Source organism: Macaca fascicularis, chromosome 16 (assembly GCF_037993035.2).
Source record: "Macaca fascicularis isolate 582-1 chromosome 16, T2T-MFA8v1.1".
In the NCBI taxonomy this organism is placed as follows: domain Eukaryota; kingdom Metazoa; phylum Chordata; class Mammalia; order Primates; family Cercopithecidae; genus Macaca; species Macaca fascicularis.
In genome coordinates, this window is record NC_088390.1 from 20,540,400 (window position 1) to 20,682,497 (window position 142,098).

A 142,098-nucleotide genomic window follows, 5' to 3' on the forward strand; every position below is an offset into this window, starting at 1 on the left:
CAATCCAGATGTGGGGGTGCCACATCTGGGTGAACAAAAATTCAACCTGCCGCAGCCCTATTCACTTCTTACCCCACAGTGTAGATGTGGGGCCCACACCCATACCCTAGGGAAATCTCATGTACCCCTGTGGTCTCTGCTCCATCTTCAGGCCTGACAAACTCAAGAGCCAAGCTTGCTGGGCTGCCCTGTTAAGCTCTCTTGCCAGAATGTCAAACCCAACATATCCAAAAAGGAGTTCATCCCATTTCCCCCTAAACCTGCTGCTTCTGTGAGACCTTCATTACCCTGCATCCTCCCCAAGTCCTTGCTCCTCTTCCCCCTTCCCTTAGCTTCCAGTCCATTGCCAAGTCATGTTGATCCTATGCCTACCGTGTGTCTCGATTTCAGCCTCTCTCCTCTCCGTTTGCGCACTCAGGACCTTAATTTTGGAATTCATTTCCTTTATTCATCCCAAACTACCCAGCACACAGCAGGTATGCAAGAAATACAAATATTTAAAAATCTGTGGGGCCGGGCGTGGTGGCTCATGCCTGTAATCCCAGCACCTTGGGAGGCCGAGGCGGGAGGATCACAAAGTCAGGAGATCGAGACCATCCTGGCTAACACGGTGAAACCGTATCTCTATTAAAAATACAAAAATTTAGCCAGGCGTAGTGGTGGGCAACTGTAGTCCCTGCTACTCAGGAGGTTGAGGCAGGAGAATGGCGTGAATCTGGGAGGCGGAGCTTGCAGTAGGCCGAGATTGCACCACTGCACTCCAGCTTGGGCAACAGAGCGAGAGAGCGAGACTCCGTCTCAAAAAGTAAACAAACAAAACAAAACAAAACAAACCCTGTAATCTCCAACAAGTATTTTGGGAGAACTTGCAACAAGCAAGGTGCTAGGGATACATCTGCAAACCCAAGCTTCTGCCAACAGTATTACCGCAGCCTCCTACCTGGACTGTCTGCCTTGACCCTCTCCCTTCTTCCGTCCACCTTTCAGAGGAGCAGCTGAGGGAGTTTTTCTCATGCAACAGGATGATCTGGTGGATTTCCTGCTACAAAGCCCATCATGGCTCTCCTCTGCTGCCTGAATAGAGTCCAACCCCTCCCCAATCTGACCCTATCTTCTTTCCCAATTCTCGTCTTCATCCTACCTGCACAGCAGCCAAATAGAAGGACTAACCATTCTCTGAGTGTTCCTTTACATCCTTGCTAATGTCACAAAGGGTGAATTGGACACGTCCAAATTCTCCCCTCCTTCAAGATCCCACAGAAATATCTACTCTTTGATGAAACCTTCCTGGATGCTCACCTTACTCCATCCCCGCTTAAATTTCCACAGCTGTGTATTTGAAACTCCACATGCCACGTTTTCCTGTGACAGCTAAGTGTGTACATATGTTCTCTTCCCCCAGCTCATGAGCTTCTTGTGAGCTGGAGCTGTGCCTGCTTAATCCTTGTCTTCCCATAGCACCCTGAATGGTGTAAATGCTCTAGAAGCATTTGTTGAATGAACGAATTTGTTACAGTCAAGGAGAAGTAAGAAAACGAAGTGCATTGGGCCAGGCGCAGTGGCTGATGCCTGTAATCCCAGCACTTTGGGAGGCCGAGGCGGGCGGATCACCTGAGGTCAGGAGTTCAAGACCAGCCTGATCAACATGGAGAAACCCCCATCTCTACTAAAAATACAAAAAAATTAGCCAGGCATAGCAGCGCATGCCTGTAATTCCAGCTACACGGGAGGCTGAGGTGAGGCAGGAGAATCGCTTGAACCCAGGAGGTGGAGTTTGCAGTGAGCTGAGAACATGTCATTGCATTGCACTCTAGTCTGGGCAACAAGAGCAAAACTCCATCTTAAAGGAAGGGGAGGGGAGGGGAGGGGAGGGGAGGGGAGGGTGTGTTTCCCCATAAGACACCTGAACCACAGATCTAAAAGAATGCCTTGCCAGTACTCTTCTGAGCACTTGGAGTATACTAAGCCCAGGCCTGAAGTCCTTGACTGCAAATAGCTGAACCCTGAGACTCCCTGGATCTCATTTTATGACTCTCCACTCACTCTGCAGTCACTAAGGGTGGGAGCCTTTGCTTCCCATTTTCGTCTTACAGATCAGACAGTTTATTATTTTTTTGAGACAGAGTCTCACTCTGTCGCCCAGGCCAGAGTGCAGTGGTGCCATCTCAGCTCACTGCAACCTCTGCCTCCCGGGTTCAAGCAATTCTCCTGCCTTGGCCTCCCAAGTAGCTGGAATTACAGGTGTATGTCACCACGCCCAGCTAATTTTTGTATTTTTAATAGACACAGGGTTTTGCCATGTTGGCCAGGCTGGTCTCGAACTCCTGGCCTCAAGTGATTCACCTGCCTTGGCCTCACAAAGTTCTGAGATTACAGGCATCTCAGAGCCACTGTGCCTGGCCCAGGTCAGACAGTTTAAATTAACACAGAAATGCCAAGGGAGAAATGCCAACACAGAATGCAGATGCTGTTCAGCATCTTTTTAGCACCTTTTGAGCCTGGACAATTTAATTATTTGCTGCAAGAAATCTTAAATTGGCCGGGCGCGGTGGCTCAAGCCTGTAATCCCAGCACTTTGGGAGGCCGAGGCGGGCGGATCACAAGGTCAGGAGATCGAGACCACAGTGAAACCCCGTCTCTACTAAAAATACAAAAAATTAGCCGGGCGCGGTGGCGGGCGCCTGTAGTCCCAGCTACTCAGGAGGCTGAGGCAGGAGAATGGCGGGAACCCGGGAGGCGGAGCTTGCAGTGAGCCGAGATCGCGCCACTGCACTCCAGCCTGGGCAACAGCGTGAGACTCCGTCTCAAAAAAAAAAAAAAAAAAAAAAAAAGAAATCTTAAATTTGGAGGCTGGGTGCAGTAGCTTACACCTGTAATCCCAGCAGTTTGGGAAGCCGAAGTGGATGGACTGCTTGAGCCCAAGAGTTCAAGACCAGCCTGGGCCACATGGTGAGACCCCGTCTCTACAAAAAAAAAAAAAAGTACAAAAATTAACCAGGTGTCGTGGTGTGCTCTGTAGTCCCAGCAACTCAGAAGTCGGAGGAAGGAGAATTGCTTGGGTCCAGAAGGTGAAGGCTGCAGTGAGCCTGTGACTGGGCCACTGTACTCCAGCATGGGTGACAGAGAGAGACCCTGGCCCCAAAAAACAAAAACAACAACACACACACACACAACCTTATTTGGCTCAGAGGCAGATTTTCCTGGCCTCGAGGAGGGCTGCGGTCACCTCTGGCATACAAAGATGCTTAGAAACCCATAACCTCCTGTGTGGGTAAATCTATGCTAAAGGAATAAACACTGAACTGAACAACTCCTGAAATGTCCTGTGTTAACATCACTGTGTTAACGGTGAGGGGTTAAGGAGCTGCTTCCCTAAGGGACTGGAAAAGATGGAAGAAACCCACCTCATGGCCAGTAGGCCGTGCACTATTCTAGAAGGAGGAACTTAAACGGTAGGGTACATGGTAGCTTATGCATCCCAGTATTCTTCCTGGCAGGAAGGCTGGAAAGGGACAGTGAAGGTCGATCACTTGCCTCGGGAACATCAATACAGACGCCTGCTGGGAAATGGAGAGAATGGGGCTGGAAGGGCCAGGACAAGATGACTCGTGGGAGAGGCGCCGAGGCCCCATTGCCTGCTGGAGGAGGGAGGTTGGTAGGAGTGGGCCAGGCAGTGGTTCCGGCTTTGTATTGGAAAAGGCCCTAGAGTTTAGGCTTTGGACCTTACTGCTGTATGAGGCTGCAGCGTCACAGAGAAGACAGTGATGAGCAAAATGTCATTTGCACTCTCTCCAGCATCACTGCACAGCTTCTGAGGCACTACCAATGAGTAGATTTTCCCATGAATTCTGAAACTGTCTTATAAAAATCACAAATGCATTACACTGTATATTTGGATGTTAAAATCGTTTTTATTAAATTGAATACTTTAAAAATATTTCATCGGCCGGGCGCGGTGGCTCAAGCCTGTAATCCCAGCACTTTGGGAGGCCGAGACGGGCGGATCACGAGGTCAGGAGATCGAGACCATCCTGGGTAACACAGTGAAACCCCGTCTCTACTAAAAATACAAAAACTTAGCCGGGCGAGGTGGCAGGCGCCTGTAGTCCCAGCTACTCGGGAGGCTGAGGCAGGAGAATGGCGTGAACCCAGGAGGCGGAGCTTGCAGTGAGCTGAGATCCGGCCACTGCACTCCAGCCTGGGTGACAGAGCGAGACTCTGTCTCAAAAAAAAAAAAAAAAAAAAAAAATTTTATCATTATCATAATCTCATTTTGGCTCTTTTTTCCCCCCTTCCATTTATTAAATGTGTTTCCCAAAAAGTGGAAGCTCTGAGGTTAAATATATATATGAGAAAAGCAAATAAGACTCTCTCTCATCAAGCCAAGGGTAAGATGTGGCAACTGTTAAACTTACAGGCTGGCCGGGCGCGGTGGCTCAAGCCTGTAATCCCAGCACTTTGGGAGGCCAAGACGGGCGGATCACGAGGTCAGGAGATCGAGACCATCCTGGCTAACACGGTGAAACCCCGTCTCTACTAAAAATACAAAAACTTAGCTGGGCGAGGTGGCAGGCGCCTGTAGTCCCAGCTACTCGGGAGGCTGAGGCAGGAGAATGGCATAAACCCGGGGGGCGGAGCTTGCAGTGAGCTGAGATCCGGCCACTGCACTCCAGCCCGGGCAACAGAGCCAGACTCCGTCTCAAAAAAAAAAAAAAAAAACAAAAAAAAACTTACAGGCTGATTCAAACAAAACCCAGACAGCTCCTGGTGAGCATAAAATAGAATTGGTTTCTTATTTGGGATGCCAAGGTGGGCAGATCACCTGAGGTCAGGAGTTCAAGACCAGCCCAGCCAAGACGGTGAAACCCCATCTGTAGTAAACATAACAAAATTAGCAGGGCATGGTGTCGTGTGCCTGTAATCCCAGCTACTCATGAGGCTGAGGCAGGAGAATCACTTGAATCTTGAACTCAGGAGGCAGAATTTGCAGTGAGCTGAGATCACGCCACTGCACTCCAGCCTGGGCGACAGAGTGAGACCTGGTTCCTTAGGAGGTCTCGTACACATTCTGCACAATCTCTGAGGGAAGATTGTGTGTGTGTGTGTGTGTGTGAGAGAGAGAGAGAGAGAGAGAGAGAGAAAGAGTGGGGAGGCGGGTTGCTTCTGTGTTCATGGGACTCCACTATCAGAGAATTTCCTCCCTGGACTAGAACCAAACCAGCCGTGTCATCATGCTGCAGAGCTGCACCCACTAACCCCACTCCTGTCTGGGAAATCCAGACAGTGTAACTGTTTGCAAGTGTGCTCTGGAGCCAGACTCTCCAGGTTCAATGTCAGTGTCCGAGGTTTTTTCCCATTTGACATCAGCTTATAGTCTGACACGGAGATGTCTTCAACAGGAGTAAAACTATTTGGTAGAAAAGTGCAGAAAGGCTGGGTTTTAAAGTAAATATGGCTTCTCTGTGACCCATATACATGGTGGAAATGCTCTACATCTGTAACGAACATTGAACGTTTGCTGTATTGGTTACTGTGTTGAACACCTGAAATGTGGCTAGTGGGACTGTAGAACTGAATTTTAAATTTTACTGAATTAAACATAAACAGTCACATATAGCTAGTAGCCACCACAGGGGACAGCACTGGTCTAACTCCCAAGTGCCAACAGCTTCTTGTGGACAAATTAATTTTATTAAAATATGTGTTCTACCCTGCACTCAGCCTTTCTGGATGTCCCTCTTCAATATAATATCTGATTAAGGATTTGAAGAAAACACATTATAGATATTGTTTGTTAGAATAGACGTAAGACCCTAAAATACATTTTCTTTTTCTTTCTTTTTTTTTTTTTTTTTTGAGACAGAGTCTGGCTCTGCCGCCCAGGCTGGAGTGCAGTGGCCGGATCTCAGCTCACTGCAAGCTCCGCCTCCCGGGTTCACGCCATTCTCCTGCCTCAGCCTCCCGAGTAGCTGGGACTACAGGCGCCCGCCATCGCGCCCGGCTAGTTTTTTGTATTTTTTAGCAGAGACGGGGTTTCACCGTGTTAGCCAGGATGGTCTCGATCTCCTGACCTCGTGATCCGCCCGTCTCGGCCTCCCAAAGTGCTGGGATTACAGGCTTGAGCCACCGCGCCCGGCCCTAAAATACATTTTCATACAAAATTTGATAAACCCTGGCTGGGTGCAGTGGCTCCTGCTTGTAATCCTAGCACTTTGGGAGGCCAAGGCAGGTGGATCACTTGAGGTCAGGAATTAGAAACCAGCCTTGCCAACATGGTGAAACCCCGTCTCTACTAAAAATACAAAACAGTTAGCCAGGCCTGGTGGTGGACCCCTGTAATCTCAGCTAATTGGGAGGCTGAGGCAGAAAAACAACTTGAACACAGGAGGCGGAGCTTGCAGTGAGCCAAGATTGCACCACTGCACTCCAGCTTGGATGAGAGAGCAAGATTCTGTCTCAAAATAAATTAAATAAATAAATAAATATAAAAATAAAAAAATAATAAATCCTTTCTCTAAGGAAAGAAATACGGCCTTCTTATTTCTTTTTCTTTTCTTTCTTTTTTTTCTTTCTCTTCTTTTTCTGAGACAGGGCCTCACTCTGTCACCCAGGCTGGAGTGCAGTGGCACGATCTCGACTCACTGCAACCTCTGCCTCCCTGCTTCGAACGATTCTCCTACCTTAGTTTCCCGAGTTGCTGGGATTGCAGGCGCGCACCACCACGCCTGGCTAATTTTTGTATTTTTAGTAGAGACGGGGTTTCACCATGTTGCTCAGGCTGGTCTCGAACTCCTGGGCTCAAGCGATCCACCTGCTGCCTGCCTCGGCCTCCCAAAGTGCTGGGATTACAGGCTGAGCCACCGCGCCCGGTCTGAGCTTTCTTATCTCTGAGAGTCACAATTCCTATGAGGCAGCAACCAACATTAGCTTTTAAGTTTCAGGGAAACCCTATTTCCTGCAGGAAGCTGACATTTTCCAGAAACCACAAATAACAGAACATTTTGTCTCTGCGTCAGCTTCATGCACCCTAGTCTTTTTTTTTTTTTTTTTTTTTTTTTTGAGACGGAGTCTCGCTCTGTCACCCAGGCTGGAGTGCGGTGGCCGGATCTCAGCTCACTGCAAGCTCCGCCTCCCGGGTTCACGCCATTCTCCTGCCTCAGCCTCCCGAGTAGCTGGGACTATAGGCGCCCGCCACCTCGCCCGGCTAGTTTTTTTTTTTGTATTTTTTAGTAGAGACGGGGTTTCACCGTGTTCGCCAGGATGGTCTCGATCTCCTGACCTCGTGATCCGCCCGTCTCGGCCTCCCAAAGTGCTGGGATTACAGGCGTGAGCCACCGCGCCCGGCCCGCACCCTAGTCTTAAACCAACAATGTTCTTAAAAATGTACTGTTTTTCTTCTCTTATCGCTTCTCAGTTGTTCTAATAATTTGATAGCTTCAGTACACCATTTATGTTCACCTCACACCTCCCGGAGGAGGAGATGGCGTGATACAGGGGACTACAAACTATTGATTCCATTCCGCGTGCTTCAGGAAGGTGGCGCTGTTTCCTTGCAGCTCATCGGGTATCTCAGAAAACAAATTTGGTGGAGATGTTTCCGCAGCCTCCAAGCAGCATCGTTTAAAGGACAGGTCAGCAGGAAACAGTTTTTATTTTAAAATTCGCAGCAGCACGGGCGGGGGGAGGGGAGGGGACGGGGGAGGGACTTGTTAGAGTTCCTGTCACTAAAGGAAATTCTTCCTAGAGCTATACTAAACTTAGTTATTACAGAAATAGTTTTTTCTGGTTTCATCAGAGGAAAAATATAGTTATGCATCCCAGTAGTTTTGCAACAATTCCACCACCGACAGCAATAAAAACAGCTACAATTTATTGAGTACTAACTTCTGTGGCATTTCACAAGTGTTATCATCTTTGGCCTCACAGTTTCTTTACTATCTTCATTTTAAGGATGAGAGGCTAAGGTTTTGGGGTGTTAAGAAATTCAACATCTGTCTAGCTGTTCTAAGAGATGTGTAGTGATATCTCAACATGGTCTTGATTTGCATTTCCCTAATGGCTAGTAATGTTGATCATCTTTCTATGTGCTTATTTGCCGGTTGTATATTCTCTTCAGTGAAATGTTTCTTCATGTCTTTGTCCATTTTTTAAATTGAATTGCTCAATTTTTTCATGTTGCGTTTTGAGAGTTTTTTTTTTTTTTTTTTTTTTTTTTGAGACGGAGTCTCGCTCTGTCGCCCAGGCTGGAGTGCAGTGGCACAATCTCGGCTCACTGCAAGCTCCGCCTCCTGGGTTCACGCCATTCTCCGGCCTCAGCCTCCCGAGTAGCTGGGACTACAGGCGCCCGCCACTGCGCCTGGCTAATTTTTTTCTATTTTTAGTAGCGACGGGGTTTCACCATGGTCTCGATCTCCTGACCTTGTGATCCGCCCGCCTCGGCCTTCCAAAGTGCTGGGATTACAGGCGTGAGCCACCGCGCCCGGCCGAGAGTTTTTTTAATTAAAAAAAATAGAAACAGGGTCTTACTATGTTGCCCAGGCTGGTCTCAAACTCCTGGGCTCAAGCAATTCTCCCACCTTAGCCTCCCAAAGTCTTAGAATTACAGGTGTGAGCCACCGTGCCTGGCTGATAATTTTTTGTATATTCTAGATATGAGTCCTTTTTCAGGTATATAGTTTGCATATCCTTCCAGTGTGCACTTTGCCTTTTGATTCCATTAACAGAGTCTTTGGCAGAGCAAAACATTTTTAATTTTGATCAAGTCCACTTTATGCATTTTTTCTTTTATGAATCATACTTTCAGTGTCATTTTGAAGAAATCTCTACCAACCCCTAGTTCCTCCACATTTTCTTCTGTACTACCTTCTAAAATGTTTATGCTTTATGTTTAAATCTATTATTCATTTTGAGTTAATTTTCATAAATGGTGTGACGTTTAGGTCAAGGTTCTTTATTATTATTTTTAAATTTTTGTCCATTAACATTCAATTGCTCCAGCACCATTTGTTGAAAAAGCCTATCATCTCATTGAATTGTTTTTTAATCTTTCTTAAAAATCAGATGGACATGCTTGTGTGGTGCTATTTCTGGGTCCTCTATTCTTTCTCATTGACCTATATATTTGTCCTTCAATAATACCAAACAGCCGGGCGCGGTGGCTCAAGCCTGTAATCCCAGCACTTTGGGAGGCCGAGACGGGCGGATCACGAGGTCAGGAGATCGAGACCATCCTGGTTAATACGGTGAAACCCCGTCTCTACTAAAAAAAAGTACAAAAAACTAGCCGGGCAAGGTGGCGGGCGCCTGTAGTCCCAGCTACTTGGGAGGCTGAGGCAGGAGAATGGCGTGAACCCGGGAGGTGGAGCTTGCAGTGAGCTGAGATCTGGCCACTGCACTCCAGCCTGGGCGACAGAGCGAGACTCCGTCTCAAAAAAAAAAATAATAATAATAATAATAATAATACCAAACAATCTTGAGCTATATAATAAGATTTGAAGCTGGGTGTGGTTGCTCTCGTCTGTAATCCCAGAACTTTGGGAGCCCATGGTGGGAGGATTGCTTGAGCCCAGGAGTTCGAGACCAGCCTGGTCAACATAGCAAGACCCTGTCTCTACAAAACATACAGAAAATATTAGCTGGGTGTGGTGGCATGCACCTGTAGTCCCAGCTACCTGGGAGGCTGAAGTGGGAGAATCACCTGAGCCTGGGAGGTTGACGCTGCAATGTGCTTTGTTTGCACCACTGCACTCCAGCCTGCACAACAAAGTAAGACCCTGTCTCAAAAAAATAATAATAAAAATTGAAATCAGGTAGAGTGATTCTTTCCATTTTATTATTGTTTTCCAAGATTGTTTTAGCTATTCTAGTTCCTTTGCCTTTCTACATACATTAAAAAAATTTTTTTTCTGGCCGGGCGCGGTGGCTCACGCCTGTAATCCCAGCACTTTGGGAGGCCGAGGCGGGTGGATCACAAGGTCAGGAGATCGAGACCATGGTGAAACCCCGTCTCTATTAAAAATAGAAAAAAAATTAGCCGGGCGCAGGGGCGGGCGCCTGTAGTCCCAGCTACTCGGGAGGCTGAGGCAGGAGAATGGCGTGAACCCGGGAGGCGGAGCTTGCAGTGAGCCGAGATTGTGCCACTGCACTCCAGCCTGGGCGACAGAGTGAGACTCCGTCTCAAAAAAAAAAAAAAAAAAAAAATTTTCTATATCTTCAAAAAATTTTGCTGGCATTTTGATAGGAATTTTGTTAAACCTGTATATCAATTAAAGGAGAATTGACATCATTACTATGTTGAGTCTTCAGTCCATGAGCCTGGAATGTCTCTTTCTTTCTTTTTTTTTTTTTTTTTTTTTTTGAGAAGGAGTCTCACTCTGTCTCCCAGGCTGGAGTGCAGTGGCGCGATCTCGGCTCACTGCAACCTCCTCCTCCCGGGTTCACGCCATTCTCCTGCCACAGCCTCCTGAGTAGCTGGGACTACAGGGTGCCGGCCACCACGCCTGGCTAATTTTTTGTATTTTTGGTAGTGACAGGGTTTCACCGTGTTAGCCAGGATGGTCTTGATCTCCTGACCTCATGATCCGCCCTCCTTGGCCTTCCAAAGTGCTGGGATTACAGGCGTGAGCCACCATGCCCAGCCGGAATGTCTCTTTCTTTAGATCTTAATTCCTTTTTTTTTTTTTTTTTTTTTAAAACAGGGTCTCACTCTGTCGCCCAGGCTAGAGTGCAGTGGTGTGATTTTGGCTCACTACAACCTCTGCCTTCTGGACTCAAGCGATCCTCCCACCTCAGCCTCCCAAGTAGCTGGGACTACAGGTTACCATGCCCAGTTAATTTTTTGTATTTTTTTGTAGAGACGGGGTCTTGCCCAGGCCGTCTTGAACTCCTGGACTCAAGCCATCTGCCTGCCTCAGCCTCCCAAAGTACTAGGATTATAGGCATGAGCCACTGTGCCCAGCTGATCTTTGATTTCTTACAACAGTCTATTGTAGTTTTCAGCTTATAAGTCCTGTACATGTTTTGTTAAACTTCCACCTAAGTATTTTGATTTTTTGAGTGATTATAAATGGTACTGCATTTAAATTTTTGGTTTTCATGTTTGTTGCTAGTATATGGAAATACAATTGATTTTTCTGAAAAAAAGTTTTTTTTTTGAGACAGGGTCTCACTTTGTCACCCAGGCTGGAGTGCAGTTGTGCAATCATAGCTCACTGCAGCCTCAAACTCCTGGGCTCAAGTGATCCTCCTGCCTCAGCCTCTCAGGTAGCTGGGACTACAGGAACATGTCACCAAGCCCTGCTACTTAAAAAAAAAAAAGTTATTTGTAGAGGTGGGGTCTCACTATGTTGCCCAGGCTGGTCTTGAACTCCTGGGTTTAAGGGATCCTTCCATCTTGGCCTCCCAAAGTGCTGGAGTTCCAGGTGTGTGCCACTGTGCTCAGCTGTGTTGGCATCTGTTGATTGTGTTTTCTCATTTAGGTTTAGATTTTCCCATTTCTTGGTATAATGAGTGCTTTTTGGTGGAAACTTGGACTTTGGGGTGTCGTAAGACTCTGGACCTTATTTAAATCTTGTGTTTTAGCAGGCTTCCTGACCCACTTTGGCAGGGGAAGGGGATGCCTCTTCATTATTGCCAAGTGGGGGTGGAAGTCCAGGCCTTCCACTTGGCCTTTGTTGACATGTGGAGGGAGGTTATTTGGCACGAATGGGAGTTCAGGCTCTCCAGTTGGCCTCCAGGGATACCACCCTTGCTGGGATGGGGAGGGGACCTCCACTGATATGTGGGGTGGGAGGTGGCTTTGTTGCCACCGAGTGATGTTGAAAGTTCTGACTCTCCACTTGGCTCCCTATAGGGACAAGAGTGACTTTATTTTAAATGCGAATCTGCTAACTCCAATTCCAGGAATGCCTCCAAAATGTCTAGTTGATGTATTACTCTTTATATAGGATCACCTATTCACTGTAACTTTTGCCTTTTTACAGAAACAACCCTTGATGCTGTTGCAGAAATCATAGGTTGTGACACCCACAGCATTCTCTCAACCATCTACACATTCCTTCCAGGGTAAGTATATATTTTTGTCCCCAAGATATAAGCCCTGGTTCTGGGAGGCTACAGTGTGGAGATCCACTGGCCTTGCGGACACTGAAGGCCATGCTTCTGTCTGTAAGTTCCCTCTAATTAATTATCCTATACTGACAAACTGGATTTGTCTGCTTCCTATGTTTTCCCAGCTCCTTGGGCATTTGAGGGTGGCTTTGCCTATATGCCCTTTCATGGAACACTGTCTCGGACACCACCCCAGAGAAGGGGATGAGTGCTTTCTTCCGATCAAGTCGGGTGGAAGTCCAGGTTCTCCATGTGGTTTCCACTGATACCATGCTGGGGGAGAGCCTCCTTGCTGCTCAGTGGGAATGAAAATCCAGCCCTCCACTTGGCCTTCTCTGACACCATGCCAGGGGGAGGGGACGGTGGTGCCTCTTTACAGCCTAGCATGGGTGGCAGTCTGGGCTTTCCAAGAGGCAAGCATGGGGATGGGGTTCTTTCTGTGGTTTGGGCTGGATTAGAGTCATTATTATCTAAACATTTTCTGTCTTCTGAGGCTGTGCTTTTCCTGGTCCTGTGGCTAGAGAGAGAGAAGGCTTTTCTTAGGGCATTGTCTTTGCCTGTCGGCATTTCCAGGTTTCTTACTTCCTAGCACCCAGTCTGGGATATATAAGGCAACACCCACCATATTGTTCGTTGGGTCTCAGGGTGGCTAGCTGGTTTCCTTCTCTCCACCTTTCGGAGTCTTAGATTGTTTTATATATAATGCCCACAATTTTTAGTTGTACTTAGTAAAAGGAATAGGGAAAATTGTGTCTAGTTCATCTTCTTGGAAACAAAATTCTTCCATCTTGTTTTCATAGAAAGCCATGGAACTGTGCTAACCACTGGAATCTATTTGTTTTGTTTGTTTGTTTTTGAGATGGAGTCTCACTGTGTTGCCCAGGCTGGAGCGCAGTGGCGTGATCTCTGCTCACTGCCACCTCCACCTCTTGGGTTCAAGTGATTCTCCTGCCTCAGCCTCCTGAGTAGCTGGGACTACAGGTACACGACACCATGCCTGGCTGATTTTTAAAAATTTTTAGTAGATGGGGTTTCCCCATGTTGGTCAGGCTGATCTCAAACTCCCGACCTCAGGTGATCTGCCTGCCTCAGCCTCCCAAAGTGCTGGATTACAGGTGTGAGCCACTGCACCCGGCCTACTGGAATCTATTTGTATAATATCCTGGCTGTGAAGTTAGAGTTCTTACACTTGCATTTGGGAGATGCAGTTCAAATTGGTTACCAAAACATTGAAATGTGTTGAGTTGCTTCTAAAACAAATTCCATGCAGGACTGAAGAGTGGGTTGGCTAAGAGGGTAGCAGGTCTAGGAAATGAACCCCAGGAAACTGACTTAGTCAGGCGTTACCCAGTGGAGGGTGTCCAGGTTCTTGGCGTTTTGAACAAAGAATTGGACAAAACGCACAAACAAAGCAAGGAAAGAATGATGCAACAAAAGCACACTCCAGAGCGTGGGAGCCTGCCTAGCATGTGGCTCAAGAGCCCAGTTACAGAATTTTCTGCAGTTTAAATATCCTCTAGAGGTTTCCCGTTGGTTACTTGGTGTACACCCTATGTAAAAGAGGGGTAGTGGCCTGTGATCAGCCTGATTGGTTGCAAGAGGGGACCAATCAGAGGTACCTTCAGTTTTTCATCTGCCAGGCAGAAAAGTAGGGCAGGTTGCAAAGGGAGTAGCTTCTGGTCCTTTTGTTACTTGGGCATGGAAAGTTCCGGTTTTCCTTTTGATTTAGTTCTAGGAAGTCGGCGTGAATTGGCCTTAGGTTCCCTGCCTCCAGACCCTACTTTCCTGCCTCACAGGTTCATATTGGGTTTGTTAAAGGATATTCAAACTTTGTGAATAGGCAAGCAGGAATCTAGAGTTTCTAGAACATTGGAGAGGGACCAGGAGGGTATAAAAACTTGTGTGAAAACACCAAAAATAAATATTTAGTTAAAAATAAAATTTCCCACTTTCAGAGTTTGTGGATATCTGTAAGAATTTCCATGATATATTAATTCGTTAAAGTGAATAAAAGCAAGAACAGAAGGGTGTTTCAGAATGCTATTGCTTGTGTAACAAGGGGGTGTTGAATATATATATAATTGCTTGGCTATCAATAAACTGGCTCTGAAAGGACACACATAGCTAATAGCATTGTTACCTAGGGGGAGGTGAAGTGGGTTCCTGGAGAACAGAGAGGGAGATTTTCCACCTTACACATATTTGCCATCTTATGAATTTTGAATGATGAGAGTCCCCCCACCCCTTCCTTCCTCTGCCCTGCCCCTTCCTTCCTCTGCCCTTTACTCTCAATATCCTCTTTTCATGCTTTTTTTTTTTTTTAAATCACTTCAGGTCCTTCAAAAAATTTATTTGCAAGAAGTACGTATATATTCTGAATAAAATTCATTTTCAGATATATGTATTTCAAATATCTTGTCTGTTCTATTGTCTTTCCCTTTTCTCAATGGGGTCTTTTCGGTATCTTATAGTTACTGACGCCCAATTTATCAGCCTTTTCCTTTAGGACTGGCACTTTTTGTGTTCTGCTAAAACGTTATTTTCCTCTCTCATGGTTATGATATTCTGCGATTTTATTGTCTAGAGTTGTGCTGTTCACATTCTGGTCTACCATCCATCTAGAATTATTTTACTTGAGATAGGAGTCAAGGTTCATTTTCCCCCAATCGACATTCAATTGACGTAGCACTATATATTGAACAAAACTTTCCTTATTGCATTACCGTGGCTACTTGTAGGAGGAAAAAGTGACGACATAGCTGCGGGTCTGTTTCTGGCCTCTCTCTTTTTCATTCATTGTTTTTACCTTTGTACCAGTTATCACACTGTTCTGATTACTGTGGCATTATAATCATCTTGATAACTGTATCGTGAATTCTCCAACTATGTTCTTCGCCGAAAGTCCACGGAACACCAGCCACGACCTTCGGAATTTCCCTCCGGAAGATGAAGGCACTGTAGTTATGCAGGTGGACCCTGTTCAGATCTCTGGTTTAGCGGGTCCTACGTACACCTTGAGGGACGCCCGCCCAACGCGCATGCGCAGCCTCAACGCTGTGATTGGACGGAGCCTCGCCGGCTGCGTACACGTCACTTCCGAGGCGGGAGGATGGATTGACTATGGTCTCTCCGGCAACCAGGTAGGGGCTGGGGAAGAAGGAACCTCCGAGATCAGGGAATAAGGTCTGGCCTTGAGCTGAGGCGACTCCCCGGCCTGGGTGAGGGGAAGCGGTGTAGTGGTAGAGCGAAGGCCGCGGGCCCTGGGGGAGCGCGCGGAATCCCGGGCGGCTTTCGGATCCCCGCAACGCGGAACTCTGAAGGAAGACAGCCCAGTCGCTGGGACCAGGGCTTTGGTTCCGGCGAGTGCTTGGCTGGGAACCCCGCCTGTCGCCGAGGTCTCTTGAGTCCGGTTTCCGCGGCTGGAAATGGGTGTCGCGCTGGGCGCTGTGTGTGAAAGGCCTCTGCTCCCAGAGGGCTCTTGGCTCGAGCCTGTTCTGCGCGACGTAGGGGAGCCCCCGCAGCGTGTGCCTGCGGCAAGACCGAGGGTTGAGCGCTGGGGGACGGTGGCACCTTAGCCAGTGACGGCGAGTTAGGATTAGCCAAAAGAACTCCGGTTTTTCAGAAGGCAGAAGGAGGGTGCTGACTCGAGCGTCCACGGGAATGGCTGTTTGAGATGTCTTGCTCTTCCAATACTTAACTCTGCGGCTTCCTGGCTGTGCGGCTTTGGGCAAATGTTTTAAACTCGGAGTGTCTGTTTCTTCAGCTGTAACTTTGGGAATAACAAACCCACTCATAAGGTTGTTGTGAAGCGTAAATGAAACTGCACTTGCAAGGTGCTCAGCTGGTGTCTGGCACATAGTAGGTATTCAACAAATGGTAGCCACCTAATGCTCTTTTTTCAGTTTCCAAACCTTTGTGTAATGATTTGAGAATCGTGAAGTTACTTTTGAAATAACGTTTGGGTTTCATACACTCATACATTTAGTAAGGAGAATACTTGCTTACACTGTTGCCGATTGCAACGGTGTGTTTGCGTAATGGAAGCTATGTTTGTGCCTTTATCAAGGGTGTGGAATATGCCTTCCCTACCATGTACATGTCCCCTTTTCTCCATTCCTTAATAATAGTTGATATTTTTTGAGTGTTTGCTATGTTCCAGGCATTGTACTAATCCCTTTACTGAATTACTCAATCCCGTAATAACCCTAATAATAGGAACTATAATCTTCATTTATGGAGGGAGAGATGGGCTTAGAGATGTTGAGAAATTTATCCAAAGGCATAGAGCTATTAGCCAGGCATGGTGGCACACGCCTGTAGTCCCAGCTACTTGTTGGGACTGAGGCAAGTGGATTGCTTGAACCTGGGAGATTGAGGCTGCAGTGAGCCGAGATCACGCCATTGTATTCAAGTCTGGGTGACAAAGTGAGACCCTGTCTTAGCTGGGTACGGTGACTCACACCTTTAGGGGCTGAGGCGGGCGGATCACCTGAGGTCAGGAGTTCGAGAGCAGCCTGGCCAACATGGTGAAACCAGTCTCTACTAAAAAATACAACAATTGGCTGGGCGCTGTAATTCCAGCACTTTGAGAGGCCGAGGTGGGCGGATCACAAGGTCAGGAGATCGAGACCATCCTGGCTAACACGGTGAAACCCCGTCTGTACTAAAAAAATTACAAAAAAATTAGCCGGGCGTGGTGGAGGGCTCCTGTAGTCCCAGCTACTCGGGGGGCTGAGGCAGGAGACTGGTGTGAACCCGGGATGCGAAGCTTGCAGTGAGCCGAGATCCCGCCACTGCTCTCCATCCTGGGCGACAGAGCAAGACTCCGTCTCAAAACAAACAAACAAAATTAGCGGGGTGTGGTGGTGGGTGCCTGTAATCCCAGCTACTCGGGAGGCTTTGGCAGGAGAATCGCTTGAACCTGGGAGGCAGAGGTTGCAGTGAGCTGAGATCCCGCCACTGCACTCTAGTCTGGGCTACAAGAGCGAGACTCCGTCTTGGGGCGGGGTGGGGGAAGTGAGACCCTGTCTCAAACAACAACAATAACAAAGGCATAGAGCCAGTAAAGGCAGATCCAATACCACATCACTTCAGAACCTAGCACTTAGCTACAAATCTTATTAATTCCTTCAGATACTTATTGAACGCTTACAGTGTACCAGCATTGTGCTGGGTGTTGTGGATACAGTGATGACCAAAACAAATAAAACCCCTGTCTTTAAATTGCTTGTAAATCTAGCAAGGGAGATAGACAGTAAATATATACATAAAACTAAATGTTAATTACGATTGTGATGCATGCTGTGGGGAACAGTAGAGGGTGCTGTGAGAATATATAGTGGAGTCACCGGCATGCTGGGGGCGGCGGAGGTGTTGGGGGGGAAATGAAGAGAGACAGGGAAAGCTTTCCCAAGAAAATAATATTTAGCTGAGACTTCAAGGACTGAGTTGGAGTTAAATGGACAAAGAGCTAACAGAAGGAGGGAAGGGCATGTGTGAAATCTTGAGACTAGGAGGAGCTTGTATCTTGTTACGTAAAGACCTGTCTGAGGCTGAATGTGGTGGCTCACACCTGTAATCCCAGTGCTTTGGGAGGCTGAGGTAGGAGGATCACGTGAGGCCGGGAGTTTGAGACTAGCCTGGGCAACAAAGGGAGACCCCATCTCTACAAAAAATAAAAAATTATCTAGGTGTGGTGGTGTGCACCTGTCGTCCCAGTTACTCAGAAGGCTGAGTCAGGAGGATCACTTGAGCCCAGGAGTTTGAGGCTGCAGTAAACTGCATTCCAGCCTGGGCAACAAGTAAGACCCTGACTCAAAAAAAAAAAAAAGAAAAGAAAAAGAAAAAGAATAATAAGCATTAAACCAGACTGGGATGTATTATGGATAATATACTAATGCAGTTTCTTTCAGAAAAAGAAATACCACATACAAATAAATACCACCATTTATTTGTATGTAGCTGAGCAGATACAACCCATTATGTAGTCTCAAGATTAATGGTAATTTGTCCTCTTGTAAGAAGACTTGACATTTGCTGTACATGCTTTCATAGTTCATTCTAAATTCATCTGGTAATAGAGTTGGTCATCTGTGCTACCTAGTTACTTTTTTCCAAAGGAAAACATAAAACAGCTCTATGATAAAACGAGTAGTTGAGGTGCCTAGGTTAAACTCCCACAGTGATAGGGCTGGGTCATTTTCTTCCTGGATATTTCCATTTAAAATAGGGGGTTCAGGGGGTTTGGCTGAGCATGGTGGCTCACGCCTGTAATTCCAGTACTTTGGGAGGCTGAGGAGAGCAGATCACTTGAGGTCAGGAGTTTGAGACCAGCCTAGCCAACATGTCGAACCCCGTCTCTATTAAAAATACAAAAATTAGCTGGGTGTGGTGGCACGCGCCTGTAATTCCAGCTACTTGGGAGGCTGAGGCAGAAGAATCACTTGAACCGGGAGGCGGAGGTTGCAATGAGTCGAGATTGTGCCTCTGCACTCCAGCCTGGGCTACAGAGTGAGACTTCATCTCAAAAAAAAAATTAAAAAAAAAATTAATAAATAAATATAAAGGAGGGGGTTCCAGGCCCTTCAGAAAAACAGTCCTGGGTTTTACTGTATTTATTGGGTTTAAAAAAGCTAAGATAGGGCTAGTTTATTTAGCCTTTAAAAAGATTTGCATGCATATCAAAGGGAAAGAGGAATAATTTATTAATACTGGGTTTTTCAAAGAAACACTGTAAGGAAAAGGAAGGAGAGAAAAGATCTCCTTCCCTTTAGGCAACAGGGAAAATTCAGTTTTAAAATTTTTACTCTATGTTTGCATGACAACTAAAAAAAATTTACTTACAGTACAGAAAAATGTTGGACTAGAGCAACATCCATAATGTTGGCTGGTGTAGGAATTATTCATTCCCACCCCATTATACACATATGAAACCTTTCTTTGGTGGCCAATGTTATTTTAATGCAGAAATTAACTCTCTGTTCTGGAAAGCCATAAGCATGAGGGTGAAAATTGGGATTGAACGGCATGTAAGTTCAGTTTGAAAGCTTCTTGCCACCCACCCAGATAGGAAATACAACAAATTCCTTAGGATTTTACCTGAACTCTCCCTCCCATCTTCTAAAGTTCCCAGTAACATGAGACTTGGCCACTTAAACTGCTTAGTGGAGGGAGAGGTCTGTGATGGCCACTGAGTTTGCTACCGGAAAAGAGGCTTGATCCAGACCTCAAGAGAGGGTTCTTGGATCTTGTGTAAGAAATAATTTGAGGCCAATCCATAGAGAAAAGTGAAAGCAAGTTTATTAGAGAAGTAAAGAAACAAGATAATGGCTACTCCATAGGCACAGCAGCCCTGAGGGCTGTTGGCTGGCCACTTTTATGGTCATTTCCTGATTATATGCTAAACAAGGGGTGGATTATTCATGAATTTTCCAGGAAAGAGGTGGTAATTCCCGTAACTGAGGGTTCCTTCCCTTCATAGACCATATAGGGTAATTTCTTGACCGTGCCATGGCATTTGTAAACTGGTATAGTGCTGGTGGAAGTGTTGTTTAGTGTGCTAATGCATTATAATTAGAATGTATGAGCAGTGAGGATGACCAGAGGTCACTTTCATTGCCATTTTCCATTTGGTGGGTTTTGACTGGCTTCTTTACCTCAGCCTGCTTTATCAGCAAGGTCTTTGTGACTTGTATCTTATGCGACCTCTGTCTCATCTTGTGACTTAGAATGCCTAACCTGGGAATGCAGCCCAGTAGGTCTCAGCCTTATTTTACCCAGCCTGTATTCAAAATAGAGTTGCTCTGGTTCAGATGACTGATAAATTGATTGAATATTGCTTACCAGTGGTTTGAGCTTTCTTGCTGTACTTAGCTAGTGTTTTATTAAGTAAGCTATGTTTGCACTAGGAACACTAAGTTCTGAAGGGGATATACATTTTTCCAGTTTATATGAGCAGCACTTAGTGGTCATTAAATTACTACTTTAGGAAACTACCATTGCAGAATTCTGTATGAGTATGGCATTATAATCCAGATTAGTTTAAAATATTAGCTAAACTAAATCAAGGAAACTGTACTGAGTTCCTGTTAAGCAGCTATTGGTTTAAAGTGTTAGCTAAACTGAATCAAGGAAACTACTGAGTTCCTGTTAAGCAGCTAGCTTGTTTATGTTCAATTGTTGCTTAGAACCCTTTGTATTCTGTTTGAGTTGTTAAAAGAAAAACTTTAGACAAATTAAATTCAACAGAGTTTAACTGAACAAAGAATGATTTGCAAATCAGCAGCTTCTGGAATTAGAATAGGTTCAGAGTGACTCCAGGGCAGCTACATGGTTGGATAGTATTTATGGACAGAAACAGGAAAGTGACATACAGAAAACGGAAGTGAGGTAGAGGCCAGGCCCAATTGCTTATACCTATAATCCCAGCACTTTAGGAGGCCAAGGTAGGAGGATTGCTTGGAGCCCAGGAGTTCGAGACCATCCTGGGCAACATAGGGAGACCCCCATCTCTACAAGAAAAAAGAAATATATATATATGTGTGTGTGTGTATGGTATATGTATCTGTATATGTATGTGCGTGTGCGTGTGTGTGTGTGTGTGTGTGTGTGTGTGTGTATATATATATATATATATATATATATATATGAAAGCAGGTGTACCACTCATTCCTGTGGTCCTAGCTACTTGGGAGACTGAGGTGGGAGGATCGCTTGAACCTGGGAGGTCGAGGCTGCAGTGAGTCATGATCACACCACTGTACCCCAGCCTGGGCGGCAGAGGGAGATCCCCTGTCTCAAAAAAAAAAAAAAAAAAAAAGTGAGGTACATAAACAGCTAGATTGGTTGCAGCCTAGTGTTTGCCTTATTTGAGCAATTGGCTGCCTATGACTGGCTGAAACTGGGCTGCCGTGATTGGTTGAGACTGGGCTACTTGTTACAAGAGTACGTTAAAGGTTGTTTGCACATCCAGTTAGGTTACAAGTCACTAGGTATGGAGGGACATTTAGGCTAAACTTAAAATATGTAAGGAGGCAGCTTTAGGCTAAACTTCTTGTAACAAGGTGATTAGAGCTAAGCTTAGGGATCTGTTCATCTCTTAGTATTAGAATCCTTCCTGTTTAAAGTTCCAACTAAAGGATTATTTTTTTTTTTACATGACCCCCTATTTGATGCACTTAAGAGTTAAGAATGTGGGCTTCAGAGTCTGAATACATTGGTTGAAATCTCTTTTCCACCATTTACTAGCCATGTGACTTCAGGTACTTTTCTTATGTAGCAAATGAAAATAACTCATACCTACTTCAGGATTGCTATGAGGATGAAATGAAATCATGGGTATGGAGAATGTGTAGTTCAGCATCTGGCACATTGCAAATATTTTACAAAGTTAGTAATTGTTATTAATATTTTTCCTTTTCAATAGCCATATATGGTAATGTGAACCCAGAAAATCTGAGACAGGTCTCAGTTAATTCAGAGAGTTTATTTTGCCAAGGTTGAGGACGTGCCCATGACACAGCCTCAGGAGGTCCTGATGACGTGTGACCAAGGTGGTCGGGGCACAGCTTGGTTTTATACATTTTAGGGAGACATGAGACATCAATCAATATATGTGAGAAGTACCTTAGTTCCATCCAGAAAGGTGGGACAACTCAAAGTAAGGCCCTCCTCAGGGACTTCCAGGTCACCAATAGGTGAGAGACAAATGGTTGCATTCTTTTGAGTTTCTGATGACCCTTTCCAAAGGAGGCAATCAGAATATGCATCTGTCTCTGTGAGCAGAGGGATGACTTTGAATAAAATGGGAGGCGGGTTTGCCCTGAACAGTTCCCAGCTAGAAGGAGCCCAAGATACTTTCCTTTCACATTTCCCCACTTTTCTTTTTTAAAATCGTTTGGAGAAAGCATTTTAGAAGAAAACGAGTCTCTGGTCTCAGGTTTCATCTGATCTCTCATGGCTAGGACAGTTTATTCCTAGTTAGTTAGGTCCTGAAAGCTCATTCTTATCGGGTTGTGAAGTCTCATGTCCTATGAAGAGAAAATGGGGGGAGGAAGGGAGAAAAACAATAACAAACCAAAGAACAATCCTGGAAAAATTGATATAGGCCACATTACTCTGAAGCAGGTATGAAAGTGGCTTATATATGTAAATAGGTTGCTGTTATTTTCTTCTAAGTTGTCTGGCTTCCGTTTGCAGGGCTTTAAAAAAGCACAGCTTAGTTTTCAGAGACTCCAAATTAGGAAAAATGGAAGGAAAGAAAAAAGGAAAAAAATTGAAAACATTATTTTGAAGACTTGTAGCAAGAAAAATTAGAGTTCAGTTCAGGGACAGGCGCAGTGGCTCACGCCTGTAATCCCAGCACTTTGGGAGGCTGACACGGGCGGATCACGAGGTCAGGAGATCCAGACAATCCTGGCTAACACAGTAAAACCCCATCTCTACTAAAAATACAAAAAAACTGCCAGGTGTGGTGGCAGGTGCCTGTAGCCCCAGCTACTCAGGATGGTAAGGTAGGAGAATGGCGTGAACCCACGAGGTGGAGCTTGCAGTGAGTCGAGATCGCACCACTGCACTCCAACCTGGACGACAGAATGAGACTCTGTCCCAAAAAAAAAAAAAAAAAAAAAAAAAAAAAAAAAAAAAATTCAGTTCGAATTGTAGAAAATAATAAAAATTGAAAAAACATTGGGCAAAACTAGAATCTAACAACAGGTGTACCATAGTTTTGAGACATAACACTTTCTCTCTCTAGTTTCCCAATTTTGCCAAAGACAAATCATGCCAGGACTGGTTTGCTTTATTATACTTGATCTAATTATTTGTATACAGTGCAGCAAGAATAATAACTTTTTTTTTACATAGGGTTTTAAATTGCTTTCATGGAACTTGTTCCATAGGGGGAATCTCAGATAAGACTTTCTAAAGCTGAGCCATGATTTATATAATCAAATACTTATGAGCTGGGTGAATTTCCTCTCCTCTTGAGATTCCAGGATAAACCTGGGACTTCTGGGACTGTCAGAAAGTGACATTCTTTACTTGCCACAGGTCAGAAACCTAATTTTGTATTTTTAGTAGAGATGGGGTTTCACCATATTAGCCAGGCTGGTCTGGAACTCCTGACCTCAGGTAATCCGCCCGCTTCAGCCTCCCAAAGTGCTGGGATTACAGGTGTGAGCCACCGCACCCAGTCAAAAAAAAGTTTTTAATCTCAGTTTTTTTATGTCTAAGCAAACCAAAACTTAATATGACAACTTGGTCATATTAAAGTTTTTTGGTTTTAAAATTTATTTTTATTTTTATTTCTTTTTTGTATGTGTGTGAGACAGAGTCTCACTTTCTTACCCAGGCTGGAGTACACTGGCATGATCTGAGCTCACTGCAACCTCTGCCCCCAGAGTTCATGCAATTCTCCTGTCTCAGTCTCCTGTATAGCTGGGATTACAGGCACCCACCACCACGCCTAGGTAATTTGTGTATTTTTAGTAGAGATGGGGTTTCACTATGCTGGCCAGGCTGGTCTTGAACTCCTGACCTCAGGTGATCCACCTGCCTTGGCCTCCTAAACTGCTGGAATTATAGGCCTGAGCCACCAGACCTGCCCATTTTTCTTTTTGTGTTTTTTTTTTGAGACAGTGTCTCACTCTGTCACCCAGCCTGGAGTGCAGTGGTGCAATCTTGGCTAACTACAAGCTCCGCCTCCTGGGTTCACACCATCCTCCTGCCTCAGCCTCCATGCCTCAGCCTCCAGAGTAGTGGGGACCGGTGCCTGCCACCACGCCTGGCTAATTTTTTTTATTTTTGAGATGGAGTTTTGCTCTTGTTGCCCAGGCTGGAGTGCAATGACACAATTTTGGCTCATCACAACCTCCACCCTCCGGGTTCAAGCGTTTCTCCTGCCTCAGCCTCCCGAGTTGCTGGGATTATAGGCATGTGCCACCATGCCCAGCTAGTTTTATACTTTAGTAGAGATGGGGTTTCTCCATGTTGGTCAGGATGGTCTCAAACTCCCAACCTCAGGTGATCCACCTCCCTTGGCCTCCCAAAGTGCTGGGATTACAGACATGAGACACCGCGCCCAGCTTCTGGCTAATTTTTTGTATTTTTAGTAGAGATGTTGTTTCACTGTGTTGTCCAGGATGGTCTCGATCTCCTAACCTCGTGATCCGCCCACCTTGGCCTCCCAAAGTGCTGGGATTACAGGCGTGAGCCACTGCGCCCAGCCTCATTTTGAAAAAAAAAAAAAAAGAAAAAAAGAAAAAAAAAATCCTCTTATTGCAACTTACACTGATCATTCATGACATGCTTGGGCTTTCTGGGCTTTCTGATTTCTCTTGAACATCCCTCCCTATTTTTTTTTTTTTTTTTTTTTTTGAGACAGAGTCTCGCTCTGTCACCCAGGCTGGAGTGCAGTGGCATGATCTTGGCTCACTGCAATCTCTGCCTCCTGGGTTCATACCATTCTCCTGCCTCAGCCTCGCAAGTAGCTGGGACTGCAGGCTTCTGCCACCACGTCCGGCTAATTTTTTGTATTTTCAGTAGAGATGGGGTTTCACTGTGTTAGCCAGGATGGTCTCAATCTCCTGACGTCGTGATCCACCTGCCTCTGCCTCCCAAAGTGCTGGGATTACAGGTGTGAGCCACCATGCCTGAAACATCCCTCCTTCTTAAACAACCAGTCATTTTATTTTAGGACTAAATTTACCATACAAGATTCTTTCTCATATAAAATTATTTTTCTTTAAGCTTTCTTACCACACATACAAAAATTTACCTCTTTATTTTTATAACTTTCTTTATGTCTCTTTTTATTTTCTGGTTCCTTTTACCTTGTTTTATATGTAACCTTTAAGCTTTGAATTAGACAGAACTTGTTCACCTTTTAGCAAGAGTGTTTTGTTTTTTAGCAAGAGGGTTTTCCTACAATATATATTTATTGGAAAATACCCAAATAATTAAATACCTATTATTTAATTTAACTTTATGTTCTAAATTATGACCAGTTTATCTACAAGTATTTATCCTATTACATTTACCAAATTATTTTATTTTAATTGTTTACATACATTATTGAAACTATGATAGTCATAATTTAAAGTTATGAAACCACCACTGCAAAATCTTAACAGTGAAAAATGATTTGACCTAACTAACTTCATCTTGCTCTTAACCTCCAAGCTGTCCTTGTTCATTCCTGGGCATAAGCTGAACTAACTTTGGAAGGAACTTAGTTTATAGTTTAGCTTTGAAACAAAGATGGTAACAGTCCTTTCCCAAAAGGAACCTCCTTGTTGCCTGTGGACTAGACTGCCTAAAGCCGTGAGATGAGAAGTTACAGTAATCTTACTATATTTAAGATGCAGCTATTTTCATTAAACCAATATTAATGTCTTATTTATTAAAAATTACACAAGCAAAGATCATTCGTTTTGGGCTGGGTTTGAAGTTTTGAAACCCCTGTGCCATATGTTGACACCTTAATATATCTGGCAGAGAATTATGAAATTGCTTGATTAATAAATGCAGGCAAAAATGTATGCTGGCGGCCGGGCGCGGTGGCTCAAGCCTGTAATCCCAGCACTTTGGGAGGCTGAGACGGGCGGATCACGAGGTCAGGAGATCAAGACCATCCTGGCTAACACGGTGAAACCCCGTCTCTACTAAAAAATACAAAAAACTAGCCAGGCGAGGTGGCAGGCGCCTGTAGTCCCAGCTACTCGGGAGGCTGAGGCAGGAGAATGGCGTAAACCCGGGAGGTGGAGCTTGCAGTGAGCTGAGATCCGGCCATTGCACTCCAGGCTAGGCGACAAAGCGAGACTCCGTCTCAAAAAAAAAAAAAAAAAAAAAAAAGTATGCTGGCAATTGTTAACACATTTCTAATATTACTTTACCAATAATTTTAAAACTAGCTTATTTATTAAATATTTTACTTAAGTTACATGAACTTGAAAAAGCATTTGACTCGTCTTTTTTAGTATCTGATTTAGGTGCTTTTTTAAAGCCAATTACTCAGAGCTCTTTTATATATATTTTTAATAGTGAAACATTCTGTACACAATATGTAAATATGTAGACATATTAGGCATGCCAATAGAAGTACATTTTGTAGATTCATTTTGTAGTACCATTAGAAGTATCATTAGAAGTACATTTTGTAGATTCATAAAATGAATTTTGTAGATTCATATCAGACTTTCAGATTCTTGATAACCTGTTTTACAACCCTGGGCAGCTGTCAGCTAAATAGCCTTAAATTTTCATGTTAAAGGAACCAATTCAGGTGAAAGTCAAATAGCACAGTTTACATTATAAGATGAGGAGAGAAAAAGTTTGGGTTATAGAAATTATAAAGGTCTTTTTTTTTTTTTTTTTTTTTTTTTTTGAGACGGAGTCTCACGCTCTTGCCCAGGCTGGAGTGCAGTGGCGCGATCTCGGCTCACTGCAAGCTCCGCCTCCCGGGTTCCCGCCATTCTCCTGCCTCAGCCTCCTGAGTAGCTGGGACTACAGGCGCCCGCCACCGCGCCCGGCTAATTTTTTTTTTGTATTTTTAGTAGAGACGGGGTTTCACTGTGGTCTCGATCTCCTGACCTTGTGATCCGCCCGCCTCGGCCTCCCAAAGTGCTGGGATTACAGGCTTGAGCCACCGCGCCCGGCCAGGTCTTTTAAATACACACACACCCCAACACCCTATAGCTTTTACTTCAGAACTTTTAGCCATGAGATTAATAGAAATTTAGTGGTTTGCAAAAATAGCTTGTTGGATCTAAACAGTGGTTTTTATCTTAATAGAAAACTAACAGCAGATGGAGAGCAGGCAGAAAAGAAAAAATAGAGAAAAAGAATACTTAGGAACTCTGTAGTTTGCAGGTCAACCTTAGTCCTCTTTTTCCTTAATGTGAATGTGCACAAAGACCATATTATTTCCATTTTACATAAACTTTGGCAAGTAGAGGTGCCATAAAACCTATGGAGTGCTCAAAAGGGGGTCATTCTCCTTCTTTTCTCATCATTCTTTGATTATTTGTTTCCTGCCCTTTTTCTTTTTTTTCTTAAAAGCGGGAACTGAGCTGTAGTCTAGGGTTTTTATGTGGTGAATCGATATGTGCTCCTTGTGGGCAGGACTACACAGTATGTCATCATTGAGTCGTTCCCACCCTTTTACGTGTCTCATTTTTTCTCTCCAGAAGTCTATGACCTCAGAGAGGGCTCAGAATGCTGGGTGATCAGTGCTTATATGTATTTCCTGGAAGAGCTATTTTAAAAATTAATTTCTGTTGGGGATTTCCCTGCAAGGCTGCTGCATGTCATTGTGGAGGGGTGGAACTTAACCCCAGACACCCCCAGGAGGCCACCGGTCACCCAGGGGCACCTTTCGGCTGGGAGGAGCAAAACGCCTTTTTTCTTCTCAACTGAGAAAAACAGTTCAGTTCCTCACACAAGTGCATACAGACAAACTGAATTAAGATTAAATTTGAGAGAAAAAGCAATAGTGAAGTCCCTTTAGAATGCATCTCTGAACTAGAATTAGGATCCTTAAACAAAAACTTCAGACAGGAACAAAATAGCAAACAGACACACACACACACACACACACACAGAGCAATAGGATCACTGAGCACTCTAATGGTAAGGAGGAATTATGACCAGTTAGTTGTTAATCTTAACTTTAACCAAGACAAAACCCAGTTCAGTTACTTACCTAGAGATTGGTCTCAGGCTGAAGAGTGGTTTCTACAAGCAGGAAAGAAAAAAAAAAACAAAACCCTAATCTCAAACTCCACACAGGAGTTACTGCCTTCCATCATCATGGAAGCAGGAAAATCACTTGTCTTCCTTGTGCTGGAAGCAGGTAAAACTCCAAAAAATGAGAGGAGTTATACAGCAAAATAAACTTTAGATCTTGATCAAATTTTGGGAGATCAGGGATTCTCTGGAGGGAGTGCTTTCAGACCCCAGCAAATTGTCATAAAGGTAGTTCATGCTGGTACCAAGCACCGGTAGGAAATTTGTCAAAGGTCAAGGGCATCCCCACTCAGAATACCCCCATGGTTACCAAAATGTGAACCGAGAAAATCTGAGACAGGTCTCAGTTAATTTAGAAAGTTTATTTTGCCAGGGTTGAGGATGTGCCCATCACACAGCCTCGGAAAGTCCTGAAGACATGTGCGCCCAAGGTGGTTCTGGAACAACTAAGTTTTATACATTTTAGGAAGACATGAGACATCAGTCAATATATGCAAGAAGTACATTAGTTCCATCCAGAAATGCAGGGACAACTCAAAGCAAGCAAGCCCTCCCACCCCCTCACCCCCCTTCCCCACCCCACCATTACTCCCAGGGCTTCCAGGTCACAGGTAGGTGAGAGACAATTGGTTACATTCTTTTGAGTTTCTGAAGAGTCTTTCCAAAGGAGGCAATCAAAATATGCATCTATCTCTGTGAGCAAAGGGATGACTATGAATAGAATAGGAGGTAGATTTGCCTTGAGCAGTTCCCAGCTTGAAGGAGCCCAAGATATTTTCCTTTCATAGTAATAGGCTAAAAATTACTTGGGGTTTTGTTTGGTTTTGAGGTGGAGTCTTGTATGTTGCCCAGGCTGGAGTGCAGTGGTACAATCTTGACTCATTGCAACCTCCACCTCCCGGGTTCAAGTGATTCTCCTGCCTCAGCCTCCCGAGTAGCTGGGATAACAGGCACCTGTCACCATGCTTGGCTAATTTTTGTATTTTTAGTAGAGACAGGGTTTCACCATGTTGGCCAGGCTAGTCTCAAACTCCTGACCTCAGGTGATCCGCCCACCTCGGCTTCCCAAACTGCTGGGATTACAGGTGTGAGCCACTGCGCCCGGCCTAATTTTTGTATTTTTAGTAAAGATGGAGTTTCACCATGTTGGCCAAGCTGGTCTTGAATTCCTGACCTCAAGTGATCTGCCAGCCTTGGCCTCTCAAAATGCTGGGATTACAGGCATGAGCCACTGTGCCCATCCAAAATTACTTGTTTTTAAAATATGATTTGGACATCTGTGTAATATTGTTTCACTCAAAGCTGCCATGTTAGAAATAGCCACAGGATGGGCAAAATATTAATTATATTAGAAATAAAAATGTACTTCAGATTTGTGAAGTTGGCATATATAGTGTTTTCTACAACATTTTCAAAGGAATGAAGGATTGTGACGTTACAGCATTTCGTAATACATAAAAAACACCTGAAAGGAGCATAGTTCCTCTCTCCCTATCCATTGTCAGATATTTACAGAGGGTCAGTTTTTTTCCTCTCATTTTAACCCATGAGATTTACAAATTATGACAGTCAAATAGTGGTTCTCATACACTTGTGTGATCCCCTTCGGAGGATCCAATCTGGCAGCTTGCACAAAAGAGTTGTAGTTATTGCTGACTACTGGCTCTTGGGGGCAGCAATTGGGGTCCTGAAATCCCAGTTACTGAAAACTAGAAGATTACAGCGAGGGAGCCTAACATGTTAAAAGTGTTTGCTCTTTTTCACATCTACTTTTCATTTGTTTATCATTAAGTCAGCAGATGTTTATTCAGCATCAAGCTTGTGCATGGCACAGGAAACATAGAGATGAATCAAGTGGCCTTTCTTAGGCCACCAGAGAGAGACCACCTGTGGACAGGTCAAGTGCAACCAAGGGTTCTAGGAACTCTGGCAGGAGGTTCTAGACAATTCTGGGCTTTCTTGTGATCTAATTTCTTACTCTCAGGTTGAGAAACACTCACCCGATGTAGACATGCAGCAGTAGAGGATGCTTGTAGCAGCTGAGGACAGGTCTGAAGACCGATCATTCCAGCAGACTCCATTCAACATGTAATGCTTTACGGTGAATAAGGAACTGTTACCTCTTTAGGTCTTATCTTATAACTGCCTTGAGATGCAGGTAGAATGAGAATCTACTCATTCTGGAGGTGAGAAAACTGGGGTCCAAATGGGATAAGTTCCCAAATCAAACAGAGGAAGTAAATGGCGGCAACATTTTTATTCCAAATCAGTTGCTCCGACATGCAGGAACTATAAATCTAACAAGCATTTCATTTGTCATGCTGGACTGCCTCAGTTTAAGGAATCTAGATTTATAAAAACCCAGGTTTACTAATTCACCCAAGTTTAAATGGTGAATATTTGCATTGCAGAAGGATTTTCCAGGCTGGGCATGGTGACTCACGCCTGTAATCCCAGCACTCTGGGAGGCCAAGGTGGGTGGATCACCTGAGGTCAGGAGTTCGAGACCAGCCTGGCCAACATGGTGAAATGCTGTCTCTACTAAAATTACAAAAATTAGCTGGGCATAGTGGTGCATGCCTGTAATCCTAGCTAGTTGGGAGGCTGAGGCAGAGGAACCACTTGAACCCAGGAGGCGGATATTGCAATGAGCCCAGATCACGCCACTGCACTCCAGCCTGGGTGACAGAGTAAGACTCTGTCTCCAAAAAAAAAAAAAAAAAAAAAGATTTTCCAGTAAAAGTAGGTATTGTAACTTGGAGTGTACAGATGGGCTTCAAGGGTTTTGTAGGTCTCCTGAAATCACTTCCACAAATTTTTATATAGTTGCCTTTTAGCAGACATAGTAAAAATCAGATTTCCAAAGGAATCTATTCAGAGAAATGGTAGAGACCCCCACCATTCTAGTGGATTAAAAAAAAAATCAACCTGTAGGCCGGGCACGGTGGCTTATGCCTGTTATCCCAGTACTTTGGGAGGCTGAGGCGGGTGGATCACGAGGTCAGGAGATCAAGACCATCCTGGCTAACATGGTAAAACCCTGTCTCTACTAAAAGTAAATACGAAAAATTAGCCAGGCATGGTGCTGGTGCTTGTAGTCCCAGCTACTCAGGAGGCTGAGGCAGGAGAATGGCATGAACCCAGGAGGCGGAGCTTGCAGTAAGCCGAGATCGCTCCACTGTACTCTAGCCTGGGCGACAAAGCGAGACTCCATCTCAAAAAAAAAAAAAAAAAAGAAATCAACCTGTCAATTTTTCAATTGTGGTACTTAATGGAATGTTTCTCAGCAATTCTTCAGAAAATGTGTTTAAAAACTTTTAAATGCAGGTTTACGGGAAAACGTTACATTTCTTAGAATGTTGCATGTGGTAGAATATTGTACTTGTAGACGCATCTCAGTTAATGAAAAGGGGAATTTTAAAAGGTCGCTTCATTTTCCATTGCTGGATAAGGAGAGATAAGGAAATTTAAACCACAGATGGTTCCCAGCTTAGATGGTTTTACTCAACCATTTTTCAACTTTATGATGGTGTAACAGTCATATGCATGTAGAAACTATACTCAAGTACCTATACACCCATTCTGTTTTTCATTTTCAGTACAGCATTAATAAATTACATGAAATAGTCAACACTTTATTATAAAATAGGTTTATCTGAGATGATTTTGCCTAACTGTAGGCTAATGTAAGCATCCTGAGCATGTTTAAGGTAGGTTAGGCTAAGCTATGATGTTTGGTAGGTTAGGTGTATTAAATGCATTTTTATTTATGGTATTTTCAACTTATGATGGGTTTATTGAGATATAACCCTATGTAAATTGAAGAGCATCTGTAGTTAATTTTGTTGCCCATTAGTGTTGGGCACAAGGAAGAATAATAATTTATCCATTTTCTTCGTTCCTTCTCTTTATTGTTTCTTATATTACCTAACACCCACTCCAGATAGATAATCCAGTAGTTGTCGTAATAATATCATTTAGCTAAACCAAATAAAAGGCCTCCTAATCTACATATAAGCCTGGGGGCTGTAGCATAGCACATGTTTGTAATCCCAGCACTTTGGGAGACTGAGGCAGGCAGATTGCCTGACCTCAGGAACTCAAGACCAACCTGGGCAACGTGGCAAAACTGGATCTCTACAAAAAATTATCTGGGCATGATGGCGTGCACCTGTAGTCCCAGCTACTTGGGAGGCTGTGGTGGGAGGATCGTTTGAATCCCAGAGGTCAAGGCTGCAGTGAGCTGAGATCACACTACTGCACTCCAGCCTAGGTGACAGAGTGAGACATTGTCTCAGAAAACAAAAACAAAAACAAAACAGAAAACAAAAAACATGCATATATGTATTTAATCCTTTCTGCAATCTTATAAGGCAGATATTAGATACATTTTGCAGATGAGGAAACTGGCTAAAACATTAAGTAATTTGTTCAGAGGTACTCACTTAGTCAGTATGATGTTGGTATTTGATCCAAGATCTGCCTGGTTCCAACAATAGTTTGCTGTATCAACCATGTGAAGTGGTCATTCACACCTCAAATTTATTTATATCTCAATAGAAAAATGGCAGCTAGCAATTTGATCTTAAGCAAAAAGCAAGTCAGACTTGAATTTAAAGAGAATTTATTTTGTGGAAAAAACAATGAATTGCAAGAAACAAAATGTGGTTTCTTACTGAATCAGAAGGAAGATGTGGTTGGAGAACTATAGCAATTGACCCCAGGCCAAGGGTACTGGTTAAAGTGAGGAAACGTTAATTCTTACAACAAGAGGTAAGTTTTGCAATGATCTACTGTCTTTTTTTCTCATAAACTTGGAATTAAGGATATTGCCTTTTTCCCCAAACATTTTTTATTTAACTTGGCATATATAATGTCTTAAAAGGCATCTCTTCTTGAAAGTTTCTAATTGACATGCATTACTATGAAGGCATTTGGATAGGATTATTTCAGAGACATAATTTCTATGTGATTAGGGTTTTTTGTCTGTGTTATCAAGATTTTAATTTCTAGCAGTGGGATAGTTATATTAATAAGTCCTTGGGAAATTTGTGGCGCTTAGAGTCTGTTGAGTTGCTGAACAGAGCTGGGGGTCTTGCTGTAGCCAGTGATCTCAGGACATTTTAAATGCTGTCACTGTTGTAGACCAAAACCAGCATGCCTTATATCAGTGAAGACTCTGAAGCCTTGGGCTATGGCAGAACTTGGGGCCCTGAAGTACACATGGAAGTCAGCCCACTGAACATGGGGTTAACAAAAAGAGTGCAGAAATGAGAATATATATTTGGACTACTTCTGGTTCCAAAGTAGCAACACAGAAACAAACTGACTTCACTCACTTCCACAGAAAACCAAAAACAAATGTATAGTGCTGAGATTATCACCAGAAATGTCCCAGAACTCATACATGAAGATGAGACAATTCTCGAGGCCATGGAGAAATGAAAAAGCTCCCAGCAGTTGGTAAGAGAATTGGACTTCCACATCCATTCTACCTGGCACCAAGTGTGAGGAAAATTTCCCTGCAAGTCACCATTTTTGCACTGGAAAAAGTTAGACTGAGATGAACAACCAACATCCTCATCATCTTGGATTCCCTAGCAGGAGATTTGTCCCTGCCTTAACCCACAGGAAGCATCTCAAGTGCCTGAAGGGGGAAATCCTGAGGACAGGCAGAGACAAAGGTGGGAGGCAGGACTGCCATCCCCAGCCCTGGAAACTCTGCTCTGTAATTCAAAGGAGATGGCAAATCATAATGGCTACTCAGCAACACAACACTGCAGGAGGTTTTTACCTACAGGTCATCTGGGCACAGTGTGGGAGGATCAAGAATTCAAAATAGGCCAGCACAGTGATTCAGGCGTGTAATCCCAAGCATCAAGGAGGCTAAGACAGGAGGACTACATGAGCCCAGGAGTTTGAGACCAGCCTGGGCAACATGGTGAGATAGTGTCTCTATTTAAAAAATAAAATAATTTTTGAAATTTACTTTATATTTTTTGTAGAGACAAGTTCTCACCATGTTGCTCAGACTGCTGTCAAACTCCTGGGCTCAAGCAATCCTCCCACCTAAGCTTCCCAAAACACTGGGATTACAGGGAGAAGCCACCATGCCCAGCCCTAAAAAATAATTTTTTAAAAAAGAATTCAAAATAGTAGTTTCAAGGAAACTCAATGATCTCCAAGGTCACACACACACACACACACACACACAAAATTCAGAAATTTATCAGAGAAACTTAACAAAGATATTGAAATAAAAAACAGAAATCTCAGAACTGAGAAATACATTTGCTAAACTGAAAAATTCATTAATGGCTTTCAGCAGCAGAATGGATCAAGCAGAGGAAAGAATCAGTGAGCTGAAAGACGATTTGAAAATACACGGCTGGGCACGGTGACTCATGCCTGTAATCCCAGAACTTTGGGAGGCCAAGGGTAGATCACTTGAGGTACAGGAGTTGGAGACCAGCCTGGCCAATGTGGTGAAATCCTGTCTCTACCAAAAAGTATAAAAAATTAGCCAAGTGTGATGGCGTGCACCTGAAATCCCAGCTACTTAGGAGGCTGAGGCAGGAGAATCGCTTGAACCCAGGAAGTGGAAGTTGCAGTGAGCCAGGATCATGCCACTGCACTCCAGCCTAGGCGACAGAGCAAAACTATAAAAAACAAACCAACAAACAAAACCAGAAAATACACAAAAGTGAAAAAAAAATAACAAAAAGCCATGAAGATTGCCCATAAGATATAGAAAACTACCTGAAAAGGCCCAGACTAAGAATTATTGGTGTTCAGGAGAGAGTTGAGCAAGAGCAAAGGGTAGAAACCTTAGTCTGAGAAATAACAACAGAAAACTTTACACAACTTAAGAAAGATACAAATATTCGGGAGCAGGAAAATCAGAGAACATCAAATTTGACCCAAATAAGACCCCAAGGCATATAATAATCAGACTCTTAAAGGTCAACAAAGAGAGAATCCTAAGAGCAGCAGGAAAAAAGAAGCAAATAACATAAAGGAGCTCCAATTTGTCTGGCAACAGACTTCTCGATGAAGAAGCCTCATGGGAACCACGATGCAAAAAAGCATACAGGAAGCCATACAGGCCAGGGAGGTGTGGAACAACATTTTCAAAGTGCTGAAAGAAAAAAATAACTGCCATTCAAAAATACTGTATCCAGCAAAATTGTCCTTCAAATATGAAAGAGAGATACAGTATTTCCCAGACAACCAAAGTTGAGAGAATTTACCACCACTAAACCCACCTTACAAGAAATGCTAAAGGGAGTTCTTCAAACAGAAAGAAAACACTCGATGTGCAAATAGGAAACCATTGAAGGTATAAAACCCACTGATCAAGGTAAGTACATGGACAAACCCAGAATACTCTGATACTGTAATTGTGTGCAATTCACTCATAACTCTAGTGTGGAGCTAGAAAAGACAAATCTATCAAAACAATAATAGGTATACCAACCTGTTAAGAGGTAGATAATATAAAATTATGTAAATTGAGACAACTAAAAGTCAATGGGGGGGATGAGGATAAAGTGTAGAAGCATTTTTTTAAACATATTTTTCTTTATTTCTATTTGTTTCTTTGTTATTTAAGATAAGTTGTCATCTCTTTAAAATGACTTGTTACATCTGTGAGATTTTTTTTGTAAGGTTCATGGGAACCACAATACAAAACACTTACAATAGGTTTACTAAAAATACAAAGCAACAAAACATTCTACCAGAGAAAATCACTTAACCACAAAGGAAGAACAGAAGAAAGGAAGAGAGGAGTTACAAAACAACCAGAAAATAAGGAACAAAATGGCAGTATTAAGTTCTTATCAATAATAACACTGAATGTTAATGGATTCAGTTCTCCAGTTAAATACCATAGAATTTTCTTTAGCCAAGCATGGTGGCTCATACTTGTAATTCCAACACTTCGGGAGGCTAAGGTAGGAGGATCACTGGATCACGTGAGTCCAGGAGTTCAAGACCAGCCTGGGCAACATAAAAAGACTCCATCTCTATTTAAAAAAAAAAAAAAAAAAATTAAGGCATAGAGTGTCTGAATGGATAAAAGGTCCTTGGCAAGAGGGCAAGGTATCTGGTATGGCAGACAAGGAGGCTGGGAAATCTCCTAGAAAACCAACCTATTAAAAAAGTATGGGCCGGGCCTGGTGGCTCAAGCCTGTAATCCCAGCACTTTGGGAGGCCGAGACAGGCGGATCACGAGGTCAGGAGATCGAGACCATCCTGGCTAACACGGTCAAACCCCGTCTCTACTAAAAAATACAAAAAACTAGCTGGGCGAGGTGGCGGGCGCCTGTAGTCCCAGCTACTCAGGAGGCTGAGGCAGGAGAATGGCGTAAACCCGGCAGGCAGAGCTTGCAGTGAGCTGAGTCATGCCACTGCACTCCAGCCCGGCCGACAGAGCGAGACTCCGTCTAAAAAAAAAAAAAAAAAAAAAAAAAGAAAGTATGAAACAGGACGAAATTGTCAAAAACAGCCATTTCATGGGTGTGGAAATTGACCTAAGACATGCAATAAATCAAGAGGCATTTCTTTGGCCAGGCATGGTGGCTTATGCCTGTAATCCCAGCACTTTGGGAGGCTGAGGTGGGTGGATCATCTGAGGTCAGGAGTTCAAGACCAGCCTGGCCAACATGGTGAAAACCCCGTTTCTACTACAAATACGAAAATTATCCGGGCTTGGTGGTGCATGCCTGTAATCCCAGCTACTTAAGAGGATGGGGCAGGAGAATCTCTTGAACCCAAGAGGCAGAGGTTGCAGTGAGCCAAGATCTCACCATTGCACTCCAGCCTGGGTAAAAGAGCAAAACTCCGTTTTTTAAAAAAGAAGCATTTATTCATGAAAAAACATGGAACTTTGAGTAAGAGCAGCAGGAGTCTGTGACATACTTGCCGAGAGCTATAATAAAATTACCACAAATTTAGTGGCTTAATAAACCACATATTTATTATCTTACAGTTCTAAAAGTTGGAAGTCCTAAAATTAAGCCATCAGCAGTGCTTGATTTCTTCTGGAGGGTCTAGAATAATCTCCCTATCTCAAGATTCTTAATTTAATCACAGCTGCAAAGTTTCTTTTTACCATATAAGTGAAGTAACATGCCCACTGATTCTAGAGATTAGGATTAGAATGTGGACATCTTTGAAAGGTATTATTTAGGCTACCACAAACATTAATATACATATCCAAGAAACTTTGTGAGCTCCAAGTAGGACAGTCACAAAGAGATCCACCACATCTAGATACATCCTAGTCAAACTGTTGAAAGCCAAAGGCATAAGCTCAAAAACAGCAAAAGAAAAATTACTCATCACATGCAAGGGAACAACAGTTATATGATTAGTGTCTGGCTTCTCATTATAAGCAGCAGGGCTTTTAGCTTTCAGTCCAGCAGGTAGGTAGCTTAGAAGTTGCCACTTATAGGCTGGGTATGGTGGCTCACGCCTGTAATCCTAGCACTTTGGGAGGCCTAGGCAGGTGGATCATGAGGTCAGGAGTTCAAGACCAGCCTGGCCAAGATGGTGAAACCCTGTCTCTACTAAAAATAAAAAATAAAAAAATAATTAGCTGGGCGTGTTGGCAGGCACCTGTAATCCCAGCTATTCGGAAGGCTGAGGCAGAGAATTGCTTGAACCTGGGAGGCGGAGTTTGCAGTGAGCCGAGATCAGGCCACTGCACTCCAGCCTGGGTGACAGAGTGAGACTCTGTCTCAAAAAAAAAAAAAAGTTGCCACTTGTTCCTAACAAGTAAAAAGCTTAGCAAACCAAAAATCGACTCTTCATAGATACATCAGAGACATGAAATCATACCGCACACTGTTGCCCCCAAAATAAGAGACAGACAGGTGGATACATGGAATCACATTTACTGGAGCAGAAACCTATGTGGGAACCAGTCCTGTGGTAGGAAAATATGAAGTGTAATTGACAAATTGCTGGAGACTCCTGTAAACAAGTCTGAGAGTGATTTAGTTGAATGTTGTTCCCACTAAAATCCCATGTTCACTTGTAATCCCCAGTGTTGGAGATGGGGTCTGGTGGACGGTGATTGGATCATGAGGAATCTTATGAAATGGTTTAATGCCATCCTCCTGGTGCTGTCCTTGCAACAGTGAGTGAGTTTTCACAAGATATGGCTGTGTAAAAGTTTGTGGTATCTTCCCCCTTGTTCTATCTCACCCCCACTCTCAACTGCTCCCTGTTCACCATCCACCATGATTGTAAACTTCTTGAGGCCTCCCCAGAAGCTGAGCAGATGCTGGCACCATGCTTGCTGCAAAACCTGCAGAACCATGAGCCAATTAAACCTCTTTATAAATTACCTAGCCTCAGGTGGTGTTTTGTTATTTTTATTTTTTGAGAAGGGGTCTCACTGTGTCACCCAGGTGAGAGTACACTACCCCAGTCTCAGCTCACTGTAGCCTCAGCCTCCTGGGCTCAAGTGATCCTTCTGCCTCAGCCTCCGTGAGTACCTGAGACCACAGGCACATGCCATGACACCTGCCTTATTTTTCTATTTTTTTGAAGAGACAGGATTTCACCATGTTGCCCAGGCTAGTGTTGAACTCCTGGACTCAAGCAATATGCCTGCCTCAGCTTCCAAAGTGTTGGGACTACAGGTGTGACCCACCACATCCAGCCCAGGTGTTTCTTTATAGCAATGCAAGAACAGTGTAACACAGAGAGTTAAAAACTTCAGTGGGACCCAGTCTTGAGGGGTGCTCATGCTTTCGTAAGTTTTACCTCCAAGAGTTCTACCAGCCCCTCACAATGAATATTGGAGAGAAATCCCCTTGTGCTTCCAGCAGAGGGAAGGAAAAAAAAAATCATCACTTTGAAATATGCCAGAGCATTCTGCTCGTCTTAACAAGGCCTGCCCTCAGGAGAAACTATTTTACCGGAGCCTAACTTACTTTGGGGAAAGGTAATACTCAACTTCAGCTCACTCTATTCTTTCGTGTGGGGGAAATTAATGCCCAACTCCAGCCCTCTCTAGCCATCCTGTCCCACCTAAAGGGGGAAAACTGAGAGGCACTGGTGAAATTTATAGTTCACAGGCTCACCAAAAAACTGAGACCTAATCATAGGACTGTAGAACACTTCCCCTCCCTCCAGCACCTTACCACTACATTACTAAAGGCCTGCTTACCACAGTTCTTTTTACCCAGTGCATCCTGTCCAGCTTTTGATAAAAAATTACAAGGCATACTAAAAGGGAAAATACACAGAAGAGACTGAAGAAGCATCAGAACCAGAGTTTGATATGGCAGGAATGTTGGATTTATCAGGCCAAGAATTTTTAAAAATCATGGTTAATATGCTAAGGGCTTTAATGGAAAAGTAGACAACATGCAAGAACTAATGGGTAATGTAAACAGAAAGATGAAAAAGCTAAGAAGAAAAACAAAATGCTAGAAATCAAAAGTGATATAACAGAAATGAAGAATGTCTTTGATGGGCTCAGTAGACTGGACATGGCAGAGGAGAGAATCTGGAAGCTTTGAAGATATGACAATAGAAACTTCCAAAACTTAAAAGCAAAGAGAAAAAAGACTGAAAAAAACAGGAACAGAATATCCAAGAAAGTGAGATAACTACAAAAGATGTAACATATACATAACGGGAATGCTGGAAAGAGAGAAAGAAATAGAAACAATATTTTTTTTTTTGAGACGGAGTCTCGCTCTGTCGCCCAGGCTGGAATGCAGTGGCCAGATCTCAGCTCACTGCAAGCTCCGCCTCCCGGGTTTACGCCATTCTCCTGCCTCAGCCTCCCGAACAGCTGGGACTACAGGCTTCCGCCACCTCGCCCAGCTAGTTTTTTGTATTTTTTTTAGTAGAGATGGGGTTTCACCGTGTTAGCCAGGATGGTCTCAATCTCCTGACCTCGTGATCTGCCTGTCTTGGCCTCCCAAAGTGCTGGGATTACAGGCTTGAGCCACCGCGCCCGGCCTAGAAGCAATATTTTAAGGAATAGTGATTGAGAATTTCCCCCTCAGAGAACACCAAGCAGGATGTCTTAGTCCTGTAAACTGGGTAATTTATAAAAAGACAGAAATGTGTTTCTTACAGTTCCAGAGGCTAGGAAGTAGAAGATCAATGCACTGGCAGGTTCACTGTCTGGTGAGGGCCTGTTCGTTATAGAAGGTGCCATCTAAGTGTCCTCACTTGGCAGAAGGGATAGAATGGGTGGAAAAAAGGGACAACGGCATGTAATCCCGTTCATGAGGGCAGAGCACTCATGACTCAATCACCTACAAAAGGTCACAACTCTTAATACTATTGCATTGGGGATAGAGTTTCAACATGAATTTTGAAAGGGACAAAAACATTCAAACCATAGCACAGGATAAAGGGAAAAAAAGCCTATACGGACATGTCATAGTCAAACTACAGAATATCAACGATAAAGAAAAAAAATCTAGAAAAAAGCCAGAGAGGAAAATTACTACCTACAGAGGAGCAAAGATAAGAATTACATCTGGGCTGGGCACGGTGGCTCATGCCTGTAAATCCCAGCACTTTGGGAGGCTAAGGTGGGTGGATTACCTGAGATCACGAGTTTGAGACCAGCCTGGCCAATATGGTGAAACCCTGTCTCTACTAATAATACAAAAATTAGCTGGGTGTGGTGGCACGTGCCTGTAATCCCAGCTGCTCTGGAGGCTGAGGCAGGAGAATCACTTGAATCCAGGAGGTGGAGGTTGCAGTGAGCCGAGATAGTTATAAGTGAAATGAATGATAGTAACAGTACAAGGGAAGAGAGGGAAGAATCAGGATTATTTTGTTATTATAAGGCACTTGCAATACCTGTGGAGTGGTATAGTGTTATTTGAAAGTGGACTTGGATTCATTGGAAATATATACTGTAAACTCTAGGGCAACCTCTAAAAAAAGTTTTTTGTTTTGTTTTTTTTAAAAAAGCATAATTGATAAGCTATGAAAGGAGAGGAAATGGAATCATATAAAATGCTCAGTTAACCACAATGAGCAGAAGAACTGTGGAAGACAAAAAGAGGAGCAAAGAACAAGGGTAACAAAAAAAATTAACCAATATGGTAGCTGTTAATCCAGCTATGTCAATAATCACTTTAAATGTCAGTGGTTTTGTCAGTTACATCAATTAAAAGGCAGAGATTGTGAGAGTTTATCAAAGAATAAGACCCAAATATATGTTGTCTACAAGAAACCAACTTTAAGTATAAAGACACATATAGATTAAAAATAAAGAGATGAAGAAAGATCCACCATACTAACACTAAATAAAGTGGGAGTAGCTATATTTCTATACAGAGCAGACTACAGAGCAAGGAAAGTTATCAGGGATAAAGAGCATTACAATATGACCACAGATCAATACTCCAATAAGACAATAATCTTTAATGTATATGCATGTAATAGAGCATCAAAATATGTGAGGCAAAAACTGATAGAACTGCACAGAGAAAGAGATGAATCCACTATTATATTTGGAGACTTCAGTGCTTCTTTATCAGAAAGACAGATTTGGCATGCAGAAAATTAGAACATAGTTCAACTCAACAGCAGCAGTCAGCTGGATATAGTTAAAATGTAGAAACTACTTTGCCCAACAACAGCAGATTATACATTCTTCCGAAATGAATGAAACATTCACTTAGACCACATTCTAGGCCACAAAACACACCTTAATAAATATAAAGGAACAGAAATACATTGTCTGCTTCCAGACCACCATGGAGTTGAACTAGAAATCAGTAACAGAAAGATAACTGGAAATCCCTCAAATAGTTAGTGATTAAACAACATACTTGTAAATAACGCATGGGTTAAAGAAGAAATCTCAGGAGAAAACTGAAAATATTTTGAAGTAAAAAAATGAAAACACCTTACCAAATTTGTAGAATGCAGCAAAAGCAGTGCTTAGAGGGAAATTTATAGCTTTGAATGTATGTGTTAGAAAAGAAGAAAGATCTAAAATCAACAATCTAAGCTTATACTTTAGGCAACTAGAAAAAGAAGAGAAAATTAAAGCCAAAGTAAGCAGAAGAAAAATAATAAAAATTAGAGCAGAAATCAATGAAATTTGAGAATAGGAAATCAGTAGAGAAAACCAAACAAAACTAAAAGCTGGTTCTTTGAAAAGATAATAAAATCAATAAGCGTCTAGTCCAGCTAAGGAAGTTAACCAAAAAACTAAGGCACAAATGACTAATATCAGAAATGAAAGCAAGGACATCACTACAGAGCCCATGAAAAGAATAATAAATGTAGCCGGGCGTGGTGGTTTACGCCTGTAATCCTTGCACTTTGGGTGGCCGAGGCAGGCGCATTACCTAAGATCAGGAGATCGAGACCAGCCTGGCCACCATGGTGAAACCACATCTCTACAAAAATACAAAAGTTAGCCAGGCATGGTGTTGTGCACCTGTAGTCCCTGCTACTCGGGAGGCTGAGGCAGGAAAATCGTTTGAACCTGGGAGGTGGAGGTTGCATTGAGCCAATATCACACCACTGCACTCTATCCTGGGTAACAGAGTGAGATTCCATCTCAAAATAAATAAATAAATAAGCTGGGCGTGGTAGCTCCAGCCTGTAATCCCAGCACTTTGGGAAGCTGAGGCAGGTGGATCACCTGAGGTCAGGAGTTCGAGACCAGCATGGCCAACATGGTGAAACCATCTCTACTGAAAATACAAAAATTAGCTGGGCGTGGTGGCATGCACCTATTGTCCCAGCTACTTGGGGAGCCAAGGCAGGAGAATCGCTTGAACCTGGGAGGTGGAGGCTGCAATGAGCTGCGATCGTACCATTGCACCCCAGCCAGGGCGACAAGAGCAAAATTCCATCTCAAAAAAAAAAAAAAAAAAAAAAAAAGAATGCTATGAATAACTCTGTGCCCATTACTTGATAACCTAGATGAAATAGACCAATTCCATCCAAAGACAATCTGCCAAAACTCACGCAATAAGAAATAAACACTCTGAATGGGCCTATATTTATTAGAGAAATGGAATCAATAATAATGACTTTCCAAACAGAAAGTACCAAGCCCAGATGGATTCACTGATGAATTCTATCCAACAATTAAGAAAGAATTATACCAATTCTCTACAATCTCTCCCAGAAGATAGAAGCAGAGATAATACTTTCTAACTCAACCTATGAGACCTCCATTACCCTAATACCAAAACCAAGGATATTACAAGAAAATAAAAATATGTACCAGTATCTCTCATGAACATAGATGCAAATATCCTCAACAAAATATTAACAAATTGAATGCAATAACGTATGAAAATGACCAAGACCATGACCAAGTGGGATTTATCCAAGATATGCAAGTCTGGCTCAATATTCAAATCAGGCTAGGCACGGTGTTCATGCTTGTAATCCCAGCACTTTGGGAGGGCGAGGTGGGAGAATTGATTGAGCCCAGGAATTCAAGACCAGCTTGGGCAACAGAGCAAGACCTCATCTCTACAAATAATAAAATCAGCCAGGTGAGGTAGTGTACATCTGTGGTCTCAGCTACTTAGAAGGCTGAGGTGGGAGAATTGCTTGAGCTTGGGCAGTTGAGGGTGCAGTGAGTAGTGATCACACTACTGCACTCCAGTCTGGGCAAGAAAGTGAGACCCTGTCTCAAAACAAAACCAAAAACTAATGTAATCTGGCTGGGCGCAGTGGCTTATTCCTGTAATCCCAGTACTTTGGGAGGCCAAGGCCAGTGGATCACTTAAGCCTGGGAGTTCAAGACCAGCCTGGGCAAAATGGTGAAACCCTGTCTCTACAAAAATGACCCAGGTGTAGTGGCACACTCCTGTAGTGCCAGCTACTCGGGAGGCTGAGGCGGAAAAAATTAAGCCTGGGAGGTAAGGGCTGCAATGAGCTGAGATTGCGCCACTGCGCTCCAGCTTGGTTGACGGAGTGAGACCCTGTCTGAAAAAAAAAAAAATAATCCATCACATCAACAAACTAAAGAGGAAAAAAAAAGTCACATGATCATATCAGTAGATGCAGAGAAAGTATTTAACATATCTATCTATCTCTGATTCATGATTAAAACTCTTAGCAAATAGGAGTAGAGGGGAACTCCCTGAACTTGATAAATACAAGAAAACTCAGCCAACATCATACTCAATGGTGAAGAACTCAGAGCTTGCCCACTAAGATCAGGAACAAGGCAAGGATGTTCCCTCTCATCAGTGCTTTAAAAAAAATTTTTCCCCACCCAAATCTCATATTGAATCACTGCTGTTTTTTAACATCATACTGGAAGTCCTATATAGTGCAGTAAGACAAGAAAATGAAATAAAAATGGTAGAGACTGAGAAGGAAGAAATAAAAATTTATTTGTTCACAGATGGCAATCATTTATGTAAAAAATCTGAAAGAACAAGAAACTCCTGGAACTAATAAGTGATTAAGCAAAATTGCAGGATACAAGGTGAATATATAAACGTGAATCACTTTTCTGTATACCAGCGGTGAACAAGTAGAATTTGAAATTAAGACATTACAGTATGAACAAGTTTTTTAATGAGGCAGACTATAAAACTGATGAAATGTAACAAATAACTAAATAGATATTCCATGTTCACAGAACAACTCAATAATGTCAAGATCTAATTTCTTCCTAATTTATCTGTAGAGTCAATGCAATCCCAATCCAAATCCCAGCAAGTTATTTTATGGATATTGACAAACTGATTCTAAAGTTTATACGGAAAGGCAAAAGACCAAGAATAACCAACTCAATATTGTAGGAGAAACAAGTTAGAGGACTGACACTACCTGACTCTAAGACTTAGTATAAAGCTACATTAATCAGGACAGCGATATTGGTGAAACAACAAGTAGATCAATGGAACAGAATAGAGAGCCCAGAAATAGACTCACATAAATAGAGCCAACTGATCTTTGACTATGGAGAAACGATAGTCTTTTCAGCAGATAGTATTGAAACACTACCTGCATGCAAAAAAAAAAAAAAAAAAAAGAAAAGAAAAAAAATCTAAACACAGACTTTACAACTTTCACAAAAGTTAACTCAAAATGGATCGTACACCTAAATGTAAAATGCAAAACTATGAAACTCCTAGAAGGTAACATAAGAGAAAATTTGATGACCTTGGGTATGGTGGTGATTTCTGGGCATGATCCATGAAAGAAATAGTTGATAAACTGGACTTCATTAAAATTACAAACGTCTAGTCTGAGAAAGACTATGTCAAGAGAATGAGAAGACAAACCACAGACTAGTAGAAAATATTTTCTTTCTTTTTTTTTTTTTTTTTAAAAGATGGAGTCTCGCTCTGTCGCCTAGGCTAGAGTGCAGTGGTGTGATCTTGGCTCATTGCAACCTCAGCCTCCCAGGTTCAAATGATTCTCCTGCCTCAGCCTCCTAAGTAGCTGGGATTATAGGCGTGTGCCACCATGCTTGGCTAATTTTTTTTTTTTTTTTTGTATTTTTAGTAGAGACGAGGTTTCACTATGTTGGTCAGGCTGGTCTCAAACTCCTGACCTCATGATCCTCCTGCCTTGGCCTCCCAAAGTGTGAGCCACCGCACCTGGCCAATATTTTCAAAAGACACATTTTAAAGGACTGCTATCAGCTGGAATGGTGGCTCATGTCTATAATCCCAGCACTTTGGGAGGCCAAGATCAGAGGATCATTGAGCTCAGGAGTTTGAGAACAGCCTGGGCAAGATGGCAAGACCCTGTCTCTGCAGTTGTTTTTTTTTTTTTTTTTTTTTTTTTTTAAGTTAGCTGGGCACAGTGTGGTGTGGCTATAGTCCTAGGTACTTGGGAAGCTGAGGCAGGAGAATCCCTTGAAACCAGGAAGTTGAGGTGGCAGTGAGCCACTGCACTCCAGCCTGGGCCACAGAGCGAGACCCTGTCTCACACACACACACAAAAAAGGGACTGTTATCTAAATTATACAAAGAACTGTTAAAACTCATCAATGAAAAATAGGGCCAGGTGTGGTGGTTCATGCCTGTAATCCCAGCACTTTGGGAGGCCACGGTGGGTGGATCACAAGGTCATGAGTTCGAGACCAGCTGGGCCAACATGGTGAAACCCCGTCTGTACTAAAAAAATACAAAAATTAGCCAGGCATGGTGGTGTGGGCCTGTAATCCCAGCTACTCGGAAGGCTGAGGCAGGAGAATTGCTTGAACCCAGGAGGCAGAGGTTGCAGTGAGCCGAGGTCGTGCCACTGTACTCCAGCCTGGGCAGCAGAGCAAGACTTCGCATCAAAAAAAAAAAAAAAAAAAAAAAAAGCTGGACAGTAGTGGCAATGTGCCTGTAATCCTAGCCACTCAGGAGGCTGAGGCAGGAGAATCACTTGAGCCTGGGAGGCAGAGGTTGCAGTAAGCCAAGATCACGCCAGTGCACGCCAGCCTGGGTGACAAAGTGAGACTCTGTCTCAAAAATAAAAAAAATTTAAAAATTAAAAATGAACAACACAATAAACAAAATAGACGAAAGATCTGAAGAGACCTCAGTGGAGAAAATATACAAGTGGCAAATAAGGATATGAAAAGATGCTCTGTATCATATTTCATAAGGAAAATGCAAATTAAAATGACAGTGAGATACCACCGCACACCAAATAGAGTGGCGAAAATCCAGAACATTGACATCACCAAATGCTAGCAAGGAAGTGGAGCAATAGAAACTCTTACTCATTACTGGTGGGAATGCAAAATGCTATAGCCACTTTGGAAGACAGTTGGTAGTTTCTTACAAAATGAAATGGACTCTTACCATACAACGCAGTAATCACACTCCTTGATATTTACCCAGATAAACTGAAAACTTACATCTACTCAAAAACCTGCACACAGATGTTTATAGCAGCTTTATTCATAATTGCCGAAACTTCAAAGCCACCAAGATGTCTTTGAATGGATAAACTGTGGTACATCCAGACAACTGAGTATTATTCAGTACTAAAAAAAAAAAATGAGCTATGAAGCTATGCAAAGACATGGAGGAAACTGAAATGTATATTACTAAGTGAAAGTAGTCAATCTGGAAAGGCCACATACTATGTGGTTCCAACAATATGACATTCTGGAAAAGGCAAAACTGTGGAGATAGTTAAAGGTTCATGGGTTGGGGAGGAGGGAGAGATGAATAGGTGGAGCACAGAGGATTTTTAGGGCAGTGAAAGTATTCTGTATGGTATTACAGTGATAGATTTATGTCAGTATACATTTGTCCAAACCAAGAGAATGCATAGCACCGAGCGGGCACTAATATAAACTTTGCCCTCTGGGTGACAATGATGTGACAGCATAGGCACATGGGTTATAACAGTGTAACACCGGTGGGGGATGTGGATAATGGAGGAGGCTGTACTTATGTGGACACAGGGGTATATGGGAACTCTGTACTTTCTGCTCAGTTTTGCTGTGAACGTAAAATTCGTCTTAGAAATTTCATTAATTTAAAAAATGGCAGCTATGAGGCAGTAGAACTGTATATTCAAAGAATATACATGGGCCGGGCACAGTGGCTCACACCTGTAATCCCAGCACTTTGGGAGGCCAAGGCGGGTGGATCATGAGGTCAGGAGTTCAAGATCAGCCTGACCAACATGATGAAACCCCGTCTCTACTAAAAATACAAAAATTAGCTGGGCGTGGTGGCGCGCACCTGTAATCCCAGCTACTTGGGAGATTGGGGAAGGAGAATCGCTTGAACCCAGGAGGCAGAGGTTGCAGTGAGCTGAGATCGTGCCATTGCACTCCAGCCTGGGCGACAGAGCGAGACTTTGTCTCGGGGGGAAAAAAAAAAGAATATACATGAAATTCTGTATCTAAAACTGTCCTTCAAAACTGAAGGTAAAATAAAGACATTCCCATATAAAAAAAGACAGATAATTGGTAGATTGCAGATTTGTCCTTCAAGAAATGCTATATTAAAGGAAGTCCTTTAGGCTAAAAGGAAATTACTCCAGACATTATCTTGAATCCCCAGGAAGAAGGCCCTGTGAGAGAAATAAGGAGAGAAAAAAATCTATCTATGAAGAAAAGTGGGAAGTGTAACAGTGGGTGAAATAGATTGATTACTTACTATATGACTCTCCTAAAGAGACACAGCCGTGTCCTCAGGAAATATTTGCTAGGACGCTTGGTAAAAGAAAGTGATAGGGCACCTGCTTAGGCTATTTTTAAGTGAAATCATAGATGTTGGGAGTGGCACAGCCTTCTCAGCTCATGACACTTGCCTTCCCAGTCAGTCCTTCCAGCATGCGCCCTTCCTCCTGTGTGTTTGTTGGCATTAAAAGTCAGTGTACTAAACGTTTTCAGGAGAGTTGTTATAGAAACTTTCAAAACTTCAGAATAAAGGTCATTTTCTGGTTAAATTTCACAAAAATGTTTTTCACCCAGCTCTAAAAATAACTTGGAATTCAGGGTGAGCCATCATCCTAGATAAATTACAGTAAGGGCACATATGTCTGAGAGAAAGAGAGCGAACAGAGACATAATGATTTATCTAACTCTGTGAGGAAACCAAGACAACAATTTGTTAGAATTCAAAATATTCTGATTTCAACCATGAGACTACATGAAATTAAGCAACATTTAATGTTTAATCCCTAGTGAATGACATACTTACTTTTGCCCCGGGATGTGATTTGGTTGCCGTACTTTGTTTTAGTGATATTTTGCTGAGATAAAGCTGCAGGAATGTTTGCTTTTCTTATGGCAACTGGCGAGTAGTTGAAATGGACTATGAGAACTTTCGTTATTCAGGATTCTACTTAATACTGAGTGTAGGCAAATAAAACAACACATCAGGGCTCTGTTTTTTCTGTAATCTGAGGGTATTGGATTCGATTATTTCCATAATGTAATCTTATTCAACAAACATTTATGAAGTTCTCACCACATAGATGGTGTGGGAGTCAAAATGAAAGGCCAGACCCTCAGAGAACTGCCGTCTAGGGAGGCACGTGGCAGTGAAGGGTAATCATTGTGATGCTTTGTGAGATGCCATGGAGGCTACACTGAAAAGGAAGTGATTAACGCTGTCCAGGTATGGAGGGCAGGGCTGCTGGGTGGCTTGAAAGGTTTCAGGGAGGAGATGGTGCCCAAGCAGGACTTGAAGATTGGATAGAGTTATCAAGGAGGATAGCAGGCAAGAACGAACTTCTAGAGACCCAATTTTTCTTATACTTTCTACTTATCGAAAAGTATTTAGCATTGAGAGTGTTTTCTATAATGAAGGCTCTTAAAATTATTATTTAATATTTCTTGAGCATCCTTGGTACCATTTAAAATACAGGTTTAGGCCAGGCACGGTGGCCCACACCTGTAATCTCAGCACTTTGGGAGGCCGAGGTGGGTGGATCACCTGAGGTCAGGACTTTGAGACCAGCCTGGCCAGCATGGAGAAACCCCATCTCTGCTACAGACACAAAAATTAGCCGGGTGTGGTGGCGGGCGCTTGTAATCCCAGCTACTCAGAAGGCTGAGGCAGGAGAATCGCTTGAACCTGGGAGGCAGAGGTTGCAGTGAACCGAGATCGCGCCACTGCTCTACTGCCTGGGTGACAGAGCAAGATTGTCTCAAAAAAAAAAAAAAAAAAAACAACTAGGTAGAATCTAAATAATCAAGTTAAATTACAAAGAAATGGCTTTGGTACATTGTCAGGACACTAGGAGGACGTTTACTTCTGGAGTTTTTGTCAGTTCTGTGTATTTTACTTTTTGAGTCTTCATGCTGACGACTCTATTTCAGTGAATTGAGTTCACTTTAAAAAGCATATCAGAAAGTAAAACTGCTTTTGTTGTGTTTCTTTTCCTGCTGCAAATCTCCCAGTGTCTGCTTGCAGTGAAGTGTTAATAATGCGGTCTCTTCTGTCCCCACTTCATTGCCCCCATGAAGAAAATCCCATGAAATGTTGCAAGGCATTTTAGTGGATGGAAAAGCAATGCAAATGACCAGATTACCTAGGTGCTTAAAATTGCATCAGGTGGCCTCCTTGTAGCCCTTGCCACATGGTAATTAAATGTTTGTTACTGATTGTTCTCCTCACTGCCTTAGTCCACGCACATGGTGGCATCAGGGGCTGGGTCTTGTTGATTCACTGATATCCAAGCTTCACATCCTTAGGGCATGATCACAGCTCACTGCAGCCTCTACTTCTGGGGCTCAGGTGATCCTCCCACCTCATCCTGCCAAGTAGCTAGGACCACAGATGTGCACCACCACGCCCTGCTAATTTTTGTATTTTTGGTAGAGACAGGGTTTTACCATGTTGCCCAGGCTGGTCTGAAGCTCCTGAGCTCAAATGATCCTCCCGTCTTGGCCTCCTAAAGGGCTGAAATTACAGGCATGAGCCACCGCACCTGCCTGTGCTCAATCGTGAGTGTAGATATTGTCATTTGTTGTGCTTCATTTCGTTTTTTGTTTTTTTGTTTTTTAGACAGGGTCTCATTCTGTCTCCTAGGCTGGAGTGCAGTGGCATCATCATAGCTTACGATAACCTCAAACTCCTGGGCTCAGGCAATCCTCCCACCTCAGCCTCCTGAGTAGCTGGGACTACAGGTGCTTGCCACCACACCTGGCTACTTTTTTCACTTTTTTTATACAGACGGGGTCTCACTGTGTTGCTCAGGCTGGTCTCAAACTCCTGGGCTCAAGCAGTCCTCCTGCCTCAGCCTCCTGAGTAGCTGGGATTACAGGCATGAGCCACTGGGCCGGCCTTGCTTAATTAAGTCTGAAACTGATGCCTGCCTGTATATAGTTCCTCTTAGATACTCTAGTTGACGCTCTAGCATCTCCTTTTAAACTAGATTTCTGACCTCATATTTATGTTGGCATCTTATCTGTCTTGTTGCTGTTGTTATATGTAATTTTTAAAGACAATAATCTGATTTAGGAGTCACAAACCAGCAGTGGCCTCGGCCAGGTGCGGTGTTCGGCCAGCATAGCAGTTTGAATTGTTTTCACTTTGAATGAAGTCTTCAGGCAAGGCTTGTACTTCGGACAGCCCACTACTCTGCGTTGTTTTACATTGATTGTTTCTTTCATTATCACAATTATTTAATTTTTGTGTTTCTTTGTGTATTGTCAGTCTCCCATAGGGGCTGCCTCCATGAGGTCAGACAGCTTTTCTCCTTCTTTCATTGCCCTCCACCCCAGCCCTAGACCGGTGCCTGGTACCAGAGGGCACTCGAGAAGTGTAGTTGAGCGGATGAGTGCACGACATCCAGGATCTGAGGTGATCCCCGGTGTGGGTGTGGAGGAATAAGGTTGGTCTTCCTACCAAACATACTCAAACATGACAAGCCCTTAAAGCTGCCAGCTTGGCTGCTATTGCTTGGAACGTTTCTGAAATTCTCTCTGGGGAATTGCCTTTTTTCAGTCAGTTTATGATTCAACAGCACAGTTGTTCAAGATTTTCACATTTACAAAGTGCTTTCCCATGCATTTTCCCATTGGAGCGACCATCCCCATTCTGATGTGAGTGTGCTTAGTTTCAAGTAGTGAATGAATCTGCCTGTGTTGCACAGCAACTATGCAGCACGGTGGTCTTGTCCCCCCTCCCTCGTGCTGACATGGTGCTTTCTCGTCTTTACCACCACAGTCAGTGCCTTGACCAGTTTCTGTCAGGGGCGGGTGCGGGGGGCCTGGGCCTCTGGTGTGTTTTCTAGGAAAGAGAGTGACATTATTCCAATGTCTTCCAGCAACACTATATTCACTTTTTTTTTTTTTTTTTTTTGAGACGGGGTCTCACTCTGTCACCCAGGCTGGAGTGCAATGGCACGATCTCCACCTCCTGCGTTCAAGCCGTCCTCCCACTTCAGCCTCCCAAGTAGCTGGGACTACAGGTGCGTGCCACCACTCCTGGCTAATTTTTAAATTTTTGGTAAAGACGGGGTTTCTCTATGTTGCCCAGGCTGGTCCCACACTTGTGAGCTCAAGCAATCCACCCACCCTGGCCTCCCAAAGTGGTGAGATTACAGGTGTGAGTAACTGCGCCTGATCTAAATTCACTTTAAAAAGCACATTAAGGCCGGACGTGGTGGCTCACGCCTGTAATCCCAGCACTTTGGGAGGCTGAGGTAGGCAGATCACGCGGTTAGGAGTTCGAGACCAGCCTGGCCAACATGGTGAAACCCCGTCTCTACTAAAAATACAAAAATTAGCCAGGCGTGGTGGCATGCGCCTGTAGTCCCAGCTGCTTGGGAGGCTGAGGCAGAAGAATCACTTGAACCCAGGAGGTGGAGGTTGCAGTGAGCCAATATCACACCACTGCTTTCCAGCCTGGGCAACAGAGTGAGACTCCGTCTCAAAAAAAAAACAAAAACAAAAATAGAAAAACACATTAAAAAACAAAATTGTGTGTGTCCAAGTTCCTAGGTAGCCGTAGTAAGTGCTATAATTGATAAGCAGGGCTTTAGGCCAAAATGAACAGGCAGACTTGGCGCGGGCTCTGCCTCCTGCTCGTTGTCACTGCACTCCTGTGCCATCACATTACAGGGCCCGGGGCTGGGCTTTGGCACCTTTCCCCGCCCCCCCCACCCGACATGGGATTGCTGGGAAGCATGTGCTCGGCGTCTTACTGGAGAGCAGAGCTCACTTCAATGTGGCTGCTCTTCCCAGGATTGAACACTCAGGAGCCTGGTCTGAAATCTTCCTTCTGGTTTTATTTTTACTAAAGCCAGCCTGTACTCTTTTAAACCAAGGGGCTGAAGGCTGGCTTCTGAAAATACACCCCACGGGCCACTCTGCCGTGGCTTGTTCAGGCATTCCAGGGAGGGCTTGCTGACCTGAAGGTGTCCTCTGGCCCAGGTCAAAAGACCAGAGAAGACACTGGCGCTAGGACCCGCCACTGGCAAAGTAGCTGCCATCTGAGGTAGGATATTGTTCTTTTTTTTTTCTCCAGTCGAAGGCACCCTTAACGTGGCTTCTCAGACATTTGAGACCAAAAAAAAAAAAGTAGTTTGACCCTGCCTTTACTTTCTGAAAATGACAGAAGCTTTCAGATATATTTCAAGATATGGGTCGTAAGCACGACCCATAGTTTATGTCACCTTAAATAGAGCAGCTGATTAGAACTGGCCATTGGTTATAAAATAAAAGAGCAGGTATAGGTTTGTGGGAGCAGGATCCTAACTGCTTTAGTGGTACTAAGCCAATCCTTGCCGTGTGATTTCAGTGTTTTGCCTTCCAATTGGAACTCCTCTCTGCCCTTTAGCCCAATTTTCTTGTGTGTAACATGGCAAATTATTTCATGGCTAATCCTTCTTACAGACCTGAAATTGTTCTTTTTGAAAAATCTTTGGTGGGTTTTGAGATCCCCTCCTTTGATTCTCAGATGTGGCTGTTAGTAGTTTAATTTCTACGTGTGGTTTCTGAGTAGATTCCAACAACCTATTTTTATTCACAGTTCTTTAAAAAAAAAAATGCTTGAGAGAAAGGAATCTGAGGAACGGATTCCGTCTGTGAAATGCAATGGAGAATTTTGGCCAAAGTAGAAGGAATGGAATGGATGACATAAAGGGTGACATTTGTGCTCAGAGTTGATTTCCTGGTGATAGTCTCATGTCTAATTTGAGGTTCCAGAAGCCCTTAAAGGGTGGATGAGCTGCATGCACGGATATGAGGGAGTTAGAACAGTGGTGGGTTCAGCAGAAAGTAAAGGAGCAGCAGAATCACAGGGAGAAACACCGAACTCTGGCTACCAGGGCCCAAGGAACACTCACCCTTAGAGGGACTTTGCTACCTTTGCACTCTTTTTTTTTTTTTTTTTTTTGAGACGGAGTCTCACTCTGTTGCCCAGCCTGGAGTGCAGTGGTGCGATCACGGCTCACTGCAAGCTCTGCCTCCCGGGTTCACGCCATTCTCCTGCCTCAGCCTCCCGAGTAGCTGGGACTACAGGTGCCCGCCACCACGCCCGGCTAATTTTTTGTATTTTTAATAGAGACGAGGTTTCACCATGTTTGCCAGGATGGTCTCGATCTCCTGACCTCGTGATCCGCCTGCCTCAGCCTGACCTCGTGATCCGCCTGCCTCAGCCTCCCAAAGTGCTGGGATTACAGGCGCGAGCCACCGCGCCCGGCCCTTTTGCACTCTTTTAACCTGGGTCTAGAGCTCATGGATCTGGCAAGGGATGAAAATACAAGCAGACAGCATTAATATGTGAGCCCCTGAGCTCTCTCCCTTCCTCACGCCAGTTTGTGAGTCTCATCATCAGTGCGAGACCATGCTTCAGGTCTCTTGCCCAAGGACTAAGAGTGTGACTGTGAGTGTGCACATTCCATGTGTAGGTGGTGCCCTCTGATTCCAGATGCCGTGTGCACTATGGTTTCTATTTGAGGGGCTCTCACCTTCTTTTTCTGGCCTCACTCTCTCTCCCCATGTCTCTGTCCTGCTTTCCGCCATGGCTCACAGTGGTGCGGGACAGACTCTGCCCCTTCTTTCTACAAGCTGATCTCCAAATGCTGAAAATCGTGAGCCAGATATTGTTTCCCAGTCCCTTTTTATACCATCAGTCTTGCCTTCTGAGTCCATGATCCGACTATCTATCTGAAACTAGCAGTTAATAAGGATTTTGGTATAAAATGCATGATTGATAAATATATTAAAGTTTGTACATATATATAAATCCTTCTTGTATGCCATTTTCAAAGAAAACAGGCCTCCCTTTGACCTTGTTTTATGTAGATGTACTTCCGAATCTGGAAATGTGGCCAGCTAGAACACTGTTCCTTTCTTCCACCGTGAAGCTGTCCTTTTAGCTGGTAGAAAGGCCTAGACACCACGGCAAGGTGGTGGGGCTTTCCGTGGCTAGCTCTCCTGGCCATCCCACTTCCAAAGACAAGCTAGGAAAGTGTTGGCGCAGCTGTCTCTAAGAGCCCAAGCAGGCCCAGCCGTGTGGCCACATGCCCCGCAGAGTGGAAGAACAGTTGGAGGGCTTTCAGAATTTGAAGAACTCTGGAAGGAGTCAGGATTATCAATATGAACAACTTCATCCGGTCAGGAAAGTTATGCTGGAATTGAAGCTGATTCTCAGATAAACGGCTCGCTCTGGCGTATCTTTTCCCACCATGGTCATTCTTTGTTAGCAGGGGAGAGTTGGCACTGGATTTTGTTTTTTGTTTGTTTTTGAGACAGGGACTCACTGTGTCACCCAGACTGGAGTGCAGTGGTGCAATCTTGGATCACTGCAGCCTCAACCTCCTAGGCTCAAGGAATCCTCCCACCTCAGCCTCCCAAGAAGCTGGGACTACAGACGTGTACTGCCATACCTGGTTAGTTCTTGTATGTTTTGCAGAGATGGGATTTCACCATGTTGCCCAGGCTGGTCTTGAATTCCCGGGCTCAAGCGATCCCCCTACCTCAGCCTCCCAAAGTGCTGGAATTACAGGCGTGAGGCACTGCGTTTGGCCTTGGCACTGGCTTTTAATTTACTTTGCATTCTGATTCAATAGCAACCTACCAGACTGAATGCAGACATGCACTCTCCCCACAGAAAGCGGCCCGGGCCAAGGATGGATCCCATTCACCCGGCGCCATGTTTGCCTCAGGCAAAGTGGTCCCCAGGGCCAGGAGACCAAGGCTGGCCTATGATGTGTCAGGTGCTCAAGGAATCCCAGAAGTGTACAAGACGGTGTGTAGTTTTCTCTTTTTTTCATGTCATAGATTGCCGGCTTGAGTTTTAATTAGGTTGCATGAAAGTACAATTTGTTGGGAGCTTTAATCATCTTCCACTGGGGAGCCTTGCTGGGCTGGCTTATTTTCATCCTACTCCTCCCTGGGTGTGAAAACGGGGTTGAGGGACATTTTGGTACCTGTCTGCTCTCTCCTGCTTTGCTGGCCTTGATAACCACATTTTCTAACACAAAACTTGGGCCACGAGAGCCTGACTTCTGACTTCTGCCAATGTTGTGGATGGAGCTTTTTCCTATTGGTTAATTTGATTAAACTGAAGGGTTGATGAAGATATAGAAGTTAAACAACATTGGACACTTAATACATTTAATGAGCTTCCTTTAATGAGCCAGGGGTCCCTTCAGACAGCCTTGGGAGCCTGATTGCTGGGAGGGGAGGTCCTGGTCCAGGAACTTTGAGGTCGTCGTGATCATGATGATGCTGGTGGCAGCTGTGTTTCCTCTGTGCACACAGATGAATTCATCCAACATCGTAATAAACCCAGGAGGGAGGTCCTCTCATAACTTCAGCTCAGAGGCGAGGACACTGAGGCCCAGGGCAGTGAGGCCTCTTTGCCAGGCTGCCAAGTGACTGGGCCAGGGTGTCACCCAAGCCAGGCTGGCTTGAGGGTTCATCCTCATGACCCCTGCGCTGCCACTGTTGTGCTGCAGTTAGTGTTTTTCAGGTGGCCTCTGGGTTTTGGGAAGCGACAGACTGCATACTTGGCTCTTGACCCCTATGACCTCAGTGGCGTTCTGCCTCAGCCCCAGGTCGTCGGTTTGAAATGGGGCGGAAGTCACAGGCTTCGGCCTCCAGGGGCCATGGCGGAGTGTTCAGAGGGATTTCCACCCAACACGCCTAGTGGGGCTCCGGGTCCCAGCCCCAGAGGCTGAGGCCTACTATCCTTCCCTGAGCTGAGGCCCCTACCCCTTTTGTACCTCAAGCTCATCCTGGGCAGTGGCTGGGCCCTGGGCCATTCTGGACAAGGCAGGGTGGTCCTACCCTGAGACCTACCTGGTACAAAGACCTGTGATGGCAGTGGGAAAAAAGCTTTTACCAAATAGCCATCCAGCCGAGTTAACTCTTCCTAAGCCCCCACCCCTCAACCAGCTTATTATATGCAAGTTTTAAGCTATCCTTACCTGGAGCCTTCTCTTGCCTTTTGTCAATTGCTATAATTTTCTGGTAAAGCTATATCAACAAACTGGCAACCATTCCTGCCTCCCACTGTCTATCCCTCCTTCCCCTGGGAAACCCTCCCACATTCCCTGTTTTCAGGATCTTGGTCCTGTGCAGGACTTCAGACAGCACCCACAGAACCCTGCAGTGGCACAGGCCTCGGTGCCTACCCTACACCTTTCCTGAGCACTTCTCAGATTCCAGACAAAGGGTCCTTGGGACCCAGCATAGCCTGCAGGCAAGAACACCTGGCCAGAGCTTCCTCTTGGGGCAGGGATGCTACCAGTAGTGCCTGGGTGAAGAGCTTGGTGTTTTAGATACCACTTTAATCCCCAGTTCATCCAGCGGAGGCTTGGCATAGTGGAGGGCAAGAGGGAGCTTCGTCCACACAGCAGAGAGTAGCTGAGGTGTTTTCAGAAGTGGATTGAGTGGCGGTTGGTGGGAAACTGTCATTTTTACAGTCCGAGAATGTGGCTGTTTTTTACAGTGGTTAAGAATTCAGGCGTATCTGGAAAAGCAGGTGAAAAAGTAAATGCTAAACTAGTTGACTTGACAGTTCCAGTTGCAGTAGAATCCTCTTGTAGGGGGCGATTTACTATAGATCAGGACAGCCACCCTGAACATGAACTTCAGGATCAAAGCGACTTGGTGCATAGATGGATGCGTGTTGGGAGTCCACAGTGTTCCTAGCCTCACTCTGGCATCCAGAGTTGATGTCCTCTTAGGAAGGGAAGCAGAATTTTTTTTTTTTTTTTAATGTGTGGGCTTGAGATGGGATATTAAGTAGGTGAGTGAGGGTTTTACATCATTGCTCCAAGCTGATGAATAATTTAGAGCTGCAGGCTGGTTTGCCAGAACTCTCTTCTTGGATTCCAGCCTCTTGCTTCCTCAGAAGGATGCTGTGCTTGTAAACCACAGCCCTGGAGGTGGACTGTCGGGGGCCTTTTGTCTCACAGACGCTGGCTCGCTCAGCCAGTGGCCTTCCAGGGCATGGCTTCCCAGCGACAGCACATGGTGCTCACCACGGTCCTCACCAGCTCCTCCTCGGCCTTCCTTTAACCCTGTGTCCCCCTCTTATCTCCTGCTTTGGGCACAGGGGGACAGGTGAATGTGGAAGAATGGGGGAGGTTCAGGGGAAATAAGGGCAGGTGGGGAAAAACACACATTTCCCAAGAATCAACTGCACACTGTTGCACAGACACTCGCACAGCCTGCGGATTTCATGGCTCACTGGGGAATGCTGGGCAGGAACATGCCACAGGCACAGCAGGGCAACACGCTCACCAGCCGGAGCCCACGCTGGTGCCTGGGGCAGGGCCCTGCACTGAATCCCCTTTGGGTGTCTGCGAGGCCTGTGGTCAGAAGTCCATCTGTGGCCCTCACTGTAACAATCTAGGGGCTGCTCCACCCAGAAACGTCCATCCTCTGAGTGTCTGCTCTGAAGAGGATAAGAATTGGTACGATTTCCTTTTTCCTTTCCTCAAAAAAACCCCTATCTAGTTTCACAAGTATTCAGGGAGTGAAAATGAAAACAGGCGTTACCTGAGGTAAGGCCAACACAGGTTTCCGAAGGAGAGGCAGGTGAGTACCGACACGCCACCTCTTCCTGTAACACTGTGGGTGACTACATCCTAGGCTGAATGGCATTCTCCGCTTGTTCCCTGAGGGGCAGCATGAGGCCTGTAGCTTTTCTGTCCGCTCATGTCAGTACTGAGTAAGAGGGAGAAAGCTCCGCAATGCTCAACAGTCAGCCGAGGGTGCAGGGCCTGGGTCAGTACTTTCTGGGGTCCACAGAGGGAGATCTAGGATTCATATCAGATGAGAGGAAGAGCCTAGGAAAGTCCCCTGAGCTCTGCTACTTTGTCACTGGTGTGTTTGGTTTTGGTTCTCCCAGGAAGAATCTGCCAAAGGCGAGGGCCATGGACTTCATCACCTCCACAGCCATCCTGCCCCTGCTGTTCGGCTGCCTGGGCGTCTTCGGCCTCTTCCGGCTGCTGCAGTGGGTGCGCGGGAAGGCCTACCTGCGGCATGCTGTGGTGGTGATCACAGGCGCCACCTCAGGGCTGGGCAAAGGTGGGTGCTGGAGGCAGTGCTGCCAGGGGGTGGGGGGAAGTCAGCCAGCGATGGGGAGCGGCCCAGCTGCACAGGGACCACCAGCGCAAATGCCCAAAGCGGCAGCAGAAGTCCAGATGAGGGAAGTGGGCTGGATGGCACTGTCCTTGGTCCAAGTGGGAAAAGCAGGAGCCAAGGCACAGTGAGAAATGACTCAGCGTCAGCGTGGGAGGCAAGCGCGAGAGAAGCAGCCTGGCCCCGGGGGTGGGGTGGGGTGGGGTGGGGTGGGGTGGGATGGGATGGGATGGGATGCCTGCCCCTCACAGGGCAGCCCTGCTCAGCCCCAGCTGCTTGCTGAGGTAGGAATTTTATGTGAAATCTCCTAATTTCCAAATACGGACAGCTAACTTAAAATGTGTTTTTACCTCTATGAGGACCAAATGAAACATGTCCTTTCCTAGATTCAGCCGGGACCTCCGGTTCACAGCTTTGGTGCACGCTTTCTCTGGGCCTTGCCTTCCCAGGCCAGGCCCCCAGCTGTCCCCTCAGCATGGTCTCGGCAAGGTCAAAGACAGGATAAATGGTGCCTCAGCTGTTCCAGGGTCTCCAGTCTAGGTCCATTCCAACCCAGTGAGCACCATGAGCTTCTAAGTCTCAGGAATGGTATACCAGGACCCTGGCCTGGAGTGCCAAAACCTGGGTTCCCCCTTCTCCCATTTCTGGAAGCCTCTGAGTTGCAGGGCTCCGTTGTTTTCTTGCCACACATGTATATTGACTTAGCATGTTGCACATGCACACACCATACCATCTACCATCCACGCTCACGCTGAGTTCCATGGAAGAAGGCTGAGGAGTTCCCTGAATTGTGGTGACCCACCCGCTGCTACGTCTTCTGGTTGGTGATAGCTCAGCTGGAGCTGATGGAGCGCCTGCTAAGTGGGAGGCTCTGGGTCAGGTTCTAGAACAAACAGATGAAAGACAGGGTCCCTTCCTTGAAGGAGGTCACAGTTGACTGCTGTAAGGAGAAAGGCAAGGACTTATCTGACTGTATTGCCATTGCAGTAACATATGCTCCCAAACCAGCCCAGTGGCGACAAGGCACGTGTATATGTGCTGGCTTGTGCTAAGCATTTTTACATGCATTATCTTACTGACTTCTCACAGCTAAGATTCAGAGAAAGAATGACTAGGACTTCCAGCCAGAAAGTACAAAACCAAGAGTCAAACCCACATCTCTGTCTCTAGAACTCAAGTCTCAAAGCTGCAGCAGGGGAGATGGCCGGGTAAAAGGAATAGGTGGGCTGGTAGACAGAACATTCCAGACAGGCCCAGAGGTGGGAGAAGCACGGTCCCGCAGGGACTTATAAACAGTTGGGTGTTGCATGAACACAGAGAAGCAGATGGGTCTTTGTGGTGGAAGTGGCTTGCAGTTGGCCAGGGGTGGCCTGGGAAGGCTTTAGGGAGTATGGATTCATTTATGCACCACCGTGGATGTTAGGTGAGGTCTCCAGGGGTAAATACCGTGTCTGTCATTGGATAGCCAGACCTTTGCAGGGACAGCTGTCTGCAGGCCCTTTGCCATCGTCAGTCCTCTGACCTTACTCAGTTGCTATATATAGGGTGGTCAGCAGCCACTTCTCTTGAGCTCAAAGAGAAGCATTTTGTGAAAGTCCTTGAAGAGCATTTGAGGGCTGGCAGAGGTGGAGCTCTGGGTCGCAGGTGCTCCCATCCGTGGATGTTTGAGAAACAAGCTGTCCTCTTCCTTCTGCATCTCCTCTCCTGACACCAAGACTATGAAGGGAACAGAAAATGTCACGGAGGTCACCAGACCTGTCTGTGTATCATAAGATGTCAGGCCCTTCCTGGATTCGTCACTGCTTGTATTCTGCCCCATTTTACTTTTTGGGAACAGGAGTTCCTCCATCCAGATAAAGTAGAGCAGATTCTTAACCGGCCATGTCAAGTACAGCCACTGTTGATGCCACCAAGGACGTGCTGCTATTGCCTTGCTTCTGTGAGGAGGCAGAGCTATGTTGTCCTCAGTGGCTCTGCCTGCCGTGTCAGCCACTCGGAAGGTTTGGAGTTATGCAATGAGTCTTCGGTTTTTCGTATTTCTCCTATCTTGTCTCTTGTTTTGTGTATTTAAGCCTCTTGAGCTTGTCCTTGTAGAATAGTGTGGGACCACTGACTAAAGGAACAGAACATTCTGGATATCTGCTTCCTCCAGCTTTAGCCACAGGGCCGTGCACAGCTCTCTTGATTTCCAGCTAGGCGTGCCAGCGGCACTGGATAGTCAGTCATCTGCAGCCCTTCACGTATGTACCTTGGAGCTGTTTTCCTTGGACCCTCCAACCTTCCAGTATTAGCTTTTCAATAAATGAAAATGGAATCCTTCCAATCTGTTGTTTTCATTTCTGTCACTCCCTACACAAACTTTCATTTCCTCTCTTTTTAGCTTTGCTCGGAAGCAAAACTCAAACAGAATTGAGGCAGTCAATTCCCCAAAGCAGTTTAGACTCCAGCGGGACTCCCATCTTTGCAGGGTTCTGTGTCTGCACCCTTTGGTGGCACCTCACAAATGTCCTATGTATTGGTCAGGACAAGACCAAATGGGGTGAGGCAGCCAGCAGGACCCAAGGTTCCTAGCCTTTGGGAATGATTTCTAAACCGGATGAACAGTTCTAGCCTCAGGAATGCTGGCATCTGGCTTGGAGTGCAGCCACCACCCGCCTCATTCCTGTAGGGGCTTTGCTGCTCTGCTGAGAAGAGGACCAGGGCAGGCAGGGTTGGGGCGCTGGGACCAGGCCTCACTACCCACGGTGGGTGCTTTCTCTGGGCTTCCACCCTTTGTCGGGATGAGCCAAGGAACACACCAACCTCATCTCCTTCAAAGAAGATGGTGTGTCTAGATTGAGTCTACTTAACACCTCTTTCCCAAAGACTGTCGGATGTGTGGAGAGGCGCCCGTGGGGTGAGCAAATGCTGTGTAGGGAGCTGAACAAGAAGCTGTGGAGCACAGGGAGGCTTCACACCATGAGACAGACATCAGGGAGCCTTCCCTCAGGCCTCTCAGGACCCCTGGTCCTGAAGGATGCTGGAGTTTCTTCTCCTCCCCTGTTTGGAACCCATCTAGCTTTAAGGAAATTGGACACTTCTCTAAGGGCAGGCCTGTTCAGACCAGTACACACCGCCTGCCCCTCTGACCTTTCCTTTCCAGATGAGGAGGTGGCAGCCCTGATCCTCCAAGCCTGCAGCATTGGCCCCTCACCACATGGCTCCTAGAGATGGAACTAGCCTGCAAAGGCCATTCCCTTCCATGAACCAGGAGCTAGGGCGCCACCTAATCACCTGGGCCTCTTAAGATTCCATCTAGAACCAAGTCAGTGGCTCACTGGTGTCAGGTCAGGGTCAGCCAGGGGCCAAGGTGTCCTGTGCAGATCTGCTGGTGAGCACTTGAGGGAGACACCTCAGGTGAGGACAGGAGTTCGAGGCTGCGGTAAACTATCATTGTGCCACTGCACTCCAGCCGGAGCAACAGAGTAAGACCCTGTCCCTAAAAAACAAATTTTTTTTTTAATAAATAGAAATACAAAAATGACAATTGACACTGCAGGTGCTGTTTATCTAACACTGTGGTAAGAGATTCCTGCCTTAACTCATTTCAGTCTCACAGTCACACCCCCAGGGGCTGAATGAGTTAAGGCAGGTAATCTCTTACTACTGTGCTTGATAGATAAAAAGCGTCCTAAATAAGAGGAAAGTCAGAAACAAACAAGTTCTAACCGGAGTTGGAAGTCTAGCTCAAGTCCATTCTCTTGGCTGCTGGGCTGTCCTGCTTTTCATAAGCTGTATGGACGTTTTCGGGGCACTGAACATTTATATAGGATATGTTGCAGGGGAGGGTAAGCAAGAAGCAACACCACCACCCTCTCTGCCTCCCCTCCTGCCATCACTCCGTTTCCTTTCTGACTCCCCACAGACTAGTCCCCCATCCCCAGTTCTGGTGGTTTACCCTCCTGTGTCCAGGGGATTTTTTTGTCAGGCTCTCCTGCTTAGCCACAGGAGAATTACCTGTGATTAACCCCACTCAGGGCTGATCATGGCCTTCCCTGGGATTTGATCGGAGCTGGAAAGAGACAAGACAAAACCGTGCATGTGAGCTCTGGGGCTGCCCACGTGTGAGAGCACCCGGGCAGCCAGCACTTGGGTCCTTCCTAGGTTTTGGCCATCCGGCTCTCCTCTCCATTCTTGAACTTCCCCACAATCCCTCTGGCAAATTCTCTTTTTGCTTTGCCCCAGTGTGAGTTTAGTTTCTGTTTCTTGCCACCAAAAGGATATAGACCACGTGTCTGGCTAGCTTTGGACTGTCCCTGCTGTGGTCTTAGTTGAAGTCCTCACAGGTTGTCCCCTGAAATAGTGCAGCGGGCTTGGTGGAGTCTGCTTTCCTCCAGTGTCCCCACTCCCTCCCGCCCAGCAGGACTGAGCCTTTTCAAAGGCAGGCATCCTTAATAGTCCTGCGTGTGGCAGGTACTTGCGTGCACTGCCTTGACCCCTCCCCAGCCAGTGAGGCTATTAGACCCTCCACCTTCTGTCCCAGCTCCATCTGCCTGTGGCCCCTCAAGGCAGTCTGCTCCCTCTGCCTCAAGCACTCCCTCGGAAACAGCCCATCAGACCTGGGAAGGGCCTCGGTCCTCTGCCCCAGCTTTTCTACAGGACTGTGTGAGTAGTTCCAGGAGAGCTGTGCCTGGGTAGTGCCACCACACAGCCTTGGCAGGGCACAGCACCATAATAGCTGGCCCTGACTGTCCTTGTCAATCAGGACAAGCCTCTGCCTAAGTGACCTTGCTGAGCTCCCTCAGCTGTGAAGATAGGTGATGCTCACAGCTGATCCACGTGAACAGGAGTATCATGGGGCGTTCTGAGCATGACACTTAACACATCTGTCCACCTCGGCCTGCCTTTCTTTTTGCCCGGTGGATGTCTGTAGCACTGGGTGTGAGCCCTGCACTGGACCCTAGCTCCCAGCTCCATGCTGGGCCACAAGCAGGGGCCAACACAGACATGTCAAGGGTGTGAAGCAGCAAACAGCAACACTGGGTGAATTTACACTGAACGGCGCTGGGGAAGAATGGCTGTCAGGGCTCTTTTCTCTTCCCTTAGAATGTGCAAAAGTCTTCTATGCTGCTGGTGCTAAGCTGGTGCTCTGTGGCCGGAATGGTGGGGCCCTCGAAGAGCTCATCAGAGAACTCACCGCTTCTCATGCCACCAAGGTGAGCCACGGGCATGCTTTCCATGGGGAAGGAGTGCAGGCCCTCTTCTGTAGGCACTGAGGAGATAGAGGTCCACTCCTGGACTGCTGAGTTACAGGACATCCATGTGTCACACTGTCCCAGGGAAGGCAGCAGGTCTCCATAGCGAATCGGGCCCGCTGCATGGGGAGGGAGAACTGTCTGGTGGTTTACATCCCGATGCCCCTACTGGCTAGCACTATGAGTTTAGAAAGTTCTCTTTTCTCCCTTCCCTTTCACCTGGCTAAGCTCTACTCATTGGGTGGGAGTAGGAGATGGTGATAACTTTAAAAGGTTTTTTTGGAGACAGAGTCTCGCTCTGTCACCCAGGCTGGAGTACAATGTCCCAATCTCAGCTCACTGCAATCTCCGCCCCTGGGTTCAAGTGATTCTCCTGCCTCAGCCTCCCAGATAGCTGGGACTACAGGCATGCACCATCACACCCAGCGCATTTTTGTGTTTTTAGTAGAGATGGGGTTTCACCATGTTGGCCAGGATGGTCTCAATCTCTTGACCTCATAATCCGCCTGCCTCACCCTCCCACAGTGCTGAGATTGCAGGCATGAGCCACCGTGCCCAGCCAACTTTTATAGTTTTAAATCTTACATTTAGGTGACTGATCCATTTGAGTTAATTTTTATAAATGGTATTAGGCAAGAGTCCAGTTTCATTCTTTTGCATGTGGTTATCTCCTTTTTCCAGCACCATTTGTTGAAGACCGTCTTTCCTCATTGAATGGGCATCCTTACAAAAATCAATTGATTACATATTTGAAGTGTATATTTCTCGGTTCCTTGTTCTATTCAGTCAGTCTATATGTCTGTCTTATGTCATACCATACGGGTTTGTCTCCCCCTTAGGGGGAGGGATGGAGCATGAGGTTAGGAAGGGGGAGGCAAGGGGGAGGAGGAGGGGAAGGACCCATACTGTTTTAATTGCTGTAGCTTTGTACAGCTTTTGGAGTGAGGAAGTGTGAGTCCTCCAGCTGTCCTTTTTCAGGAGTGTTTTGGCTATTCAGGGCCCATTGTCATCCCATATGAATTTTAGGATTTTTTTTTCTATTTCTGCAAAAACTGCCAGTGGGATTTTGACAGGAATAACATCGAGTCTATTGATCACTTTGGGTAGTACTCTCACATTAACAACACGGTCTTCCAATCCATGAATGTAGGATGTCTTTCTGTGAACTTATGTCTTCTTTAATTTCTGTCAGCAGTGTTTTACAGTCTTCAGTGTACAGTCTTTCACCTCCTTAGATTATTGCCAAGTGTTTATCTTAGTCTGTTTTATGTTGCTGTAACAATAGCAGAGGCTGGGTGATTTTTATTTTTATTTTATTATTATTTTTAGAGACATAGTCTTGCTCTGTCCTCTAGGCTAGAGTTCACTAGTGCAATCATGGCTCACTGCAGCCTGAAAATCCCAGACTCAAGCAATCCTCTGCCTCAGCCTCCTGAGTAGCTGGGACTACAGGCACACGCCACTGTACAGGGTTAATTTTTTCATTTTTTGTAGGGACAGGGTCCTGCTATGTTACCCAGGCTGGTCTCGAACTCCAGGCCTCAACTGATCTGCCCACTTTGCCCTCCCAAAGTGCCAGGATTATAGGCGTGAGCCACTGTGCCTAGCCAGACTGAGTAATTTTTAAAGAAATCTAGTTTTCAAAGTCTGGAGACAGAGAAATCCAAGTTTGAGGAGCCGGCATCTGGCAAGGGTCTGGTGTCTGGCAGGGGCCTTCTTGCCACGTCATAACATGTAGGAAGGCACCATGTGGGCGAGAAAGAGGGAAAAGGGCTGAATTTATCCTTTGAGAAGGAAGCTCCCACAATAACAGCATTAATCCATTCATGAAGTTCCCAGCTCTCAACACTGTTGCATTGGGGATTAAGTTTCTAACACACGGGTTTTGGGAGACACATTCAAACCATAGCATATTTAATTTTTTAAACTGCTATTGTAAATAGAATTGCTTTCCTGATTCCCTTTTCAGATTATTCATTGTTTGTATATAGAAACACAGCTGATTTTTGGATGTTGCTCTTGTACCTTGCCACTTTGCTCGATTTGTTAATTAACTCTTACTAGCTTTTTGTGGATGTATTGGAATTTCCTGTATATAGAATCATGCCATCTGCAAACAGAGATAGTTTTACTTTTTCCTTTCCAAATTGGGTCATTTTTTCTTGTCTAATTGTTCTGGTTAGCACTTCCAGTACGGTGTTGAGTAGCTGTTGCGAAAGCAGGCATCCTATCTTGTTCCTGATCTTAGAGGAAGGCTTTCCATTTTTTTCCACTGAGTATGTTATCCGTGGGTTTTTCACAAACACCCTGTGCTGTGTTGAGGAATTTCTGGTCTATTCCTAGTTTATTGAGTATGTTTACCATGAAAGGGTGTTAAATTTTGTCAGATCTCTTCTCTGCATCAATTGAGATGATCAAGTGGGTTTTTTTTTTCTTCATTCTATTAATGTGGTATAACGTTCAATTTTCTTTTTTTTCTTTCTTTTTTTGAGAAAGAGTTTTGGCTCTTATTACCCAGGCTGGAGTGCAGTGGCATGATCTCAGCTCACCACAACCTCCGCCTCCCAGGTTCAAGTGATTCTCCTGCCTCAGCCTCCCGAGTAGCTGGGAGTGCAGGCATATGCCTCCATGCCCAGCTAATTTTGTATTTTTAGTAGAGACGGGGTTTCTCCATGTTGGTCAGGCTGGTCTCGAACTCCTGACCTTAGGTGATCCACCCGCCTCAGCCTCCCAAAGTGCTAGGATTATAGGCATGAGCCACCGCCCCCGGCCAGTTTTCTTTTTTTTAATTTAAAGAGACAGGGTCTTGCCATGTTGCCCAGGCTGGCCTCGAACTCCTGGGCTCAAGTGAGCCTCCCTCCTCAGCCACCCAAAGTGCTGGGGATTACAGGCATGAGCCACTATACCTGGCCATGATTGATTTTCCTATGTTGAACCAATCTTTTTTTTTTTTTTTTTTTTTTTTTGAGATGGAGTCTCGCTCTGTCGCCCAGGCTGGAGTGCAGTGGCCGGATCTCAGCTCACTGCAAGCTCCGCCTCCCGGGTTCACGCCATTCTCGTGCCTCAGCCTCCCGAGTAGCTGGGACTACAGGCGCCCGCCACCTCGCCCGGCTAGTTTTTCGTATTTTTTTAGTAGAGACGGGGTTTCACCGTGTTAGCCAGGATGGTCTCGAACTCCTGACCTCGTGATCCGCCCGTCTCGGCCTCCCAAAGTGCTGGGATTACAGGCTTGAGCCACCGCGCCCGGCTGTTGAACCAATCTTGCTTGTATTCCTAGGATAAATCCCACTTGGTCGTGGTGAATAATCCTTTTAATATGCTGTTAAATTCAATTTGCTGGTATTTTGTTGAAGATTTTTGCATCTATATTCATAAGAGATATTGCTCTATAATTTTCTTGTGATATCTTTAATCTGGCTTTAGTATCAAAGTAATGTTGGCCTCAGACTGAATTAGGAAGTGTTTTCTCCTGTTCAGTTTTCTAGAAGAGTACGAGAAGAACTGGTGTTAATTCTCCTTTAAATGTTTGGCAGAATTCACCAGTGAAGCCATCTGGTCCAGGACTTTTCTTTGTTGGGAGGTTTTGATTGCTGATCCAATCTCTTTATCTGTTATAAGTCTCCTGAAATTTTTTTATTTCTTTTTGAGTCAGTTTAGGTTATTTGTGTTTTTTAAGGAATTTATCCATTTATTCTAGTTTTTCTAACTTGTTGGCAAATAATTGTTCATAATATTCTTTTATATCATTTTTCATAATCTTTATAATCTTTTTTATCATGTGTTATCATTTCTGTAAAGTTGGTGGTCCCACTTTCATTTCTGATTTCAGTTATTTGTGTCTTCTGATTTTTCCTTGTCAGTCTAGTTAATGCTTTCTCAACTTCGTTGATCTTTTCAAAGAACCAACTTTTGGTTTCATTGATTTTTATTGTTTTTCTGTATTCTGTTTGTTTGTCTCTGTTCTGATCTTTACTATAACATTTCCTTCCTCTGCTGGTTTTGGGTTTAGTTTGCTATTCTTTTTCTACTTCCTTAAAGTATAAAGTTATGTTATTGTTTTGAGCCTAAGTGATCTGTGGGACACATAGCTCGGATGGCCTGCCACTCAGAAAGTGAATTTGGTGTCTGTTTTATTTGACCAGGTGCAGACACACAAGCCTTACTTGGTGACCTTCGACCTCACAGACCCTGGGGCCGTAGTTGCAGCAGCAGCTGAGATCCTGCAGTGCTTTGGCTATGTGGACATACTTGTCAACAATGCTGGGATCAGCTACCGTGGTACCATCATGGACACCACAGTGGATGTGGACAAGAGGGTCATGGAGACAAACTACTTTGGCCCAGTTGCTCTAACAAAAGGTAACAGTCTTGAGAAAAGAGCAGTGATAAGTGATATGTTGGCATTCACTCGGATCCTTTCCAGCTAAACGTTCCCTATCTCCATCCTCTCTATTGCCCTGGAGTGGGTGTTAGGTGTTATTGTCACAGTTTGAGTATTTGCTTTATAGCTTCCAATCAAGATGTTCTCTTTAGTGATGGCCACATTTGTGCAGCATTACCTACATGTCTTTTTCATGGTGTCTGCAAACCCCTACAGGGTGGGGATATTTTTATGTCCCACCACGGATTTCAGTCCAGGGGAGAGGCTCCAGCAGGAAAAGGGAACTGAGCTAACCATTTGCAGTGACCTCCGTCCCTGTTTCGTTGCCTCTCTCCTCTCTCCTGCCAGCCTGCTGGCACTCTGCTGAGCATAGGAGACTAGGAGTTCCAACACAGTCCTCCACCCTAAGGGGTGTTCACCGTTCTCCCTTACTCTGACTAAATATCAAAAGCACGGTCGCCTTCCATCAGCATCACATGCAATGACTGGAAGTAGGGTGCTTGTCTAAGCCTCTGCCTCTGTCCTCAGCACTCCTGCCCTCCATGATCAAGAGGAGGCAAGGCCACATTGTCGCCATCAGCAGCATCCAGGGCAAGATCAGCATTCCTTTTCGATCAGCATGTGAGTACTGCTCTCTCCCACAAAATGCTCTGCTTTATGGTTTTTTCCTGATTATAAAAGTAACACATTTACTATCTAGAATTTAGACACTGTAGAAATAAACTATCCAGAATGCAAAGGCACTTTAGAATGTGTTCTCCAGAGCCACATGTCTGGGATCAAATCCCAACTCTACTTTTTGTCCCCTGTGTGACCTTGGGCAAGTATCCCCACTTCTCTGTGCCCTGCCCTCAAGTGTAAATGGAGACAGCCTCAGTCTTAGCCCAGAGGACTGCTGTGAGCACAGTGCTTGGAGCTGCGCCAGGCACTAAGCACTAGGCATGTGCTAGCCACCCCTACTGTTACGATTATTAGCTTGTCCCACAGATATAACCATGCCATCACTTTGGGGCATATGCCTCCACAATTTTTCTTACATGTAATTCAAACATGCAAAAATGGGATGGCATTATTATTCATATTGCTTTGTAGCTTGTTAATCCCACTTAACAACGTATCTTTCTACATCAGCATGTATGGATTTACCTCATCCTTTCAATATAGTAGTCCACTGAATGCATGTGACATAATTGATTTAGCCATTTTCCTGGACACTTGAGGATTTTTTTTTCCCCCGGTCTTTGACCATTAGCAGCAGTGTGCTATGTAGAACATTCTCAAATATTTATATCTTGGGGCACTCAATGGGAGGGTTTCAATAAAAAGGGTTGTAAGGTAATTTCACAAACTGTCCTTTCTTTGCATCACCTCCTGAAAGGAAATATTGCCTTATCTCCTCTCAGCCACCCAAAGGCTAGACCCAGCCACAGCCTGGTCAGCAAAGGCAGGGAAATCTGAGCTGCTGCAGCACTTTGCAAGGGCAGCCACAAACATCCAGGTCCATGACACTATATGGCCACCTGTGAACTGGGAGTGTAACATAATTTATTCTTTCTTCCAAGATCTGGATCCCAGCTGTACCTTTTGGCTCTGGTATACAACCAGAAAATCTGGTTGTATTTTCTTGGACACATTACTTAACTATTCTGATCCTGTTTCCTTACATATTAGTGAGATTTACAATCATCATACATGCTTGTACATACAGCTTTCCCTGTTTATTAATACTCTCTTTCAACTTTGGATAGGACACCATCTAAGGCTTCTCAAATGGTGCAGGAAAAAAAATAGTATATATAGAATCATAACTAATAAAGTAAATGAGTTAAAATGTTAAGAATGGGTAAATCAGGGTAAAGGGTTTGTTTGTTTTGTTTTGTTTTGTTTTGTTTTTGAGACAGAGTTTCACTCTTGTTGCCCAGGCTGGAATGAAGTGGTGCAATCTCGGCTCACTGCAACCTCCGCCTCCCGGGTTCAAGTGATTCTCCTGCCTCAGCCTCCTGAGTAGCTGGGATTACAGGCACGTGCCACCACACCTGGCTAGCTTTTGTATTATTGGTAGAGACAGGGTTTCACGTGTTGGCCAGGCTAATCTCAAACTCCTGACCTCAAGTGATCCGCCCACCTCAGCCTCCCAAAGTGCTGGGATTACAGGCGTGAGCCACTGCGCCCAGCTGGAGTCCTTTATACTAAATTATTTTCAAGTTTTACTTTGATTTATAATAATACCACTGATTTTTGTTGTCTGTTTGGCCTGCTGACTGCAGTAAGGCGTACAATGATTGGTCTCCATATTCAGCTTTATAATGACCAGGCTGAATATGGAGTGCCTCTTGGGCAAGTTGGTTAACCCAGATAAGTAACAGCCTTCTCACCTATAAAATGGGGAGAACGGCATTCTCTCTCTCACACAGCTACAGTGAAGACCAAGTCGCGTGATCCACGCAGTGTGCTTAGTACTGGGCCGCACACTGGCAGGGCAAGTGATGTGGACAGTGACGAGGTCAGCACAGCCTGGCTGAGAACTCACAGCCTGAGAGCTCTGGGGAGAACCAGCTGTCAAGAGTGTAGCCTTCTATTTTGGGGACTTACAGGATAACCCACTCTTCCCTGTCCCCAAGCCTGGGCTGTACTCTTGGAATCATGGCTGATAGGGGCAGTCTTCTCCATCCACCCACAGCCAATCCATCCAGCCCCCAGCAGCTGTGCCCCAAACCAATGGAGTAGGCCCAGCAAGGCACTGCAGCAAGCTCAGACGCTGCTGAACTGCCTCATGTGACTTGCTGCGACACTTCCTTGCTTTCTCCCTTCCTGTTTCCTTAGCTGACGGATGCCCCTTCTTTCCTAAGGCTAAAACATTTACAATTCTGAATTGGAGGAAACTGATTTACTGTGGAGACGCTGGTATGTTTCCCAGGAATGTCATTATAGGGTCACTGTGTTCCCATTCAGAGCACCTTTTACTGGGTTGTGAAGCCCTTGCTCGAGGGCAGACACAGCTGTTTCTTGCAGGTGGAGTAAGCTCTGTAGCTCTTCTAGATGAAAAGCCACTGCCTGGATATTTGTCAAAATGAGATACATAAGAAGGCAGGCCTGAATTTTTTACACCCATGAAGGCCCACTGATGGGGCCAGTTCTGTCACCTGGTAACTCACTGGGGAGGACTAGGCAGCCAGAGCTACATGGCAGGTCTGCGGGGCCAGCATGGGAGCTGTCCGGCCTGCCACCAGGTGAAGAAAGCTACTTGCAGGAACAGTAGAATAGGTAAGAGTTCATTTCTGTATTAAAAGATGTATATATATATTTTATGGAAAATGTGTACAATCACATGGCTATACGTAGGATATATTAAAGAAATAAATCACTGGGCATGGCTGCTTACTCCTAGAATCCCATCGCTCTGGGAGGGTGAGGTGGGAGGATTGCTTGAGGCCAGGAGGTCGAGGCTGCAAAGAGCTATAATCCTATGATCACAGCTCTTCTCCAGCCTGGGTGACAGAGAAGACGTCTTCTCTAAAAACGCAAAACAGAATTATACAAAAATCCTGGGAAACTGTTAGCACTGATTATCTCTAGGATTGGAATTTGGAAGACAGGAGGACTGTCTTTCTTTCTTTTCTTTTCTTTTCTTTTCTTTCTTCTTTCTTTCTTTCTTTCCTGCCCTTTTATATACTATTTGAATGTTTTACCCAGTAGGCATTCAGTTTTTTTGTTTTTGTTTTTTTTTAACTTTTAACTTGGAATAACTTCAGACTTAAAGTTGCAGGAACAGCACAAATCACTCCCATGCACGCTTCATGCAGATTCCCTAATAACCTTTTTACCTTATTTCCTTTATCATACTCCCTCTCTGTGTATATGCATATATACCATTTATAATACATATAAAACTATATGTATATATAGCTTATAATTTTTTTCCTGAACCATTCGAAAGGAAACTGGAGACATGATGCTCGTTTACTCCTATTTCAGTGTGTTTCCTAAGAACAAGGGCACAGTACACTTCTCAAAGTCAGGAAATGAACATTGTTATAATACTGTAATCTTAAATTATAAAACCAGGTTTTAAAGCTGCAGTCCCAGCTGAGGCGGGAGGATCACATGAGCTCAGGAGTTGGAGTCCAGCCTAGGCAACATAGCAAGACCTGATCACAAGTAAAACCAGGTTTTGAGAACAGAGAGTGTGAATGGTGGTGAATAGTTGGGTACCAGGCCATGCCCACCCCGGCGCACTCACTCCCCTGCCTCTCCGTCCACACGTGTAGACGCAGCCTCCAAACATGCAACCCAGGCTTTCTTTGACTGTCTGCGCGCCGAAATGGAACAGTATGAAATTGAGGTGACCGTCATCAGCCCCGGCTACATCCACACCAACCTCTCTGTCAATGCCATCACCGCGGATGGATCTAGGTATGGAGGTGAGGCCCGGTTTCTCTTTTCTCCTATGAAAATCTGTCGGTCAGCCACAGTGAGACATGCGGTTCTTACATCAGGGATTCTTTGGTCATTTTCATTTGGAATAGAACTTCGAAAGTGAAAAAACTGAGGTGTTGGTTCTAGATATGGACTATTGAATAATCTTCGTTTACCCCACGATGGCCTACCCTTAGTGTGAACGTCACCATTGCAGCGTTCAGAACAGGACCTCTGTGGGCAGGACTCAAGGGCTAAAAGGAAGTTGCCAAGCTGGGATGCCACCAGACTCCCAACTAACCCGTTCACAGATCCCGAGTCCACGGAGTATTATCAGCATCGGGATTGAGTGAACTGACCTCATGGCAAGTGTAGGGTGTTTGATGGTCTGTCTCTGTCCCGTAGGCTTGAGAAATGACTGATTCCGGGCCAGTCTTCAGGGTGAGGCCGAGTGCAGCAGTCTCAGCACCTTCATCTTGTCTCATTTGGAGACAGTGCAGAGCTGACCTGCAGTCACCACTCGTGGGCAGAGCAGCCGGCCCCAGCATGCAGGCTCAGGCCAAGCAGAGACCAGTGTGCCCGTGATCACTGGAGCCCTTGGAGCTGGGGCTGCCTCCCCTTGCTTGGAACAGGGCCTGCTCACCCCTCCAGTGCTGTCCTGCCATGTCCTCCTCCCTGAAGTGATCTCTTGGGGTTTGTGCTGTGATGTCTGCCAGGGGCCTCATGGTCCTGCACCCAGCCCAGCCAGGCCTGAACCAAGACTGCCCATGTCCTGGCAGAGCTGCGCTCACACAGCGAGTCCTCTTTTCCCACAGTAGACACTATACAGAGGCATGGGGCTTCATACAGCTTTACACCTGTTTAAACCTAGAAGACACCACTTAAAAAATTCTCTCTGTGGCATTTCAAAATAAGCTGTAATCCAAAACTTCCTACTTTTCTGCATTAACAAAAACACCATGAGAACAGACATTGGTGAGGGAGCTCAGGCAAGCTGGACAACTTAGTAGTGGTTTCCTGTGGCTAGGCACTGTGGTCCACACCTGTAATCTCAACACTTTGGGAGGTCAAGTCAGGAGGATCACTTCAGCCTAGGAGTTTGAGACCAGTCTGGGCAATAGTGCGAGACCTTGCCTCCACAAAAAATATGAAAATTAGCCAACCATGGTGGCACCGCCTGTAGTCCAGCTACTCAGGAGGCTGAGTCAGGCAGGAGGATTGCTTGAGCCCAGGAGGTCGAGGCTGCAGTAAGCCATGATTGTGCCACTGCACTCCAGCCTGGGCAACAGAGCAAAACCCTGTCTCAAAAAAAAAAAAAAAAAGTGGTTTCACATAGTCTGTGCTAGTGGCCGCTCCTGTGTGCCTGCCAGCTGGTCCTACTTTGCTGGCAAAATTGTCAAATTACTAGGGTAGAAGGAACATCAGTTGCTGTTAACCTAACACCTCCTTCTAATCTCTTCCAGCTGTCCTTTCTAACACCTAAAACAAACTAAGGATTTCTTCCTGTTTCTCATCCAGTTAGTACTTGACATCGAGAACAGGGACATGTGTCTGCTCCTGACTCAGTGAGCTTGTGCCTGTGGGCGTCAGTAGTCCCCAGCCACCTCTGTCTGGCCACCCTGAAGCCAGGCTACCCAAGACAAATGAGGTGGCACAACATCCCTTAGTCTTCAGTTGTTCTAACAGGCACACGCTTCCCAGGTCAGGAAGCTGCTTTTCAGATGCAGTGGGAGGGGCTCACTCTGTGCCTTTGCTGTGGACCACCAGGCAGACAGACTCACTTTGGTTCCAAGCCCTGGCTGGGATCCTCAGTCTACCTTGTTTCCACATCCCACCCCGCTCTCGCTTCCCCCACTGACCCACATCCAGCTGCAAAATGGTTCCTCCTTCCCTGGGAGCATGGAATCCTCAGGGGTGGTGGCACACCACCGGCTTCCTGGCCCTGGGAAGAGCTTCGTGGTGGCAAAGGCAGCAGGCTGACCTGACGGCTCACATCAGCTCCACTCCTCAAGAGGGACCTCTGCTTCCAAGTTAGTTCATGTGTTTCTTCTGTTTTATTTATTTTAGTTATGGACACCACCACAGCCCAGGGCCGAAGCCCCGTGGAGGTGGCCCACGATGTTCTTGCTGCTGTGGGGAAGAAGAAGAAAGACGTGATCCTGGCTGACCTACTGCCTTCCTTGGCCATTTATCTTCGAACTCTGGCTCCCGGGCTCTTCTTCAGCCTCATGGCCTCCAGGGCCAGAAAAGAGCGGAAATCCAAGAACTGCTAGTACTCCGACCAGCCAGAGCCGGGGCAGAGAAGCAGCGCTCTTAGGCTTGGTTCCTCTATAAGGGACAGTTGTATTTGTTGAGACTTTAATGGCGATTTGTCTCACAAATGGGAAAGATTGAAGAAACACGTCTCACGCAGATCTGCTGGCAGAGGAAGAGAACCAAAAACGGCAGCAAGCTTCCTCCCAGGGTGAGGGGAGACACTTCCGGAGTAAACGTGGAGCTGGGGTTTAACCCTAAAACCAAGAAATAAACATCTCAAACAGTAAGAGTGGTCGTCTTCAAGGACTAGAACCTTGTGTCCTTTGAATTCTGGCCCTGCCAGCTCCTGGAAATTGTTTCAACCTTGGAATCAGAAGATGTGATGTCACCTGACCCAGCTGCTTTTGTATTTGACTTAAACCTCATTGTTTGGGCAGAAAGGCCACCTCCAGTACTCAAGGGAGAAAGCTGTAGTTTCAAGAAGTCAGTAGTCACACCCATTTCCGGGCCCTGTGATATCTCATCCAACATAAAAAGCGGGCCAGTATGTAATGGTTTATTTGGCGTATCCCAAGGGATGGCTTTAGCACCTCATAAGAATTCCCGTTTCTCTCTTAACTCTCACTGCATCCCTGTAGGATGCCAGGCACCACTCCAAGCAGAAGGTGACGTTAGTAAAGAGAGAGCAGCCAAAAGGGAGAGGAGGATGCTACATGGCCCCGTGCATCCCTCTAGAAGTAAAACCATCAAATTGGCCAGCTGGGCAGATTCTACAGCAGCCCCTGGTCTGGTGGAAGTGAGCCTTGGTTAGCTGTGACGAGTTGGATCATAGCCAGAAAGAATGCCTGTTTCTGCCTTTCTGATTTAGTAAAAATACATGGTTGAGGCTCACTGAGTAGGTCAAGTTCATTTCTAGTGTTTAGGAAGACACTTTTCCTGTTATTGAAACTGAAAATTGAAATGTAGGTCCACTGCAGACTTCCCCAAATTGGATTACAAATCTCCTATCATATCATACTGACATCTTGCACCATGTCCCAACTCTGGCCTTGTTGAGCCTGTATTTTATGACCATTATATAACATTGGCAGCAACATGTTTTTTTTTTGTTTTGTTTTGAGACGGAGTCTCCCTCAGTCGCCCAGGCTGGAGTGTAGTGGCGCAGTCTTGGCTCACTGCAACCTCCGCTTCCCGGGTTCAAGCAATTCTCCTGCCTCAGCCTCCCAAGTAGCTGGGACTACAGGCACATGCCACCACACCCAGCTAATTTTTGTATTTTTAGTAGAGGCGGGGTTTCACCACGTTGGCCAGGCTGGTCTCGATCTCTTGACCTCATGATCTGCCTGCCTCGGCCTCCCAAAGCGCTGGGATGACAGGCGTGAGCCACCGCGCCTGGCCTGAGCTTGTATTTTAAACAGCTGCCCTAGACAGATGATAAAAATGGCCACAGCCAGCCTTTGGTTAGGGTGTCAGAGGGTTTCAGGTTTCCTGGGAGGAGGAGGACAAATGGGTGATTAGATCTGGTGACTTGTCCCAGCTCCTAACGCTTCCTGGACGTTCCAGGAGCCTCTGGGTAAAATGTGGACACAGACATGATGGGTCTTTCTTCATTTTCCAGGTAAATTGTCAACCTCCCTCCTGACATGGAAGAGAAGGGTCTCCTTAGTGTTCACACTGGAGACAGTAGACTCAGGGCAAGAGCTGGAACTGAGACAGCAGCGGCACCTGTCTAAAACTCAGCCCGAGTCTAAGGTTGAATGAAAGTGCCGAGCACACAGCAGGTTTCCAGGAAATGGCAGCAATGAAGGGCGCTGTCCCTCTAGATGGAAACGAGAGGACGTTTCTCCTTGGATGCTATTGGCTGCCACGCTCAGAGGCACCTGGTGTCCAGGTGCTGTCCTTTCCTCTCCATTATATAACATGGTCAGCAACTGGAGGTTGATGTGATAGGTTGCCCTCAAAGGAATGCAAGTTTAGCAACCATGTACTCCATCATCAGGAGACAGGAACGTCACATATGTTGTTGAGGTTGTTGGTTTTGGGGCCATTGTGACCTGACTCACAGCTGGGGTGCATGGAGCTTGGGCTGGCATTAAATATTTCTTAACCTACATACCACCTATTAGTTGTAAGTGGTTGGATTGCAGCCAGAACGAACACCTGCTTTCATGTTGTTTCTTTTTTTTTTTTTTTTGAGATGGCCTCGGCCTCCCAAAGTGTTGGGATTATAGGCGTGAGCCACCGTGCCTGGCCTCTTTTTCTTTTTTCTTTTTTTTTTTTTTTTTTTTGAGATGGAGTCTCGCTCTGTCACCCAGGCTGGAGTGCAGTGGCCGGATCTCAGCTCACTGCAAGCTCTGCCTCCCGGGTTTACGCCATTCTCCTGCCTCAGCCTCCCGAGTAGCTGGGACTACAGGCGCCTGCCACCTCGCCCGGCTAAGTTTCTGTATTTTTAGTAGAGACGGGGTTTCACTGTGTTAGCCAGGATGGTCTCGATCTCCTGACCTCGTGATCCGCCCGTCTCGGCCTCCCAAAGTGCTGGGATTACAGGCTTGAGCCACCGCGCCCGGCCTTTTTTTTCTTTTTTTTGAGACAGAGTCTCGCTCTGTTGCCCAGGCTGGAGTGCAGTGGCATGATCTCTGCTCACTGCAAGCTCCACCTCCTGGGTTCACACCATTCTCCCGCCTCAGCCTCCTGAGTAGCTGGGACTACAGGTGCCTGCCACCATGCCCGGCTAATTTTTTTGTATTTTTAGTAGAGACAGGGTCTCACCATATTAGCCGGGATGGTTTCGATCTCCTGACCTCGTGATCCACCCGCCTCGGCCTCCCAAAGTGCTGGGATTACAGGCGTGAGCCACCGTGCCCGGCCTCTTTTCTGAAATGGAATTTCGCTCTTGTCGCCCAGGCTGAAGTACAATGGCATGATCTCAGCTCACTGCAACCGCCACCTCCTGTGACTCACCTTCAAGTGATTCTCCTGCCTCAGCCTCCCGAGTAGCTGGGATTATAGGTGTGCGCCCCCATGCCCAGCTACCACCTTTCTAATTTATTAAAAATACATGGTTGAGGCTTACTGAGTAGGTCCAGTTCATTTCTAAAGTTTATTTCCTCCCAATTAAAGTGGTTAGCAACTGGAGATTGACGTGCTAGACCAGCCAGATCTCAATATTATTGTTTACTTATCCAGCATTCTAAAAACCTCAAATCACTTTCTAAAACTTAACTTTATAAACTTTATATTTTGCCATATAAACTATAACACAAACTGAAGAATTGTTAAAATCTATCTAAATAAAGCTGTTTGCCAAAGGCAGAGTCTGAGGCCCACTGTTCTTGAGGAGGAGGTTGGCGAGTCCCAGAGGGGACCTGTTAAAGTCGCACCAACACCAGACAGACGCTCTTCTTGGCCTCAGAGGCTGAGGACTAAAAGGGCCTGCAGCTGTGCTCTTTCATGTCCATGTTGTCTTGAGTCGCTGGAGTTCAGTGTCCCTTCCTGGAGACAGCCGTGGTTTGGATAATATGGGACTTACTGAGCCTTTAGAATTCTCCCAACTTAGCAGCTGAAGCACCTTCCTGTGGGTGGGCCCCACGTGCACTGCTCCAAAGCAAGAAGCCCAGCCACAGCCCCGGTTCAGCTGATGGCCTTTGAGCAACCTTCACTGCTCTTGGATTTTCACATCAGTGTTTGAACATGGACGTTGCCAGCAGGGTTAGCGATGCTGCCGTTCCACTTTCTCTTTTCTGTCTTTTAGAGGGTTTTTGCCTCCTCCTCTTTCATCCTGAAATTCTGCTGGGGAGGTCTGAAAAGCATGCTTTTTCATTGGTTCTGCCTTCAGATATCTGAGGAAGTTCAAAGACACTTTCCACTTTGCTCTTTAAGCCCCTTGGTGTTTCACATCATGCCAAAACCAGAGACGGAAAAATAAAACCAATTAGCTTTTCCGAACAGCAGCGCCTCCATGCAGGGCAGAGGGGCCATAGCTGATGAGTGAATCGCAGAAACGGTGTACAGCCCTGGGCGCCCTGCCCACCTCCCAGCAAGTCTCCCTTCCTTCCCTCAGGGCCCAGCAGCGGCTGCAGCAGATGTGAAAACTCTGGAGGGAACTAAGAGACCAGAACAAGGAGATCCAGTTTGATCAGTTGTCCTTTTACATAACGGCTCTTCACTCTTCTCTGAAATTGGGTGGGGATGGGTAGCTAAAACTAATTTACTAGATTAATGACACCATCTATTCCCTAAAGTGGTCCATGTAGGACTCATTTAAGTGGATTTTGCACAGGAGGGCCCCGGTAACTTGGCCTTTGCTTTCTCTCAGCAGTTACTGAATGCTGTTTTTTTAAAAAAAAGAAAACAATTGGCCAGGCGCGGCAGCTCGTGTCTGTAATCCCAGCACTTTGGGAGGCCAAGGCAGATGGATCACCTGAGGCCAGGAGTTCAAGACCAGCCTGGCCCGCATGGTGAAACCATGTCTCTACTAAAAAGACAAAAAATTAGCCAGTCGTGGCAACCTGTAATCTCAGCTCACTCGGGAGGCTGAGGCAGGAGAGTTGCTTGGACCCAGGAGACAGAGGCTACAGTGAGCCGAGATCACGCCATTGCACTCTAGCCTGGGCGACAGAGAGACTCCATCTCAAGAAAAAAAAAATTATTTTTTGGAGACAGGGTCACACTCTGTCGCCCAGGCTGGAGTGCAGTGGCAAGATCACAGCTCACTGCATCCTCAACCTCTGAGGCTTGAGCAATCCTCCCTCCTCCGACTCCTGAGTAGCTGGGACCACATTTGCATACCACCACATCTGGCTAATTTTCATCTTTTTTTTTGTAGAGACAGGTCTTGCTATGTTGCCCAGACTGGTCTTGAACTCCTGGACTCAAGTATTTAATGGTCCTCCTCCCTCAGCCTCCCAATGTGCCGGGATTACAGGCATGAGCTACTGCACTCAGCCTTTGAATGCTATTTCTTCAGAAGTACTGTCGCGTATCACAGATAACCCTAAGCGACTTGTCAGCAGCTCTGCCGTGACTGATCCTCTAGGCAGGACAATGGCAGGAACAGAGAAGCCAGCACTGACAGTGGGGAGGGAGGCGTACTTCTGCTTCTCACTGCCAGCCTCAGGCATATGAAACCACTGCCTGCTGTCCACACCAGCACCTCATCCCCATCTCCCTGGTTAGGGGTCATGTAACTAAGATGGCATTTCAGAACCTGGGTTAATACATCCAACAAGAATCACTTGGCTCAGTGCAGCTTGGGAAACGGTGGAAGAGCTACCCGTTTGCGCCTAGTTTCTACTTCGGATGAGGGCTTCTGCTCAGCTGACTTGAGGTTGCCTCAACTTGTCTGGCTTATCCAGCTTGTGCCTTCCAGTCAACTCCCCCATGAAATCTAACTTGTCGGCAGAGCACTTCCAGGCCAGGCATGGGGCTCCCTTTCCAAATCTGGGCATTATTTAAAAAAAAAAAAAAAAAAAAAAAAAAAAAAAACCTGCCCAGCAGGCTCAGATGCCAGCACTCAGACACCTGAGGGGTCACGGGCAGCTGCATTTCAACTCACACTGCCGTCGAGATGAGGCACGTTTTTCCGGGATCAGTTGTGTGGCTAAGGCAGTTCCCTCTTTACCATTATTCCAGGTGCCTAGAGACTGCCACGTAAACAACGGTGCACACTCAACACCGTCATGCCCCCTGCACTCAACTGAGTGATAAGTATTTCTAAATCTCTTGGAATTAAATCAAAGTTTCTTAAACTTTCTGCGGGCCATGGATCCCTTTTAAAAATCTTTAAAAGCTCTGAATCTCCCCTACAAAAAATGGCCCAATCACCCCTTGTGAAGCCTTCCCACGCACCCCTCCATGACTCTGTGACATGAGGTCTACCTGATGGAGCGTTTAAAACTAGGTGAGAAACCACTTTGGCTATCTCTTAAAGATTGGCCTTGCCGGGCACGGCAGCTCACGCCTGTAATCCCGACACTTTGGGAGGCCGAGGCAGGCAGATCACTTGAGGCCAGGAGTTAGAGACCAGCCTGGCCAGCACGGCAAAATCCCGTCTATACTAAAAATAACAAAAATCATCCGGGCATGGTAGCACACACCTGTAGTCTCAGCTACTCGGGCCTAAGGCAGGAGAATCACTTGAACTCAGGAGGTAGAGGTTGCAGTGAGCCGAGGTCACGCCACTGCACTCCATCGTGGGTGACAGAGCAAGACTCTGTCTCAAAAAAAAAAAAAAAGAAAAAAGAAAAAAATGATTGGCCTTCAGAAGGAGGTGCCATGTGGCTCTTCAGGGATGAATGGGCTTTAGGAAGGCAGAAGTGAAGACAGGGGCCCTAGCCTTTTTGTGGAAGCGATAATTTCCCATTTACCCAAGGCCTTAGAGCAAGCTTGTCCAATCACCAACCAGCAGCCCACGGGCCTCATGCAGCCCAGGGCGGCTTTGAATGTGGCCCAACACAAATTTGTAAACTTTCTTAAAACATTATTATTATATTATTATTTTAGCTCATCAGCTATCATTAGTGTTAGTGTATTTTATGTGTGGTCCAAGACAATTCTCTTTCCAATGTGGCGCAGGGAAGTCAAGATTGGCCACCCCTGCCTTAGAGGAAACGTGGCAGGTGATGCAGTCTACCCTTCGGTGTGAGGGCGGAGCACTGGCTTGGCTCCTGTGGAACAGGGAGCACTGCGGCCAGGGGGTGCTTCCAAGATCGCTCTGAGGGCTTTTCTGTCAGCCAAGGGCAATGGGTTGATAAACTCAGGGTCCACAGCAGGAAGAGTTTTGGTGCTTCAAAGAAAACAGTGTTCAGATCTCCGAAGAGGGATCCTAGCGCCCAGAGTTCCCCACGTGAACCCAAGTGAAGACCCAAAGGCCTCCAGGCCTCATCGCCTTATCCTACCATGTTCCTGAACAGCATGGTAGCAGTGCTGGCCTTCGGAATGATGAGGCCAACGCGAGCCAGGAGACTGCTCCTGCGCGGGATTTGGGCCCAGGACTACCTCGGATCTAGGCTTGTCGTCGCTGTGACTGGTAACACTGGGCCGCGGCTAGGAACGGGGCAGGGTGGCTACCACAGCACCCGCTGCTTCCACGGACAAGCCGCCACCTAGAGCGGATGTGCAGCAGCAGCTGCAGGCAGACATGGACAGAGAGAACAGCGGGAGTTGAAATTCTCATAATTTTAATGGTCAATAGCTTCTGGTGGGCTCTGGATGGTACAGTTAAACAATAGACTTAAAGACCTCCCCCAAAGCACGTCCGCACCCCCTCAGCAGCGTGTGCCTCCATCAGCGTTCCACTGCCCGATCGGACTTCCACAGCCTCAGACCCCCCCCTCTTGGGTTATGGAAATCCACATCTTAGTGTGATGAGCTGAAAAACCCTGGGTACACCCGTGATCTGTTATTTTTTTTAAAAACAACGAATATTAAGCCAAACACCTTCCCAGGCTCTGCTGCCTCACAGAGTGAGAAACGTGACCGTGGCGATCTGAAGACTCTGTTGTCTCTTGTGGGCCAGGTGGTTTTTGCTTCGCTCCCTGTTCTACGGAGATCATACGGCATAGAGTTCGTAAATCTTCTTTACACAGTACGCCAGGGCGGCCAGTGCTATCGTGTTGTGCAGTCTCTTTCTGTGCAGGTCGTCCTTCCGGACCAGCACCACTGGGGTGGAGGAGGTGAGTGTGTGCAGAGGCAGGCGCGACAGTTTATAGGCGTCGTACTCCACTTGGTACTTGCAGCAAGGGTCAAACTGCCAGGAGATCCCATAGAGGGTGCAGCAGGCCAGGCTCAGCACACCAGCGGGCAGGGAGATGTAGTGGGAATAATCTAAGGGCAGCGCCAACGGGGTGAAGAGGCAGGCGGTGCCCGCCAGCACGGCCGTCTTGTGCAGGCAGTTGCCCACGGTGATCCAGCGGGCCGTCTCGTCGCCGATGCGCGTGGGCTCAATCACAATGTACTTGTACTGGGCTTCCAGGGCCTGCTCCAGCTCGTACTCAAACTGGTCTTGGGCATTCTCCCCATTGTAGATCTCGTGCACAATGTAGCAGTCTGTGGCCGACAAGCTCACCCTTTTGACGGAGGGGGCGGGAGAGGGAGAGAGAGAGAGAGGATGATTAGGCTGAGCAGCACTTAACTGTGTTTCGATGCTGGGGGAGGTCTGAGCCTGCACTGCGGAGAGCACATCTCCCTGAGGTCCTTATCTCCTTCAGATCCCAACACAAGACAATCAGTAAAAAGTACTTTTCCTGAAATAGTGAAATAAGCCTGGGCGCAGTGGCTCACACCTGTAATCCTAGCACTTTGGGAGGCCGGGGTGGGTGAATCATGAGGTCAGGAGTTCAAGACCAGCCTGGCCAATATGGTGAAACCCTATGTCTACTAAAGATACAAAAAATTAGCCAGGTGTGGTGGCGCATGCCTATAATCCCCGTTATCTACTCGGGAGGCTGAGGCAGGAGAATCATTTGAACCTGGGAGGCAGAGGTTGCAGTGAGCCGAGATCGTGCCATTGCACTGCAGCCTGGGTGACAGGACGAGACTCTGTCTCAAAAAAAAAAAAAAATTTAGATATAAAAAGGCAGGAAAAGGAGTACCTCGATGTTTACAAGAACAAACGCAGGCCTGGTGGTTAGCCTAAGGCTGTGGACCAACTGATCTGAGTCAGCAAAGGAGCCTAAAGGGGAAAGAAGGATTCGCACAGTCACATGGGCGCACACGGCAGCACGAGGCCAACAGCCTGAGAGCCGCTCTTAATCAGGGCAACTGCAGGAGGATTCTCACTGCAAACCACAGGCCTCAGGACAGATCATGCTAAGCCCTTGCCCTCCACATGGTTCCTAAGTAGTCATCCTGGGCCCACAGAACAGAGGCACAATGGAAGAGCTCTGCCTTGGGCAAAATCCAAACTCCTTTGGCTCTCCTGGGAGGCCGGGCTGCACGAGCCCTGGGTGCCCTTCCCGGATGGCAGCAGCCTCCTGCTCCTCCCCACCGCGGAGGGGAGAACAGGAGACCCAGGACACTAGCCCACTGCATAGGAAAAGCGACCCTTTCCCTGACTTAGGAAAAGACGACACTTCAAGGACAGTAGCGGCCCCCAAACGTAGCGGGCAGGAGGGTCAACTGAGGGGCTTCAAAACATCCAGCCAGCAATGCCACCGATTCCGGCCCTGCAGGCCCAGGCCCCTGCCCCACCGGCAAATGCCACTCATTTGCATCAGAAACACAGCCACAGAGACCACACAAGGGGCTTTCCCCCTGGGACTGGGGTGCATGCCATGACCCCAAGCAGCAGCAGATCCACCACATGGAAGGCGCAGCTCTGCAGCAAGGCCAGACAGCAGCCTGGCGGCAGCTCCAGCAGTGACATGTGGGCCAAGCTGCATTTTAGGCATTCTGGCTTTTCTTGGTTTCAGGCCTTGCGGTCCAAATTTCCCACCCAAAGCAGAATCTTCTTCACCTGTGGCGGGCAGGCCTGAATACAGGGCTACCCACGCCTTGTCATTTTTCCTTGGCTGGTTTCAGCTGAGACAGATCTTTTTTTTTTTTTGAGACGGAGTCTCGCTCTGTCGCCCAGGCTGGAGTGTGGTGGCCGGATCTCGGCTCACTGCAAGCTCCGCCTCCCGGGTTTACGCCATTCTCCTGCCTCAGCCTCCTGGGTAGCTGGGACTACAGGCACCTGCCACCTCGCCCGGCTAGATTTTTTGTATTTTTTTAGTAGAGACGGGGTTTCACCGTGTTAGCCAGGATGGGCTCGATCTCCTGACCTCGTGATCCGCCCGCCTCGGCCTCCCAAAGTGCTGGGATTACAGGCTTGAGCCACCGCGCCCGGCCAGCTGAGACAGATCTTTCTGCATCTCCGCAACGCCACTCTGCATCCTGCTTTTCCATTATCTGCTCATCCGCGAGAAGTCTTGATCTGAGCCCTGACAGGGACACTGCTAGACACAGCTCTTGAGGCTGGATCAAGTTTTCCAACTCATGGCTCCTCCGGCTGGGCAGAGCCATGCTCCTCAGTGCAAAGCTGCCCCTTCCCTCAGCACACCCCGGTCCCCAGGACGGTCAAACTCATCTGACTAAAGGACACGAGGCTCTAGGGACCTGCTGGTCACTGCTCCCCTGCCGGAGTCCATGCCCCTCCCACTGGGACGCTCTGGCACAGTGTACTAGGCCACACAAGGGTCAGCGTGGCCCATCTACCTGAGGCTCTGACAGGAACTAGCTTCCTTTAGGGGCCAACGAGAAGCACAGCCCTCAGTGTGCACAGACGCGAAGGTCCCGTCCGCCCGGCCTGTCCTGGCACGCACACCTGGCTGCCGTGCAGAGGAAAGTCATGGGGAGCTGAGCCACCTGGCCATCGGCCATAACATGGGAGCGACGAGTGAAGACTCATAACAAGCCACCCTCAGCCCAGCATGAAGGTAACTCCCTCCAGCCTCCTTCAAAGATGGGAGCAGTTCCAAGTGAAGGATGGTGGAAATCCGACTGTCAGGGTAAACTTCAAGGAAAAAGAACAGGCAATCACGGTCCTCCCTACAACTGAGACTCCTCTCAGCTCAAAGCTTTCAGCAAACAAAGAAGCAAACCTAACAGGCTGGGTTTCATGCTGGCTGGATGAACAACTGGTGAACGATCTTATGTGGCCACATTCAAGATGAAAGTCATTAGTAATGGGCTGACTGTGCCCCCAAACATGGGGGCCCTACCCCCTGGGTGGGAACCACTTTCATAAAAGGCACTGGCTTGGACCTGGGCAAAGGGAACTCTTTATCCTGCAAAAGTCACTGTAACGAAGCTGGGCTAAGGCAAAGCCTCCTAATTCAATCATAGGCCCTCATTAAACTGCATGCACTGGGGAGAAATCAGTTCGCTGCGGGTGGGACAAGAGCCTCCTAAACTTGGGTTGCTGCCAAGCCGCCTGTGACTGTGTGCCAGTGTCGTGGCTGCCTTGCCAGGGGTGAACTGATGAGCTGTTACTGTAAGACTGCACGAGCAGCTTCTGTGGGGAAAGGAGGGGTTGCCTTCTAAAGCCCTCGGTGGAGTTTTTCCATGTGGTCTGAGAGGAGAGGTGAGGGAGAGGCCAGCTGTTACTCCCAGGCAGGATTCAACAGCTTTTATTTTTGAGACAGGTTCCTGCGCTGTCACCCAGGTAGGAGTGCAGTGGTGTGATCTCTGCTCATTGCAGCCTCGACCTCTCGGGTTCAAGCGATCTTCCCACCTCTGCCTCCCGAGTAGCTGGGACTACAGGTGTGTGCCACCGCGCCTGGCTGCATGGCTAATTTAAAAAAATTGTTTTGTACAGATGGGGTTTCGCCACGTTGCTCCGGCTGGTCTCGAGCTTCTGGGCTCAAGTGTTCCGCGTGCCTTGGCCTCCCAAAGTCCTGGGATTAACAGGCATGAGCTACCGCGTCCAGCCAGATTCAGCATTTTAAAAGCACCTACAGCAAACAAGCACACCTGAGGCAGGGTCTTCACTGGCGCTGGGGGCTGAAGGCCAAGCAGTGCCCCCACATGCTCAATTGAGAAATGAGTGGCGGCGGCGCAATGGGCTGGCTGTGGCCCTGGGTGTAGGGGGAGGGGCAGGGCCTCCACTCTCAGGTGGGAGCACTCCTGGCCAAGAGAACTCCCTTCTGGTCTCAAGTCCATCAGCCAAGAGGAGCAGAGAGGCCAGATAACCAGGTCGGGGCGGAGGGCCAAATTGTGTCCCCATCTTGAGACCGAAATGGAGTTGCTTCCAAGTCAGCTTGTGCATCCTACTGACTGTCAAAGCCAGGCCAGGGACACCTCGGGGCGGGCCCCAGAGGCAGGCTTCCTCCCTCAGGAACACTCAAAGCAAAAGGGAGGTGTTCAGTTGGGCTTACACAATGCTCTGGCCAACACCCAAATCCACCCGAGTCCGGTGCCCTTCTCTGCCCAGCAGGTCAGCGCCATCCTGAATGTACTGAAAACCACCGTTGGTCCCACAGAGGAAATTCCAGAAACCCCAGCCCCGGAACAGACTGCCCCATCTGGAAACACAGCAGCGGGCAGATGCTACCCCCTCATCCCCTCCAGCCCCCCTGCAAGCCCAGCTGGCACCCACACCTACCCAGACCCCTCTGCAGGCTCCATCGCTTGCTGGGACGGATGGGTGGGTGCATCCACGTATCCCAACCAGCCTAGAAGCAGCGAGAAGCCAAGGCCCTCCAGGCTGTCTCCCACCTCACTGCCGCTGCCAGGTGTGGCCCGCCCCCCAGCACAGGGAGTGAGGACACTGGGCATCCTCTGCCCTCGGCTGTGGGCAGTCCTGTGAATGACACAGCCGTGAGCAAGCACGTGGACATGGGGGCACTCGCCAGCACACATCCTGAGATGGAGGCATGGGTCTGCCCCCCTCCGCCTGTCAAACCACGGCCCCGACCTCCTGCAGCCTCGGCATCTTCATGCGGGCCGGGCACTGTTGCTGCCCACTGTCTAAGACACCTATCCACAGCAGAAACACAAAGAGCAAAAGCCATACTGCCTCCAAAGAAAGGCAGGGCCCTGCACAGCTGTGCCGCCGCCAGAGGCTCACCAACTCTGCTTTTAAAGTCAGTTAGGCAAAGGGAATCTCGGTTTCCACTGGGAAAGGACAACACGTGAAGTCTAGGGAAATGGATTTCTAGGATTCCATAAGGCAACAGACCCTATACAGAGATGGCAAGGTTCAAACCAAAACACACACAGACGCACACAAAGCTGCAGGATCCCTCTGTTGGAGATCACGCGACAACGACCAGGCCATCAGCACCCCAACTTCCCGGGACACTGGTGGGAGCGGGGTGCTGTCAGTGCAGACAGAGGTTTTTAAGCTGTCGCTGCTGGGGCCCTGGGTTCAGGTCTGCACTGCTGACACAGACTGCTGGACTCCTCTTACTTCAGAAACTCGTGGCCATGACCAGGTGTGGTGGCTCACGCCTATAATCCCAGCACTTTGGGAGGCCAAGGTGTGCAGATCACTTGATGTCAGGAGTTTGAGACCAGCCTGGCCAACACGGTGCAACCGTCTTTACCAAAAATTAGCCCGGCGTGGTGGTGCACGCCCGAAATTCCAGCTACTCAGGAGGCTGAGGCACAAGAATCACTTGAACCCGGGAGGCAGAGGTTGCAGTGAGCCGAGAGTGTGCCACTACACTCCAGCCTGGGTGACGGAAAGAAAAAGAAAAAAAAAAAGAAACTGCCGAGTACTCCCAGGACACAGCCACGTCCAGCCAGCACCTGAGCACCCAGCAGCCACCCATACATGGCTTGCTTCTGCTTGCGGGTCAAACAAAACCGAATGAAGGAAAGAACCCAGTCGGAAGGGTGTCTCAAACCACTGCAGAGCATCACCAGCTGCCCTCCAACTTGTAAGGCCATGGGCCTAAGGATCTGGGCGTCCTGAACCCTGGTGCATGGGAGATTTTTTTTTTTCCTTTTTTTAAAATTATTATACGGAGATTTTTTCTTTTTTTTTTAAGTAAGAGCTAGTTGGAATCTTTTGAGCCCTGGGCTTCCTAAGGGACTGTATTTTTGCTTTTCATTGCAGGTGTGAAATGACTAGTAAGAAAGCAATTAATAGTCTATGTTTAAAAAAAAAAAAAAAAAGAAAGAAAGAAAGAAAAAGAAAAAGCAGCCAGGCGCAGTAGCTCATGCCTATAATCCCAGCACTTTAGGAGGCCAAGGCAGGTGGATCACCTGAGGTCAGGAGTTTGACACCAGCCTGGCTAACATGGTGAAACCCCATCTCTACTAAAAACACAAGAATTAGCTGGGTTTTTGGTGGCACGTGCCTGTAGTCCCAGCTACTCGGGAGCCTGAGGCAGAAGAATTGCTTGAACCCAGGAGGCGGAGGTTGCAGTGAGCTGAGATCACGCCACTGCACTCCAGCCTGGGCAACGAGTAAAACTCTGTCAAAAAAAAAAAAAAAGAAGAAGAAAGAAAGAAAGGGAAGGAAGGACGGACGGACGGACGAACGGAAGGAAGGAAGGAAGGAAGGAAGGAAGGAGGTAGCAGCAGTAACAGCAAAGTCTCCAAGCGAAAGCAAGTTCAGGGGGAAAGGCAGAGTTCAGAAGAGTGTGTACAGTATGCTATCTGTAGTGATTTTTAAAAGTCTATTTGCGGCCGGGCGCGGTGGCTCAAGCCTGTAATCCCAGCACTTTGGGAGGCCGAGACGGGCGGATCACGAGGTCAGGAGATCGAGACCATCCTGGCTAACACGGTGAAACCCCGTCTCTACTAAAAATTACAAAAAACTAGCCGGGCGAGGTGGCAGGCGCCTGTAGTCCCAGCTACTCGGGAGGCTGAGGCAGGAGAATGACGTAAACCCGGGAGGCGGAGCTTGCAGTGAGCTGAGATCCGGCCACTGCACCCCAGCCTGGGCGGCAGAGTGAGACTCCGTCTCAAAAAAAAAAAAAAAAAAAAAAGTCTATTTGCTTTTATATACACAGAACATTTCTGAAAGGATACACAAAGACATGATTTTTATGACTGGTCACTAGGGAGGGAACTAAGGGGTTCAGGAAAGAAAAGGGAGGGAGGGCTCTTTCTAGTAAATGACTTTTGATCCTTTTGAATCTGGCATGATCTCTGGTACTTAAAGATCACTGTCGGAAGTGGGTCTTAACATATGGAAGAAGAAAAGTAAAAGGATCAGTGCCGCTATCCTAAACACACCATGCCAGCACTGAGGTAGCTTTGGATTCTCTGAGCCTTTAGCCCTGGAAGCAGGGGTCAGCCAGTTCCAGCACCTCAGGGGGACTGCTGCAGACCCTGAAGGGGACCGCCCTCTGCTGCCTCAGGATAGCTTGTAGGCACTTGTAAAGTAGGCGTCTTGAACTTCCCTCCCTCAGCCTTCAACCAGAGTCAGGCTTCAGGCCCTCCTCTCTCCACTTTAGAGCCCAACTCAATCAGCTCTCGCAGTCAGCAAAGGAATCCCCTGGGAACACTAGCATTCCAGTTAAAAGGCGGCCACAGTGAAAACTCAACAGGGCAACTCCACGACCCCTCTGGATGGATGTCACAGCCTGTGCCAGCAGCCATAATCTGGAAGCATCTCCCCAAAAGGCAAGAGCTGTGCAAGAAAGAGCAGGACTGTTCGGTGAGAGCAAAAGATGACCGACAGGAGCGGGGCAGAGCACAATCGCGCCTCCTCCATGAGTGACACGAACGAGTTGCAGTGGCCTGAGCCAGGGACACAACTCTCACACACTCTAAGGTGGCAGAGGTCAGGGACGTGCCACTGAGAGCCAGCTATAAAGACAGCGAGGGTCTCTGCTGCAGGGGGAGGCGGGCCAGGGTAACACCAGTTCTCTATCACGCTGGGCGGGGAGCACACACGTCTATCACTTTTGTCTTTTTTAAAGTGTGGTAAAATACACATAAAATATTCCACCGTAAGCACTTTTAAGCGTACAGTTCAGTGGCACTAAGCACATGCACACTGATGTACAACCATCACCACCATCCACCTCCAGGATTCCTTTATCTTCCCAAACTGAAACTCTGCCCATGAAACGACCCCCTCATTCCCCAGCAACGCCAAGCCCCTGCAAACTACCATTCTACTCTCTACCCCAATGAATCTGACTATACAAGTACTTCATACAAGTGGGAGCATATATAGTATTTGCCCTTTTGTGTCTGGCTTATTCCACTGAGCATAATTAGTCTTCAAGGTTCATGCATGTTGTAGCATGTATCCGAATTTTCTTCCTTTTTAAGACTGAATAATGTTCCAGTGTATGCATAAACCACATTTCGTTAATCCATTCATCTGTGATGGATACTCTGGTTTCCACCACAGGCGATTGTGAATAAAGCTGCTACGAACACGGGTGCACACACATCTCTTTGATTCCTTGCTTTTTTCGGGGGTATATATACCCGGAAGTGGAACTGCTGTGCATCATATAGTAATTCAACTTTGTAGTTTTTTTTGAGGAAACTCCATACTGTTTGCAGAGCAGCTGGACCTTTGTACATTCCCACCAGCAGTGCACAGGAGTTCCCATTTCTCCATATCCTCACCAACACTTGTTATTTTCCATCTTCTTTCTTTTGAGACACAGTCTCGCTCTATCGCCCAGGCTGGAGTGCAATGGCACCATCTCGACTCACTGCAACCTCTGCATCCCGGGCTTAAGCGAGTCACCTGCCTCAGCCTCCCAAATAGCTGGGACTACAGGCATGCGCCACCATGCCCAGCTAATTTTTGTATTTTTAGTAGAGACGGGGTTTCACCATGTTGGCCAGGCTGGTCTCGAACTCCTAAGTGATCTGCCTCCCTCGGCCCTCGGCCTCCCAAAGCATTGGCATTACAGGCAAGAGCCACTGTACCTGACCTCATTTTATTTTTATTTATTTATTCGTTTATTTATTTATTTTGTGGAGACGGAGTTTCACTCTTGTCGCCCAGACTGGAGTGCAGTGGCACGATCTTGGCGCACTGCAACCTCCGCCTCCTGGGTTCAAGCAATTCTCTTGCCTCAGCCTCTCGAGTGGCTGAGATTACAGGCATGTGCCACGACGCCTGGCTAATTTTGTATTTTTAGTAGAGACGGAGTTTCTCCATGTTGGCCAGGCTAGTCTCGAACTCCTAAACTCAGGTAACCCGCCCGCATGGCCTCCCAAAGTGCTGGGATTACAGGCATGAGCCACCGCGCCTGGCCTGATTTGTATTTTTTAATGGCAGCTTTACTGGGATAGAATTCACAGGGCATCCCCCCCATGTGAGGTGAACGATGAGGTGGCTCAGCACTTTCCCACAGTTGTGTGACCAGTAGCACAACTGATCCTGGTGCATTTTCATCATCTCAGAAAGAAACCCTGTACCAATCAGCGGTCCCTTCACATCTCCTCAGCCCTTCCCAGCCCTCCACGACCACCAGTCTGCTTCCCCACTCTCTGCATATGCCAATTCTGGGCATTTCCTTTAAATGGAATCCTGTAACATGTGGTCTCCAGCAACTGGCCTCTTTCATTTTGCGTTATGTTTTTAAGGGCCATCGTGCTGGGGCATGTTTATTACTTTTCACATTATTGTAAACATAACTTTTGATGTGTTTAACATATAAACTTTAAAAAATCTAAGATACGCCGGGCGCGGTGGCTCACGCCTGTAATCCCAGCACTTGGGGAGGCTGAGGCAGGCAGATCATGAGGTCAGGACTTCAAGACCAGCCCAGCAAACATGGTAAAACCATGTCCTTACTAAAAATACAAAAATTAGCTGGGTGTATTGGCGCATGTCTGTGGTCCCAGCTACTTGGGAGACTGAGGCAGGAGAATCACTAGAACCCAGGAGGCAGAGGCGACAGTAAGCCAAGACTGTGCCACTGCACTCCAGACTGGGTAACAAAGCGAGACTCTGCCTCAATAATAATAATTTTAAAAACCACTAAGACAAGATATATAAGACAAAGTATCAAAGGTGCTATATATGAAAATGGATCAGGCCCGGCGCGGTGGCTCACGCCTGTAATCTCAGCACTTTGGGAGGCCGAGGCGGGCAGATCACCTAAGGTCAGGAGTTTGAGACCAGCCTGGCCAACATGGTGAAACCCTGTCTCTACTAAAAATACAAAAATTAGCCGGGCATGGTAGCAGGCGCCTGTAATCCCAGCTACTTGGGAAGCTGAGGCGGGAGAATCGCTTAAACCCAGGAGGTTGCAGTGAGCCAAGATTGCGCCATTACACTCCAGCCTGGGGGACCAGAGCGAGCCATCGTCTCAAACAAACAAACAAACAAACAAACAAACAAAAACCAGAAAAGAAAAAAAGAAAAAAAAAAAAAAAGGAAAATAGATCAACAGTGGTTTTCTTTGGATGGTGGCCTAATAGGTGACTTTTCAATTTCTTCATGCTTTTCTGTATTTAAAAAAAAAAAGTGTTTCTTTTTGTTTTTTTTTTTTTTTGAGACAGTCTCACTCTGTCGCCCAGGCTGGAGTGTAGTGGCGCAATCTCGGCTCACCACAAGCTCCGCCTCCCGGGTTCATGCCATTCTCCTGCCTTAGCCTTCCGAGTAGCTGGGACTACAGGTGCCCACCACCACACACAGCTAATTTTTTCTATTTTTAGTAGAGATGGGGTTTCATTGTGTTAGCCAGGATGGTCTCGATCTCCTGACCTCCTGATCCGCCCGCCTCAGCCTCCCAAAGTGTTGGGATTACAGGCGTGAGCCACCGCGCCCGGCCAAAGTGTTTCTTTTATAATGGGAAAAATAATTATAAACTTATTCTTAAGAAAAATTCTGGCCGGGCGCGGTGGCTCATGCCTGTAATCCCAGCACTTTGGGAGGCCGAGGTGGGCGGATCATGAGGTCAGGAGATCGAGACCACAGTGAAACGCCGTCTCTACTAAAAATACAAAAAATTAGCCCGGCACGGTGGCGGGCACCTGTAGTCCCAGCTGCTCGGGAGGCTGAGGCAGGAGAACGGCGTGAACCCGGGAGGCGGAGCTTGCAGTGAGCCGAGATCGCGCCACTGCACTCCAGCCTGGGCGACAGAGCAAGACTCCGTCTCAAAAAAAAAAAAAAAAGAAAAAAAAAGAAAAATTCTGTTCAACCCTATATCCGTTGAGGTTAAGGGACCAGACACCCGTGGGGGGTCCCTCCTTTCACTGCCAAGAAGAACAGGAGGTGGCTCACTTCCTGCTCCAGAACCTTCTCGATGTCCATGAAAGGCAGAAGTCTGGACGGGCAGCTTCTCATGGCTGAGGCGTCATGCTGGTGTCTACCCACAGTCCTGCCCAAAAAGAGAAGGACGGTTCCAGCTCCCTGTTTCCCTTGAGCAAACACTGGCCACGCTGCCAGGCCAGCCACCATCACCTCCCCGGTTCTCAGAGACCCAGCAGAGGCAAATCTGAGTGGAAGCACCCCCATTAGGCCCTTCCTGGAGTGGGCCGGGCTCACAGGCAGGCCTGAAGCTCCACCGGGGCGGAGGCTGCGTTTCCATCAGAGTCTCCCCAGCACGGGGCCTGAATGTAACAGGTTCCCAAAAGACACAGGTTGGAGGAACATTTGTAATGATTACAGGGATGAGCCACAGGAGTGACAGGAGGGGAAAAACAATGATGGTTATTAAGAGAACTGGTACCGGAAAGAAGTCAACCCATCCGTCAGGTTGCTTTTCGTTTAGTGAACAGGGTCACCTGATCACCTATGACACGGGAGGGGCTGGGCTGGACCTCCACCCGCTTCTGCCTAATTAAGCCCTGCTTCTTCCCGACCCACAGAAAGCAGAGAAATGAAGCAGCGAAAGCCCGTGCCTCAGACTCAAAGGCACGGGCACGCGGCCCCATGGCCTGAGGACGGCTCCCACAGGCCAAGGAACTTTCACAGGGTGCCCAGCCCTTTCGTCTGCTTCAGAGGACGCTTTCCTATTCTGCGCACTGGTAACTAGGCAGCGCTTCTATCTGGGGGGGCAGGAACACGGTGCACCGAGTGGGGGAGCCGAGAGGGTGGATTCAATTCTCTCTCAGCTGCCTACCGGCTTTGTGTCCTAGGGTAAAACACCCGGCCCCTCTGAGCCAGTGTCCCGTGTTGTCAAATGGGGCCAGAGGCCCTGGCTCTCCCAGAGGACTGCAGTGAAGAGGGAACAGTCACCAAGCACTGCCCCTCTGCCTAAGGCACATGTGGCTGTTGAAATTTCAATTAATGAAAATTAGAAATATTAAAAAATTCAGTTCCTGGCCGGGCACAGTGGCTCACACCTGTAATTCCAGCACTTCGGGGGGCCAGGGCAGGTGGATTCCTTGAGCCCACAAATTTAAGACCAGCCCGGACAACATGGTGAACGGCCGCCTCTACAAAAACTACAAAAGTGAGCTGGGCATGGTGGTGCATGGCTGTGGCCCCAGCTACTCGGGAGGCTGGGGTGGGAGAATGCGTTGAGCCAGGGAGACGCAGGTTGCAGAGAGCCGAGATCACACCACTGCACTCCAGCCTGGGTGACAGAGCCAGACCTGCCTCATCAAACAAATAAATAAATCAAAAAAACCTCAGTTCCTCAGACACTACAAATCCTGACAGCCATACGTGGCTCATGGCTGCCCTAATGGACTGCAGGGACACACCAGAAGGAGTCTGTCGTGCCAGAAACTCCTACTGGACGGCCCTGCTCTGAAGAACGGTTATGACTACTACATGGGTCGTCAGCTTTTCCTGAGAACTGTGCCCATCAAGTGGCTGCCGGCACCAGGGCGGAACACAGCGGCGGCTGGGAGGTTCCCGGGTGCGCTCGCTCGTGGAGGACTGCCCAGCTCTACCCCCCGCACCTCGCTCATTGAAGAACAGGTGCACACCCACAAGCCGGAGCACAGGAGCCACCGCCCCACCTCCGCGGACCCAGGCGCAGCCCTCCCCTCTTCAGAAAGGGGGGTCTTCCCTGGAACATGACCTAAAGGACTGAGCCACGGAGGCACACATTTCATGCACTTGGAATCCAGGCTGCTTGAGTGAACCAAGGAAAACAGAAATTCTTGAAAACTTGAAGGCACATCAATGCTGAAGAGGACGAACCCCATCCTTACCTACGAATCCAACTTCTGTGGCCCGAACATGTGGCTCTGCCTTTGTCAGGCAGCGGAGCAGAACCCCACAACCAGTGGCTAAACCCCCACACACTTGGGTGCAGATCCCGTATCTGCTCATCTCATCCCAGCCCGAAGGAAACCACAACTCCCACCACACACAAAAGCGAGCATGGGAGTCTTTCAAGAGAGATTCAATACTCCCAAATCCTGAGAGTGTAAAAGGGAAGGATCAGATCTGAAAGGGAAGCTGTCACCCCAGGACCATGGCCCGACCTGCCCCGGGGGCTTGTGCTCCATGTGCTCGCTGGATGAACCTGCAAGGCCACCTGGGACCAGGCACACCTGAGTTCACAAAGAAGAGGACAGGTCCTGGGGAATAAAGCGTGGCATGGAAAGCTATGGAAGTCAGCCCAGGGAACTGGCTGCTTATAAAATGCTGGAGCAGATGGCCACGCAAGCCAGGGGAGGGGCAGGCCGCAAAAAATAACTTCACCCTAAACCTGAACCGTTAGCCCAGTGCGTCTGGCCCTCTGCACACCCCAGGTTGCCTCGTATCATGCTCAGAAGCAGATCAAGTACATCTTCACATGATTATAAAAACAGGAACTCAGAGCACACAGCTATACTCACATTCCAACAATCACGGAGGGCTCAGGGAGGTTCAGGGGCCCTGAGAGAGTGAAGTCAAGCAACCCAAGTAAGACAGGCGGGGCTGTCTGTGAGCTGGTCCGGGCTGGCACACGGTGGCAGAACACAGATACCTGCACTGTGCTTTCCTAGATGGGCAAGTGTGTCTCAAAGACGCCGACAGGACAAGTGGCAATCTGTTTGATGTGCTCGTTGCCAGTGTGCTGAATTTTGGACAAGAATTCAGGTTACAGCTCAGAGTCTGATGTTCTTCATTACAAACACTGTTGGTTCCCTAGATTTAATGGAGTGGAGAGAAAAATCAACATGCAAGCACTACCATTTTGCTATTTCCACCCCTCCTAATTTAGTCGAAACCAGCACTGTCCATATCGTAACTTTCTGCAGTGATGGAAATGTCCTCCACCTGTGCTATCCAATATGGTAGCCACGAGCCAGAAGTGGCTATTGAGCCTTTGAAATGTGGCTAGTGAGACTGAGGAGCTGAATTCTTCATTTTATTTCATTTTAATGAATTTAAATGTAATCGCCACATGTGGCTGGTGACTACTGAACTGCTGTGTTAATTCAGCACTAATTCTAGAGCTGTGGTTCTAGACTCAACAAGGTAAAGCAAGAACCCACATGCTACCACGCGCTAAGCTGGACCATCCAACACACAGCGCTGGCAGTAATACTGTGGGCAATCTGGCACTGGGTGAGGCCTTTAAGTACAGTGCGTGCTTCAGAGTTGGTAGCCGCTGGCAAATCTGGCAAGTTTGCCCAAAGCGTCGCTCTGTTCTAGCCCCTTGTCCAAACCAGACACTGTTTCCCTCAGCTTCAGCAAAAGCGGATGCTAACCAGGTGTGAGCAGCAACGGGAGAGAGCACTCGTACAATATGGAGCTGAGATTTGAGTCAGCACAAATGTGACATGGAACAAAGTCATTTAAGAGAGCCATAAACAGCCTACTTCAGTCATAAGAGCCAATAATACACTCAGATCTCCTAATCTAGGGTGCTGGGCCATCAGCTAATCCGCCCTGCCCCACCTGAACAGTCATCACCAACTGAGCAGGAATGGAGGGATGCCCAGAAGTCAGCTCGCTAGCCACACAGCGGGTTATGTTTCCATCCCCTGCTCAGCATGGAAAGAGCTTAGGGAAGCTGGGCTCGGGCAAATGACTTTTCCTACAGAACCTGGCTAGGGGTTTACAGCAAAAGCAAACAGAGAGGTAGTCTCCACCCACACCACATTATCTAGGAGAGTTGATGGTGACATCCAAACCACAAAACCAAATGCCACATTCCTGCTGACACACAACATCTGCGTGTATGAGTGGAGCCTTCAGTTCCAGGCCAAAGGTGCAACCTGAGACCAAGCAGGTAAATGCATTGAGTCAAGCTGTCAGGTGATTGAGTCAAGCTGTCAGGTGAGGAACCAAGAACTGGAGAGCACTGTCCTAACCAAAAAGAGTCAGCCACTACCCAGCTTTTCAGGGAGCGTTTTATGTGAAATCTGTTGGCAACTAATTTAAATTCTCTTAAAAACTGTTGAGGTTCAACAGTCAAGCACTGGCTCCAGCTGATGCACTGCTGATTTGCCAACTCCATTTTGAATAAATACTTGTCTCAAGCCAAAGCAAAAACAATTCTCAGGATCTATTTTCTTAGATCAATAAAAGCTTAACCTGTGCTGGCAAGGCTCCTGCTCCCTGCCTGAGGCATCCCTATAAGGCTCTTTTCAGTTGCTTTTAGTCCAACAAGAGGGCGAACGTTTCTAAAACTTTGTTTTCTAAACAGGTTATTTCCTATTACTGTTTGCATTGAATATCTTGAAAATGTTTGCTAGTTTTTAAGGGCATCTGAAAACCACTGAGGTAACTTATTTAAATGGTCCAATCTAAGAAATACCAGGCGGGAGTTAAAAAAACAAAAGTGTGTTTACCACTGCTTTTCCAAGGAAGAGGAAATGCAGAATGGGCGACGTTGGATAACTGGGCTCAAGAATAAAGTGCAAGCAAGCTAACGGACTCTATCACAACTGCCAAACAGGAAGAATCTTCCCAGCTGGGAAAGCCATCTGCAAGCAATAGCAATGAACACGGGATGGAATCAGTCATAGAAAAGGAATAATGCAGAGTAGTTGACAGGCAGAGAAATTTTCTGGTTAGACAATCTTCACCAAAGAGACGGGGAAAAAAACAACAACAGCAAAACCAAAACTTTCCTTTTTTGCTGACCGCTGCTGTTAACAATCAAGCTTTAGCGGATAGTTCATCCAGGTGGCTCCACCAATATACATCCTCTCCCAAAACTTCTAGCGGCTGAACAGCTTCTAGTGGCTTCCACTAGCTGAAACTGCTTCCCAGAAGCAAAAACTGCAACTTGAACATGTAACACGGAAACTACTCCAATCTCATCTTCTAGAAATCAGTTACTCAAATGGAGGTCTCTGTTGGAAGAAACACGCTCCTAGCTCCCTACCCACACACCATTCATTAGGAAAGGTCACTTTAATTGACTTCCACGGCAGGAGCGCTTGCACAGAACCATCCAAAAGTCTCCAGAATCGCCCCTCGAGGAAGTGGACGGCTCTGGGCCCGGAAGAGACACATGTGGTGGGAGCTAAAGCTCCCTGGTAAACGTGCAGATCAAACTACCCCTGCCGCGGCCAGCCTGCTCTGTGAAGGCTTCACCTTCTTTCTCTCTCCAGGGGCCCTGCCTTCCTCGCCACGTCGGGCGCCGCGGCCGAGATGGCCACGCGCGCGGCCAAGCGGGAAGGGTGCCGATCAGCCCGCGGCTAAGCGGGTCCCTGAGGCCTGCGCTGGGCGCCAGTTCCTCTCCGCACGGCCCGGCCTCGAGCCCCACCCCGCATGACCGCTGCCCACCTTACCCAGCCCGGCTAACGCCCCTTCCCCTAAGCTCTCCGCCGAAGCCTTCGACCTCGCTCCTACCCGGATCCCGGATCCTCCGGAACTGGAACCCCGTATGCCAGGCGGGGGTCGGGGGAGCCCGGGGATACCAGGGCAGGAAGGCTGCTGCAGCCCCCGGAGGCCGCGCTGGGCTCTCCGGCCCCTGAGCCGCCTGCACCGTGGGCAACAAGCCCTTGGATCTCACCTCTCTCGGGCGCTGCCGCCACTGCTGCCCGGGCCAAGACGCCTCCTTCCCCAAGCGGCCATCTTGGAGACACTCCGCTTGCCAACGTCTCGCGCCAAGGCGGCATCGGGAGAGCAGGCGGGCCGACGGGAAGTGTAGTCCGGCCCGCTGTCCCGGGACGCTCGGCAGGCGGAAGCCGGGCCTGGCGGAACTACCGCGCCCACAAGGCAGCGCGCCAGAAGCCCCGCCCCCGGGGTCGCCGGGTCCCGTAGTCCTTCTGCGAGGGCGCGAGGACCCCCAGGAGCAGTCCTGGTTCAGACATTTTTGAAGAAACTGAGTTCCCGGTGTTCGCAGCCTGGGAGTCACAGGCGCCCACCCACCGGTAGGTCCTTGGGTTTCGAGAGCCAGCCAGCTGAAGGAGAGAGAAGAGGAAAGTGCCTACAACTCCCAGAGCACCGCGCGTAGGCGCCCGGCGCCGCCGTCCCGGCCCGCCAGGCCGCGTCTCCTGCCGGGGACCGCCGCGCTGTTTGCGGGCCTCTAGCGCCCGGCCCCTCCGCGTCGCCCCGCCTGCTCTTCACAGCCTTGGCCCATAAGGTCACCGAGGGGCGGGAGACGCCGCCCGGGTCCTCCTCGGAGTCAGGCGCTGCTCCCGCACCATCCCCCGCCCAATTCAGGCTCCGGGGTACTTTGGGGAGGCCGAGACAGACACGCTGTCCCGGCTGCCACGGAGGTCCCTGCTTGCAGGTGCAGGCTGTTAGAGGAGAGGGTCTGAACGCAAGGAAGGGGAATAGCTGTATGATAACTGCTTGAAGGAGAGAGGGCCCTGCGACAGCGACAGCCCTGTTTCAGACAGGGCCTCCAGGCCTCAGACTCAGTCCCTGCCACGCACCCACTCTTGTCCTGTCCGCTGCGACGGCATAATCTCGGGATCTTTTTTTTTTTGAGACGGAGTCTTGCTCTGTGCCCCAGGCTGGAGTGCAGTGGCCCGATCTCGGCTCACTGCAAGCTCCGCCCCCCCGGGTTCACGCCATTCTCCTGCCTCAGCCTCCCGAGTAGCTGGGACTACAGGCGCCCGCCACCTCGCCCGGCTAATTTTCTTGTATTTTTAGTAGAGACGGGGTTTCACCGTGTTAGCCAGGATGGTCTCGATCTCCTGACCTCGTGATCCGCCCGTCTCGGCCTCCCAAAGTGCTGGGATTACAGGCTTGAGCCACCGCGCCCGGCCAATCTCGGGATCTTTGAAAGCAGATGCGGGGCTAAACCATCCCACCTGACGGGAACCCTGCCCCAGGACCTGACATCTCCTTGTCTGGACACTGCTGTAACGAGTCAGTCAGGAAGGACTAACTGGAACCCAGAGATTCCCAGGTGCTGCTGCCTCAGACCTGTGGACTCTTTGGGGGATCTCTTACAGTTTGTAAACTTCTCAGTTCCTCTACTGCTCCCACACACAACGTTGCTAAACATATTAGTTGGCCCCATAAATACTTGAGCAAAACAAATGCAAAAATCTGCCCCAAATTCAGCCTAGAAGAAGTCCAGCCCGGCGTGTCACACTTCCGGGTAGTGGAACCCCCGTCCCCACCCACCGCAGGCCACAGCAGGACGGCCAGCAGACGGAAAGGCGACCCTCTCATTGTTGAGGATTCCTTTCGATTTCTTTACAGCTCACATTCTACCACAGTTTTAGCTGCTTACAATCCTCTCACCGTTCCTCATCACTTATAGTGTGTGATTCAAACTCCTTAGCACAATCAAGAAACACCCCCCCCCCCGCCCCTAGACCGGGCGCGGTGGCTCTCTGTAATCCCAGCACTTTGGGAGGCCGAGGCGGGCGGATCACGAGGTCAGGAGATCGAGACCATCCTGGCTAACACGGTGAAACCCCGTCTCTACTAAAAATACAAAAAAATTAGCTGGGCGTGGTGGCGGGCGCCTGTAGGCCCAGCTGCTCGGGAGGCTGAGGCAGGAGAATGGCGTGAACCCGGGAGGCGGAGCTTGCAGTGAGCCGAGATCGCGCCACCGCACTCCAGCCTGGGCGACAAAGCGAGACTCCGTCTCAAAACCGCCCCCCCCCCGCCCCGTAGTTTGGAAGTTGCCTACCTCTCCAAATTCAACTGCCTACCTTTCACGTCTGGAACTTAACAAGCTAGTAAATTCAGAGGGGTTGCAGGTACGCAGATGTTCTATGCTTTGCCTAAATGCGTTTGCCACCCAGCTAACTTTGTTTGTTTGTTTTTTCGAGACAGAGTCTTGTTCTGTCTCCCAGGCTTGAATGCAGTGGCGCGATCTTGGCTCACTGCAACCTCACTGTAACCTCCGCCTCCCAGGTTCAAGCAATTCTCCTGCTTCAGCCTCCTGAGTAGCTGAGATTACAGGCGCGTGCCACCACACCTGGCTAATTTTTGTGTTTTTAGTAGAGACGGGGTTTCACCATGTTGGCCAGGCTGCTTTCTAACTCCTGAGCTCTTAATCCGTCGGCCTCGGCCTCCCAAAGTGCTGGGATTTACAGGCGTGAGCCACCGTGCCCAGCCCTCCCAGCCAACTTTTAGCCTTCAAGACCTTGTACCTGTCTGGTCTCTAAAAAGTACCTGGTCTTTCAGTTGGGTCATACGGCCCTGCCTCCAAGTGACAGCGTAGCCCATACTGGAGACCTCTGAACAATTCCGTGGTATGACACTGTCTGCGGATATGGGTGTCTTTTCTTTGGATCAGTGTGGTGGTTCAGAGGGTATACTAGGGATTCTAGAACACACTTCTGGCTCAGGGGCTGCTTGTGTAACTTCTCTTTCTCAGCTGCCTGGTTTGTATCATGGATGATAGTACCTCCCCTCAGAGGATTGCTGTGTTTCATGAGGTGATACATATATGGAACTTAGAAAAACAGCACAGGGTAACGGTAACAAGTGATTATTATGTAATGCCAAGTGCTGTTCTGTATTTTAAGTGATCTCCATCTTGATCTTCACAGCAACCCTCTAAAAGTGATACTGTTGGCCAGGCGCGGTAGTTCACGCCTGTAATCCCAGCACTTTGGGAGGCTGAGGCGGGTGGATCACCTGAGGTCAGGAGTTCAAGACCAGCCTGGCCAGCATGGTGAAATCTCGTCTCCACTAAAAATACAAAAATTAACCAGGCATGGTGGCGTGCGCCTGTAATCCAAGCTACTCGGGAGGCTGAGGCAGGAGAATCACTTGAACCCAGTCCAGTGATCCAAGATCGCACCACTGAACTCCAGACTGGACCACAGAGCAAGACTCTGTCTTAAAAAAAAAAAGTGATATTATCAACAATCTCATTTTGCAAATGAGGAAATCAGCTTACAGAGGACCTGAGTGACTTGCTCACACTGCCAGGCAGGAAAGTGCTAGGCTTTGAGCCCAAACTGTCCAGGGATTACACGCTGCCATCATGCCTCTTCAGAAGCACTGGAGGTAGGTCTAGTACACAGAGTAAATGTAAATGCTCAAAACAACTGTGGCCCTAACGACCTTCCCGTTTCTCCGGCTTTTACTCTCCCCTTAACTTCTGAATGGCCGTCTGCTTCCAATCTGCCAACTTGGGCTAAGATCCTCACAACGTTGCCTCTTGATTACTGTTAATGCACAGAAGTTGTCTGTAGTCCTAGCTACTGGAGAGGCTGAGGTGAGAGGATCTCTTGAGCCCAGGAGTTTGAGACTGCAGGGAGCTATGATTGTATAATTACACTCCAGCCTGAGGGACGGAGTGAGACCCTGTCTCTTAAAAAAAAAAAAAAGACAAAAAACGACCGCATCAAAAGGTAACATTTGAGTGGGACTTGGAAGAGCGTGCATGTGAAGGACTGAAGACAGAATGTTGTGGCCGGGCGTGGTGGCTCACGCCTGTAATCCCAGCACTTTGGGAGGCCAAGGTGGTTGGATCAGGAGGTCAAGAGATTGAGACCACCCTGGTTAACACAGTGAAACCCCGTCTCCACTAAAAATACAAAAAATTAGCCAGGTGTGGTGGCGGACACCTGTAGTCCCAGCTACTCGGGAGGCTGAGGCAGGAGAATGGCGTAAACCTGGGAGGCAGAGGTTGCAGTGAGCCGAGATCGTGGCACTGCTCTCTGGCCTGGGCGACAGAGCAAGAATCTGTCTCAAAAAAAAAAAAAAAAAAGACAATGTTCTGTGCAGAGTGAATTAATGCAATGGCTTTGCAGTGCAGATGGGCTTGGGGTGTTCCAATAAGGTTAGGACCAAGGTGGCTGGAGCATGATGAGACAAGGGTGATACTTAGCTTGCCTTTGGTTAAGTCACTTTCTCTATTTGAATTTCAGTTTCTCACCTGTAAAATATGAGTAATTTTATCTATATTAGCCAGTGTGTAATTAGAGGAAAAACCATTTAATACAGAGTATTGTTTACAAAGGTGTTGGAAGGGCATGAGAACCAAGGGGAGGACAAGGGCACCCAAAGCCTAGTAACTGGAGGTAGCTACTATGACCCCCGCAAGGCTGGAGGAGCAAAAGGAAAATTCGTTTCCAGAAACTGATTCCTCAGCTGCTGAGCAGGAGCCTGGAGCTGCACTTGCCTCCTGGTGCTACTGACACACAACTGGAACCACCAGTGTGGCCTGGGGTGCAACCAGAAGCCAGAGATTGGAATTGCTTTCCCCATCTCACATCTTCCAAATTCCCACCAGTGCCTCCCACTGGCTGAGTCAGATGACAAGGGAGTCTGGGAAATGTAGTTCTCTGGCTTCCAGCCCTGACCATGGAGCGTATAGAAAGGCAGGTGTAGGAGAGAAAATAGATGCCGTTCACACAGCACTTGTCTTACAGGGCTGTTTTGAGGAGTAAAAATTCACCCTATTTTTATTCCTTATAGCATGTAGTAGCATTCAGGGAAAGGCTTTTTTTTTTTTTTTTTTTTTGAGACGGAGTCTCGCTCTGTCGCCCAGGCTGGAGTGCAGTGGCGCAATCTCGGCTCACTGCAAGCTCCACCTCCCAAGTTCACGCCATTCTCCTGCCTCAGCCTCCCGAGTAGCTGGGACTACAGGCGCCCATTACCACGCCCGGGTAGTTTTTTGTAGTTTTTAGTAGAGACAGCGTTTCACCGTGTTAGCCAGGATGGTCTCGATCTCCTGACCTCGTGATCCGCCCGTCTCGGCCTCCCAAAGTGCTGGGATTACAGGCTTGAGCCACCGCGCCCGGCCAAAATGAGCATTTTAAAAGTAGAATTTTAAGTCTGAATGGGCAGTATATTCACATGGTATAAAATTCAAATTACAAAACAATATACAGTAAAAAATAAGGGGTTTTTTTGCCCATCTTGTGACCTGGCTCTTTCCATCTCTGTCCAAAACCCTCTGCAGGCTATCTCTGGTATCTTTGTTATGGATCCTCTGCAGATATAAAGTAGACATATATTAACAAATGTTTTCTTTGGCCCAGAGGATGCATATTATACACATTGCTCCACCTCTTGTTTGTTTGTTTTGTTTTGTTTTGTTTTGCACTTAATTGTATCTTGAAGATGACTCTGCATCAGGGCATATCTGATTTGTTTTAGCAGTACATGATAATGCATTGTTTGGATATGCCATAATTGTATCAGCCAGTCTCTGGACAGTCTTTCACTCTTTCAAAGAGTGCTGCAATAAACATGTTTGCGCCATTTCCTGGTACCCATTGCAAATAAAACTGGGATAATTTCCTGACGAGAACTTGCTGGGTCAAAGAGTGTAGGCACTTGTTATTTTGATAAATGTTGCCAGACTGCTCTCCACTCCCTCCAGTAGTACATGACACCGCCTATTTTCCCACGGCTGTGCCAGCGTGGTCTGTTAGCAAGTGTTTTCTTTTTGTAAATCTGATAAATTTAAAAGTGGTATCTCGCTAAGTGCCATATGCTAGCAGAAGACATTTGTGGAAAAACAGGTGAAATCTGGGCTGGGTGCGGTGGCTCAAGCCTGTAATCCCAGCACTTTGGGAGGCCGAGGCGGGCGGATCACGAGGTCAGGAGATCGAGACCATCCTGGCTAACACGGTGAAACCCCGTCTCTACTAAAAAATACAAAAAATTAGCCGGGCGAGGTGGCGGGCGCCTGTAGTCCCAGCTACTCGGGAGGCTGAGGCAGGAGAATGGCGGGAACCCGGGAGGCGGAGCTTGCAGTGAGCTGAGATCCGGGCACAGCACTCCAGCCTGGGCGACAGAGCGAGACTCCGTCTCAAAAAAAAAAAAAAAAAAAAAAAAAGACATCTTGTTTTATGCAAAATTTGCATTTCTCATGAGTGAAATGGAACATTTTGATTATGATGCTCTTTTTAAAAGGTGGCCTTAATAACATGTATTTACTAAGGAAAAAAGTCACAGTTTATTTACTTATAAAAAATTCATTAACAGTGCATTTAAAATTTCTGTTACTGGAGACTGTAGTTCTCATCCCATCCATTAATCCATCCATTAATATGCAACTTAAATGTTTCCCCCCAGATAAGCAGTTTCACTCTACAGGATCTTGTTCTTCAGTGACATGTCATAAGAGTTAATAATTCCACAAGCCGCCCTGCACTGCTGTGATCCTTACAATATTGAAAGGTTGATGTATATCCTTTCCTACCTTTCCTCATTCTAAAATGTTTCCTCATTCTAAATGCCAAGCTGGTTTTGAACAACTGACCGCAGGTGATCCACCTGCCTTGGTCCCCCACGGTGCTGGGATTATAGGCATGAGCTAACATGCCCAGCCCTAATCTGTTCTTCTTACATGGATACTTGTCAAATCGGGTTAGGACCCACTCTCATGGCCTCATTTTAACTTAATTTTCTCTTTAATCAAAGTCCAAATGTAGTCTCATTCTGAGGTACTGGGAGGTTAAGATAGTGACATTTGAATTGGGGTGAGGGTAAGGGGCAGGGACGCACAACTCAGCCCATAACATGTAGGATTTAAAAAATTCTTCGGGCCCGGGGAGGTGGCTCACACCTATAATCCCAGCACTTTGGGAAGCCACGGTGAGAGGATCACTTGAGCCCAGGAACTGGAGGATGCAGTGAGCTATGACTGTACCACTGCACTCCAGCCTGGGTGACAGAGTGAGACCCTGTCTCAAAAAATAAAGTGAAACCTCAGCCTCAGCATACAGTGAGGCAGTGTGTGTGCAGTGAATCGAAGTTCCAGTCGTCATTCCTTCATATCAGGGCTCCACACTGCTATCTGGGCATCCCCAGGCCTCCGTAGGCTGGCCCTGCCCCACCCTCATGGAGGTAGTCTTTATCTGGCAGGCACCTTGGAGGCTGGTCCTATATATTGAGATATATAGGTCCATCATTGAGATAAAAAGAAATCCAAGGCTGGAAGCAGTGACAAATGGTGTGGACTTGGTGGAAGTTGCCCAGGGAGATGGATGAGGATGGTGACATCACAGCACGGCTTTTTCTCTAAAATCCCAGGACTTACCACGGTGGCCACCCTCTGTTTCTCACCTGTTCACTTTCTTCTGCTCTCTCTCTCAGCCTCCCGTGTCCCACCTTTTTCATACACGAAGACTCTTTTCTCCCGCAGCACTCCTGTGGTGGTTTAAAAGCATGGCAGCAAACTCTTCAGCATTCCTTCCTTCAGGATGGTGCCTAAGTCCCCTCCCAGGGAATTTGAGTGGGCCTATGACTGCTTCAGTCAGCAGGGTATAGAGGAAGTGATGCTGAATGACTTTTAAGGTTGGCTCCTAAAAGGCCATAGAGGCTCTGTCACTGGAGCTCCCTGTGCTCCGATGGAGGTCTGAAGTCTTATGCTGAAGAAGGCCAAGCCACCTGGAGAGGCCAGGTGTCGAGGCTCTAGTGAGCGTCACAGCTGAGCAGAGACAGGGCCCTCTGCTTCTTGTGGTGCCCTCTCTAGATTCCCCACGCAGACTCCACAAGCAGAATGAAGTGGCTGTGGTTTGATGCCCCTGGTTTCCAGGTGACTTCTTATGCAACAGTAGATCGCTGAAACAACCCCCTTCTAAAGGACTCTCTGCAGACATTCTCCACTTGGCGAGACCAAAGCTAGCCTAACAGGGCTCAGCAGCAGAGAAGCCCAGCTGTTGGCCAAAAATGCCACTGGCTACTGTGCAGCCAGGATGTCCTTGGGGAGCCTTGATCTATCCCACCACATCAACATCTCCACCTCAGACATGGGAAAGGCACCAAGGTGCAAGCATGGGCAGTACTCCTAGGGAACCCCAAGCACAGCCCACTGCCCCAAGATGCAAATGGAACTCCTCACTGGTCCCATAGTTTTACAATGTGAGTCTGGGAAAGCACAGATGGGCCCTCTTTTATGTTAGTGTCCGCCTTGGCGGAGAATGGAAACAGCAAGAGTGCTGAGCTTGTGGTGCAGACTTGGAGATGGATTTGTTTCTAGAACCGTAGAGGGTGCTTGTACAAACCTGGTGTTTGTACAGTTCTGTATAGCTTTCACCCTGGTTCCCTTGACATTAACATCTCACATAGTCATGGTACGTGTCAAAACTAAGAACCAACATTGGCAGTTACTATTAACTGAACTCAAAACCCCATTCAGATTTCACCTGTTGTTTTTTTTTTTTCTCCTTTTGTGTGTGTGGTTTTTTTTCTTTTCTTTTCTTTTTTTTCCTTTTTGAGACAGAGTTTCACTCCATCACTCAGGCTGGAGTGCAGTGGCACGATCTTGGCTCACTGCAACCTCCACCTCCCATGTCCAGGCGATTCTCCTGCTTCAGCCTCCCGAGTAGCTGGAACTACAGGCGCCCACCACCACGCCCGGCTCATTTTTTGTATTTTTAGTAGAGACGGGGTTTCACCATGGTCTCGATCTCCTGACCTTGTGATCCGCCCGCCTTGGCCTCCCAAAGTGCTGGGATTACAGGCGTGAGCCACCGCGCCCGGCTGATTTTTAGTTTTAATATTGGGAGAGTTTTGGGCAAACTGGGCCAAGTTGGTCACGTGAGGGTGTGGCAAGCAAGGCAAAGATGGTTTGATCATTGCATCCCCTCACTTCCTATAGCTCACTGCAGAGCCTATGTCATCCTGACAACAACGATGCAGAAGGTGAGACATCTGGCAGCATTTTGACTTCATGAACTGGGAAATGGCATAGGTGGAGGCACCTCCCCATGCTGCCCAGTGTCCCATGGTGGCCACAAGAGGCTGTGGCTCCTATTGCTCAAACAGGGCCCTGTTCTTGTCCAGCATTTCCACAGCAAGGCCCCTGCTCACACCAGACACTTCCAGGGAACCCTTGGCCAGATGACAGCAGTTGATCTGGTAGTTAACAGATTCTATGTGTTATGTGAAACAGATTCTAGAAGGCGCCCATGCATCCCATGACACTTTTTCATCTCTCCTTCTGTCCATCCTTCTGCCCACTCCTAGTTACAGCATGTGTGCTCCAGGCTGGGAGCCAGGGCAGCCTCATGGGCCAACCCCATCCGCAAGGAACCCGTGTCTGGGGAGACAGGCAGTCACGAATGAGATATTTTCAGGCGAGTGCTAGGCAGGTGATACCACTGAACATACTTAGCAGTGAGTGGGGAAGGTGGTCTACCTAAGTAAGGAGGTGTGTGAGTCTGCCCTAGCCAAATACCACAGACTGGGTGATTGAAACAACACAATTCCTGCTCAGTTCTGTAGGCTGAAGTGCAAAATCAAGGTGCTGGCAGATCCCGTTCCTGCTGAAGGCAGATGTCTGCCTTCTTTTTTTTTTTTTTTTTTTTTTTTTTTTTTTTTTTTGAGACGGAGTCTGGCTCTGTCGCCCGGGCTGGAGTGCAGTGGCCGGATCTCAGCTCACTGCAAGCTCCGCCCCCCGGGTTTACGCCATTCTCCTGCCTCAGCCTCCCGAGTAGCTGGGACTACAGGCGCCCGCCGCCTCGCCCGGCTAGTTTTTTGTATTTTTTAGTAGAGACGGGGTTTCACCATGTTCGCCAGGATGGTCTCGATCTCCTGACCTAGTGACCCGCCCGTCTCGGCCTCCCAAAGTGCTGGGATTACAGGCTTGAGCCACCGCGCCCGGCCCGATGTCTGCCTTCTTGTGTCCTCACATGGCAGAGACAGACACAGAGAATTCTCTCATAAGCGCACCCTTTCTGTCAGATTAAGATGCCATCCCATGGCCTCATTGCACCTTCGTTGCCTCCTAAAAGCCCCATTTCCAAATACAGTCCCATTCTGAGGTCCTGGGAGTTAGGTCCTTAACATAGGAATTCTAAGGGGACACAATTCGGCCCGTAGCACCCCTGTTCCCAGTTGGATCAAGGCCTCAAAATGAAGACAGGCTTGTCTCACCTCACCTGTGCCTCTTCTGAGAAGCTGCGAGACTGAGAGGGAGCTGAAGATAATAGGTTGATTTGGGACAAGGACAGTGCAGGGTGAAGACATGGCTCTGTGTCCCCAGGTTGGGGAGCAGCAGGCTGGTGGAGGACCACGCTCACGGGTTCTGAAGGGGAGCAGCTTCCCTGGCAACCTGAGGCCCAAGACACAGAGGGCAGGACACACAGATCCGAGCTGGGGCCAGATACATTGCTGACTCTGAGTGGAAGGCGATGGAAATGAAGGTCTGACGCTATGTTCAATCCTGTCCCGCCCTAGATGATGGCTGGAGGGAAAAGGGAACCCCAGTAGGATGATGGATTCCTAGAGGTTGCAAAAGGAATGGGCAGGGCCAGCTATCACTGAGAGCACCCAGGTGGTCTCGTAGGTTTTGCTCAGAGGTTGTGCACCCCACTCACCATTGCCAGGAGGGGCATCCACCCAGGCATCCATGAATACATGGATATACACAAGGAGGTGAAGCCACATGATGCAGTGTGAGCCACATGATGCAGTGGAGCTGTGGTCCATGGACCTTGCGGAGGCACCTTGAGAGCATTGTCCCAAGTGAAAGAAGCCAGACACAAAAGAAAATATTGTGTGAGTGTAACTATGTGGAAATGTCCAGAACAGGCACATCCACAGAGACAGAAACCAGATGTGTGACTGCCAGGGCCTGGGGGTGGGAGGGAAAATGGGGATGGGTTCTGGGAGGAATGAGGTTTCTTTTAGGGGGATGAGAATGTTTTGGAAGTAGAGGCAATGGCTGTGCAACATTGTGGATGCACCAAATGCCACTGAATTGTAGTCTAAAATGGTTAATGGTGCATTGTGTGAATTTCACCTAAATTTAAAGAAAAAAGTGACCATGAGAGCAAAATCCATCGCAGCCATGGGAACCCCCGGGCTCACCTGGGTATCACTTAAGCCAAACTCTCTGGCCCCTTGCTGGTCTCCCTCCCCAGCCCAGACTGACAAATAGCAGGTCCTGGAGATATCTGGGCAGTATCCACACATCATTCCATAGAGCATATGCCAGGGGCCCTGGCATGACTGGGACAGAGATGAGGGAGACCGCCGCAGAGAGCCACAGGATAGATATTGTGCCACTCACAAAGGTCCTTTAAAATTTCCAGTAGCGGCTCGGCATGGTGGCTTACACCTGTAATCCCAGCACATTGGGAGGCTGAGGTGGGTGGATCACTTTAGGTCAGGAGTTTGAGACCAACCTGGGCAACACGGTGAAACCCCGTCTCTACTAAAACACAAAAAATTAGCCGGGAGTGGCAGCGTGTGCCTGTAGTCCCAGCTACTCGGGAGGCTGAGGCAGGAAAATCACTTGAACCCAGGAGGCGGAGGTTGCAGTAAGCTGAGATCGTGCCACTGCACTCCAGCCTGGGCGACAGAGCAAGACTCTGTCTTCAAAACAAACAAACACAATTTTCCAGTAGCAACACTTTAAAAGGTGGTGAAATTATTATTTTTTCTTTTTGAGACAGTCTTGCTCTGTCGCCCAGGCTGAGTGCAGTGGCGCAATCTCAGCTCACTGCAACCTCCGCCTCCCGGGTTTAAGTGATTCTTGGGCCTCAGCCTTGCAGGTAGCTGGGATTACACGCATGCACCACCAAACCTGGCTAATTTTTGTATTTTTAGTAAAGATGGGGTTTTGCCATGTTTGCCAGGCTTGTCTCAAACTCCTGACCTCATGTGATCCACCTGCCTCGGCCTCCCAAAATTCTGGGATTACAGGCATAAGCCACCACGCCTGGCCTGAAGTTAATTTTAATAATATATTTTACTTAATCCCATATATATCCAAAAAGTGTCATTTCATGTAGTCAATTAGAATTTATGAGTGAGACATAGGTGGGAGTTGAACAATGAGAACACAGGGACACAGGACGGGGAACATGACACCCCAGGGCTGGTCGGCGGGGTGGGGGGCTGGGGGAGGGATAGCATTAGAAGAAATACCTAATGTAAATGACGAGTTGAAGGGTGCAGCAAACCAACATGGCACATGTATACCTATGTCACAAACCTGCATGTTGTGTACATGTATCCTAGAACTTAAAGTATAATAATAATGAAAAAAGGAATTTGAGTGAGATATTTTAACATTCTTTTTCTTTCTTTCGTTTTTTTTTTGTTTTTTTTTTTGTGAAACGGAGTCTTGCTCTGTCGCCCAGGCTAGAATGCAGCAGTGCGATCTCAGCTCACTGCAACCTCCGCCTCCTGGGTTCAAACGATTCTCCTGCCTCAGCCTCCCGAATACCTGGGACTACAGGCGCACGCCACCACGCCTGGCTAATTTTTGTGATTTTAGTAGAGGCAGGGTTTCACCATATTAGTCAGGCTGGTGTCAAACTCCTGACCTCAGGTAATCCACCTGCCTTGGCCTCCCAAAGTGCTGGGATTATAGGCATGAGCCACTGCACCCAGCCAACATCCCTCCCCTCCCCTCAGCTCCCCCTCCCCTCCCCTCTGCTGCCCCTTCCCTTCTCTCCCCTCCCCTCTGCTGCCCTTCTCCTCCCCTCCCCTTCCCCTCCCCTTCCTCTCCCCTCCCCTCCCTTCCCCTTCCCTTCTTTTTTGAGACAGACTCTTGCTCAGTCCCCCAGGCTGGAGTGCAGTGGTATGATCTCAGCTCATTGCAACCTCTGCCTCCCGGTTTCAAGCGATTCCCCTGCCTCAGCCTCCTGAGTAGCTGGGACTACAAGCACGCGCCACCATGCCTGGCTAATTTTTTGTGTTTTAGAAGAGACAGGGTTTCACCGTGTTGACCAGGATGGTCTCAATCTCCTGACCTCGTGATCTGCCCGCCTTGGCCTCCCGAAGTGCCAGGATTGCAGGCGTGAGCCACTGCGACCAGCCAACATTCTTTTTCTTCATACTAACTCTTTCAAATTCTCTGTGGGGTTTTGCACTTGGAGCATATCTCACAGATCCTGAAACCCATGGACTCCTAGAAACTTCTTCCAGTTCTTTAGAGAGAACACTGCCACTCAGAGTGGCCTCAGGGGGATCTGGTGCGACTCTTCCCATTTCCACAGAGGAAACCCAGCGAAGCCCAGGGAGGTCCTAAGATGACCCCGGAGCCCCACTGCAATCTTGCAGCAGAGCCAGGACCAAATGCCTGTCCCACCAGCCCTTGCCTCCCTGCCAGCGCCCAAGGCATCTCTGCTCTTCTGGATGGAGTAAGAATCTGCCTTTTGAGGCTGCATCTCATCTCGTGGTTTGGGGTTGGAGTTGGGAGAAAATGCCTGAGAAGAGGTCGGGTGTTGTGGCTCACGCCTGTAATCCCAGCACTTTGGGAGGCTGAGGCGGGCAGATCATGAGGTCAGGAGTTCGAGACCAGCGTGGCCAACATGGTGAAACTCCGTCTCTACTAAAAATACAAAAAATAGCCGGGCGTGGTGGCGGGCACCTGTAGTCCCAGCTACTTGGGAGGCTGAGGCAGAAGAATCGCTTGAACCCGGGAGGCCGAGGTTGCAGTGAGCCAAGATCATGCCGCTGCACTCCAGCCTGGGTGACAGAGCAAGACTCCATCTCGGGGGGGAAAAAAAAAAAAACAGAAAAGAAAATGCCTGAGAAGATAGGAATTGGTGGAGATGAGGGGATACAGGTCCCCAGGCCTCCTGGACTTATGTGGCCTGAGAAGGCGGAGTCAGAAGAAGTAGGATGGTAAGTGGGAAGAGAGAGGCAAGAAAGATGTCAGGGAAGGAGAACAGCTTGGGGCATGGGAATAATTGGGAATTTGCTTCCATGGATTGGGGGCCGACAGGTCTTAGCTTCCTGTGGCCACTGTTGCAAATGACCACAAATGGGGTGACTTCAGACAGCAAGCATGTGTTCAGAAGAATGAAATCAGGGTGCTGGGAGGGCCATGTTCCCCAAGAGGCTCTGGGGAGATGTTCCCTCCCTCTCCCACTTCTGGTTGCGGCCTGCCTGGATCTGTGGCCTCGTCACACCAAGCTCTGCCTCATGGTCGCACGTCAGCCTTCTTGGTCTCAACTCTCCCTCTGCCTCCCTCGTATAAAGACACTTGTTGGATTTAGGGGCCACCCGGATAATCCAGGATGATCTCCTCATCTCAAGATCCTTAACCTGACCAGGTGTGCTGGCTCATGCCTGTAATCCCAGCACTTTGGGTTGCTGAGGTGGGAGGATCTCGAGCCCAGGAGGTCGAGGCTGCGGTGAGCTGAGATCACACCACTACACTCCAGCCTGGGTGACAGAGTGAGATCTCGTCTCAAAATAATCATCATCATAATGAAAGATTCTTAACCTAAGTATATTTACAAAGATATTTTTCCAAATATAGTGGCACTCATGAGTTCTAGGAATTAGGATTTGGGCATGTCACTTTGACGATCACCATTCAACCCACTGCAAAGTGACAGAATGAGAACATCAGCCCAAAAGTAAGGAGAAACCCCATGGCCATCAGAGGCAGTGTATCCTGTGGAGACATTCAGGCAGGTGACTTGGAGCAGGGAGTTTCAGCGTAGCGAGCCCTTGGGTCCAGGGCCTGCATGCCTGGCTTGGGAGTGGATGAAATTAGGAGGTTACAAAGGCCCTCCTAACAGGCCCCAAGAGTCTTCCAGACCTGATCACCCCCATCTTGAGGGAAGCAGTGGGGCCCTGTCACCCTCACACCTGTGTCTCTATTGTGTGAAAGTTCAGTAGAAGGGATTAGATTCGTCACCTCTGTCAGCTCCTGCCTGGAGCCGCTCTCTCCTCACCCAGACACAGGCTCCCAGCCAGATCACTCTGGAATTTTCCCTGGCAGCTCAGAGTGGCGGGAGTCAGAGCTGTGTTGACATTGCACATTTTTGAACCGGTCTACAGCAGCCTCGGTTGGGCACAACCTGGAGTTGCTGTCAGGCACCCCCTTGGGCCTGTGCATCAGTGAGGCCAGGGCGACTGCCTCTTCCTCTTCCTTCCTGCTGCTCTTCCTGCTGGCTCTTCCTGCTTCCTTCCTGCTGCTAGAGGCCTCCCAGGTCTAGCACACATGCATTCATTGCACCCAGGAGTCCTGCATTGAGGCTTAGAACACCTGGGTCTCTGTCCCACCTGCCCCTAACTAACCTATCACCCCACCCTGGGGCCTCGGTTTCTCTCCTTTAAAAAGGAGTTGAATTGCCAGGCGTGGTGGCTCACGCCTGTAACCCCAGCACTTTGGGAGGCCGAGGGCAGCGGATCACGAGGTCAGGAGATGGAGACTATCCTGGCTAACACGGTGAAACCCCGTCTCTACTAAAATAATAATAATAATAATAATAATAATAATAATAATAATAAATTAGCTGGGCATGGTGGCAGGAGCCTGTAGTCCCAGCTACTCGGGAGGCTGAGGCAGGAGAATGGCATGAACCCGGGAGGTGGAGCTTGCAGTGAGCCAAGATTGAGCCACTGCACTCTAGCCTGGGCAGCAGAGCAAGACTCTGACTCAAAAAAAAAAAAAAAATGTTGAATTATGAAGGTTTCTTCCAGCTTGGTCCTCTGTACAGGGGATTGTGCCAGGCACTGGTGGTGGGTGAGAGTTAAGGAGGAAGGTGGCTGGGTGTAGTGACTCACGCCTGTAATCCCAACACTTTTTCTGAGGCTGAGGCGGGCAGATCACTTGAGGTCAGGAGTTCGAGATCAGCCGGCCAATATGGTGAAACTCTACTAGAAATACAAAAATTAGCCGGACGTGGTGACATGCACTTGTAATCCCAGCTACTCAGGAGGCTGAGACATGAGAATGGCTTGAACCCGGGAGGCAGAGATTTGCAGTGGGCTGAGATTGTACCACTGTACTGCAGCCTGACTTTTTCACACACTGTCTCAAAAAAAAAAAGAAAAGAAAAGAAAAAGGAAGGTGATGGCGGGTAGGGGTTTCCTGAGAGACTGTGAGGGGAGCCCAGGGCTCCCCAGAGAGAGCAGGGGAGGCCCAGAGACTGCTGTCTATAGAGTGGGCCAGTGCCTGTCAGGTCAGTGTATCCTCCCAGCAAACTCCCATCCTTATCTGTTCTGGAATGTTCTCGGTGGTGTCTGGGGGAATTGCTCTCCTAGGTATAAGCTCAGATTGGGTTTCTGCCCATCCTGGGGTCAGCTGAGACAGGGTAGTGTGTGTTGTAGGGAGAAGCACTGAGCTGTCCTCTGACATCCTTCGGCTACAGGGACCAAAATGAGTTTAGGAGGGGTGTGATGTGATACATTTATTATTTTTATTTTTTAATTTTCATTTTTCATTTTTCTTTTTTTTCCCCCTCTTGTTTTTAGAGATGGGGTCTCATTGTGTTGCTCAGGCTAGAGTTCAGTGGCTCTTCACAGGCACGATCCCACTACTAATCAGCACGGGAGTTTTGACCTCCGTTTCCAGCAGAGGCCGGTTCAACCCTCCTTAGTGAACCTGATGGTCCCCTGCTCCCAGGAGGCCACCGTGTTGATGCTGAACTTAGTGTGAACACCTGATTGGCATAGCACACTACAGCCCAGAACTCCTGGGCTCAAGCGATCCTCCTGCCTCAGCCTCCTGAGTGGCTGGACTACAAGTGTGCCCCACCACACCCAGCTAACCAGTTTTTAATGAAAAAAAAAAGTGTAGTTTTCTCCATTTTTTTCACTCAAAAGCCTTTCTTTCAGCTAATACTTATTTTTTTATTTTTTTATTTATTTATTTTTTTTTTTTTTTTTGAGACGGAGTCTGGCTCTGTCGCCCGGGCTGGAGTGCAGTGGCCGGATCTCAGCTCACTGCAAGCTCCGCCTCCCGGGTTTACGCCATTCTCCTGCCTCAGCCTCCCGAGTAGCTGGGACTACAGGCGCCCGCCGCCTCGCCCGGCTAGTTTTTTGTATTTTTTAGTAGAGACGGGGTTTCACCGTGTTCGCCAGGATGGTCTCGATCTCCTGACCTAGTGATCCGCCCGTCTCGGCCTCCCAAAGTGCTGGGATTACAGGCTTGAGCCACCGCGCCCAGCCTCAGCTAATACTTATGACCACTGCTTTGTGCTAGGCTTATTTGTGCAGTAAATTCTTTTTTTTTTTTTTTTTTTTTTTAATGGAGTCTTGTTCTGTCGCCCAGGCTGGAGTGAGGAAGCCCTAATATGTAATCCTCAGTGAACTGTCAATCTGGAAACCTTACCACATTGCTTTTGGGATTAGCAGAATGCCATCCTGGGGAATCCCAGCGGAAAGGAGCACTGTCAGTCTTACTGGTCACCCCTGGCCAAGGCCCAGTCATGACCCTTCCTTCCATCTCCATTTGATCCCATCATAAACCTCAAGAAAAATAAAAAGCATCATCATCTTAGGAAAAAGTGGCAGGGGACTCAATATGTTGATCATGCTATGGCAAGACTCCAGATTCTCTCTCTCTTTTTTTTTTTTTTTTTTTTTTGAGATGGAGTCTTGCTCTGTCGCCCAGGCTGGAGTGCAGTGGCGCACTCTCGGCTCACTGTAAGCTCTGCCTCCCAGGTTCTCGCCATTCTCCTGCCTCAGCCTCCCAAGTAGCTGGGACTACAGGCGCCCGCCATCACGCCAGGCTAATTTTTTGTATCTTTTTTTTTAGTAGATACGGGGTTTCACTGTGTTAGCCAGGATGGTCTCGATCTCCTGACCTCATGATCCACCCACCTCGGCCTCCCAAAGTGCTGGGATTACAGATGTGAGCCACCGCGCCTGGCCGTTGTGCAGTAAATTCTAAACGCAATGCTCATATGGAAATGCAGGCATTTTGTGAGCAGCACCTGGTTCCCTCCTGACTGTGCAGCTGTGGGGCCTGGCTGTCCTTACTCTCCAGTGCAGGTGGAGCTCCTGTGGAAAGCGCAGAGGGTCCTGTTTCCAGGGCTATGAGTGCTGCCCCTTGTCACTTGTATGCTTGTGCCAGGGCACCCAGCGGGGCAGGCGTGGAAACTTGTTGCAGCACCACCCTCTTCCCTGCCCCTGGAAACTAACACGACCTCAGCAGGACAGGCCATTTCTGGAAGGCAGCCTGTCCACGTGGAACATGTTGCCATGGATGGTGTGATGGTGGTCAGCTACATGGGTCATCTGGCCCAAGACTGACCCAGGCATCTCTGATCTTAGGGCTGACATGCACTGGACGAGGAGTAAGTGGTTTGGGCTCTGGCCCCAGTGACATCGTGAGCTTGCAGTGGTCCTGAATAGCCGCCCCTGCTTCTGCACCTCCTCTCTCTGCTTAGAAATGAACCCTGCCATCATGCTGGACCCTTCATCCATTCTTAATATTGTTCTTAAGTGGGTTCACTCTTTGAACACTGAAACATATTATTTAAAAGGGAAACTGGCCGGGCGTGGTGGCTCACGCCTGTAATCTCAACACTTGGGGAGGCTGAGGCAGGTGGATTGCTTGAGCCCAGGAGTTGAAGACAAACCCAAGCACCATAGGGAGACCCTGTCTCTACAAAATATCAAAAAAATTAGCCGGGAGTGGTGGTGCATGCCTGTAGTCCCAGCTACTCAGGAGGCTGAGGCAGGAGGATTGCTTAAGCCCTAAAGGTTGAGGCGGCAGTGAGCTGTGATTATGCCACTGTACTCCAGCCTGGGAGACAGAGTGAAACTCCATCTCGAAAAATAAGTAGTTAATTTTAAAAAGGAAGTTCTATGCAGCCACCTAAATGGAACACCTGTATCATGTGCAGGTAACTGCAAAAGTAAATACAATGAAGACCAAAACCAAAGCAGATAATACAATTCTAGATAGACTTGGCTGCCCCCCTACATCTCGGCGCCTGGGCTCTGCATTTGTTAGAGTTAGGGGCATGCTGGCCTGGAGCTGAGCCCTACTTCAGCTACACAGGTGACTGGAAGATCCTTGAAAAGGGAGGGTCTTTCCCAGCAGCTAAGGGCTGCCGTTACACCTGGGGCTTTGCACTATACAGGAAGGCCTGCCAGCTGGCGTGCCTCTGAGGACATGCTCACCTGTGAGCAGGAAGCGCTCCCTAAACCCTGGTGGTGGGATTCTCCCTCTCTCCACTGGGCCTCAAAACACAGGTTCCGTATTCATGTGGCTGGAGACTGCTGAGGGTTTGGCTGCTGCTCAGGACTGCCTGGATTCCTCACAGAGAGTTGGCAAGGAGGCGCCAGGATACACTAGGAAATGCCCAGGCCGATGAGGTGGGAGGCTGGGGTTTGAGTCCTGCTTCTGGCACCACGCCAGCTGGGGGACTTTATTATTCATGCAGTCTACAAATATTTATTGAGCATTTCCTATGTGCCAGATGCTGTGCCAGGGCTGGGCTTTGGCAGTAAACAAGATGGAAATGAAATTGCTTTGGCGATTTGGCAATCTGGCAATTTGGCAATGAACAAGATGGAAAACAAGATGGAAATCAAAGCCCCTGCCCTAGGGGGGCTTTTACTGAAGTGACAGGAGGTTGTCAGCAAGCAAGGAAACAAGTGAGAAACTTCCAGGTAGTCATATGGGATCAAAATAAGATGGGGTAATGGGATAGAGTGCCTAGGGAGCCAGCGTTAGATGGGGAGGCCAGGGAAGGCAGTGTCTAGAATATGGATGTGATGCCTGGAGGCATAGCAGCCATTTTGTGACCATGAGGCAAGAAGCATGAGGACAAAAAACAACACAGCAAGGATGCTGCAGAGGGAAGATGAGAAGAGCCTAGGCCTTTGGTGACATCATTGCACCACTGCACAAACTCTGGACCTTCATCCTCCAGGCTTCATGATACATGAGGTAAATGAAATGCCTTGTGAGTTAGGTTTTTCTAGCAGCTAAACATGTCTTTAACTAAAACAGACATAAACGATAAGGAAGGTCAAACTAGGAGAATATGTAGAAGAAGAACATTTCAGGTAGAGGGAACACATGTGCAAAGGCCCTGAGGGAGGAATAAGCTTGAAAGAGTTGACGAACGTAAACAAAGTCAGTGCAGCTGAGGTGTGATGAAGGGACTTGGGTAAGCGGAAGCAGCATTGGGGCCCTTGGGTTTTATCCTTCATGTAGTAAATAAGAGGGCATTGGGGACTTTTGAGCAGGAGAGAGACATGATGTGACTGAGGTTTTAGAAAGATCTTTCTGGTTGCTGCATGGAGCCCACAGGGGGCAAGATAGCAGTCAGGCCAAAAGGTCAAGTGAGGAGTGCTGGACTCTGGCCTGACTCGGCCACAGCAGAGATGGAGTCTGGGGGCCATGCATATAATACACCACACACACCTCAACACACCCCCTTCTGCCCAGGCAGACCCAGGTTCGAGTCCTGACCCTGCCACTTGTCAGCTCTCAAACCTACCCATTTTCTCTCTCCTTACTGCCCCAACTGTAGTGCAAGAGAGTCATCCTCTCTCACCTAGCATCTGCCATGGCCTCCTAATCTGCCTTTCTACCTCTAGCCTTCATCCCTCCCATCCTTTCTCCACATCCCAGACACAGTTATAAATTTTTTCTTTTCTTTTTTTCAGACAGAGGTTCACTGTGTCACCCAGACTGGTCTCCAATTCCTGGGCTCAAGTAATCCTCCCACCTCAGCCTCCCAAAGTGTTGGCATTACAGGCGTGAGCCACCGTGCCTGGCCCAGCCACAATAATTCTTTTAAAACAATACATATAACCATACTACTTCTCTGCTTAGAATCTTCTAGTGGAGCCTCAGCATCAACTCTAGATCCCTGGCCATGGCCTGTGTGTTTGTCAGGGCGTTGTCAGCTGCTGGAACAAATGGGCTGAGAAATGCTTCATTGTTGAGATGCAGTTCAGTCTGGTTCTTCCTCACTGTGGTGTGAAGTAGGTGTCTCTTGCCAGTGGATAGCTTTCCTCCATGCAGTGATTCAGGGACCCAGGCTCCAACTGTCTTGTTCCCCTTCTGCATCCAGCCAGTTAAGGGGAAGCGGAGGTCAGGGAGGGGCCCTCCCACTCTTAGAAGCCTCAGTCCACCTCTGCTCACAACTGACTGCAGGGGGAGACTATGAAATAGTCTGTGTATCCAGGGAGGTCAGAAAATTGATTTTTAATGATTCACTATGAGTCTCAGCAACAGTCTGTCTTTCTGGCAACGAGATAGCAGTGTGCTCTTTCTTCTATCACACCCTCCCCCAGAGGGATGACCCAAACCCCATCTGTCTCTGCCTGTGGCCCTGCACCTCCTGGAACGTGCCATGCTCTCTGCTATGACCATCCTGGGATCTCCAAGTAAAATCCAGTGCCTGCCCCCTCTGAACTGGCTGGGGGCAGTTAAAGCTCTCATTAGGGAAGCGGGAACAGGGACACAGAGCAGCCCCCACCCCACAATTGCAGAATCTGACTGGCGATGTTGTGAAGGTCACTGTCCTACTCATGGAGGGATTTTCCAACGCTGCTTTCTGGGAGGTCCCTCCTCGTCCAGTTTTCTCCATGGCGACATCTGAGGTGGGGACCACGTGGTTTTTGCAGCTCTTTTCCTGCCTGTACAGGGGTGGAGGCCCAAGGCGTGTTCTACAATGACAGGCTTGTGGTGGCTTTGGCAATACAATTCCCTCCAGATTTTAGGGAGTTTTCCTTCCAGTAAGTTCCATGTGACCACACCCGAGGTACTTTTCTACTATCATCTTCCAGCAGCTTGATTTCTTAGCTTCCTCATCTCCTATGTCTCTGTCTCTCTATTTACTGACACTGACCTTGAGAACATCTCAACAATTAGTGGGGCAAGACCACCCACTGCATTTGATCCTTGCTGCAGGATTAAGGCCTTCGTCTGTAGACCTGAGAGTTTTAATAAGCCGTTGCTACTTAAAACCTTTTCATTTTTATTTCCTGCTATTTGAGATCCGTTCGCAGTTCACTTTTCCAACACCGCAAGGCCTCAAACTCTTCGTATTTCCCTTTCTTCTATTTCCACACTGTTTATATCTTGCTTCAGTGCGTCTCTATCTCACAATACCTTACTGTACACCAAAGGAATGACTAACATATTTTTCTTCTTTTTTTTTTTTTTTGAGACGGAGTCTCGCTCTGTCTTCAGGCTGGAGTGTAGTGGCACGATCTCGGCCCACTGCAACCTCCGCCTCCCGGTTTCAAGCGATTCTCCTGCCTCAGCCTCCTGAGTAGCTGGGACTACAGGCGCCCGCCACCATGCCCAGTTAATTTTTGTATTTTTGGTAGAGACGGGGTTTCACCATGTTGGCCAGGATGGTCTCGATCTCTTGACCTCATCACCTGCCTGCCTCAGCCTCCCAAAGTACTGGGATTACAGACATGAGCCACCATGCCCAGCCTAACATATATTTTTATTGTGCTCACTTGGCTTCCTTTCTCTGGAGCTACAGGCTTACTTCTCCCAGTCTGCCCTTCAAGCTATTGTAGGCTACAGCTCTAACAAACATTTTACGTCTGCATGACGTGAGTCTCCCACTTTCCATTCTGCAACATCTATTTCCATGTTCCCTGCTGCCTGGCTACTAAGCCAATGGTACATATTTGAGGTTTCAAGTTATGGCAGCACTCTATTTTGAGGTATTCATTAGTGCACACTATCTGCTGTAACAAATAGACCCCAAAATGCAGAATGATTAAAAAACCACAGAGATGTATTTCTCACATAACAAGCCAGAGTGAGAGCTCATTAGTGGCATATGGCTTTTCTCCTGAAAAGCTGAATGCAGTAATTTGGCAACCTGTGTTCTTTACAGTTAGTAGATTCATCCTTCCCAAGGCCTAGTAACCAATGATATTCAACAGTGGAACGGGAAAGAGAGAGCCTGGAGAGAGCCCATATCCATGCTCCTTGCAGAATGCAGATCTCAGGCCCCAACTGCTGTGTGGGTGGCAGGAGGTGCAGCTGTGTGCCCATGAGTGAAAACTCATTGAACTGCTAACAATCTCTACCACACTTCAGGGCTCTCCATCATCCAGCCATTCCACCTCTCCGGTCTCATCCCTTGACCTTCCCCCTGCCAGCCTCACTCATCTTCATTCGATTCCTCAAGGATCTCTCATCTCTAGGCCTTTGCTCATGCTGGTTAGCCCACCTGGAGCCCTCTCCCCCTCACTGTTCTAGCCATTCACTCAGCCATCCATCCATCCACTCATCCACCAAACCACCCACCCACCTACTCATCCAACCATCCACCCAGCCATCCATTCACCCATTCATCCACCCACGCATCCATCCATCCACTCACTCATCTACCCATCCATCCATCCATCCACCACCCAACCATCTATCTACCCACTCATCCATCCATCCACCCACTCATCCACCCACACCCATCCATCCACCCATCCACTCACTCATCTACCTATCCATCCATCCACCCAACCATCTATCCACCCACTCATCTATCTATCCATCCACTCATCCACCCAGCCATTCATCCACCCACACCCATCCATCCATCCACCCATCCATCCACACATCCACCCATCCATCCACACATCCACCCACTCATCCACCCATCTATCCACCCACCCATCTATCCACCCACTCATCCATCCATCCACCCACTCATCCACCCAGCCATTCATCCACCCACACCCGTCCATCCATCCATCCATCCATCCATCCATCCATCCATCCACTCATCCACCTACTCATCTACCCATCCATCCATCCACCCACTCACCCATCCACCCATCCATCCACCCACTCACCCATCCACCCACTCATCTACTCATCCATCTATCCACCCAATCATCTATCCACCCACCCATCCACCCAGTCATCCACCCAGCCATTCACCCATCCACCCACCCATCCATCCATCCATCCACCCACCCACCCACCATCCACCCACCTATCCACTAATTCACCCACCCACTCATCCATTCATTTATCCATTTACCTATCCATCCACCCACCCACCCATCCACACACCCATCCACTAATTCACCCACCCACCCATCCAACAAATGTTTTGAGCACTAAATGTGTGCCAGGCACTGATCCACATGCTGGGATTCTGCAATGAGAAAACAAACTCCTGCCCTCATGCAGCTTGTATTCTAGCTGGGAGAGACAATGAATAATAAACCAGATAAAATAAATAAATCATACATCGTGTAAGAAGAAATCAATGACTGGAAAAAATAGGGCAGGGTAAGGGGATCAGAAGTGGAGGAGGTAGCAATTTAAATGTTGGGCAGGGGAGAACTGGGAAGGAAGGCCTCATCCAGAAGGTGATCACTGGGCACGGACCTGAAGGAGGTGAGGGAGGGAGCCATGAGCATATCTGGGGGAAGAGTGCTCTGGGCAGAGAGCATAGCCTCTGAGGTTGGAGCAGCTTTGCAGATACAAGGACCAGCAGGAGGCCCATGTGGCTGGGGTGGAGTGAGAAAGGGGAGTAGTAGTGGGAGCTGAGGTCAGAGACCATGAGGCCCGGATCCCTTGGGGCCTGCAGGCTGTGCCCCTTGCAAAGCTCCCTCATCTTTCAGGCCCCAGTCCCCATCTCCTTCTTCAAGAGAGCCTTGCAGGTTCTCCACATTGGGGCTGGGTGCGTCGCCTGTGTGTGCACCAATAGTCTGGTCACAGAGTTTCTTGTTACGTGTGCACTTTCTCATTCCCCTCCCCTGAACTCAGGTCCTGTGAAGATAGTGGCCCGTCTGCCTGGGTCACCCTCACTGCGCACGGTGTGGATGGCATCGTATCTCCAAAGGGCAGTGGCTCCACGTGAACAGGATGCAGGTTCTCTCCTCATGGCCTGCTGGGAAGTTTAAATGAGACGACCTAGTCCAGGGCACCTAGTTGGACTTTTTTGTCTTAGTTGGCAGATGAAACACCAATGCATCTGTATGCCCTGGCTCTCCTTTCCCAGATTCCAGAATGGCCATGCAGAGGCTTATTCCTGCAGTCTCAGGGTCTCCACACCCAATGTGCGACCCCATCATCAAGCTTCCTCCTGAATCAGGACAACTTTCAGGAACAAACCTCTCAAAGGGCCCCCTCTTTCAACTCCTGGGTTCCACCCTCTCCCTAATTCAGAAAATGATAGAATCTCACTCAGCCAGATCTCCCATCTGACTCCATGTGTAATGGCCTGCAAGTGTCTCCCTCAACCCTCAGACAAGCTCTTCCCAAGACAAAGGAGCTTTTAATTTTAGCACTCCAGTGCATGATGTGCTGGTATTAGTGATGGCAGATGAGCTGGTATTGCTAATAACCATTCTCTCACCGATTCACACATCCATCTACCCACTTACCCACCCACCCACTCATCTACCCCTCCATCTATCACCCAACCATCTACCCACTATCCATCCATTCTTGGTCTGCCTGGCTCTGGGGCCTGTCATCCTCTAGATGCTTTGCCTCAGCCTTGGTACCAATGGACTGGCATTATGTCATATGCCACAGCCCCTGCAGGTAAGAATATTTCTGCTTGCCCTGACTGTCTGTTGGTTGGTTGCCAGATCCCTTCCCTCCTCTGATCACAGAGAGGCTGGAAGCCTGCAAACTACATTTGCTAGAGCCCTTACCAGTGGGCTTCCAATTTGTTCCCACTGGTAGGAAGCACTGATCAATCAGAAGGCAGTAAAGTTCCTGGATCTGGGGAGTTTTTTAGTGCTGGCAACAGCAGCAGTCATCAGCAGGCAGGCACACACCTTGGTCTTGTTCAGCCAGCAAGGTTCTACCAGGAGCACCCTCAGCAGCCCTGTGATCCCCAGGCACTTCTGGGTGACACCTGTTCCTCCAAGCCTCCATGTAAAAGTGCACTTTTCCTGCACTTACCAATATTTGGGCAATCTCACCTTTTCACTCTCTCTTCTCATTTTTCCATCAGTTTTCATAACCAGTCCCCTGCATTAAATCCACTCTGAAGCGCCTGGGCAATTTCCATTTTCCTGACTCTTCACTGACTGATAACGTCCTTGGTAGCAGGAATGACTTCCTAGAAATAGACCCTTAATGCTGGAAATCGGGGATTGGTTATCTGCCTGGATTGGGCTGGAACGCAGTAATGACCTCACTGTCAGAGGGGATGTGGTACCCTGGAAAAGTCACAGCATTCAGTGACAAAACTAGTCCTTACAACATCACCTATTTTAAGTGCCTGGGGTGAAGTGTCTCTTGAAGGCAAAGCTGGAGACCAAATGGCTGAAGCCCTTCATGTCACGGGGACAGCTGGAGAGACTGTTGGCTTCTGACTACACTGGAGGCAGCAGAAGTGATAAACCCAACTCAAGACTTGGATAGAAAAACAGACAGCATCTTGGATAACCAGAAAAGAATCTCTTTAATATCTTGTAGCCATAAGACTGATACAACTGAAAACATAACCCTAAATTTGATCCTGCAGGTTGCAGTTACAACACAAGTTGAATTCACAGCCTTGCCGGAACTCTTTTTTTTTTTTTTTTTTTTTTTTTTTTGAGACGGAGCCGGAACTCTTATGTAAAATTTAGGGCATTGGATCTGGAAGGAGTGGGACCCTGAGAATCGTAAAGGGATATTTGGGTGGACTTGAGCAAATCCAAGAACCCTGAACTGAGGAAGAGCAGTGTGAGTGTATGGTCAGGGGCTCCGTGAATATTCCTGCCTACAACCCCAGCCTCACAGGCGATTCAGCCTTCTCCATACCAGCCCAGCACTGGTTAGCCGCTCACCTTATGGCTCGAGGCAGGACCCTTCGCAGGCTTGCAGCTGAGTGGGAAGTTGCTGGAAGTTTTATGTTTATTGCTTTCAAGGCCATCTGTCACCACAAGCAGACATAAGACCTCATATCACACAAGCTCGATGCCACCAAGAGGACGGGAGCTGGGCTGGATCCTGAGCCCTTCAAGTGGCATGGGCTTTGGCTTGTGACCCCGATTGAGTTTCAGTCTCATCTATCAAATAGGCCTAATAATAGGCATGTCACGGGACTGCTGTGAAAACAAAGTGGAATAAGATTGCAACGGGGCCGGGTGAGGTGGTTCACACCTGTAATCCCAACACTTTGGGAGGCCAAGGCGGGTGGATCATTTGAGGTCAGGGGTTCGAGACCAGCCTGGCCAACATGGTGAAACCCCGTCTCTACTAAAAATACAAAAATTAGCTGGGCGCGGTGGCACGCACCTGTAATCCCAGCTACTTGGGAAGCTGAGGCAGGAGAATTGCTTGAACCCGGGAGGTGGAGGTTGCAGTGAGCCAAGATCACACCACTGCACTCCAGCCTGGGCGACAGAGCGAGACTCCATCTCCAAAAACAAAAACAAAAAGATTGCAACGGGCCTGACACTTTCTCTTTCATTCTGAGTAGCCATGTAATCCTGAGTGGGAACTAGGAGACATTGTCCTGCAGTCTGTTCCCTCCCTCAGCAGCTGGCATGGAATGAGATGTGGCCCTGGGTCTGGTGCAAGATTTTCACTTGTTTTGTAAGCATTAGCCACAGCTTTCCTTGATGGGCATGTGTTGACATGAGGCTGGGCCTCACCTCCCTGCAGTGGACCAGAAATCCCAAAGGAGCGACTTCTTATGGCACAGCGGATCTCATGCATGATGACATCACTGCCCCTTCCTAGGAAACCCCACAAAGTCACTCTGCTTCATAGCTGGGCTGTGGCCTCGTGGGCTTTTGCACCTGGAGATGGCAGGGAACTGTGATGTGGGGGCTGGGCCAGCTGGAAAGGCAGAGCTGCCCAGACTGGGGTCTGGGGTCCTGAAGTCACTGTTATCCTGCGGGGAGACCTCAGCCAAGCCCCAGTGCCACTCAGGGTCTCGCTCTCCACACTGAAGGCTGGGCTGAGGACTGAGAAGAGAGGCCAGACCAGGTAGGGAAGCCCGCCTCCCCCATCCCACCTAAACCTCCCCACCAGTTAAGGACAGGGCTGACCAGCAGGTTGCTGTGGGGAAGGCAACAGCATGGGGACAGCACTGCAAGTCAGGCCACACCTTTTACGGAAACGTTCCTCTGAGACCTGCTGAGGAGCTTGGAGAATGAGGAAGGGGGCGGTCCCGGGGCCAGCTGGGTCCACACCCTGCCACGGGCCCTGAGGAGGGAAGGCACGAGTCACTGCCTATTTTGACCGGGCAAGAAAATAGAAACCCACAGGGTGAGGCGGGCAGGAAAGCAGCTCTGTGGGAGACCTGCAGGCCCCCGAGCATCCCCTGCCCCACTCTGGCTCTCGCCCAGATGCATAAACCGGCCCCATGTGGTGGCATCCTTACCAAGGACTCCCAGGTGACCCGATGGGAGGGGTGAGGCTGGGCTGCCAGGCAGACAGGGTAGCACCAGACGGGATGGGCTGGGGGCTCCAGGGCAGGGTGTCTGTGGTGACCCGACCTGGGGAGATGTGGTTATTGCTCTGCTGGAGACCTTGGGCCAGGTCCCACGAAGCCCTGCCTAGCCCCGGCGTGGGTTAGCGGTGATGTAAGGCAGCCCGAGGCGAGGCCAGGTCACACCAGCGGGAGCTTGGATCAGGCCTCCTGAGAAAGCCCTAGCCTCGGTTCCTGGGCCCAGGGCCTCTGCGGGCCTCCACCACCCCAACCCTCCTGGTTCAAGTATTGGTTGTGGGCTGGCCGGATGGAGAGTCACCTGCTAGAACACAGGGGGAGGAATCTTAGGTGAGCGCGGGAACAGGGTGGGGCCAGGCCCATTCCCTCCTGGCTCTCAAGGGCTTCCTGTGGGGGCCTCCTTGTACTGCCACTGCAAGGTGGGCTGGAGGCCACAGGGACACGGCCTCAGCTCACTGAGCTCCTGGGGGGTCATGATGGACTACGTGCTTGAACATGGGGAGGGACGTGTGGATGGGAAGGGGGTGACCTTAGGGAGGGGAAAGGAGGCCCCTAGCCCTGCTGCCCCGGGACAGTAAGGGGAAGGCCCAGGCCTGGCTGCCCATCCTCTGTGCCTACAACTTCCTCTTTCCTTAAATTCTGCCAGCAATGGGCCACCCCTAGCCGTGGAGGGGACCCGGAGCAGCTCAGCCCACCTCCTGCCTCCGACCTCTCACACAAGCCCTCTGCAAAAGAGCCGAATTCCTGGAGGCCAGGGCAGGAGCATCTGCCACAGGGCAAGGGGCAGGGATGGGGGGGGTGCTCGGGATGGTGACCCCTGCTGGTCCACGCTGTGACCCACAGCAGGGGTTTCGAGGAGACTCTGGGGCTCCAGGACCCCCATCGGCAGGATGCCAGGCCTCCCTGCGCATGCAGGTCTCCATGGTCCTGTGTCCAGGCAGGAAGACCCCTGAGCTGCTGTGGCTGGAGAAGGAATGCGGGGGGTCTCGGTGCCAAGACTGGGGATAGCAAGGAGGTGAGTGGAAAATGCAACCATAGGCCAGCCAGCGCCTGCGCATGGAGTCAAAGGGAGGAGTCACCATGGCAACCACAGCCGCTGCACCGGGGGAGTCGACCTCTCCCTGTACTGCCCAGAGCCCAGCCTGACACCCCCCGAAGCCTGGTGGGAATGCATCACTCCCAAGGGATGTGGTGTTGACTAACCAATGTCTCAGCCCTAAAGGGCCCCTGGCTCCAGGGTCACCCTCCAGCTCTACAGAGGAGCAGGGACGAATCTGACCCTTGTTAGAGTTGACACAAGAGGGCAGGACCTGAGCCAGCCCCAGGGGAAGCCAGCATGCCCGGGAAAGGCTGGTCCCACCAAAGTGTGCTGGTATGTCTCCTGGACTGCACCCAGGAAGGCTGGGTTGGGGAGGAGCCCAGGGCCGGATGGGCAGCAGAGTGTATCCAGCTTAGCCAGCCCAAAAGAGGACACTGATGTCTGGCAGCGGCACAGAAACCCGTCTGATGTTTCTTCCTCTTGGATGCTGATGACGTTTTTGGAGAACAGTCAGCCTCTCTCCCACCCCAGCTCCAAGGCATCTTCTCGGAGAAGGCTCAGGCAGGTGGCCAAGGCCAGCAAGGGGCAGGCCTGCAGCTGCTCAGGCCCCCTTGGAGCTGCTCCCAGCAGACAAGGGTATAGGGGACAGCAGCCCAGGGGGATGGGGTCTTGGTTTCCTGCAGAACCTACACGAGAGGCCAAAAAAAAGGTGGGGGTACCAAGGAGAGGAAAACACCCACGGCACCCACCACCAGCCCGCCTGTAGACCACATCCTGTGTGTTCACATGTGTGAACCGCACGTGCAACTGAGCCTGGCCAGTGCTCCGTCCTTCGCTCTCCTGGTTTCTGTCAGCGAGAGCTGCTCCCTTCCAGGGCCCTGCCTGTACTGGGGATGGGGGTCTGAGAAAGGGACAGCGCTGGTGGCAGGTGGGGTCTGGCGCTGCCACCCTCAGAAGCTGGCACACGAGGTTTCTTATTGCTCCTCTTGGCTCTGGGGCACACCTTCCTAATTTCCAGAAAGGACACGGGCCCAGGAGAGGTGGCAGCAGGGGTCCCACACTGGCCCTCCTGCTGATCTCCACGTGGAACCCGGCGGGCGGGATGCAGGCTGGCTCTAGCCCCTAGTGCGGCCCACAGGCCTCCCACGAAGCTGCTGGTCTCTGCAGAGAGGGAGCTGCCGGGACGACCCGGCCTCCTTGCCACCTCAGTTACCGGGTCACCGCCCATCATTGGTCAGCGGCCTCCAGGGATCTGGACGTGGAGCACAGATAAGTGTCCTTACAAAAATAACTCTGAGTCTGTTCCCAGTGGGACCAGGTTCCTGAGAGCACGTAGGGCCGGGCAAAGGCCACGTGGAAGAGTCCGGCAGGGAGCGCTCCCGCCTGCAGGCCAGGGTTACGGCTGCAGGCGCTCCAGGTACTGCGGCAGGGGGTTCTCCTTGACGTACTTCTGGATGTACCAGCAGGTGAGATGGGCCTTCAGGTCCTCCTCCACCACGAAGTCCAGGGCGGCCTGGGAGCCGGGCAGAGAGGACAGCGGTCAGGGCCTGCAGCCGGCACCAGAAAGGTGGCATCGTCTGCTCCCTCCCCAGGCCCCGGCTCCCTGGCCACCCACTTTGCCCTGCTCAGTAATTCTCTTCTTTCAGCATCACCTGGGATGATCCCCACAGACTGGTCCAGTACACAAGGGAAAAACACATCACGTCTCCTCAGGGAGGTACAAGCTCCCATGCCCCAGACAGCATGGAGGGCAAAGGTTGCCTGCAATTCTCCTGGCGGGGTGAGGGTGCAGGAGGGAAGCCTGCCCACGGCCCAGCTAAGTCCCAGCAGCAGCCCTCAGGGCCTGCTTTGCTCTGGCTGTAACTCCCTTCCCCAAGCCCAAACCTCTCTCCAGACAGCCTGGGATTTGGGATTCCCTGATGAAGGGGCTGGGGGCGGGAATGGGGCTCCCACGAAGCACCTGCCACACAGGAGGTGTGTAAGGATCCTGGAGGCTCAGCCACGCCAGGGTCTTGAACAGGAGCCTGGGCCCAGAAACGCTGCCACCAGCCTGGAGAGGACCCAGGGCCAAGAAGCAGGCTGGACTGGCCACCAGGGCCACCGTCTCCTCTGAGGGAGGGTGGCAGCCCCCACGTCCCCGCTCCCACCTGGCCCTGCCGCCTGCCTACCCTACCTTGGCGAGGTGCTTGGCGATGCCGCGCCCACGGTAGGCATCTGGGACCTCGGTGTGCTGCAGGTCCACGATCCGCTTGCCCACGTACTCATAGAGCAGGACGGCCCGGTCATGACATCCTGGGGGTTGTGGAGACAAGTAAGCCTATGCTGACTCCCATCACAGTGGACTCAGGTGCAGAGACTGGGGTGGAGGGACAGGCATTGGGGGCCATTCAACTGCTACAGCTAAATCCTGAATAACCTCTCGGCGCCTCAGTCCCCTCATCCATAAAGTGGGGATACAATAAAATGTCCTTCATAGGCTGGTTTGGAAAATTAAATGAGGTAACCTCTGTGACATGCTTACAGCAGTGCTTAGAACACCTGAACCTCTGCTACTACGTCAGTCTTAGCATCCCAGAGCCCTACCACCCCTTCTGTAGCCCTGCTCTCTGCATCCCCACCCCACCACACCCCCGGATCTGGCCCCAGGACCCAGCATTGGACACAGAACAGGGCTCAGCAAATCTGCGACTAAGGCAGAGCATGAAGAGACAAGAGAGGCAGCGCTGTGCCACGCATCAGGACCACCTGCTGGACCCTGACCGAGATGCAGCAGGCAAGATCAGAGGCCCGTGGCAGAGTCCATGACGCTGGACACGGGAGACAGTAACAAATGCGTCTTCACACTCCACCAGGCCTGCCAGGCCTGGAGCTCACCAGTCCACCCCAAACTCCTGCTGGGCAAACAATGAACTGAAGTTTTTTCCTAACCACAGTTTTCAGTGTCTCATCTGTTTGCCTCTCCACCTACCCATCCATCCATCGACCCACCCATCCACTTATCCATCCACCAAATGTTTCCTGAGCCCCAGGTACTGTTTCAGATGCTGGGAATATAGCAGCAAACAAGCCAGACAAGGAGTCCTACCTCCATGAAACCCAAACGGGAGGAAGAATAAACATGAAAAGCAAGTGGATGTGTAGGATGCCAGGGAATGGGGGCAGGTGAAGACAGGAAGGAGAGGGCACCAGCCATTCTGAGGGAACGGTGTTCTGGGCAGAGGGAACAGCCATTGCAAAGGCTCTGAGGCGGGAGTGGGCCTGAATGAGGGGCAGCTGGAGTGGGGTGGGTGAGGGGAAGGGCAGAGATGGGGGCAGGGAGGTGATAGGGCAGGTCCTGCAGAGCCTCCTAAGCATTCTGAGCTGGGCGCCACTGGAAGCCCCTCAGCAAAGGGACGGATGCGATTCACGGATTCTGCTGCCACTGTGGGGAGAACGGATGGGGAGCAGGGGCAGGGAGCCCAGAGGGTGAAGACAGAACACAGACCAGGGCGGGGGCAGTGTGGCTGTGTGGAGCAGTGTTTTGACTGGATGGTATCTGAAAGTGTAGCCAGCAGGATTTACTGATGGCTCGGATGTGGTCGAGCAGGGAAAGGGGAGCCTAGGACAACACTGAGGTTTCTAGTTTCAGGGAGCGCCAAGTGTGTGAATGAAATAAACAAGCTGGGAGGGGGCCGTCAGGGAGGCCCCTCCAATGGAGGGGAAGTCACCGTGCCCAGCTCAGTGGCCCTCCGTCTCTCCTTTGATTCTCCCCAAAGCCTCTGAGTTGAGAGGGGAGTGCCGGGAAGGTGGTGCAGGGGCATGGCCAGGGCAGAGGTTCCAAGGTGGGAGACTCAACACGCTGGCACTTTCTCCACTCTTTAAAAGCACGCTGTGTTTCACGTGCTTTAACTTCAAAGCCCCAGAGAATCTGCCCCTAAAGCCTGCGCTGGGTGACACGAGGGGAAGGCTGACGGGCCAAGAGGTCCAACCACTAGTCCAGGGCCACCGGAACTGGGGCCAACGGCAGCAAGGAGGCTTTCTGGCCCTTGGTCTCTCCTTTGATTCTCCCCAAAGCCTCAGGAGATGGCTACAATTCATCTCCCCATTTCCAGAGGAGGAACTACTGAGATCCAGGGATCCAAGTCACACAGCAGGCCGAGATGACGCTGGAGCCCAGGCCCGCAGGTCCTGAGCCACAGCCATTCTTTCTGCTCCACCAACACACCTGCTACTTCCTGCACCCGCCATCGCCTAGGCATTTCCCTCTGACCGATGCCCTTTCCCCGTTCCCGCCAGGCCCAGCTGAGGGTTCCCCAGCCCCACTCCCCTCATGCCTGCAGCCCCGCCCCCGCACCGGCCCTGCTGCCTCCTCCTTGTGGGCCTGACTGTCCTTCTGTGGACTGTGCCTGCCACCCTGGCCAAGGCCCAGCTGTGGCCACTGCCGCCTGTCCTGGCTACACAGCAAGGGATGTGGTTCTTGGCTCCCCACCTGCTGGGGTTAATTCAACTCACCCAGGACAGGCGAGCAGAGAGAGGAGGCTATTTTGAGACTGACCCGGTCACCAAGGGAGCTGCCTACCTAACCTGGCCATTTAATTACCCCAGGCTCATTAAGGGCCTGCTATGTTCCAGCAGTGTTTGGGCTGCAGGGCAGGCAGCAGTGAACAAAACTGATGAAATTCTTCCTCATGGATCTTACCTACTGAGGAAGACACATAATAAGTAATATAATCATAAATAATACAGGGGCCGGGCACGGTGACTCATGCCTGTAATCCCAGCACTTCAGGAGGCAGAGGTAGGAGGATCGCTTGAGCCCAGGAGCTGGAGACCAACCTGGGCAACATGATGACCCAGTCTCTACAAAAATAAAAATAAAAGTTGGCCAGGCACAGTGACCCACTCCTATAATCCCAGCACTTTGAGAGGCCAAGGCGGGCGGATCACCTGAGGTCAGGAGTTCGAGACCAGCCTGGCCAACATGGTGAAAGCCCATCTCTACTAAAGATACAGAAATTAGCTGGGCGTGGTAGCGGGTACTTGTAATCCCAGCTACTTGGGAAGCTGAAGCAGGAGAATCACTTGAACCCGGGAAGCGGAGACTGCAGTGAGCCGAGACCGCACCATCGCACTCCAGCCTGGGCAACAAGAGCAAAACTCCATCTAAAAAAAAAAAAAAAAAAAAGGGTAGCTGAGCATGGTGGTACACACCTATGGTCCCAGCTATTTGGGAGGCTGAGACGGGAGGATCACTTGAGCCCAGGAGTTTGGGGCTGCAGTGAGATATGATTGTATCACTGCACTCCAGCCTGGGTGAGAATGAGACCCTGTCTGTAAATACATACATACATACATCACAGGTGATAAGCTGACAGGTGCCAAGGATCACTACACAGCAGAGGAGGGGTGGGTGGGGAGGGGCAGGGCTGCCACTGTAAAGAGGGCATACAGGGACCCCAAAGGAGATGTGGGGTATGAGCCATCCACTGGCGAGAACAGCATGTGCAAAGGCCCTGGGATAGGAGGTTGAAGGAAGAGCAAGGATGCCAGAGTGGCTGGGCCCGAACAAGCCGGGGGTGAGGGTTGGGAAGCCAAGTCAGAGATCCTGGGGCCAGACCACACAGAGTCCTGCAAGCTACCAAAAAGAGCTCAGCTTTTGCTCCAGCACAGTCCCTGCAGAGCAGGGAGGTGGACACAAGAAGCCTGGCAAGCTCATTTCTGCTCCTCTGTGCACGCCCTGCGTCAGCGTTTCTGGAGTAGCCACCTGGGCCACGGATGGGCCTGACCCTGGGAGGCCTCTGCTTCCCATTGGCCCTCAGTGATCGCACAGCTCAGCCACTACCATATTCCAGGCACCCAGCTCAGGGTAGACACCCAGGAAATATTTGTCCAACTAAAACAACTGCTGTTCTATCTCTGCCAGACACAGGCTAGGGCCTTGCGGCAGACCTGTGGACAACTGGCTGGACCAGCATGCCGGCCTTCCCACAGCCGGGCCCGCACCTCGGGCTGTGGCTCCCAGGAGACAGCAGGACAGGAACAGTGGTGGCCCAAGCGTGTGCAGCCCCAGCATGAGGCAGGCTCGTGCTCTGCTCTCTCCACACGACAATCCTCACAACCATCCCACTAAACAGGTAGGATTCTCACAGCCCCATGTACAGATGGGGAAACTGAGGCCCAGGAGGGAGGAGGGTGGCGGTGATCGGCCCGGGACAGGTGAGGTCTCTGGGGCAGAGAGGTGTCGGGACTGGCGTAGGATCACCTGGCAGAGTTGAGACTGGAACTGAGGGCCCTGCCCTGCCCTAGGCTTGCGCCTGTGGCTCCCAAGTGACAAGTACTAACCCCTTCTGTTCTAGTCTGAGGTCTGGAACTCTCAAGGCAGCTCTTACAGCCTAGCCCAGATAAGGGCCTGGGGCCTGGGCCAGGCCCAGAGGCTGTGCCTGTGTCACTGTGAGATGAGACAGCAGGATCCACGGTGCCCAGAAATGAAAGCGTGGCTGACAGTGCTGCCCTGGTGTCCTGCTCCCATCATGGGGGCTGCAGGCGGTCAGGGAAGGCCTCTGGACAGGTCATGTTTGGGCTGACCTGGAATGAGAGTCAGGGAGGTGTGTGGAGTTGCCCTGGTGATAGGGCTGAGTCAAAGGAGGGTCTTCAGGCTGAAAGGGGAACAGAGGGCATCTGGGGTGGCCATAGTGGTGGTGGGGCTACATGTGAGGAAAAGATCAAGTTTAAATGGACACCCTACGTGGGCCAGACCACATGGCAGTGGGTGGCGAGGAGCCGGGCTCCTGGGCGGCAACCTCAGAGCATCCGGCCAGGGCCTGAACTCCACCTTGGAGGGCCTTCAAAGGCCACCCAGTCACAAGTGTCTACACCCACAACACAGCCCACAAATGCAATACCGGTCCTCGCGCTCAACTCCTTGTCCTGCCCCAAACCTGTCTGGAAATCCCAGGAAAATGCCCAAGTCCCCACAGCTTGACCAAGGTCTTTGGCTCCTCCTCGCCTTGCCTTTCTCATCTGACCTGACCCTTGGCAGGGCTGTGGACACAGCTTTCTAAACGTGCCTGGGGTCCAGCTGCCTCTCTGGCCACCCTGCTTTGGTGGCTGTTCCCCTGCCTGCCACCTTTCTGCCCAGGGCCTCTGGGAACCCTTCCTTCTCATTCCAGGTGAGCCCAAAGGTCACCTGCCCAGAAGCCTCCACTGGCTGCCCGCAGCCCCCATGATAGGACAGCAGGACACCAGGGCAGCACTGTCAGCCACGCTTTCATTTCTGGGCACCGTGGATCCTGCTGTCTCAGCTCACAACAACACACGCAGTCTCTGGGCCTGGTCCGGGCCCCAGGTCCTTATCTGGGCTAGGCTCTAAGAGCTGCCTTGAGAGCTCCAGACCTCAGACTAGCACAGAGGGGGTCAGTACTTGTCACTTGGGAGCTGCAGGAGCAAGCCTAGGGCAGGGCAGGGCTCTCAGTTCCAGTCTCAACTCTGCCAGGTGATCTTACGCCAGTCCCGACATCTCTCGGCCCCAGAGACCTCACCTGTCCCGGGACGATCACCGCCACCCTCCTCCCTCCCGGGCGTGAGCACCCCCCCAGCATCATGTGGCTGGTCTGAGAAAAGTTAAAGCTACTCTGCTCGTGGGGGACCCGTCCCTGGGTCTCCGTACCCCCATGCTCTCTCTGCCCCTCCCCAACCTCAGGACCAAAGCGGGCCAGGAAATTGTCAGGGGAGGCGATCACAGAGAAAGACCAAAGCTTGCAGACAGGAGACGGGGCAAGACCTCTGGGAGATGTGGAGTCTACAAGAAGGTGTTGACCTCTGCTTTCTCCACTCGGCCCACACCCGCCCCGCAAAAAGAGCTGGCGGATCAAAATATATAGATGAGGACACTGAGGCAGACGGAGGCAGAGCCCAGGCTGCCGGAACGGTGGCCCTGGACAAGGACAAGCAGACACCCTGGCTGGCTTTTCCGGCACCTCTGTAAGTAGAGCCTGGATCAGAAAGGAGCCACATGGTGGTGGCTCATTGGTGGATTAGGCAGAGGGAGCTGTGAGCCCGGAGAGGCTCAGCCATAGGTCCCTCCCCTCCCCAGAGGACCCTGGTCTAGCCCAGCCCAACACAGCCAGGGGCCTCATACTGGGGCTGTGATCTGAGCACCTCCCAAGGCCTGGGGCTGTGGTCTCAGCTCCACTGCATCCAGGGGTGCTGAGGGAGGCCGGGGGCAGCAGCTGACTCTCTGGGGCCTCAGTCTTCCTGTCTGCAAAATGGGGGTTAGGGAGGATGCAGAAAGTTCCACGGTTGTGCAACCTTCAAGTGTCCCTTCCCTTGCAGCAAGTGGGACACATAGCCCTGCCTGTGAGGGAGAGGGAAGGCTGAGGAAGGGGCTGCCCAGGAGGTGGGGGGATCTCTTCCAGCTGTCTGCAACCTTCAGAAACCATCCTCAGATGAAGGCCAGGGGCTCGATTCCGGCTTAGCTGCCTACAGGCTGTGTGCTTTGGTTTCCCCATCTACGAAGTGATGACAAGCTTGCATTTCAGAACGGGGATGTGGGATCAGACAAGCCCGAGCTCAAGCCTTCCTCTCATCACCCAAAAGCAAGTCACAGCCATGCTTCTTTCCACATCTGTCCAGGATTTAGGCGTTTCTCCCACGCCTCTTTGCAGTGCCTGGACTAGTAAAGTAACCACGTCCCAGCTCTGTCCCGGTCCTCACAGTTTGCTCCCCTTAGAGCAGCAGCCAGAGGGAGCCAGGGCATCCTGTCTTTCTTCTGCTCAGGACCCTCCTAGGTGCCTCAGAGTCAAAGCCAAGCCCACGGGACAACGGCCTCCAGGCCCTGCACCACGTGCTCCCCATGACCTCTCGATCCATCCTGCACACACCAGGCATCGCAGGCACTGCAGAGCTTTGCTCCTGCTGTTCCCTCCACTTGGAACACTATTCCCTCTTGTAGCTCTGTTTCTTGACTCCTTCGGGTCTTCACTGAAATGCCATCCTCCAGGGAGGGGCGTCCTGGACACAAGATTCTAAACAGCAGCCCTGCCCAACACAGCCTCACCTTTGCCCCTGCACCTCTCATGAGAGCCCTCATTTTCCAGGATACATTAAAACTGACTCTATTTCTTGTCCATTTCCCTCCCTGTCAGCCACACAAGACCCCAACACCTAAGAGTGCTTGGTACACAGTAGGCGCTCAACAAATACTTACGGGGTGAATCACAGCTCCTCCACCTCTGTGGTGCAAGACTTGGGGCAAGTCTTTTCACTTCCCCATGTCTCAGTCTCCCCATCTGTATACGGGAAATGCAGTTTCCCCTCTCCCTGTGCTGTGCGGCTATGAAATAAAGAGACTCCAGGTGCACCGGGCCTCCTAGAACGCTGTTAAGTGCTTCATAAACGAAGCTGCTCAAACTTTTTCCCTCACTCAGAACCAGAGCTCGCAGGAAGAGAAATCGGCCTAGCTCTGCTATGTGGACAGCCTAGGAACACTTCCGCACCAGGCGCCTGGGGCTAGCTGACCCCTCAGCCTCAGTGTTTGTATCACTCAGTGGGCACAACAGCGCCAGCCTCCAGGCTTGCCTTACAGGTCGGGAATGATACCACAGCCTGTTGTCCTGATCAGCTCAGGGAGGCCTGGGTCCAGACTCAGACGACCCTTCTCTGGTCGCAAGACACACACCCAAACCCATTGCGGCCTGGAAGCCCAGAAAAGCCCCACCCTGAGCTGCACGGCCACTCCCTTGGGGGCCTCTGGCCTCCCTCTTCTCTCTCCCTTGGGCTTGTGGCTGGGGAGATCCCCAGCCACATCTGTGGTCAGCTATCTGGGCAGTAAGTTCCAGAAGGGGGTAAGTTTAGAAATATGGCTGGGCATGTACAGCCCTGACCACAGCCAGCTCTGGAGGGCTGTCCTTTGGCTGTACCCACTTGGAAGAGAAAGAAAAAAAAAAAAAAAAAACCCAATGTATCCCCTCTTCTTTCTATCTTTGAGGATAATGGGCCTCCTGAGCCCCCAAGGGAACCAGAGGCCGCTCTGGAACCTCAGAAGAGAGGATATGAAAGCCACCAGCTCTCTCTCCCAGAGTGGCCAGGGCCCCGAATGTCACCGCCAGCTAAGCCCTGCCGGCACCCCAGCAGTAGCAGGACTGGCTTCTGCCTGGTGGTGTAGGGTTGGTTGGGCCAACGGTGAAGTTCTGGGTGATACTGGGCAATCATTTCCTAAGGTCTCTAGCCTCAGTTTCCTCATCTGTAACACAGGGTGGCATGTCACAACATTGTCAGGGTATTGTGACAGTCCCATCCACGAAGCAGTAGTGGGGCCTGGCTCGACACTGGGCACATTCCAAATAGCATCGGAGATCTGGCAGAGGCCCCTCCTGGCTGAAGCCAAACGTGGCTCACAGGAGCCCCACGGTCCAGGGAGTCAGACCAGTCAGGAGGCCATCCCAGCTCTGTCCAACTCTCGGCCTGACCTCTGGCAAACCTTTCCCTTTCCTGGCCCTCCACCTTCCCTTCTTGAAAATGGGCACAGTGGCCTCTAAGGGCTGGTCCAGCTTGGACATTCCCACTGGGGCGAGGTGGGCCACAGGGAGTTCATGGCCCTGTTTTTGTAGTTTTGGGACCTCCTGAGCGGGATGGGCCAGTCAAAACTTCTCTACACCGGCTGGGCGTGGTGACTCACTCCTGTAATCCCAGCACTTTGGGAGACCATGGCAGGTGGATCACCTGAAGTCAGGAGTTCAAAACCAGCCTGGCCAACATGGTGAAAGCCTGTCTCTACTAAAAATACAAAAATTAGCTGGGCGTGGTGGTGGGTGCCTGTAATCCCAGCTACTCGAGAGGCTGAGGCGGGAGAATCACTTGAACCCAGGAAGCAGAGGTTGCAGTGAGCCGAGATTGTGCCACAGGAACTCCAGCCTGGGTGACAGAGTGAGACTCCGTCTCCAAAAAACAAAAACAAAAACTTCTCTACACTAAAGGAGGACTTGCCCTTGCTTTCTGGCTTCACGAATCACCATCCGGCCACAATTACCAGCACTTATTAATGCCCCACGAGCTGGTCTGATCCTTTACATTTGTCACAGTCTTTCATCCTTACAGCTAGCCAGTGAGGTGTGCACTGGTGTTATTCCCACTGCAGAGAGGGAAAAACTGAGGCACACAGAAGTGAGGCAAATGGCCAGTCCCAGAGCCACTGAAGTCTTGATAGTGATAGTCATCCCCCTCCAACACTCCCCGCAAGGGACCACAAGCCCCTTTCGCGGTCAGCCCCAGGTCCGCAGACCTCCCAGGTGTAGAAAGACTAAGATTCCCAGGGGCAGCAAGAAGCCATATAACACCCGCAGAAGGGGACAGGTCACCGCTGACCACCTTCCCAGGATCTCCAACAGGAGCCTTCAGTGGGTGCCCAACAGCCCTGAACAACTGGGCCTGAGCAGGTGCGGTTCCCCTGCGGCTGAGAGTGGAGACCCGCGCAGCCCCAGCTCCTGCCTCTGCCTTTCCAGGGGCCCCTGTCCGCCCTGGCCCCTGTTCTCTCGGGTAGTCTGACCCCGCCCAGCCCGTTCCACTTCCCGGAGCGCGGACCGCGCCCCCACCTGGCCCCGAGGGCAACCCAGCTCGCGCCCGGAGCTCCGGCCGCCCGAGACCACCCCGCGGCGCACGCTCGCAACAGCCTTCCCGGGCGGCGGGCCGGGACCGGGCCGCGGGCGCGCGGGGGACGGGCGCCCAGAAAGGGGGCGGCCCCGGCGGGTCCCGCTCGCTCGCAGACAAAAGGTCGGGGCGGACCGGGGCCGCGTTACCGTTGAGCCGGACAGTGAACTGGCGGCGCCGGCGGTCGTGCTCCACGCGGATGGGGCAGCTCTGCTCCAGCGCGCCCAGCGGCACGGCGGCCGCCGAGTGCGCCATCTGCGCGCGGGGCTGCGGCGCTGGGACCCGGGCGGCGCCGGCGGGGGCCCGGACGCGCGGCGAGGGCCCGGGCGCGCGGCGGGGCTCGGGCGCGGGCGCAGGCGGCAGGCGGTGGGGTAGTTAGGGCCTGGGAGACCGCAGGCGGCGGCGCTGAAACTGACACTCGGCGGCGGCGGCAGCAACAAAAAGGAGGCGGGGGGGGCCAGGAAATCAGCTGTGAGGTCACGTGCGGCGCGCAGCCAGTGGACGCGCGGCCTTTTTGTTTTGATACATTCCAGTCACCTCTTAAAGGGACCGCGCCGGCCGCGTTCCGCTCGCAGCCCCAAACAAAACAACACGGGACGCCGCCGGGCGCCGGGCTGCTTTTCCGTCCTGCGTTTGTCCCACGGGCAACTTTGGTACCCCTGCAAGGACCCTTCTTAAAAAGACGTAATAACCTGTATGGACATTCTAATCGTCCCCAAGGCAGCCACCATTTATTAAGCACTTGCTGTGTGCACGACCTGTGTATAGCAAAGCCCTGGAGCACAGGAAGCGCTCAGTAAACACTGCGCTGAAATTTATCACCAGAAACCTGAGAAATAGGTATGCTTGACTACATTTTACAGTTGAGCAAATAGAAGCCTAAGGCAATGAAAGACATGCATGAATTCTCACGCAGTTAGTGCCCTAGGGCTACTGGTGCTAGGAGCACGTACCCACCCGTGTGCGCAGCCTGGGTGGCTACTGGCTCCTGGGAAGGAATTGTCCTGTGAAGCCTTGTTTGGGATAGAAGTGAAATGCCACCTCTCCCAAGGGAGGCGGAAATGCGGGAAGAGGCCTTGGGGATCCTTGGATCCACTCCACAGATGGGGAGGCTGAATCCCAGAAAGGGGCAGGGACTTGATTGAAGGCACACAGGACTCTTGGGGCTCAGACTTCTTTGAAAGGCGACTTAATTAGGCTCTTCAAGGCTCAACCTTAGATCCCAACCCTCCCCTCTCGTTCACCTGAAGGGGCACTCCTGTTGCCCATAGCTGTGCAGTGAATCACACAGGTTACTTTTAATATTTTGTTAATTACGGTGTAAGCTTCATGTTCATACCCGCGTGACCACCATCCAAATCAAAATACAGAACATTGCTGGTTCCCTAGGGCCCTCTTCCCAGCAATGCCCTACCCTTTGATTTAACCACTATCCCTGACTTCTAGCATTGTTGACTAATTAGGTTTCTCTAGACCATCATGTAAACAGAATCATACAATATGTACTATTTTATTTATTTATTTATTTATTTATTTTAAGACAGTCTCGCTCTGTTGCCCAGGCTGGAGTGCAGTGGCTTGATCTCGGCTCACTGCAGGGTCTGCCTCCTGGGTTCAAGTGATT

The 142,098-nt window shown here is 48.8% G+C and overlaps 3 protein-coding genes and 1 long non-coding RNA gene across 21 annotated transcripts; 2 read left to right on the top strand and 2 right to left on the bottom strand.

The window, feature by feature from the left end:
- Nucleotides 1-14,422: 14,422 nt before the first annotated feature.
- Nucleotides 14,423-78,445, top strand: DHRS7B (dehydrogenase/reductase 7B). Of its 16 annotated transcripts, none has more exons than XR_012425379.1 (8): nt 15,192-15,248; nt 55,362-55,499; nt 58,614-58,792; nt 63,932-64,041; nt 68,223-68,439; nt 68,990-69,082; nt 72,527-72,882; nt 74,945-75,420. XR_012425379.1 is itself a non-coding variant. In XM_045376218.2 (8 exons), exons 3-8 carry the CDS (start codon nt 58,639-58,641, stop codon nt 75,148-75,150), a joined length of 933 nt encoding a protein of 310 aa, XP_045232153.2. In that variant the 5' UTR covers nt 15,192-15,248; nt 32,537-32,625; nt 58,614-58,638; the 3' UTR covers nt 75,151-78,445. The 16 variants fall into 16 exon arrangements, 12 of the variants coding, with proteins under 12 accessions (XP_045232154.2, XP_073874940.1, XP_045232153.2 ...); XR_012425380.1 differs by having other exon boundaries at nt 72,527-72,874; XM_045376218.2 differs by lacking the exon at nt 55,362-55,499 and adding an exon at nt 32,537-32,625 and having other exon boundaries at nt 72,730-72,882; nt 74,945-78,445.
- On the top strand, nt 25,758-26,948 carry LOC141408766 (uncharacterized). The gene is made up of 2 exons (XR_012425383.1): nt 25,758-26,461; nt 26,767-26,948. It is a non-coding gene; the product is annotated as an uncharacterized lncRNA (long non-coding RNA).
- A 3,849-nt stretch (nt 78,446-82,294) lies between the features above and the next one.
- On the bottom strand, nt 82,295-99,473 carry TMEM11 (transmembrane protein 11). 2 transcript variants are annotated; one of them, XM_005583143.3, is made up of 3 exons: nt 99,403-99,473; nt 96,287-96,578; nt 82,295-83,199 (listed from the first exon to the last, which is right to left on the bottom strand). In XM_005583143.3, coding segments are annotated over exons 2-3 (519 nt in total). In that variant the 5' UTR covers nt 96,289-96,578; nt 99,403-99,473; the 3' UTR covers nt 82,295-82,682. The 2 variants fall into 2 exon arrangements, with proteins under 2 accessions (XP_005583200.2, XP_005583199.2); XM_005583142.4 differs by lacking the exon at nt 96,287-96,578.
- Nucleotides 99,474-125,809: 26,336 nt separating this feature from the next.
- Nucleotides 125,810-140,912, bottom strand: NATD1 (N-acetyltransferase domain containing 1). 2 transcript variants are annotated; one of them, XR_012425384.1, is made up of 4 exons: nt 140,624-140,912; nt 131,026-131,144; nt 127,748-130,365; nt 125,810-127,569 (listed from the first exon to the last, which is right to left on the bottom strand). XR_012425384.1 is itself a non-coding variant. In XM_005583144.4 (3 exons), exons 1-3 carry the CDS (start codon nt 140,727-140,729, stop codon nt 130,249-130,251), a joined length of 342 nt encoding a protein of 113 aa, XP_005583201.1. In that variant the 5' UTR covers nt 140,730-140,912; the 3' UTR covers nt 125,810-130,248. The 2 variants fall into 2 exon arrangements, 1 of the variants encoding a protein (XP_005583201.1); XM_005583144.4 differs by having other exon boundaries at nt 125,810-130,365.
- Between the last annotated feature and the right edge of the window lie 1,186 nt (nt 140,913-142,098).

Excerpts from the sequence above, each read along its gene's own strand:
- DHRS7B (XM_045376214.2), top strand. The coding sequence starts at position 15,229 with ATGGTCTCTCCGGCAACCAG. Across the intron at positions 55,500-58,613 it reads TCCCAGAAGTGTACAAGACG|GAAGAATCTGCCAAAGGCGA; the intron begins GTGTGTAGTTTT and ends TGGTTCTCCCAG. Across the intron at positions 69,083-72,729 it reads CATTCCTTTTCGATCAGCAT|ACGCAGCCTCCAAACATGCA; the intron begins GTGAGTACTGCT and ends CCACACGTGTAG.
- TMEM11 (XM_005583142.4), bottom strand. The coding sequence starts at position 99,464 with ATGGCCGCTTGGGGAAGGAGGCGTCTTGGCCCGGGCAGCAGTGGCGGC. Across the intron at positions 83,200-99,402 it reads GGCGGCAGCGCCCGAGAGAG|GGTGAGCTTGTCGGCCACAG; the intron begins GTGAGATCCAAG and ends CTCCGTCAAAAG.
- NATD1 (XM_005583144.4), bottom strand. The coding sequence starts at position 140,729 with ATGGCGCACTCGGCGGCCGCCGTGCCGCTGGGCGCGCTGGAGCAGAGC. Across the intron at positions 131,145-140,623 it reads GTTCACTGTCCGGCTCAACG|GATGTCATGACCGGGCCGTC; the intron begins GTAACGCGGCCC and ends CACAACCCCCAG. Across the intron at positions 130,366-131,025 it reads TCGCCAAGCACCTCGCCAAG|GCCGCCCTGGACTTCGTGGT; the intron begins GTAGGGTAGGCA and ends CCCGGCTCCCAG.